Raw genomic sequence first — 111,113 nt, forward strand, 5'->3', positions numbered from 1 at the left:
AGATGGTTTGAAAGGGGAGTAAAAGAAGCGATTTTCATAAAACAACTAAATCCTTCATTAAACCGATATGGTGGGGTGAAGTTCAATTTCGATCATTCATACAATAGCCTGCTTAGGCAACATAGGATAGTAATACTGATGAGGTGATACCGGTGGAAGTGGGTCAATCATGCCAGTCGTTAGTTAGAACAATAGGAACAATCAGTGGAGCTGCAGGGAGTAGTGCTCTGCTCCCCCACACTGAGAGCAGGGACCTATCATAGCAGAGTCCGGCACTGCCATGTCTGGACACACTGTAAAACCCAACAAGTTGAAAGTACTCAAATTTTTTTTATGGCAACTGATTACGTCAAAATTTTTGAGTACAGTTTACTCAAAAGTTTTGAGTAACCTGTACAGGTTACTCAAAACAGGTTACAGGTTACTCAAAACTTTTGAGTAAACTGTACTCAAAAATTTTGACGTAATCAGTTGCCATAAAAAATTTGAGTACTTTCAACTTGTTGGGTTTTACAGTGCAGTAGGGATATATATAGGGCCTAAACTACCAGTAAGACTTTAGTTTGCTGACAAAGTTTCTTGGATAAGAAGCGAAACGTCCGACACCTTCAAAGAAGTACAGATGACGGCTCAAGAAACCTTTTCATCGATGGGAGATATGAAGTGCTCGTGCCAATATGATGTGATAACTCAAGGGTGTCAAAGTCATTTTTTTGATGCGGGCCACATTGTAGTTACAGTTTCCTCTCGGGGGCCGTTATGAATTTGGGAAAGCCATTAGAATGTTTAATAACCACCACATATTACATACAGAGCACATAACATATTAATGAATAACTAGTTTTCAAATTTAAAGTATAAAATATTGACTGGTATTGTGGTTTTCGTGGAACAATTTGAAATTTTGGTTCAGACTTCAGCAAGCATCCTGGAATTTCACGTTTGATTTGCTTTCACAGGCGGAATAAAATGATGTGGCAGGGCCAGATTTGGCCCCCAGGGCCCAGGCGTTGACTTGGATACCTATGTGATAACTTCAACAATACAACACAATCGGGGCCTGTTCCAGCTGTTTAGATCAGTCTTTTATTTTTACACTTTAGCACACAGTACTACATATTTGACGATTCAGCAGTTTTTCTCTTCTTCCCGAGTTTCCTAGTTATGTCCAAGATAGTAACGTACATCATTGTATTGGTGCCAACCAGTGTTCAGTCTGTCAACACAAATGAATGACATTGTAAAAAAAGAACATGAAGACAAACTTGTATTGCCAAAACTGTGATGAAATTATATGTCCTGCAGCATTCAGTTTCATTATTTGCACACAACTTTACTCCTTGAGGGTGGTACAATGGTCGACAGGTTAGCACGTCCACTTTACAGTAGAGAGATCTGGGGTTTGATTCCAGGCTCCTCCCTTCCTGTGTGGAGTTTGGATGTTCTCCACTCTGTGGTATTAAATTTGGTACAACTGTTTACGCCCTCATTCTAAAAACATGAACAAAAATAAAAAATAAAATGGCACGGTCAATTACGTATATGGATTCAATCCATCAATCAAAAAAAAAGTGTCGATGTATGAAAGCCATCAATGTTAGTCCTGCGCCCAGCGATGTCGACAGATCACAGGATAGACATTTTGATTTCACATATCGTTTTAAACTATGCAACACATGTATTTCATTGTTTGGGCGCTAAGCTTGCTGCTCTCCATAGATGCTTAACTATAGACACAATCTTTACTCATCAATATGTTAAAAAAATGTGATCAATGAATGGAACAAAATGAATGTGGACATCTGTACTTTTGTCCACTTCAACCTCTGAAATTATGAGAAACAATATCCAATAATTGGATTTTGTGGATGTTGACCTTTTGTGTGGTGGAGAGATTTTTTTTAACATGAATTGTTGTATACCGTATCCCCTTGATTTTTGCATCGTTGTTGGCTGTTTTGTAATCATGAACATGCCCCAGCTTGGGGTTGGAGCTTTCTGAAATGAGTGTGCAAGAATATGGTGCAGGTTTAACTGTCACGCGAGCAAAGGTAAGCAAGGCAAGCAAGCAGGCAGGCAGAAAGACAAACACACAGGGACAGACAGGGCCCAGTCCTCCTGGTTGTCCGACAGGGTGCCTGCAGAGCTTCACGCGTGCTGTTCAAATCCGGATACCGGAGCGTGAGGGAGGGAATCGGTGGTGAGCGGTGCAAAACAAAGCAAGGCGGCAATTGATTGTTTGCTTCACTCAACCGAAGCTTCCAGAAACACTTGAAAGAGGCTTTTCGCTTTTGGCACGAATAAGTGCCACTCGATTTGTGGTTATTTAATGGGGCGACAAGGTAGGTTACCGCGGCTGTCGCCAGCACTAGAACTTTATCTTCGCGGACTAATGCGGCGCACAGTCAGTCTATGAATTGTCTCTCCGCAAGGAGTGTTGCACGTCTACAGGGACCATGTTGGTTTTTTAACAGTATGTTTACCGTGCATTTTTGTTTCTGTACAAAGCGCGTCAACGCTTAATTTGGATCAGGATTCCTCTCTTCATGTCGAACCACCACATGAGAGGTCGGCGTCGATAAGACTACAAACAAAGCCCCCCATGTTTCCCCCCGTTTATTTATTTATTTTTTCTTATTGGTGTCAATATTACACGGGGGAAATGCCTTCGAATCTGTTCTGGATGTGTTTATGGTGCTTCCTTCGTCCCGGAGTCACCGGTCAAGGACAGCCGACTCCGGCTGTTTGTTCCCGCTCATGCATCTGCGATGAAGATGGAGGTGCCGATTGCTCCGGAAGAGGGCTGACCACCGTCCCAACTGACATCAGCGCCTTCACCTACTACCTGTAAGTTTTCGCTCAAATCAAGACCTACCCCCCCTACCCATTTACCAACACGTAATACAACACGAGCACTGACTCGGCGCAACACTGAAAAATATGACTTCCAAAAAACTACATTGATGGTGTTTGTGGTTGTGTATCGACTTTTGCATATTTTCAGGGTTCACTATGGCATGTTGGTGAATTGGGAAACACATAGGACTTCGTTAGCAGACTCATAATTGGACATTCTTAAGGAATGTTTTCATGGGAAGTGTGTGTTGTGCCACTTACAACACTCAAAAATCCTCCAGTAATATTGCGTACACTTGCATATGCTAATGAAACTCGTTCACATTTATTTACGAACATATCTTCAAATATAATCAAATGTGTTCATTATTGTACTTATATTGGTGTAGTATTCATATCTAACTGCACCGCAACACACGGGGGTACTGTTAATATTGTGGTTAATTTATGACCTGTCAGATAGTTGAAATTGAAGACATACCTCTATCAGATGTAGTCAAGTGGAATGCAACCACACTGTTTGTTCAAATGTTTCAGATTAGTGTATTTTCAGAAAATAACGTGACTTTTTTTCAATTGGAAATGATATTTGGAGTCCCAACGTAAATGTTTTGTTTAATTTTGATGATGTCTAATTAAGCAACTGCAGTATTCATCACTTGCTTGTTTGAAAGTGCTACTTGTGCAAAATAATCGGGCTAAAATTCGAAATATAATTCAATAACCATAATTTGAGTTTTTGTCCATAATACACATACACACCACCAGACATTTTGTTCAAAGTTGCACTTGAATCTTGATAGACATTAGGGGTGTCCGGATATGACATTTCCCATGACAGTGCATGATGAGACTTTGACAAAGTGATGTTATTCAAAGAACAATAGTCAACAACAGTAGGTATGAGGACAATATGACTAATGTATTCCAAACATTTGACTTACGTGAATTCAACCTCAAAGCATGAATTGCACATAAATAATATACACACAAATTAAATTAAAATGCCAGACAATAAAGAAATAAAAAAACACATAAATGAAAACAATTTATACTCTTTGAAGTGCAAACCAGCAATTCAAGTTGACTTCAGTGCATTCAGAATAATTTTAATACATTCAGTATATGTGGGAACAGATTCTCCAATGGATTGCTTGTTTAGCTTGTTTAGGAGTGCTAACATCAAGGATTTGGGAGGAAGACCAATATAACCTGATATCGATGCTTGTCTGTGACTGCTAAGTGTCATTGAGAGCTTTGAAAGGCGCTTAAAATTAAATGTATTTATTATTATTAATATTATTATTATTATTGATTTGTTTGTGTGGCTGATATTGTACCGAAATCGCTATGTGATTGGGACACTCCAATGAGGCAACTCATGTTCATAAGTAGCACAGGTCTCAGGTCTGTTTTACACAACACTAAAGATACTATTAATGATTGCTCCAAGAATTAAGCTTTCCAGTTTGTTTCACAACTTCTTGGTGTTATTCATTAACTTGCTGAACTACTTTGGGACGTGCATTGAGAACACTTTATTTGTATTGCTGCATCAGGAATGTAACTAATAAACTAACCGGCCACAAATTCATCACCACTGATCTGATTCCAAGAAAATAAAATCCAATAAAACAGGGGCTATTATTTTGATGCAATCTTTTCTATTTATGTTCCCTTTAGAATATGGAAAAGAAACAACTTTTGTTACTCATGAGCGGAACCAACACAAGGCTAATTGAAGTCGCCAATTTTAGGAATGTTTTCAAAAAAAGTAAACAGAGGAAGTGCATTTATATACTACTCCATCTAGGCATGATGTTACACTCGGTGTACTCTTGAGAGACGAAGCTCTTGTCTACAGTTTTTGCTTTTTGAAAAGGCTCCTGTGTATTAGTGCTTTGCAATGTTGCCATGAAGCAGAGTTTTGACATGATATCACAGTGTTGGCAAGCACTCAACTGTTTGTTTTGACCTGCTGATGTTGTTTGCAGGCTTATGTGAACTTCTTACATGCATACACATGTTTATTTCACCGTACTTTGGTTGATGCAACAGCAAGCTACTTCAATTTGCAGTCGAAACGTTTTGCTCCGTTAAAGATTGTTTGTTCCACTCGCTGTCTTTGCTCATTTGTTCTCCCGGTGTCTTGAACTGTAGTGGTTCTCTACCACTCCCTCTGCCTTTTGTACGTGGAGTGCTGGGGTTTGAGGATCGTGATGGATTAGTGAGACATATTGCAGCTGCAAAGAGGTCTTTGTCTCGGGGCTAATGCCTCCAACAATCATTTGATCCATATCCATAGTTTAAATTGACTTTTTTATCATCTCTCATTCTGATCACGGTATATATATTTTATTGTCTGTGGACCAATTCACACTTGAAGCTTTTTGCCGTTGTTCAAGGTTTGCTTTTGCACACCGGCATTTAACATATTCAAACAATTCACTTCAAGGAGACAGTCAAAGTGTGAAATGATTATCTCAGCCTCGTGCATGGAGAGTCGCAAAGCTGAGATTGTATCTTATCCTGAGGCTGCACAAATTTTGTGGCTGTGGTTATGTCATATTTCTGAGTTATCCACTTGTCCACCACGAGCCCGCATAACACAAATTGGCAGTTGTTATGTCTTCGTGGTGTAAGTGGTCATGTACTGAAAAGGGGAGATTATGCGTTATGAAAAGTGGCTGTTTTCAGCTCTCACGACATGAATTGCCTCCCAGTCTGAGAGACTGACATTTTATTTAGCTGATTTCATGGTCTGCTGCCACTAGAATTGAACTCTGTAAATGATTAACTTGTAACACAACTTGATGCATGAATAGAAACTGCCAGATGGAGTCAGATCAAAATAGTATCATAGTGTCAATGATTTTCATTGGACAACAATAAAAGCACCACACCAGCACAGTGGCTCAGTAAACAAGATTCTGTTTTTGGTTGTTGTCCAAGAAGTGGCCTGGAAATAATCTCCAAACAATTCTCAGCAAGAAGACCAATTTGAAATCTGCTTTTCATTCCTACTGTTTGCCAGCTACGGTTCAGCTAATTTTTAAATAATTAAAGTATTGACATACTGACCAGCTGTGTTTAGCACACTCACACAATGAATGGAACGTGCGTACTTTGTGCAGGAACAGGTCCTGTGCTTTTTTTAAAAGCACAACTGTGCTGAAATTATTGGCAGTTACTTGCAACAAATATGTACAGTATGATATGATCTTCGCAAAGTACTTTACATTTTGACTGTGGGTGACTCGGTATTTAAATGACATGTTACTCGGTGTCAGCTGTTGTCCAGATACCAAAGTCACCACCTCTGAATTTTATTAAGCAGATTTAGTGGCAACTCAGAATCTGTTCACCCTAAAATGAGAGAAACTCAAGATTTTTCTGTTTCAAAAAGGAGGTAAGCCCTTTTCAGGGAGAGAGTAATATGTTAAGATCGCCGTGATTTACCGTAGTAATTGAGTAATTGAATCTATACTGGTCGGCATCAAGGTTTTCTCAACGAACTTCAACGTTTCTCTGTCTCCGCCCTCTTTCAGAACCACATGCCCAATTTCATTTCTTCATTCATTTAGCCACCAGGCAAGTTTTGCCGTAGCCTAACACTGCCGTCTGTCATCAAAATAATCAGTCGATACGAGGTTCATTAGGCATATTACCTTGGGGACAAACTGTGCAGAGAATTGAATATTCTTCAGGAAATGGTTATCAGATCACGCATAGATGTTTTGACAATATAAGTACAGTGATACCTCAGCATACGAACGCTTTAGCTAACGAACCTTTCGCCTTATGAACGTTAAATTCGTGAGAATATAATGTTGGCATCCAAATTATTTTTCGGGAAACACACGGAGCACCACAATGAACGATGTGTCGTTTGTGAACGAGCCGGTTCTTGGAGCTGGATCTCTGAAGTGAACGAAGAGAGGCGGCTCATAACAAAAGCTGGAAATGGCAGCCGGCTTTTTTTCTCTGTTCCCCGCCCCCAGTCTTCAATTAAAGCCGCACGTGATTGGTCAAGATCCGTGGTAGAGGAGGGAGGGGAAACGAGCAGCAGGACACACAGCAGTGAGCGGGGGGTGGGGTTACAGAAACAGAAACAGACACACACACAAGAAAAGGAGATGACAGAGCTTGAAACAAAAAAGTGAAAAAAACAAAAGTGAAATGGTGAGAAAATGGATAGAAAACAGTGACATTTGGACTTGTTTAAACTTTATTGATAGTTCAAAGGCAGAGTGTAGACTGCAAGGTTAAAATATCCCATCAATCAGGCTCCACAAATAACCAGCACAAGCCATCTGTACAATTTGGAGAGAACATACAAGCAAGGGAACCAGCTATGAATGAAGTTTCTCGTGTGTCTGCCTGCAAATGTTGCTGTTGCAATATCGCAACTTCTAAGATGTACAACCCAGAGCTCCTTGAGACACTTTGTGCAAAAAGCTATCCATTCCATCAAGCCATCAACGACCATCACAAAGGTAAATAAAATGACTTTATTATACCGGACAGTTTATTTCTTTAATTACAATACCATAACACATTTATTATACATCAAATAAGGTATATTGTGTGTAGTTTTAAAGGACAACCAACGTCACTTTATTGTTTCCTAACTGTCATCAGAAAAACGTTTTATAGCACCTAAAATACACAATTTTTTTATTCAAATGCAAAACACCAATAAAAATGACTTAAAGTCTCCAAAATCTGCAACAAACTTGAGCTGCAAATTGGGCATTTTCAGAAAGTCCCGCCCCCAGTTCGTGACATCACGCCAAGACGTCTTGCATTGCTGGAGAAACAAAACAATGACTTCAGATTCGGAGAATATGGTTTCTTGTTACACATCCAGTTATGAATCTGATTCAAATAGTTCTGAAGAGGAAAGCATACATGTTTGCAATTGATTAAATAATTTATTCCGTGCCATTTTGAGGCAACATTGAGGGGAAATGGATCACCAAAAAAGAGGCAGAAAATGGCGTCCAAGCTCCTGTGAGGAAATAATCAGCCCGTTTCCACAGGCTGATAAATACCTTCCATGGAGCTTGGTCGCCCTCTTCTGGCGGATTTTTGGTGCAACACGAGGTTTTCAGACCAAACAAGTACAGCAAATTACATTGACGTGATGGAAGGACTGCTACAATGTGTCTTATTTTTCGGTCAGGGGCGTTCCTTCAGTGACGTCACGTACGGACTCGTCACCAACTCAAAAACAAGACTTCCTGAATATTCAGCGCAAGTCTTAAAACGTAAAATATAGCTATATGCGATGGAATCTTTGTAATATACGCTCAGTAGAAGTCATTTGAAGCCATTTTACAAATTATGGACACAACTTGTCTGGAGACGTCACTTGTCCTTTATGCCTTACTTAGTTGAAAATTATGTTTTATGGGGACCAGGAAATGGATTATTCTCATTTTAATGGTTTCCTATGTGAAATTTATCTTTGGAATACACACCTTTTAACCTTACACACACTTTCTGGGAACCAATTAAGTTCGTAAGCCAAGGTATCACTGTACTGGTTTTTTGTTTATTTACTGGATTGTTAACTCCCGCTATTTGCTGGGACAGGGCCCAGTTTGGTCCACGAATCGACAACATTTCCCAAAAAAATACATAAGGTAGTACTCCATACTGTTAATTAGCAGCATCAGCTGCTTTAATACCTTGTACGTCGAGACAAAAACAACAAAAGCTATCATTCATTTGGATTTACTTTTACCGGGGATTCAACAGCAACAACTTCATTATGCCTGGTATGTGGTGAAAAGCTCTCAGACAGCGCTGTGGTCCCAAGTAAATTTCAACTCCATAGTTGTAGTGCGGGACTCAGTAGCATGCATCTTTTTGGGTCACTCTCCCGAGAGAGGAGAGTGTAAAAGTGCTTGACAACTTTGTCAGACGAGGACAGGTTTGCTAGCAATGAAATGGTGGACATTTGGAACACATCTTGGGAAAGCCATAAATTGACTAAAAATTGACAGAAAACTCAGAAACTTTGGTGAATTGGCTTCCATCATCTGAATAATGTGTGGTTGTAATTTGAAATAAATAGCGTTTTAATCAAAGCCACAATTGAAATGTTCATGGGTACCCATCTTTTTGGGTCACCCTGTAAATTGGTTGTGGTAATGGTGCTGTGGTGTGTGGGGTCGGGGGCATGTCGAAATAGTGAAAAGGCAAGTCAATCCATGCCATGTTGCGTGCCAACTAAGCTTTTATTTTGAAAATGGCATTTACTTTGAATGAAAAATTTACTTTGAATGAAAATGGCCATAACTTTGTCTAAGGTAAGAATTGTGTAAGTGGTGGCGGCCGGGAATCAGTGGTCTTCTATGAAGACCACGCAGCCTGCATTTTGAAATGGAGATAGACTTGTTCTTGGTCAGCAGAGGTGGAAAAAAGTCAGTTAGTTAAAAATGCAGGAATTCAGAAAGGAAAATATTAACGCTATTCACTCCCTCTGTCTCCTGAACACTTTTCACGTATCATCTTTCACTCCCATCTTGGACCGTTTCTCCTTATGCCGGGCAATTTCTGTTTTGTTTTGACTTTGACCACAAAATTGTAGTTTGGAGTTTGCTTGTATTTGTTCAAAAGTGGCTGATAGTGAGAGGTGACGATTGAGGTTCTTGCCGTATTTTAACACCTGGTTACAGGTTGGTCACTGAAACAGCAAGTAATTTATGACACGCCATTGTTGTAGCAGCACATTCAGAAATCATAATCCGAAAACCTTTATTCGTCCCACAATGGGGAAATTTGCAGTCCACAGCAGCAATTTGAAAGGGGATAGGTTGGGGTGAAAGGATAGAAAACAAGATACGTATTCTAAGCATAGCAAAAATAAAAATGTCAACTGTATACTGTAAATCAGAATCAGAATCAGAATCATCTTTATTGCCAAGTATGTAGGACACACAAGGAATTTGTTTCCGGTAGAACACACTGCACTAGTATCGTTGTCAAAAAAACTGCTAAGTGGCACTATACAGTTCCATTTTGGCTACTGTTGAAAGAGTTCAAAGAGTTAATGGCTTGGGGGAAGAAGCTGTTTAAATGTCTGCTGGATTTGGTGCGCATGGATCGGTAGCGCCTGCCTGAGGGGAGTAGCTGGAAAAGGTGGTGGGCAGGGTGCGGAGGGTCCAGTAGGATTTTCCGCGCCCTAGTTTGGATTCTTGCAGTGTGCAAGTCCTTGAGAGTGGGTAGGGCGGTGCCAATGATTTTTTCCGCTGTCCTAACTGTCCGTTGAAGCCGTTGAAGTGCAAAACCATTTTATAAAAAACTACATGCACAAGCCATTGACTTATTGTGCCGGTCCCAAGCCCGGATAATACAGAGGGTTGTGTCAGGAAGGGCATCCGACGTAAAAAATGTTGCCAAAACAAATATGCGAATCAAACCTCTGAATCCCATACCGGATCGGTCGAGGCCCAGGTTAACAACGGCCGCCATTGGTACTGTTGACCTTCAGGGTACCAGTGGAAAATGGACTACTGTTGGTCGAAGAAGGAGAGGAGGGAGGTGTGCCCGGAAAAAAAGAGAGAAATGGAACGCCAAGGGTATAGAACTAAGAGTAGGAACTTCGAATGTAGGAAAAATGACAGGTCAAGAGCTGGTTGACATGATGCAGCGAATGAAGGTAGACATACTGTGTGTCCAGGTGACCAGGTGGAAAGGGAGCAAGGCTAGAAGCTTAGGGTCAGGGTTTAAGTTGTTCTATCATGGTGAAGACAGAAAGAGAAATGGAGTTGGGGTCATCTTAAAAGAGGAGTTTGTTAGGAATGTCTTAGAAGTAAAAAGAGTATCAGATAGAATGATGAGTCTGAAGCTAGAAATTGAAGGCGTGATGTTTAATGATGTTTGTGGGTATCCCCCACAAGTAGGATGTGAGCTGGCGGAGAAGGAGACATTTTGGTTGGACTTTGATGAAGTCATACAGAACATCCCGAGAAGTGAGAGGGTTGTAATTGGTGGAGACCTCAATGGACATGTTGGCGCTGGAAACAAAGACGATGAGGAGGTGATGGGCAGGTTTGGACTCCAGATGAGGAACGCTAAAGGACAGATGGTGGTTGACTTTGCTAAGAGAATGGAAATGGCTATTGTGAATACTTTCTTTCGGAAGAGACAGGAACATAGGGTGACCTATAAGAGTGGAGGCAGAAGTACACAGGTAGACTACATTTTGTGTCTACGACGCCATCTAAAGGAAATCAGTGACTGCAAAGTAGTGGTTGGTGAGAGTGTAGCCAGACAGCATAGGTTGGTGGTGTGTAGGATGACGCTGGCAGTGAGGAAGATGAAGAACCCAAAGGCTGAAGTTAGGACAAAATGGTGGAAGTTGAAAAAGGAAGAGTGTTGCATAACATTTATACTGTAAAACCCAACAAGTTGAAAGTACTCAAAATTTATATGGCAACTGATTACGTCAAATTTTTTGAGTACAGTTAACTCAAAATGTTTGAATAGAGTTAACTCAAAATGTTTGAGTACAGTTAACTCAAAATGTTCAAGTAGTTTACTCAAAATGTTTGAGTAGTGTAAATAAATTTTATGAGTTTGTCTGAACTTAAAAGTTATGAGTTTGATTGAGCTTAAATGTTATGAGTTTGCCTGAACTTAAAAGATGTACTTTCAGTTTACTCTAATGTTTTCTTAATTTTTAAATTAAAATTAGGTTTCATATTTAAGCTTAACCAACTCAAATTTATAATGTTCCATGAAAACATATATTCATGTATACTGTACTTACATTTGCCTTCTATGTCTAAAAACAAAAACACACCTCACGTCTGTTTTAGTTCACATTTTTTTATTAAGGTTTAAAACAACCTTTGATAAAACAAATGATAACAGTACCAAAATGCACAGCATGTCCACGTACCAAAACAACAAATAAACCCCTGAGCAGAAGATGTGAAATAAACACAACAAAACAGAAAAAAAAAACAAATTATACTCTGCTGTTCTGTTAAAAAAATAAATTCTTTGAAAAGCATATACAGTAAAGTCTCGTTATATCGATATCGGATATATCGATAGTCCCGGTTATATCGATACTATTTCTATGCACGCACGGGGAAAATTACATGCAAACAGGGTCGGATATATCGATAGTCCCGGTTATATCGATATTTTTTCGGACTCCCTTGAATATCGATATAACAAGACTTTACTGTACTTGAATAAATACAACCGAATACATTTCAATGTACTCATTATAAGGTGCAAATCAAGGTAAAACTTACTAAAAACAAACACAGTATTCCTGAAACGAAAAAAGACATTCTGGTGGAATCCAAGTTTACATATCAAAATATTAATATAAAATCAGTCACAAACAGGTATACAAAGCAGAGTAAAACTAAAGTTACTTATCGAGTGTTGCTTTGTTCCGTAATATTGGAGGCACTGGTGCCTTCAATATTGCGGAACAAAGCATTTTTCAAACTTAGCAAGCATGGTTTGAGTGGTCTGTTATCATGAAGACACAGCAGTATTTTCTGAATGAAGGTGAATGTGAGGATTAATTTTCTTGGATAATCTAAATGCAATGCATACATTAAACCAAACAAGAGGAGGTATGCATCAGCCAACCTGGGGAGACATCTCACAATAATGCCATCTTCTATCACAACAGAAATGCTGTCGGGGTTAAACAAGATGGAACCAGTGAGGTTGTCAGTTTTTACGGAGAGAAGTGCGACAGGAGTGTTTTCAATGTCTGGATCCTCTTCCCACTGCAAAATACACACAAACTTACACATACAGAATAAAGTAAAAGGTTATAGCATATATTGTGGCCATAGATAGACATTTGTGTTAAGTCAGGTAATACATACATTGCATGTCTTGAAGAACTCGGAGTCATCTTCGCCCGAGTATCCAGGGATGTAGAACACAGTTTGCATCTCCAGTCCATGTTAGGCCTGCAATTACATTAAACATTTTTCAAGAATGAGTACGTGTTTGGATAAGCAAAGTAAAGTTGGTGTGATTCTAGTGGGTCCAAATTAAAGACAGTTACGGATTATTATAGCTCAAATCCAAGCATATCCTTCGTAATAGTTTGGAACCTCCGCACTATCCCTATTGCAATTTAACAACTGCATCACTGTAATGATTAATGAACATCAGTTGTTGGTAAGAGCAGAGGAGAATGTGAGACTTGAGATTGTTTTAAAGAAAGAACAATCAATGAAGTCTCAACTAATGGTGTAAAATACTCCAATATATGTTAAAAAGGTAAAATTCTGTTCAATGTAAAAAATACCTACATGTAGTATGATATTCATCAGGTAATTAAGAATATAGCACAGGGGGCTGAAAGGTTGAAGAGAAAAAAAACATGACAATGAATGTAATCCTTTAATTTAATAAAACACATTTATCCATGTTAACTTTTTAAGTTTAATAAATCTAATGTACCAGATTAAATGATGCAATCAAACCAGTCAGGCGTTTGCAGTTTGATGACTTGGCCTCCAGCAGCTCTCTCGGTATCCTTAAAATGCCAAAAATACATTTAAAAAAAAGTTCATGTTTAATTTACACATGCATAACCATTTAAACTGCATCAATTGTACATATTCCAATCCACTGTACATTTTTTGGCTATCATTATATTTACTTAGTGCATTCTTAAAACTGCAGCACTACCGCTGCACGTGTATAGATATCTTAAGCCTATAGCTTGTGCTGGACACTGACACGCGGTCCTGTCGTTTGCAAACAAAGTTAACTCAAAGCATTAACCTGCTGGGCGTTGCAGCCACGGCGTGGAGGATTTCGTGTGACCCTTTTATATAAACCTTAATTTTACACCCATTTGACGATTACTCTCGGACCTTCGCGGACACAAATATAACCTGCAACAGATATTACTCGGCCACCGCCCAACTAAACCTGCGCGGTACTATTCTCTAAATAACACTTCTGTGTCTTTCAACAGACAAGAGACGTTTAAGAAAAATTCATACATATATCGCCACAGCGCTTAACATAGAAGAAGTCCCGGGCTCAAGACAACGCAGCTGAAAGAGTGGATGAGAAGGCCTCAGTCGCAAGCATGAACACGGACTAGCATCTTTGCTAACTTGTGAAAGACGGCAAGTTCCACAAACTGACTTTCCAATTTTGCCGTCGACACAACAAAATATCCTTTTTCTGTGCACCGACTACAGCATTGATACACTGGGTCCTCGTAATATTAAATAATGTTGTTTGTCTTCTCACCTGAATTCGTGGGTCTCTGCACGCTTCAGCCGTCGAGAAGTAAAAATGGCCCCGGTGAGACCGCGCCCGGTGAGACCACGCCTGCGGTGACGTCATCACGCAGCGTTCTGCCATTTACTCAAAATATATAAGTATACGACAGCCATGAACTCAAAAGTATTGATTTACTGCAAATTAAAAACGCATGACTATTCAGAAAACTCAAAACGTTTAAGTTTTTGAAACAAAAAATCGGCTTTTGAGTTGACTGACCTCAATGACTTTGAGTCAGTAGTACTGTTCAGGTTTACAGTGTAGGAAGAAGGTAAGACAAGCACTGGGTGGGCAAGAGGTCCTTCCAGATGACTGGCAAACTACAGCGAACATAATCAGAGACACAGGTCGGAAAGTAGTTGGTGTATCGAGTGGGAGAAAGTTGGATAAAGAGACGTGGTGGTGGAATGGGGAGGTGCAAGAGTGTATACAGAGAAAGAGGTTAGCAAAGAAGAAGCGGGACACTGAGAGGACGGCCGAGAGTAGACAGCAGTACAAGCGGTAAAAGTAAAGTTGGCAAAGGCCAAACAAGAGGCTTATGATGACTTGTATGATCGGCTGGACAGCAAGGAAGGCAAGACTGATCTTTACAGGCTGGCGAGACAGAGAGACAAAGATGATAAGGACCTGCAGCAGGTTCGGGTGATTAAGGATATAGAGATGGCAATGTATTAACAGGTGCCACTAGTGTGATGGCAAGATGGAAAGAGTACTTTGAAGAATTGATGAATGAGGAAAATGAGAAGGAACAAAGAGTAGAAGATGTGACTGTTGTGGACCAAGACGTAGCAAGCATTAGCAAGGATGAAGTCAGGAGGGCGCTGAAGAGGATGAAGGGAGGAAAGGCACTTAGGCCTGATGATTTACCAATCGAGGTATGGAAGTGTCTTGGAGAGGTAGCGGTGGTGTTCCTGATTGGGTTATTCAACAACATCTTAGATGGTGAACAGATGCCTGAAGAATGGAGACGAAGTGTACTCGTGCCCATTTTTAAGAACAAAGGAGATGTGCAGAGTTGTACTAACTACAGAGGAATAAAGTTGATGAGCCATACAATGAAACTCTGGGAAAGAGTAGTTGAAGCTAGCTAAAGAGTAGTTGAAGTTAGCTAAAAAAAGAGTACGACAGATGCAGTGTTTGCTTTAAGAATGCTGATAGAGAAGTACGGAGAAGGTCAGAAGGAATTGCATTGTGTCTTTGTAGATCTGGAGAAAGCGTATGCCAGGGTGCCCAGAGAAGAGCTGTGGTATTGCATGAGGAAGTCTGGAGTGACGGAAAAGTATGTCAGAGCGGTGCAAGACATGTATCATGACTGTAAGAACAGTTGTGAGGTGTGCTGTCGGTGTGACTGAGGAATTCAAGGTTGAGGTGGGACTCCACCAGGGGTCAGCCCTGAGCCCTTTCTTATTTGCTATGGTGATGGACAGGCTGACAGACAATGTTAGACAAGAATCTCCTTGGACTATGATGTTTGCAGATGACATTGTGATCTGTAGCGAGAACGGGGAGCAGGTGGCGGAGAAACTAGAGATGTGGAGATATGCCCAAGAGTGATGCTGCAGGGGGAAGAGTTAAAGAAGGTGGAGGATTTTAAGTACTTGGGGTCAACTGTTCAGAGCAATGGGGAGTGTGGAAAAGAGGTGAAGAAGCGTTTCCAGGCAGGCTGGAGCGGCTGGAGAAAAATATCAGGTGTGATGTGTGATAGAAGGGTTTCAGGTAGGATGAAAGGAAAAGTGTATAAAACAGTGGTGAGGCCAGCCATGATGTTTGGAGTGGAGACAGTGCCACTGAAGAAAAGAAAGGAAGTAGAGCTGGAGGTAGCAGAGCTGAAGATGTTGAGGTTTTCTTTGGGGGTGACCAGGTTGGATAGGATCAGGAATGAGTACATTAAAGGGACAACTCATATTAGAGGCTGTGGAGAGAAAGTCAGAGAGGCCAGACTGAGATGGTTTGGACATGTCCAGAGGAGAGAGAGCGACTATATCGGGAGAAGGATGCTGAGCCTTGAACTGCCAGGCAGGAGACCGAGAGGAAGACCGAAGAGGAGGTTTATGGATGTGGTCAAAGAGGACATGAAGGTAGCTGGTGTGTGAGAAGAGGATGCACAAAACCGGGATAGATGGAGGACATTGATTCGCTGTGGCGACCCCTGAAGGGAAAAGCCGAAAGGAAAAGAAGAAGAAGAGGAGGCATATTGATATATGTTGCTGCATTGCATCAACCCATATTTACAAGGGTCCCGTTTTTTTTTTTTTTTCACATGTGATCATTGAGAATTGCGAAGCCTGACAGCAGTCGGTAGGAACGAGCGGCGGTACCTCTCCTTCTTGCAGCAAGGGTGTAATAGTCTCTGGCTGAAGGAGCTACCCAGTGCTGTCAGGGTGGGCAGGAGGGGGTGGGAGGGGCTGTCCATCATACCTTTTAGTTTAGCTAGCGTCCATCTGTTGCCCACCTCCTCCAAAGAGTCAGGCGATCAACCCAGGACAGAACTGGCCCTCTTGACAAGGCGCTCCAGTCTTTTTCTGTCCCAGGTGTTGATGCTGCCTGACCAGCAGACAATTCCATAGTGGATGGCTGAAGCCACCACAGAGTCATATAAAGTCTTTAGGAGTGACCCCTGAACCCCAAAAGACCTCAGTTTCCTGAGTAGGAAGAGGCGACTCTGTCCCTTTTTGATTAGGGCATCTGTGTTTGTAGTCCAGTCCAGTTTATTGTTGAGAGTAACACCCAGGTACTTGAAGGAGGTCACCCCCTCACTGTCCGAACCCTGGATGTTCAACGGTGCAGGTGAGGATTGTTTCCTGCAGAAATCCACTACCAGCTCCTAGGTTTTCCCTGTGTTGATCTGGAGGTGATTCTGCTGGCACCAGTCCACAAAGTCGTTTGTCAGTACCCTGTACTCCCGATCGTCTCCCTCTATAATGAGGCCGACAATAGCTGAGTCGTCAGAGAACTTCTGAAGGTGGTTGGGGTGTTGTAGTTGAAGTCCGAGGTGTAGAGGGTGAACAGGAATGGAGACAGGACTGACTGTACTGCAGAGAAGCCTGTCCGACTCACAGTTCTTTGCCCTCACGTACTGTGGCCTGTTTGTGAGGTAATCTGTAATCCAGAATGTGAGGTGGTGGTCGACTCCGGCAGGCTGGTTGGAATGTTCACATTTATGTACAGCAATTTGGATTTGCATGAGGGATATGTGGTGGTTTCTCATCTGCCACAATAATATCAACGCGTGCAAGTGTTTTTCGATTTAAAGGGTGGCAGTGATGATAACATTTATTTCTGCATGTCGTGTTTCATTAGTTTCACTCTCCTTTCTTTACCGTACTTGGCCTTTGTGTATTTCCCCAATCTGCGTGGAGACAAAATACATGCAAATGAATGTGTTCAACAAATTTATAATTTTAGTCCGTCTGGCTCATTTTGTGTTTGAGAATTGTGTTTTTTACTGTTTTGATTTTCTCAAAACAAGTCTTCTAATTGTTTGAGCTTTTCGGCATTCTATCTTCATGAGGAAAAAAACAGCACATGGGATTGATATTTCGCAATCCCAGGTTGTAAAACCATTTAAACAATTTGTCATTTATCACAGCTGCATTTTGAGTATCCTCTTCAATTTATCTTAGCAGGGACAGGACAGTCCAGGGACCTTGATGAGTAAAGCAGCCAGAAAGTGAGGGACCGAGGGAGCTGGTTCCTCCTGAGCCCTCCATTTCTCTGTGTGATTAAAAAATCGGTAGATTAACTCATGGCTCACACTGTTTGCTTTGGAATGTGTTTAAATGAGTATAAGCTGTGGCAGACCTACAGTAACGAGTGCATTACTTGAGTAGGGACAAGAAACAACAAGCAGGCTGTTGTCTATCCAGTAACTTGAAAACTCGATAAATGTCGATGGGACATGGGTTGGTTGAGCGTTTTGGCATGGAGCCCCCATGTAATGCAGACGTGTGTATGTGCATGTGTGTGTTTCTGTGTATGTGAATTGGGCAGTGTAGTTGTAAATGCATAGGAAGGGTAATATGATCCGTGTTGCATTTCGAAGGCCCACTGAGGTCTGAGAGAGATCTGGAAATGAAATTCAAGATGACTAATTTAAGAGTGAAAATGAAGGAGGGGTGGAGGATGCCACTTTCTGTCAAAATTTGGGATTTTTTTTTCCTGGTGGATGTTTTGTTTGGTGACATTTGTATGGGAACCACCTGTATGGATCCCTTGTCAAATTGATCATTTTTGCCATCACAGTAGTCTCTACGTTTGGAGTTAAAAATCTGACACCCTGTTTATTTATTTATTTATTATTTATTTATTTATTTATTTATTTATTTATTTATTTATTTGTTTGTTTGTTGATTTATAATCTCTTGCCTGAATCTGCTTTCCTTAAACATATGTCCTGATATTAGCTTTTGTGTGGAAGCAAACCAAGTCATGAATGCATAGTTGTCATGCTGCTACATGTTTATCTCAAAGAAGTATTGAAGGATGAGCACGAGAGGAGCTGAAGTAAAATCAATGAGCAAAAATGTATCTTGTTATTTCCTTCTTTAAAAACAAATACACCAACAAAAAAATAGCTTTGGGAAAGCACTTGACCATGTTTTTAGTTCGAAATTATGACTGTAATTATCATATTTTTGTGTCATTTTCCTAAATGGTTAATGTGATTTACAGTGTATAATTTAAAAGAGCATATGACTGAACAGGACCCTTGAAAGTATCATTGTGATATACAAATTCCCATGATGCAATGCGTATCAAAACGTTTTCTGGTGAGCCATGTCAATGTATTTTCTGTCTTCAGTCGAAAAATATTGTAAACTAATATTGTTTTAATTTCTTTTCCGCAGAGATCTCAGCATGAACAACATCACTGAGCTTCCAGCAAATGTCTTCAACAACTTCCCTTACTTAGAAGAGCTGTGAGTGCATGCATTCTTGTTTCATGGTGGTTCTATTGACACAGTACAATTTTTGGCATGATACTATCAAGCATGAGCTTGATAGGATGGACCTGGTTATTTGAGTGAACACTGTAAAGTAGTACAGCCAGCATACCGTGTTTTACTTGCCTGGTTAGGAAAGAAAAAAAACAAGGTCAAATTATGCACTTCACTGATCCAACATAAGGAGGTAAAACATAATTTCAAAAGAAAAAATGAGAACTTGAATTTAAAATAAAATCACGTGACATTTTATGTCTACTCTTGGAGATGTTTAAGTGGGAAACATCCAACCTCTGCGAATGTTTGTCAAATGCTTCTCGTTCTGGCCCAGTGCTGGAATACCTGATATCTAGTGTCATGCGGCCCAGATAATGCGAAATGACGAGTACCTAAATGAACTCCTCTGATTGTTACTGTACTTGGCTTTCGCGGGTATGTTTTTTTTAGCTCTCTCAATGAAAAGGTTTCTTCAGCTGTCATCTGTACTTCTTTGAAGGTGTCGGACGTTTCACTTCTTATCCAAGAAACTTCGTCAGCAAACTAAAGTCTTACTGGTAGTTTAGGCCATATAATAGGTCTCTGCGCTCAGGTTGGGGGGAGCAGAGGACTACTCCATGCAGCTCAACTGATTGTTCCTATAGTTCTGACTAACGACTGGCCTGATTGCCCCACTTCCACCGGTATCACCTCATCAATATTACTAATCCTATGTGCCTAAGCAGGCTATTGTATGAACGATCCAAATTGAACCTCACCCCACCATATCGGTTTAATGAAAGATGTAGTTGTTTTATGAAAATTGCTTCTTTTACTCCCCTTTCACACCATCTATGTTCTTTCGCTAAGATTTTAACCTCATTGTCGTCAAATGAGTGGTTGCTAGCTTTTAGGTGCATATGTACTGCCGATTGAGGTCCACTAATATTATCGCTGCAATGTTGATAGTCTTTTTTGAAAATGTGTTTAGTCTCTCCAATGTACTGCTCTTTACAATTTTCATTATTACAATGTATTGAATAAACTACATTACTTTGTTTTTCATTTGGCAGCCTATCTTTTGGATGCACTAATTTTTGCCTTAAAGTGTTTATCGGTTTGAAATAAGTAGGAATTTTGTGTTGTCAAAGGACTCTGTAGTTTTTCAGAAACTCCTGCAATGTAAGGTACTGCTACTCCTCTCCTTTTTGTATCTTCAGCAGTTTTGGTTTCATTCCCTATTCTTTCTTTCTGACATTTGTTAAATGACCACTGAGGGTACCTGAAGAAACCTTTTCATCGATGGACCACTCCTGTACGACTGAGAGCTTCCACAGACGTTTAGCTCTCTTGGATCTTTCAGCACACACCTTTTTTTCGGGAGATGAAATGAGATAACCTTTATTTGTCTCACATTGGAGAAATTCCTAATTCACAGCAGCAAAGTTATGAAAGGAAGAGCAAAGGAAAAAGAATAAGTACAAAAACTAAATATAGGAGCTGCTGTCATGGCAGCAACTCTTGCAGTGACATCTTGAAGTTAAAACAACAAAAACCAAAATAACAAATAACATGACACAACCCAAAAAACACAGACAGTCATTCAATATTAATAATTTGTATGTGCCCTCTTTGTTGTCTGAAGCAGTTATAGAGGGAAGCAGAGAGGATCAAAATGTCATTGTCACCAGTAGATCAGTGACATCATGCTGAAAATGTGCACACATCTGCTACAAGCTAAATGTTGAAAGCACGACGCTGTAGCATCCATTGACAAAACGAGATTGTCTCATTTCCTGTCCCATGTAATTTGCTTCAATTCCATGCCGCGACTCACAGTTCCAAATATGCATCGGAGCTCTGTGCTGACACTCCGTTCTTTTCATCATCGGCTCCTCAAGCCATGTAACCATCCAGCTGCAGACCCACAGCACCAACCTCTCCGCCGAAAAAATTGGGACTGTGCTGCTCATTACGGGCGCAATAAAACACAAGCTCCCCGGAGTTGTCCAGCAATGACAGTCAAAAACAGTGCTGGTGTACTCGTTCTGCCGAAAAGGTGCAACGTCCTTGATGAATGTCGTGACCAAAAATGCTGATGATTAATCCACATCCGCTCCATAAGATGCAATAACAACACAAAGTGACAAAACAAAACACAAAAAAAAGGCTCGTGAGAGCCTTTGCTGACAGCTGCCTACGTGGACGCCGTCTTGGACTTCATCCACCTCAATCTGCTTCAAATAATAAATAGTCATTTATTGTCAAAAGTAATTTATTTATGTTATTTTCTCTTCCGTATTTGGTTGTTCTTTCACCAATTAAAAACAAAGAAAAAAAGTCTTTTTTTTTTATATTCCAACACGTGATTATTTCCAGAAGGATATTCAAATCCCCAAATGTGTGATAGCTGCTGCCCTTATTGGGAACAATTAATTGAAATAAAACATCAATAATTCCCATAACCAAGGACCTACTCCATCGTGGCAATGCTTGTTTCTTAAACTGATCAAAATATTTGTCGTGGTGTCTACATTTTGAGAAAATTATGAATGACATGGTGTCCGTTTGTGTGCATGTTTGTTCAACGTTTTTCTTGGAACATGTCTGGAGATTTGTTTCACTGAACATTGGTGGAGGGCCTCTTTGCCTAAGGGCTGTTGCAGTGTCAGTAAACCAGAGCGGCAACCTCATGGGGTGAGAGAGTTGACAGAAAAGGAGATCTTGGAGCGGGTGGAGGGCAAGTCATACCTGTGCAAGACAGGAACTGACACCAAGGATGATATTTCCTTCTTCGTAGTCACACAACTTCGCTCTGTTCTATTCTTTCCTGCCAAATGCACAAAGAAAGATAAAAATATGTGATGACAGATATGCCCTGTGTACTTACCAGTGTGATTATATTTTCAAAAGTAACCAAGATAGTAATGGTGCACAGTAAAGCAATATGTAGGTTTTCATTTTTGCTTGCCACCTGTACAATTTGTACCTGTATGTTTTATATACAGTACACATCTTAATAGAATAGGTAGCTACATTTCTGCCACTAAATGAAGAGGTCACCTAATATTCATTTCTGTTATTTGGGTTTGGAGATTTTTGGTCAATTTCACCTAAACTCTACAATGCCTGGTTTTGGCTCTACCTATTGCTAAAAACGAAACAGGTTCAGAGGGGATCGAACCTTTTTCGTTGCTGGTCCCACTTTCTAGAATGACCTGCTGCTGCCATCTTTAAAACCTGTCTCAAAACTCACATGTACTCTTTTGCATTCGACTCAGCATGATTCCGACTTGATCTTGGTTTTCCTCCTGTTGCTTTCTACTATCTTTGCCAAACGGTGTTTGTTGTCACTTTGTTACAGCTTCAGCTATTGTTAAATTGTTAAATACTGAAGTCAAAGAAAGGCCTTTAACAGAAGATGTTTTAGTGTCCTCTTAATTTCAAAGAGAGTAATTTAGAGATATCTCAATTCCAAAGCTGTTTACTGTCATGAGTTTCTTATCTCACATGATGGTGTAGGTCAGAAATGCATACATTGGGCCACTGTATGTATATTTTGTTAAATATCTTTCAGGAATACACTGTGACAGCCTGGAAGATAAATAATTTGAATGAATTGAATACACTGTTTGTATTTAGCTCTTGTTTTGACGGTTCCTCTCCTCTGGGACATGAGAGGCATGTGGTCCTCTTAACACAGAGGGCCTTGATTCTCGGACTCACAGTCAACAGCTCTTGTTTCAGGTGGTTGAGTCTGGTCAGACTCATATTGCACGGTGATAAATCTGTTACTAATCTCTTGGGCTTGATGGTATACTTGGACTGTGTATCACAGTCAACCTTTTCACTTCACACTTTCTGAGCAACTTTTCTTAGGTGCAGGAAAGGGAGGAGGTGTACCAACTCACTTTTATGGCCACCATGCGGAGAAGTTTAAAAAAAAACCTCATGTATATACGTACACTAAATAATCTATTACTTTTCAGAAAAAAATGAATGACTGTTTTCACAAACTGGGTCTCTATAATTTCGAGATATAGACATGTTTCATTCTCTCAAACAAATAAAACACTGTGGGAGTACCCAAAAAATAATTTGGAAGGGGTATTTCTAGGAGTTCTAATTCTCTTTGGGTGACAATGTGATAACAGGCCATGACAGACATGTCTTTGACACTTTTGGCCCCATGTTCAGCGTGATAGCTTAAACTCCATTTGAGGTGCGGACACAAAGACCTTTTCAGTTTCAGGCCTCACTTTGTTATCCTCAGACACGAACTGCATCTGTCTCCATGAAAATGGTATTCCATATTATTGTAAATTTATACTTGCGTTGCCTTTCTAGGAGACTTGCCGGGAATGACTTATCCTTCATCCACCCTGAAGCCCTGTCTGGACTGCATCAGCTCAAAGTCCTGTAAGCACCTTGCCGCCACCACTGTCAACACTCTCATGTAGATACAAACACACACTGTGACAGTGTGAAGTTTTCCACCCATGAGGAGGGGCGAAAGTAAATATTTCACTATGTGGTGGTCCAACTTTGTGGCTCTGTTAGTTAGTGATATCCCAAAACATATAAATTCGTTCTTACTTGCAATGGACAAAATGACATTTCTGTTCCTGTCCCAACAGCTGTTTTTGTTTACACATCCTGTGGCAAGATTAGTTCTGCGCGCTTCACATTTGTCTGAACTGTGTAGTACACGCGCATACAAAGTCTTGTTGATATGCAAGTGAGCTCTTTCCTCAAGATGCTAAAAAGAGTGTACCTGTAGTGCTGAAAATATTTATTTAGTTTATAATATTTGAGCAATTTATGTGACTGTCCTCCCTTTTCATGGTTATCCTGTGATAATCCTGTTTGTTAACCAAAACATTCTTCCTGCTGAGTGCAAGTTTGAGATTTGAGATGTCCCACAAGACGTCTCAAGACATCACTTGAGAAGTCCCACACTGCCTTTACTGTTGTCAGGCTGTCTGTCAGCTGGCTCTGTACTTCTTGCAGCACAGCTGTGTGTGTTGCCCAAACACACTGGCAAACTGGGGTATGCAAATGTGTATTACTTCAGTTTTATGTAAAACAACCATAAGAATCATCTTTGGTGGCTGGAGAAAGCCAAGGATCAGGCATATGCGGAAAATAGCCAAGAATATTGGACATGGGTTTTGAGTGCAGTTTGCCTCGATCTGAAAAAGATGGAGGTTCAAGCTGATTTTCATGCTTGAAACTTTTAGCAAAATATCAGAATCAGAATCATCTTTATTGCCAAGTATGAAGAGTATGAAAAACAAGGAATTTGTTTCTGGTAGAACACGCTGCACTAGTACCATCATCAAAAAATTGCAGAGGCACTATACAGTTATATTTGGGTTACTGTTTAAAGAGTTAATGGCTTGGGGGAAGAAGCTGTTTAGATGTCTGCTGGATTTGGTGCGCATGCATCGGTAGCGCCTGCCTGAGGCTAGTAGCTGGAAAAGGTGGTGGGCAGGGTCCGGAGGGTCCAGTAGGATTTTCCATGCCCTTGTTTGGATTATTGCAGTGTGCAAGTCCTCGAGAGTGGGTAGGGCGGTGCCAATGATTTTTTCCGCCGTCCTAACTGTCCGTTGAAGTCCGATTTTGTCCATTTTTGTGGCGGCACTGAACCAAACGGTGATGTAAGAACACAGGATGGATTCGATGACAGCCATGTAGAAATGTAGCACCTCTGGTGGCAGGCCATGCTTCTTGAGCAGCATCAGGAAGTACATCCTCTGTTGGGCCTTTCTCAGGATGGAGTTGGTGTTGACCTCCGACTTCATGTCCTGGGAGACTGTGATTCCCAGGAACTTGAAGGTCTCGACGGTTGACACGAGGCAGTTGGATAGTGTGAGGGGCAGCTGTGGTGATGGATGTCTCCAGAAGTCCACGATAATCTCTACTGTCTTGAGAGTGTTCAGCTCTAGGTTGTGACGGCTGCACCAGAGCTCCAGCTGCTCCACTTGATGTCGGTACGCATACTCTTCGCCGTCTTTGATGAGACCGATGACCGTGGTGTCGTCTGCGAATTCTATGAATTTGCCAGCTGGGTGTGTTGAGGTGGAGTCGTTTGTGTAGAGAGAGGACGCATCCCTGCGGGGCTCCAGTGTTCGTGGTTCGTGTTGAGGGTAATATTTTTCCCAGTCTGACCTGTTGTGTCCGTTCTGTCAGGAAGCTGAGGGTCCACTGGCAGATCGTGGGGGACACACCAAGCTGGAGAAGTTTGGAGATGAGGAGTACTGGGATGATGGTATTGAACGCAGAGCTGTAGTCCACAAACAGGATCCTTGCGTAGGTTCCTGTGTTGCGAGGTGCTTGAGGATGTGGTGCAGTCCGATGTTTACTGCATCCTCCACAGACCTGTTTTCCCGGTAGGCAAACTGAAGAGGATCCAGGAGAGCGCCGGTGATGTTCTTTAGGTGGTTCAGCACAAGGTGTTCAAATGACTTCATGACCACAGACGGTAGAGCAACAGGTCTATAGTCCTTCAATTCCGATGGTGCGGGTTTCTTTGGAACTGGTACGATGGGAGACTATGGTTGCAACATTTGTGACTACATTTTGCATGCAATCAGAATATGTTTTTACTAAAAGGCAACAAATTGAAGAGATCCTGCAGAGTTTATCAATTCAGTTGGTCGATTTGTACTGTATCTGTTAAACCGATTGGTGTGATTGAAAATATGGACATGTTTTTTTTTTCTTCATCTTTAGTATGCTCCAGAATAATCAACTTAACACAGTACCTGGCGCAGCACTGAAGAATCTTCATTTTCTCCAGTCTCTGTGAGTTCCGAAAACCTCTTGACCTGCATGCACGCACGCACACACGCACACAAACACACACACGCACGCACTGGCAAACACACACACACACGCACGCAAACACACACACACGCACACACACACACACACACACACACACACACAGGATCTAAACAAAAGTTCCTGACAGCAGAGATCGGATTGATTGGAATTGCCTTTATTAGTCTCTAGCAGCGGAGAAGTTTACATTTCACAGCAGCAAAGTTATGAAAGGAATGAAAGTAGAAAAACAAAATACAGGAGGTGCTGGAAAGGCGGCTGCCTTGAAGTCAAAAGAACAAAAACATTAAAAAACGAAATAACAAATAACATGACAACACAAAGACACAGGGAGTCATTCATTGTTAAGCATATTCTGTACCCTCTTTATTACACAAGAGAAAAAGAGATAGGGTTAATGTATTATTATTATTATTATTATTATTATTATTATTATTATTATTATTATTATTGTAGATCGGTGGCCCAGTAGTCAAGTGGTTAGCACCAATGGTGAATATGTTGAATACAAAAAAATACACCTGATTAAAAAAACAACATAAAATAGAAGTCATACCTAAGCTAAAAGCACACGATTAAAAAACTGAAAAATAATAAAGCTACTCAGAAAAATAATTAGTTTGCTAAAAATAAATATAATTTTAAAACAAAACCCCAAAATATTGTACCCCAACCATTGGAAAAAAGTAGTTGAGTTTTACACAGACTTTTAAAATAACTGAAAATATTTACTTCTCTTAAAAATACATTATCAAATGTCTCTGAATAGCCCAAACTTACTTGTGGGCCCTTGGTTTGTGCAAAAACTGCAATGAAGGACAACAATGCATGTACATACATGTATTACACTCAAGGGGAACTCAGGTTCTCTTGTTGTCGTAATATGTTCATGTGGAGCTATCGCCCTCTTTGGATGAAGCCCCATAGAGCTAGATGTCAATCAAGACTGTTTTTCCTTCCAGCACAGACACTTGAGGAATTTTGAGGGAGGGTGAGACACAGCAAGAGCAAGGATAACGGCAGAAACCAGTTCGGTGAAAGTCTTCAACCACTTATATTTATCCAATTCAAAGTCATTTGTTTTGTCACTCTCCTTTTCCAAATATGAGCCGACTCACTCAAAACTTTTTTCTCTGAGAAATTAAAAATTATATCAGCACAATTCCACCCCAAAATCAATCTCCAGAATGTAAATGTATGTGTAATTTGACAACTGAATCAAGAAGTTTCATTTTTAAGGCAAAATGTGGAGTAATCCTTATATCTGATGGTCTAATAAACATGTTCAGTATTATCAAAACAATGCAACACATTGCTTTGACCGGGTGGGAATACTATTGTGGAAATATTTTGTCATTCTTGGTTCAACACTGGATGTTTCATGAAGTCAACTGGAGCAATATGACCACTTCTGCCATATTTAAAACCTTACTGGACAAAATAAGAAGCACAAATATATTATTTTTTTTCAAATCTCTGTCTTAATACCCCCCTCCCTAATCCCCACATCTGTCTCCTTTAGTCGACTCGACGCAAACCATATTAGTACAGTTCCAGACGACAGTTTTGAGGATCTGCAGCAACTTCGGCATCTATGGTTGGATGACAACAACCTCACAGAAGTCCCGGTCGGTCCTCTTCAGCATCAGACAAACCTACAGGCGCTGACTTTGGCACTGAACCGCATCATGTACATACCAGACAACGCCTTTGCAAACCTCACCAGTCTAGTTGTACTGTAAGTTCTATCACGTTATTGTTGTAATTGTCACGTTCAATTGAGGCACAAACTAAACAACTTCAAGGTTTGCCCGTTGACATTTGATCTTTCTTGAGTTCATGTGTCTCCATGTTTCATTCACGTATGCTTCTTTGCATTGATTGAAGCGATAAAGCTTGGGAAGAATCAAATGTGTTTGTAGATGCCAATGAAGGAAATCAATGTTAAATTCATTTAAATTTATGTTTATAGCATATTGTAGAATACATCAATGTAAGTGGTGTACAACATTTTTGGGGTGGGGGGCTTTTATAATAATATGTTACAGAGAACACTTAGCACCTGATTTAAATAATGGTTTTATTTTTTTTAATTGGCCCCGAGTCATGGAACTTTCCAGTCCGGATATGATAACAGAGTTAAAACAGGATCAACCTGCTTATGCGCTTTGTTAAACATTAATTAAGGAGACAGACTGACAAAGAACATTCTATGCGTTACTGAAATAACCTGAGGCTCTATAGATGCATTTCTGTGAGTTATGATCATGACAACAACAGAAAGTCTGTATCCAGTCTGTATTTTCAGTACTTTAAGGAGCTCAAAAATGTCAAAAAAGAAGAAAAATACATTTCAAATGTGGTGATGCTTTTTGTATCCGAATGGTTGATTTTGCAAATGTGTGCCTACTTAATACAAAATCCAAGTCATACTGAATGGTGAACAAGAAACGGCATTGGGTCAGATTATGCAAAACCACACGAATCAATCCAGCACCCCTGGCTGGGAAAGCATGTTTGCAGTACGCATTACAAGTGAAGTTGCTTTTTTGATTATTATAATATTTTTTTGTAATTGTTGTTCAGACATCTTCACAACAACAGAATTACGGGGATTGCCAACAATTGCTTCACTGGTCTTATGAACCTGGAAACACTGTAAGTCATGATTTAATAGGAGTCAGAGTGCATGTGCGTGCGTGCATGTGTTAATCGCTCGCCCGTCCCCCACCCCGACCTTTGCTCTGGTCCTCCAGACATCATTGTCTCCACTTCCTCCTGTAATTGCTGAGGATAAATAGAGCAAAGTACATGATTCTTATCATATCTGCCCTCCAACTGTTTGCTTCTTCCTGCCAAATAGCCGTGAAAATCCTTTATTGACCACCACAGACAAAGTGTATGGTAGACTTCTTTATTGGTTAACAGAGAAGTCAAAATTGTCATCTATTGAGGCAAACTGCATTTTCATACAAGGTAACACATCACATAATTCTATCTTGGCCTTAAAACAGCTTATACTGAATTAAATGCATTTGGAATTTGTACTTACCAGGTAGTTTTTTTAATCATCTTTTTTGGTCAAGAATGTGGCGACACAGTCACATCTCTTTCACACTATTAAATACATCAACAAGTTATGATTCTAGACATTTTTTAGAGGTAAAGAACTGTTTCGCTTACCGGCTTGTCTTTTACCATTGAAGGGATCTGAACTTCAACAATCTGGCTGTTTTTCCCAAAGCGATAGACGCCCTGCCCAAACTGAAAGAACTGTAAGTATATATCAGTCAGAATCAGAATCATTTTTATTGCCAAGTATGTAGAACACACAAGGAATTTGTTTCCGGTAGAACACGCTGCACAAGTATCATCAGTATCATCATACAGTTCCATTTGGGCTAATGTTCAGAGAGTTAATGGCTTGGGGGAAGAAGCTCTTTAAATGTTTGCTGGATTTGGTGCGCATCGATCGGTAGCGCCTGCCTGAGGGGAGTAGCTGGAAAAGGTCGTGGGCAGGGTGCTAGTTTGGATTCGTTGAAGTCGGATTTTGTCCATTTTTGTGGCGGCCGCGAGCCAAACGGTGATGGACTGTATGTCCCTTTCTGTATTACTGCTCAGATTTTTCTGTCATCTGATGACTTGACTGCAGAAGTATTGCTGAATTTTCCTCCAAAATCCACCAAGAACGATGTTTCTTTGACAATATAGATACTATTTTATTACCAACATTTCGACATAAGAACACACCGAGGCATTAGTTTAAAGTTGGTGAAATGTGGCACCTTCACTCAGCTGTCTGGCACAACAAATGTGAGGTTCCAGACAGTCACTTTTTCTGGGGAGCAATGTGAAGTAAATGGGTGCATGTTCTTGTTCGGAGATGGCAGAAGAAAAGAAAAATAACTTTAAAGTCGTAGTAGGATACGTCTGTGTAAGCTCTCAGTTGTACAGGAGTGGTCCATCGATGAAAAGGTTTCTTCAGCCGTCATCTGTACTTCTTTGAAGGTGTCGGACGTTTTGCTTCTTATCCAAGAAACTTCGTCAGTAAACTAAAGTCTTACTGGTAGTTTAGGCCCTATATATATATACCTACTGTCCAGACATGGCGGTGCCGGACTCTGCTATGATAGGCACATGCTCTCAGGTTGGGGGGAGCAGAGGACTACTCCCTGCAGCTGCTCCACTGATAGTTCCTATCGTTCTGACTAACGACTGGCCTGATTGCCCCACTTCGACCGGTATCACCTCATCAGTATTACTAATCCTATGTGTGACAGGTTGTAAAGTATCTTATTTTGTATTTTGGTTACATTCGCATAGTTGTATTGGTTTACAAATGATATACATATCGAAAATGTTTATTTAAACAAGGAACGCCTGCTTCGGTTAGTGTTTCGTGTCGGACCGATTTAGATCGTTGGACAGGAAGTTGTTGTGCGCATACGTTTGCATTACATCTGGGGATTCGAAGTAAACCACTGTTGAGTCAAGACGTATCACATTGCTTGTCTTGTGTTTTTTTTCTGGATCCCACAACTCCGTATCTCCCTTACTATAGTGGAGAGCGCAACATTTTGGAGGCACCGCTGGGATATTTGCGTTCGAGTGTTGTCTACTCGCCGTGGGTAGTAGCTCGCGCCGAATATCCCCAATCAACCCAGTCGGAGTGGCGTCGCCGTTTACTGGTTTGTTTCTACATGTGCTCTGGTTGCATCTCTGTGCGTACAGCCACCACTAGAGGGCACTGGAAGACTTTGAAGTGAATCCGGCCAGTTGAACTGCGTCTACCCTCTCGAAAATGGCGTTAGAGGAATTACAGTTGGACATCAAAGGCAAGTTATTTGGACTGAATTTTCAACAATTGTCAGAGTTATGTGCTGAAATCCAAATATCTGGACTGGAAAGAGAGCAACTTACAGGAAAGACTCGAGGCCAACTAATTAATATTGTGTCAACCTACATTGAAAGAGCTGAATTAGAGCTAGAAGATGGAGGAATGTCAGATTTGCTACGTGTAAAGGACTTGATTTAAAGTATAAAAGATTTTGAACTAGGAATAGCCAAACCAAGTGAAAAAGGTCAGGATGCAGTGCGAAAGAGAAGCACAGTGCCCCCAGACACTGCCCCCTGGCGCAAAGATTTCAAAATATCTGGACAAATAGGTGAACTCGGACAAAAAGATAAACTCACATTTCCTAATTTGGTCAGACAGATAGAAAGTGGGCTCAGTAAAGGCTACCAGGGGGATGAAATCATCGATGCAGTGGTTCGTGCCATAACACCAGGTCTGCAGTTGAGAAGCTACCTCGAAGGGAAAGAAAATCTCACCCTACCTTCTTTACGAAGGATTCTCCGATCTCACTATCAAGAGAGAGGAGCCACTGAATTGTACAAGCAGCTCTCATCGGAAGTGCAGACTAATAAAGAGTCCCCACAGAAATTTCTACTGCGTGCAATGGATCTTCGTCAAAGGATTCTTTTTGCATCTCAAGAGGCCGAATCAGGGGTGAAGTATGATCCCACGGTGGTCCAGAGTTTATTCCTGCACACAGTTCTGACGGGGTTACAGAGTGACAATGTAAAGAGTGACATGCAACCTTTCCTCCTGCTAACCACCACATCAGATGAAGTACTGTTAGAAAAATTAAACATGGCATGTGCAAATGAAAAAGAGCGACAGGTAAAAAAGAAAAATGCTGCTGCACGGGTGACAACGCTGAACACTGTCCAGTTAGATGACACACCAGTCCCGATTGGGAAGAAGACAGTCTTAATGCAGAATACTGTTACTGTGCCGAATGAACTCCTTTCAGAGATCAAAGAGATGAGGTCAGAGATGATGCTGTTAAAAGAGCTGCGTGCAGAAGTGTCCCAGATCAAAGAGACTATTCAGAAACCAACAGCCACTTCTCAGCCCACCAGCAGAGGACCTGAACGCCTGCCTGACCACTACCCTGAACAGGTGGCCTTCACTCCACCTTCACAATATCAGGTAGATCGACCAGCCAGGCACTACTACACCCAGCACTCCCCATCAGCTCTTCAGCAGTACCACCCAGCACCAGGCCCCAGGCCGATGAGGGGGGCAGCACAGTTCCAGCAGCGGTTCGCCCCTCAGCAGTACTACATGCCCCGTCGCCCTAAGCCCAGGTGTTATTCTTGTATTCAGACAGGTGAATATTGTCAGCCCTGTTTTAAATGTGGAAGTAGTGAACATTTCAGAGCAGGCTGCAAAGCACAGAACTCAGCTAGGAACCATGCTTTAAACTAGAAAGGGTTACCCCAGTGGGACATGGTGTGACCACAGAGACAGATAGGTCCCAGTGTTACAGTGGTGCTATGAAAATGGAATGTAAGCCCCACGCATGTGGCCCCGTTCAGAAGAGACATAAGCAGTCATTTGTCGAGCGTACAGATAAGAAACAGTGTGGTAAATTACCTTCGGTCAGGGAGTTAGTGGGAAAGAAATGTCTTATTCGGTGCTTTTTGGGTAACAAAAGGGTTGAAGCACTCTGGGACTAGGGGTCCCAGATGTGTGCTGTAGATGAGTTATGGAAACAAACAAACTTACCTGACGTGTCATTGAAAAATGTGAATGAGCTTATTGACCCTGATAACACTCTCAATATTGTGGCAGCTAACGGAACAGATATGCCTTATGTAGGATGGCTTGAGATACCATTTAAACTTGGTGCTAATGATCCAGGGCTACTTGTACCAGATTTAGTACTAAAAGGTGACCAGCAACAGTGTCCTATCATAGGGTTTAATGTCATTGAGCGTCTTGTGTTAGATAGCCTCTCTAATGAGTCACAAACAGGGGATACAGAAAAGCTCTTGAAATCGGTTAGACTAGCTTTTCCCCACCTTAAGCGCAATAAAGCTGCCACTTTCATAAAAGCAGTTAGTCTGGGACAAGCACATGAGTACCGTGTAAAAACAACAAATGAGAGATTCACTATAGCCAGGCATAGCTCACTTATTATTCCATGCAAAGTACAGGCTAAGCCCTTTCAGGAAGATGTTAAGATTGGTTTTTGAGCCAAGTGAAAACCCACAGTGGCCAGATGGCCTCGAGCTTTGTGACTCGTTGGTCTCAGTAAAGGCAGGTTCCATCCCTAGGATAGTTGTTAGTGTCCAGAACCCTACTAATCATGATATTAGGTTTCCAGTAAAGGCTATTATTGGTACAGTGCAGTCAGTAGGGTCTGTCTACCCAGCTAACATATTTCAAAGGGACCTTCCTTCAGCGGTTGTCAATGAGGTCCATGTCCAGAATACCACCATCGCTCTCAATGAACAGTGGGACCCCCCAATTGACCTTTCTCATTTGGACGAAGATAAAAAAAGACCATTCAGCAGATGTTGAGAGAGGAATCGGCATCATTTTCAAAATCGGACGACGACATAGGGTGTGTGGAAAACCTACAAATGGACATTTTGTTGAAAGACACTGAGCCCGTTTCAAAGACATATATGTCTGTCCCAAAGCCAATGTACAGAGAGGTGAAAGACTATTTACAGGACTTGATAGCGCAGGGGTGGGTGGAAAAGTCCACTTCCTCCTACTCATCCCCTGTCGTCTGTGTCAGGAAAAAAGATGGTACACTGCGCTTATGTATTGATTACATAGAGCTGAACCGGAAAACACACCCTGACCGGCACCCCATCCCACGGGTACAGGACGTGGTGGATAGCCTGTCACTTTTTCTGGGGAGCAATGTGAAGTAAATGGGTGCATGTTCTTGTTCGGAGATGGCAGAAGAAAAGAAAAATAACTTTAAAGTCGTAGTAGGATACGTCTGTGTAAGCTCTCAGTTGTACAGGAGTGGTCCATCGATGAAAAGGTTTCTTCAGCCGTCATCTGTACTTCTTTGAAGGTGTCGGACGTTTTGCTTCTTATCCAAGAAACTTCGTCAGTAAACTAAAGTCTTACTGGTAGTTTAGGCCCTATATATATACCTACTGTCCAGACATGGCGGTGCCGGACTCTGCTATGATAGGCCCATGCTCTCAGGTTGGGGGGAGCAGAGGACTACTCCCTGCAGCTGCTCCACTGATAGTTCCTATCGTTCTGACTAACGACTGGCCTGATTGCCCCACTTCGACCGGTATCACCTCATCAGTATTACTAATCCTATGTGTGACAGGTTGTAAAGTATCTTATTTTGTATTTTGGTTACATTCGCATAGTTGTATTGGTTTACAAATGATATACATATCGAAAATGTTTATTTAAACAAGGAACGCCTGCTTCGGTTAGTGTTTCGTGTCGGACCGATTTAGATCGTTGGACAGGAAGTTGTTGTGCGCATACGTTTGCATTACATCTGGGGATTCGAAGTAAACCACTATTGAGTCAAGACGTATCACATTGCTTGTCTTGTGTTTTTTTTCTGGATCCCACAACACCGTATCTCCCTTACTATAGTGGAGAGCGCAACATTTTGGAGGCACCGCTGGGATATTTGCGTTCGAGTGTTGTCTACTCGCCGTGGGTAGTAGCTCGCGCCGAATATCCCCAATCAACCCAGTCGGAGTGGCGTCGCCGTTTACTGGTTTGTTTCTACATGTGCTCTGGTTGCATCTCTGTGCGTACAGCCACCACTAGAGGGCACTGGAAGACTTTGAAGTGAATCCGGCCAGTTGAACTGCGTCTACCCTCTCGAAAATGGCGTTAGAGGAATTACAGTTGGACATCAAAGGCAAGTTATTTGGACTGAATTTTCAACAATTGTCAGAGTTATGTGCTAAAATCCAAATATCTGGACTGGAAAGAGAGCAACTTACAGGAAAGACTCGAGGCCAACTAATTAATATTGTGTCAACCTACATTGAAAGAGCTGAATTAGAGCTAGAAGATGGAGGAATGTCAGATTTGCTACGTGTAAAGGACTTGATTTAAAGTATAAAAGATTTTGAACTAGGAATAGCCAAACCAAGTGAAAAAGGTCAGGATGCAGTGCGAAAGAGAAGCACAGTGCCCCCAGACACTGCCCCCTGGCGCAAAGATTTCAAAATATCTGGACAAATAGGTGAACTCGGACAAAAAGATAAACTCACATTTCCTAATTTGGTCAGACAGATAGAAAGTGGGCTCAGTAAAGGCTACCAGGGGGATGAAATCATTGATGCAGTGGTTCGTGCCATAACACCAGGTCTGCAGTTGAGAAGCTACCTCGAAGGGAAAGAAAATCTCACCCTACCTTCTTTACGAAGGATTCTCCGATCTCACTATCAAGAGAGAGGAGCCACTGAATTGTACAAGCAGCTCTCGTCGGAAGTGCAGACTAATAAAGAGTCCCCACAGAAATTTCTACTGCGTGCAATGGATCTTCGTCAAAGGATTCTTTTTGCATCTCAAGAGGCCGAATCAGGGGTGAAGTATGATCCCACGGTGGTCCAGAGTTTATTCCTGCACACAGTTCTGACGGGGTTACAGAGTGACAATGTAAAGAGTGACATGCAACCTTTCCTCCTGCTAACCACCACATCAGATGAAGTACTGTTAGAAAAATTAAACATGGCATGTGCAAATGAAAACGAGCGACAGGTAAAAAAGAAAAATGCTGCTGCACGGGTGACAACGCTGAACACTGTCCAGTTAGATGACACACCAGTCCCGATTGGGAAGAAGACAGTCTTAATGCAGAATACTGTTACTGTGCCGAATGAACTCCTTTCAGAGATCAAAGAGATGAGGTCAGAGATGATGCTGTTAAAAGAGCTGCGTGCAGAAGTGTCCCAGATCAAAGAGACTATTCAGAAACCAACAGCCACTTCTCAGCCCACCAGCGGAGGACCTGAACGCCTGCCTGACCACTACCCTGAACAGGTCGCCTTCACTCCACCTTCACAATATCAGGTAGATCCACCAGCCAGGCACTACTACACCCAGCACTCCCCATCAGCTCTTCAGCAGTACCACCCAGCACCAGGCCCCAGGCCGATGAGGGGGGCAGCACAGTTCCAGCAGCGGTTCGCCCCTCAGCAGTACTACATGCCCCGTCGCCCTAAGCCCAGGTGTTATTCTTGTATTCAGACAGGTGAATATTGTCAGCACTGTTTTAAATGTGGAAGTAGTGAACATTTCAGAGCAGGCTGCAAAGCACAGAACTCAGCTAGGAACCATGCTTTAAACTAGAAAGGGTTACCCCAGTGGGACATGGTGTGACCACAGAGACAGATAGGTCCCAGTGTTACAGTGGTGCTATGAAAATGGAATGTAAGCCCCACGCATGTGGCCCCGTTCAGAAGAGACATAAGCAGTCATTTGTCGAGCGTACAGATAAGAAACAGTGTGGTAAATTACCTTCGGTCAGGGAGTTAGTGGGAAAGAAATGTCTTATTCGGTGCTTTTTGGGTAACAAAAGGGTTGAAGCACTCTGGGACTCGGGGTCCCAGATGTGTGCTGTAGATGAGTTATGGAAACAAACAAACTTACCTGACGTGTCATTGAAAAATGTGAATGAGCTTATTGACCCTGATAACACTCTCAATATTGTGGCAGCTAACGGAACAGATATGCCTTATGTAGGATGGCTTGAGATACCATTTAAACTTGGTGCTAATGATCCAGGGCTACTTGTACCAGTATTAGTACTAAAAGGTGACCAGCAACAGTGTCCTATCATAGGGTTTAATGTCATTGAGCGTCTTGTGTTAGATAGCCTCTCTAATGAGTCACAAACAGGGGATACAGAAAAGCTCTTGAAATCGGTTAGACTAGCTTTTCCCCACCTTAAGCGCAATAAAGCTGCCACTTTCATAAAAGCAGTTAGTCTGGGACAAGCACATGAGTACCGTGTAAAAACAACAAATGAGAGATTCACTATAGCCAGGCATAGCTCACTTATTATTCCATGCAAAGTACAGGCTAAGCCCTTTCAGGAAGATGTTAAGATTGGTTTTTGAGCCAAGTGAAAACCCACAGTGGCCAGATGGCCTCGAGCTTTGTGACTCGTTGGTCTCAGTAAAGGCAGGTTCCATCCCTAGGATAGTTGTTAGTGTCCAGAACCCTACTAATCATGATATTAGGTTTCCAGTAAAGGCTATTATTGGTACAGTGCAGTCAGTAGGGTCTGTCTACCCAGCTAACATATTTCAAAGGGACCTTCCTTCAGCGGTTGTCAATGAGGTCCATGTCCAGAATACCACCATCGCTCTCAATGAACAGTGGGACCCCCCAATTGACCTTTCTCATTTGGACGAAGATAAAAAAAGACCATTCAGCAGATGTTGAGAGAGGAATCGGCATCATTTTCAAAATCGGACGACGACATAGGGTGTGTGGAAAACCTACAAATGGACATTTTGTTGAAAGACACTGAGCCCGTTTCAAAGACATATATGTCTGTCCCAAAGCCAATGTACAGAGAGGTGAAAGACTATTTACAGGACTTGATAGCGCAGGGGTGGGTGGAAAAGTCCACTTCCTCCTACTCATCCCCTGTCGTCTGTGTCAGGAAAAAAGATGGTACACTGCGCTTATGTATTGATTACATAGAGCTGAACCGGAAAACACACCCTGACCGGCACCCCATCCCACGGGTACAGGACGTGGTGGATAGCCTTGGGGGTAACACCATCTTCTCGCTGCTGGACCAAGGCAAAGCATACCACCAGGGGTTCATGTCCAAAAGGAGCCGACACCTGACCGCCTTCGTGACCCCTTGGGGCCTTTATGAATGGATTCGAATCCCGTTTGGACTCATGAATGCACCAGCAGCGTTCCAGCGGTGTATGGAACAATGTCTGGAGGGGTTACGGGACAAAATATGTGTCCCCTATCTTGATGACATTCTTGTTTTCAGCGGGACGTTTTACAACCACGTTGAGGACGTCAGACGAGTGTTGCGACGTCTCAGGAAAAATGGAATAAAACTCAAAGCCCGAAAGTGTGACCTCTTCAAGCCGGAAGTGAGGTACCTCGGCAGGATTGTCTCTGCTGAGGGGAGCCGAATGGACCCGGCAGATACAGCAGTAGTGCGTGCCCTGAAAAACAAGCAGCCAGGCACTGTCGGTGAGCTTCGAGCCATTTTGGGACTATTAAGCTATTATAGGCAATACATCAAAGATTTCTCTTGTATCGCTGGTCCCTTGTATGCTTTGCTTAAAGCCCCTCTGAATGTTGAGACTCAGCAGCATCAAAGAAAAAAATGGAAAGTGAGACATAACAGTGTGTCTTCCAACACACGTATTGAGAGGAGTGATGAGCATCAGTCAGTGTTAGAGCAGCTAATAGACTGTTTAGTTCAACCACCAGTTTTAGGTTTTCCTGACTTCGCGCATCCTTTCATTTTGCATACAGATGCCTCTAACCGGGGTTTAGGTGCTGTGTTGTACCAAAGACAAAATGGCAAACTTCGCAAAATAGCCTATGGCTCTCGGACAGTAACTGCAGCTGAGAAGAATTATAACTTACACTCGGGCAAGTTGGAATTTTTGGCGCTTAAGTGGGCGATCACAGACAAGTTTCGTGATTATTTGTACTATGCACCATTCTTCACTGTGTATAGTGACAATAATCCACTCACTTATGTACTGTCGACTGCTAAGTTAAATGCAACTGGGTGCAGGTGGGTCGCAGAACTTTCTGATTTTAATTTTACTGTTAAATATCGTCCCGGTAAGGAAAATGTTGATGCAGACAGTTTATCTAGGATGCCCCTTGATATGGTAACATATATGGAAGGATGTACAAAAGAAATGTCATATGATGCTGTGAGTGCTGCCGTACAAGCGATTGACCAACAGAACGAGTCTAGTGCAGCTTGGTCTATGGGAATCTCAGCTACGTGTGCCGAGGTGTCACTAAACACACCGATAGCCCCATTGACTGTTAGACAGATCAAGCTAGATCAAGAGACTGACCCCATTATAGGACATATTATTAGATACAAACTGGTGGAGACGAAACCGCTAGGTACTGAACTAAGAAAGCATTGTCCTCAAGTTGTTTGTCTTGTGAGGGAATGGGACAAGCTACACTTTAATGACAGAGGTGTTTTGTACAGAAAAACGGCAAACACAACCCAACTACTGCTTCCTGAAAAACACAAGGTGACAGTGTTAAAAGAGCTGCATGATGAAATGGGCCACCATGGTGTAGAAAGGACTCTTTCCCTTGTAAGGGATCATTTTTACTGGCCCTTTATGCAAAAAGAAATAGAGGACTATGTACTGAGAGAGTGTGTGTGCCTAAAACACAAAAAGCCCAACCGTGAGACCAGAGCCCCTCTCACTAATATTGTGACTACTCAGCCTTTTGAACTTGTCTCCGTTGACTTTTTGCATCTTGACAAATGTAAGGGTGGTTATGAATACGTGCTTGTGCTAGTAGACCATTTTACACGTTTCGCTCAAGTTTATGCTACAACGTCCAAATCTGGCAAAACAGCGGCAAACAAAATCTTTAATGATTATGCATTAAAGTTTGGGTTCCCCCTTCGAATTCACCATGATCAGGGTGGTGAATTTGAAAATCAACTTTTTGCTCAACTGAAGGAATATTGTGGGGTTGCGGGTTCAAGGACAACCCCCTACCATCCACAGGGAAATGGACAGGTTGAACGATTTAATCGAACACTGATCCAGATGTTAAAGACACTGACAGAGAAACAAAAGAGTAACTGGAAAGACTCACTAAACAAACTCGTTTATGCTTACAACTGTACCAAAAGTGAGGTGACAGGGTTTTCACCTTTTTAATTACTTTATGGACGTTCACCACGTTTGCCAGTTGATATGTTGTTTAGTTTGAATCCAGACTCTAACCAGGGTGACACCAACCAGAAGGACTATGTGAAGAAGTGGAAACAGGGCATGGAGGAAGCGTATGTCATCACGCAAGAAAATAACAACAAAGCTGCTGCCAGGAGTAAGAGACTATATGACAGTAAACTAAAGTATTCTACCCTGTTGCCCGGTGATCGTGTTCTGGTTCGAAACTTAACCCCACGCGGAGGTTCAGGCAAACTGAGAAACCACTGGGAGAATGTTGTTCATACAGTGGTTCGTCAAGTCAGCCAAGACATTCCAGTTTATGAGCTGAAACCTGAGAGGGGGATGGGCAGATCTAGGATACTCCACCGCAATCTCTTGTTACCATGTGATCATTTGCCATTAGAGACTTCACTACAGTCCCAGTCCAGGGAAAAGTCCACTCGGCAACAACCGAACAAGATGCCGGAAATGGATCCGGAAGAGGATGATGAGGAGGATGAGTATTATCCAGTGTTGCATCGCCAGAGCACCCGACCAGACTCACCAGAACCGCGGGACGTGAGCTTTGTGGAGACAACCCACCATGATGACAATCAACTGGGGAATGAACTGCCGGGGACAGAGCCGGGAGCTGCAGAAGTTGACCAATCTCAGGAGGGCAACATTGGTCCGGAAAATGATCCACCTGTGACAGTGTGTCCCCTTTTCCCCAGCCACCCCCCAGTAATCCTGATATTGGGGGAAATCAATGGCCACGACGAGAACACAGGAGACCCAAGGTATTCACGTATGATCGCCTTGGTTCGCCATCTTGTTACAATGTAGGGACAGTACCATGTTATGGTGAACAGACAATGCCTTGGATGTATGGCGCACACCCCTATTATGCCACGAAATACTACAGAAATGGTTAATCGACACTTCTGTTTAATAGAACAGTGAGATGGAAACAAGAAGACCCCGATGAGCCCTGTATAAGTAAAACGGAATGTATGAAAAGAGTTCCAGTCTGTGAATTGTTGATTGTTATAATGTAAACAGAATGTATGAAAAGAGTTCCAGTCTGTAAACTGTTCATTATTATAGTTCATATTTGGATGCAGTTTATAATACCGTGCGTAATTGTTTTGGGCATGTCGTCCAGCGCATTTATGTATTTACTAGTACATATGTTGGGGACAACATCTATTTTGAGGGGGAGTATGTGACAGGTTGTAAAGTATCTTATTTCGTATTTTGGTTACATTCGCATAGTTGTATTGGTTTACAAATGATATACATATCGAAAATGTTTATTTAAACAAGGAACGCCTGCTTCGGTTAGTGTTTCGTGTCGGACCGATTTAGATCGTTGGACAGGAAGTTGTTGTGCGCATACGTTTGCATTACATCTGGGGATTCGAAGTAAACCACTGTTGAGTCAAGACGTATCACATTGCTTGTCTTGTGGTTTTTTTCTGGATCCCACAACACCGTATCTCCCTTACTATAGTGGAGAGCGCAACATATGTTGCCTAAGCAGGCTATTGTATGAACGATCCAAATTGAACCTCACCCCACCAAACCGGTTTAATGAAGGATTTAGTTGTTTTATGAAAATCACTTCTTTTACTCCCCTTTCAAACCATCTATGTTCTTTCGCTAAGATTTTAACCTCATTGTCATCAAATGAGTGGTTGCCAGCTTTGAGGTGCATATGTACTGCCGATTGAGGCCCACTAGTATTATCCCTGCGATTTTGTTAGTCTTTTTTTGAGAATTTGTTTAGTCTCCCCAATGTACTGCTCTTTACAATTTTCATTCTTACAATGTATTGAATAAACTACATTACTTGGTTTTTCATTTGACAGCCTATCTTTTGGATGCGTCTGTATAAAAGAGGACAGAGCGCTAAAAACAGAAGTCTTCAGGAAGGCTACGCACACTGACCAATACTTACTTTTTGACTCTAACCACCCTTTACAACATAAACTAGGAGTTATCAGAACCCTCCAGCATAGGGCTAAACTAATACCAACTAGCACTGAAGGTAGAGAAAAGGAGTCAAAACATATCAGGAGAGCACTCACTAACTGTGGCTACCCTCAGTGGTCATTCAACAAATGTCAGAAAGAAAGAATAGCGAACGAAACCAATAATTCTCAAGATTCAAAAAGGAGAGGAGTAGCAGTACCGTACATTGCAGGAGTTTCTGAAAAATTACAAAGAGTCCTTTGGCAACATAAAATTCCTACTTATTTCAAACCGATAAACACGTTAAGGCAAAAATTAGTGCATCCAAAAGATAGGCTACCAAATGAAAAACAAAGTAATGTAGTTTATTCCATACATTGTAAGAATGAAAATTGTAAAGAGCAGTACATTGGGGAGACTCAACAAATTCTCAAAAAAAGACTTTATCAACATCGCAGGGATAATACTAGTGGGCCTCAATCGGCAGTACATTTGCACCTAAAAGCTAGCAACCACTCATTTGACGACAATGAGGTTAAAATCTTAGCGAAAGAACATAGATGGTTTGAAAGGGGCGTAAAAGAAGCGATTCTTATAAAACAACTAAATCCTTCATTAAACCGGACTGGTGGGGTGAGGTTCAATTTGGATCGTTCATACAATAGCCTGCTTAGGCAAAACAGGTTAGGAAACTTTCGCAATGCTGATGAGGGTCGTTATGCTGATGAGGTGATACCGGGGGCAGTGGGGGTAATAGGCCAGTCGTTAGTCAGGAATGTAGGAACAATCAGTGGGGCCACAGGGAGGGGTCCCCCGTCCCCCCAACCTGAGAGTAGGGACCTATCATAGCTGTGCCCGGCGCCACCATGTCTGGACATTAGGGATATATAAATGGGGCCGATACGACCAGTCAGACTTTAGTTCGCTGACGAAGCCTCTTGGATAGGAGGCGAAACGTCCGAAACCTTCACTTTTGTACAGATGACGGCTGAAGAAACCTTCTCATCGATATCTTTTGGATGCACTAATTTTTGCCTTACAGTGTTTATCGGTTTGAAATAAGGAGGAATTTTGTGTTGCCAAAGGACTCTGTAGTTTTTCAGAAACTCCTGCAATGTAAGGTACTGCTACTCCTCTCCTTTTTCTATCTTCAGAATCATTGGTTTCAATCCCTATTCTTTCTTTCTGACATTTGTTAAATGACCGCTGAGGGTACCCACAGTTTGTGAGTGCTCTCCTGATATGTTTTGACTCCTTTTCTCTACCTTCAACGCTTGTTGGTATTAGTTTAGCCCTATGCTGGAGGGTTCTGATAACTCCTAGTTTGTGTTGTAAAGGGTGGTTAGAATCGAAAAGTAAGTATTGGTCAGTGTGCATAGCCTTCCTAAAGACTTCAGTTTTTAGCGCTCTGTCCACTTTTATAATTACTTTATAAAAGAGGACAGAGCGCTAAAAACAGCAGACTGCAGGCCAGTCGTTAGTCAGAACAATAGGAACTATCAGTGGAGCAGCTGCAGGGAGTAGCCCTCTGCTTCCCCCCAACACGAAAGCAGGGACCTATCATAGCAGTGTCCGGCACCGCCATGTCTGGACTGTAGGTATATATATATAGGGCCTAAACTACCAGTAAGACTTTAGTTTGCTGACAAAGTTTCTTGGATAAGAAGTGAAACGTCCGACACCTTCGTAGTAGGATAGCATTTGTGTATACACTGCACCATACCAATAAAATCTCGATGAAACTCTTGTCTTAATGTCCTTTCAGTAACATGGATTCCTTTCATTTCCAGCATGTATCACATGCATGTATACATGCATCATGTTTTACTCCCCTGTGATGTTCATTATTTCATCAGAAAATATAAAACTCTCCTTTTGTGTTTTACTTGCCTTACATATCTACAGTACAGATGTTCATTTTACGTATGCCAAGTTATTGAACCTGTCCAATATATTTGATGTTTTGCTTGCAGGGGGTTCCATAGCAACGATATTGCTTCCATACCAGATGGGGCTTTTCATAGCAATCCCCTGCTAAGAACCATGTAAGATCAACATCCACACCTTAAAGGACAAATCCCACTGTACAGTGTTTGTTTGCATTATTGTCTAAAAGATGGGCCTGTTACTGTTTAAATGAATGTCTGTCCCATATTGCAGACATTTCTATGACAACCCACTGTCCTTTGTGGGTGCCACGGCTTTCCAGAATTTGTCTGACCTCCACTCCCTGTAAGTCACAAATTTTCCTGACCAAATGTTTACTCTCCATTCTCATCCTCCTCGACCTGACCGCAGCTTTTGACACCATTTCTCATCCCATCCTGTTCAACAGACTTTCCACTTATGGGCATCACTCATCCCCCCCCCCCCCCCCCCCCCCTAATAGTTTGACTCCTATCTCACTGGCCGCTCTCAGTTCATCCATCCAAATCAACTCCTTCACTTCCCAGTCCTCTCCCTGTCTCCTCTGGTGTGCCCCAGCGCTCTGTCCTAGGACCCTTTCTCTTTATTATCTACCTTGTTCCCCTTGGCAATATTTTCCGGAATTTTAGCATAAATTTACACTGCTTCGTGGATGACACCCAATACTACCTCTCCAGCAAACTCGACACCACTCTTCTGGCAACTCACTTCTTTTTGGTGTCCATCAAAAATGTCGCGATAAACTCCAACAAGTCCAGAATTCCTCTACCTGGATCGTCCAAAAAAACCTCCTTCCACCACATTACCCTCATCTTCCAGCAGCTCCACTGGCTCCCGGTCAAACTCAGAATCAAATTCAAAATACTTCTCTTTTAAAGCCATCCACAACCTTGACCCCCCCCTATCTGTCTGACCTTCTTTATCGGTCCCTCAGATCCCCATCCTTACTCCACCTCTGTGTGCCCTCTACCCGTCTCAACCCGATTGTGTACAGAACTTTCAGCCGTTCTGCTCCCAAACTATGGAACTCACTTCCACCCAACATCCAAGATATTGACTCTCTTCCCACCTCCAAATCCCACCTCAACACCCATTTGTTTAAAATTGCATTCCCTGTTTAGTTTAATCAACACATTTATTATTTATACAGTAATTTTATTTATGGTTTTATTGTTCCATTGTTCTTTTTGATTGTAAAGTGTCTTTGGGTGCTTTGAAAGGCGCTTGTAAATTAAATGTATTCAGAAAACCATTACTGTCCCATAATGGGGACATTTGCAGTCCACAGCAGCAATTTGAAAGGGGATGGGGTGGGGGGTGAAAGGATAGAAAAACAAGATATTCTAAGCATAGTAAAAATAAAAATGTCAGCAGACTGAGATGTCTACTGTAAATGTGCAAAACCGTTTCATAAAAAAAAATGTACATCGTTCAAGTATCAAGAAAGGTATATTGATATATGTAGCTGATTGCATCAACCCATATTTACAGTACAAGAGTCCAGTTTTTTTAATTTTAATTATTATTATTATTATCAGAACCCTGTCTAATCTAGCCAACCAATGTCAATGTGTAAAAGGGTTTTTTGCGTGTTTGGTTGTGTATGTTGTACATACAATGAATTGCTTCAGTAAAATTTCCATTGCTGTCTTCTACGTTGGTGTCATTATTTCTGCATTGTGTAATTTCTCATCACATGTTTCCCAGGATTCTGCGTGGGGCTGGCATGATGCATGACTTTCCAATCCTCACGTGGACAAACAACATTGAGAGCCTGTGAGTGAACCTGAATGAATGATCGCTGCTTATTCGATTGTGTGCGCGTCACAGTGGTGGCTGATGAGGCTTTTGCATTCCCAGGACACTTTCAGGGACCAAGATCTCGTCTGCCCCCGCTGATCTGTGTGACGATCTCAAGCTGCTGAGGACACTGTAAGAAACGTTCTCTTTCCATTCCGTGTGTGTTGACTCTCCTTTGTCGTCACACCTTTATTTCAGATGCTCCCAGCGAGATAATTAGCCGTCTATTATGTTCCCCTCATTAGAGATTTGTCTTACAATGAGATCATGGCGTTACCATCCCTTCAGGGCTGCATTCAACTGCAGGAGATGTGAGTCTTGATAGTCATAAGAATGCCACAGCTTGAATAGTCCTTTAAATTTATTTATAGCTTGTTTGCACAATGAAAGTCCTCTGGCCTCTTGTTTTTAATCAACAGAACGTTTCAGCACAACCAAATTCAACAAATCGGAAGAGAACATTTTCAAGGTCTTACAGCTCTCCGTTTACTGTAAGTCAGTCCAGCATCTCTCTCTCTCTCTCTCTCTCTCTCTCTCTCTCTCTCTCTCTCTCTCTCTCTCTCTCTCTCTCTCTCTCTCTCTCTCTTTCTTTCTCTCACATTCTCTCTCTCTCCTTCTCTCTTTCTTACTCTCTCTCTCAGAATCATCTTTATCAGAATCATCTTTATTGCCAAGTATGTAGAACACACAAAGAATTTGTTTCCGGTCGAACACGCTGCACTAGTATCATCATCCAAAAATTGCAAAGAGCCACTATACAGTTCCATTTGGGCTACTGTTCAAAGGGTTAATGGCTTGGGGGAAGAAGCTGTTTAAATGACTGCTGGATTTGGTGCGCATGGATCGGTAGCGCCTGCCTGAGGGGAGTAGCTGGAAAAGATGGTGGGCAGGGTGCGGAGGGTCCAGTAGGATTCTCCACGCCCTAGTTTGGATTCTTGCAGTGTGCAAGTCCTCGAGAGTGGGTATGGCTGTGCCAATGATTTTTCCCGCCGTCCTAACTGTCCGTTGAAGTCGGATTTTGTCAATTTTTGTGGTGGGCCCGAACCAAACGGTGATGGAAGAACACAGAATGGATTCGATGACAGCCGTGTAGAAATGTTGCAGCACCTCCTGTGGCAGGCCATGCTTCTTAAGCAGCCCAAGGAAGTACATTCTTTGTTGGGCCTTTTTCAGGATAGAGTTGGTGTTGACCTCCCACTTCATGTCCTGGGAGACTGTGATTCCCAGGAACTTGAAGGTCTCAACGGTTGACACGAGTCAGATAGTGTGATGGATGTTTCCTGAAGTCCACGATCATCTCAACTGTCATGAGCGTGTTCAGCTCCAGGTTGTGATGGCTCTCTCCTTCTCTTTCTTTCTCTTTCTTTCTCTCTCCTTCTCTCTCTCTCTCTCTCTCTCTCTCTCTCTCTCTCTCTCTCTCTCTCTCTCTCTCTCTCTCTCTCTCTCTCTCTCTCTCTCTCTCTCTCTCTCTCTCTCTCACAGGCGCGGGCACACACACACACACACACGCATACACACACACCTACACACACACACGCGCGCGCATGCCCCCCACACACACAAAAAAACACGTATTCCCTGAAATTTGCCATGACTGAATCGTTCTGTTTTTCCCCAGAGACCTGAGTAGAAATAAAATCCAATTCATCCACAATGATGCTTTTTTCACCCTTGCTGCTCTCACTAACCTGTAAGTACGAATTGATTACCATATAACCAGGGGTGCACATACAGTAGGTGGAAATTGAAACTGGAAATTGAATATTGCGCACTTGTTCGCATCTGTCCCAACACTTTTGCATTTGGGACGGTAATACGGTATCTACCAGTGTTTAAAAATAGCAATGGTTTCACTTTCAAAACCGTCATTTGAAAAAAAATCTTGTAACACTGTTTCATGTACTGTCACTTTAACGAGAACTTAATATGTATGACGTACTGTGGCTATCTGGGGAGCGTGCCTGCTTCATCTGTGCAAGCATGGGAAAGGGAAGGCCAAGCAGTTTTTTTAATATGCTCGAGCACGTTCGATACACAATGCATTTCACACCAGCGAAGGCACAACACTTGCAAGTATTTAAAGACAAGACAGATATCGTCATTCCGAAGGACAGTGGACAAATCTAATGCAACTTCCAAAAATTACTCGAATGTACTTTGACAACATTTAAACACATAAGTAGACTGAATGTAAGGTCTAAAAATGTCTTTCTAAAATAATTAAAGACATAAACAAAAGAAGCCATGGTAGGGAAAGCAAAGTTTTTAGCCAAGATTTAAAAGCATTTACGCTCTGCCCTGGATTTGCTTCTGTTGGCAGCTTAATCCATTTGTGTGCCACATAATGGCTAAATACAGCTTCACCACCTTTAATTTGAACTCTGAGGTCCATTAATAGACCAAGGTTTGCAGATGCCCAACATAATTTATATTCAACTAGCATATCTTTCAAATCACAAACCATTCAGTGATTTACATAGCATAAGTTTTAATTTGGGAGGCAGTGATATGATCTGATCGCTTTGTAATCGTCAGAACTGATGCTGAGGTGTTCCAAATGAGCTGTAGCTATTTGATGTCCAGTAAGAAGGTTGTTACAATACTCACATCTTCCAGAAATAAACGAACAGAGAAGTTTCTTTTTGGTCTGTTTGAACCATGTAGTATATCCAATCTTTTTTTTTCAGATGGGAAAAGGCTGTTTAAGTGATTGATTTTATGACTGCTAAAAGTCTGTGTTAGTCAGAACCCTAAGATTTCGGACTTGGGCTTTGACTTCAAAACATAGTAACTCCAGGTGTTTTGAAACCACAATCCATTGTTTTCTATGACTGAAAACAATTACCCCGGTTTGTTTTAGTTCATTCAGTTGCTAATTTGCTTTTGACCGGTCATCTCCATCGACAGTCCGATGAGTGATGGAAAACAGGCAGGGAGGCAGCGCTTGAGGACCAACTTTGAGACAATACGTTGACTGAACTGCTGTCATTTGGGGACCGTAATCGATACAACTTTGTGCCATCATAAATAGACTGAACAGAAGGGTCCAAGAACTGACCCATGAAGGACCCCACATGTCAAGGCCACTCTGTCTGATCCAAAACTTCCAATAGTCACAAATTAACTAAATTCCTCTTTGTAAGGAATTACATGAAAACATTTTAGGACTTGTCCATTTAACCTCATCCATGTGTCCAACATGTTCAACGTATGGTAGGATCATTAAAAAGTACTCATGACTTCATGAGTACTTTGTAAAAAAAATATTATTATTTTTTTTTAAATTTTACCCTGGAGTAAATGCTAGTTTGCGGGTCACCACCTATATAAAATGGGACGGTGAAGGCAACAGGGTTAGACTCGCTCTCTACGCTACAGGACTAAACTCGATACGTGTGAGAAGAGTTGTTACATATGGTATTTCGTGCTCTGTGGCACTTCCGCTATCTTTCCGTTCAAGTTCTCAATTTCTGTGAACACCCCTCAATGCTGCAAAGACAGCCAAGATTCGCACAATTGGAACCTTTTTCTGTGCACTCCTTGCTTGTGAACACTAAGGGCGCAACTCTGTTGAAGCTCTAATATTAAATGGATTGGTAATCATCATTCCCTGCAGTGATCTGAGTATGAACGATCTGACAGCGCTTCCAACTACTGGACTGAGTGCCCTCAGTCAGTTGAAACTCTCCGGTAACCCGCAGATGAAAAATGTGCTGACTCTGAGCCAGTTACCCAAACTCAGGTGAGTAAACGCTGAACATTTAATTCATGTCACTCAATGTGTACGCAATTTCTTTACAACCAGCGTAAAGTTGTGTTCAGCACTGTGGCTTAAAACCAAATTATGACAATTTTACCAACACAGTGTAGTTCCTGCAAAATTGGATACGAATGATACAAAGTTCTACTTTTTTTGAAATAAGATTTGCAAGGGCAAATATTTTTTCTCACTAAATGTTGTGTCTGCTCGCAGGTCCATTTCCGTCCCTTATGCTTACCAATGTTGTGCATTTGTCGGATGTGACTCGGTGACAAATTCCTGTGCCAAAAATGACATTAAGCTATCCACAGGTAAGAATACTGCGGTTACATCTTTGCACCTTCAAAAAGTAGTGTGTAACCTAGAAATCTGGGAAGCGCTCTGCTTTAATTCATGACACTGCTATGAACTCTAAATACTTGACTATAGTTTAGCAGGATGGCCTTTGTTATTTACCTTTCAGACTGGGTGGAGGAGGAACGGATTTCAATGATGATGCATTGCTCACCCTCACCAGGCAAGCCCAGTTACTTTTTTGTGCCCCCATTGAACTGCTTCTTAACTTGCCGTTTTGATTGAAACGTTTTCCTCTTTCCGTCTGCCTTTAAGGTGCCTTCAAGCCCTGCCAGCATCTTTTAGGAAACTGGATGATTCGCCTGACAGTCTGGTTCATCTGCCTGGTGTCGTTGGTTTTTAACAGTCTCGTGCTGGTTGCCACCTTCTCTCCCACACACTGCAACTTGGGCCACTCCCACTGGTGGTCTCCATCCCTCCCCTCAGCCAGGCTGTTGATGGGGCTTCTCGCCTTTGCTAACCTGCTCACGGGCATTTATGTGGGTGTGTTGACTGTCCTGGATGCCGCTACTTGGGGATCCTTCGCCGAGTTCGGCGTGTGGTGGGAAATGGGACCTGGCTGCCAGTTTGCGGGCTCGCTTGCAGTCTTCTCGTTCGAGTGGGCCGTTTTGTTGCTCTTACTGGCAGCAGTGGAGCGCAGTGCCGCTGTGCGGGATATTGTGGGCAAAGTGATGAGGACACCCAGGAGGAGCAGCCTCGGCCGCAGAGGATGCTGGAAACGAGATCGGCGCTTCGGCCAGGCAGCGACGCTGTTGGGGCTGATTGCCGCCGCCGCCGCCTGCTTGCCTCTACTGAAGTCCAGCGAACAGTCTGCTTCACCTCTCTGCCTGCCCTTTGCCGGGGCCGAGAGTCCGGCCTTGAGTGTCACAGTTATCCTGGTGCTGCTAAACGCACTGGCTTACCTGTTCACGGCAGCCGTCTACACTCAGTTGTACTGCCACCTCGGGAGGGTAGAGCTGGTTGATCCGGAGCAGACGGGTGCCCTGCGCCATGTCGCTTGGCTCATCTTCACCAACTGCATCTTCTTTTGTCCCATGGCCGCTTTCTCCTTCGCCCCCCTCTTGACCGGGTCCAGCGCCGGAGGCCCCGAGATTGCCAAGTCCGTCACGCTCATTTTCTTCCCCCTACCGGCCTGCCTCAACCCGGTTCTCTATGTTTTCTTCAGTCCGGCCTTCAGGGAGGACTGGCTGAGGTTACGTAGCTGTGGACGACTGACCAGAGAGGCAAAACAAATGCGAGGTCAAAGTCATGGAGACGATGGCGGAGGAGACTCTGAGCTCACGGTTGGCAGCTCCTCCGATCAATTAAACTTTGACTGTGGAGTATACTCTCAACTTTGTGGAGGGATGGTTGTCTGTGAAGAGTGTGATGCAACGCTGCATGCCAAGACCTGCTCTTCCCGCTCGACCTCCACAGTCTGCGGACACATGGTGAAGTCTCACAGCTGTCCAAACCTCTTGACAGGGGGAAAGGCGAGCCAGCGCACTGAGGGATTCTGGCCGGAGACCAGTACGCCGTCTGCTCAATCCGAGTACGCCGATGAGGGGGACTCGTTTGTATCTGACAGCTCAGACCAAATTCAGGCGTGCAGCAGAGCTTGCTTCTGTCAGGGCAGAGGACTCCCTCTCGTGCACTACTCGTACAGCATACCTCGCGTCTAAGACTACGACCGCCTCGGCACACTGTTATATTTGCGCAAAGATGTCCGGTACATCACGGGGACAGAAACAATTCCCTCTGTGAAAGATTACAGCAAACACTTTGGTTTGTTTTCAGTGTGTGAACAGACGCAAGCGGATGTTTAAAGGGAACGTTGACATTTGTGTCTGTGGAAGAGAAGGTTGTGTCAAAAGCTGGCCCATGAACATCCATTGTGCAAGACACTTGGCCACCTGTGCCTGCTTATTGCCTGGGACGAAGTGATTCCAAGTCCGCTTGTGAGCTTTTTCAAAGGCCTGTCAAATGCAAATGCACTTCTGCGGCCAAAGCTCGTTTGATACATTTTTTTACATCAATGTAGACAGTTGTAGTTTCTGAATGTATAAGACCGGTCGGCTTCACCTCAAAGGTGAAAAATGAATGGTCCGTGCAAGCTGCCTGTGATTGTGATGGAACAGTGTGACGAATGGTATGAGAGTTGTCACTCAGACACTTGCTTCTATTAAGTCACCAAGACTAAGAATGTGATCAAGTAGCACATACCACTGTTTTGAGCAACAGCTCCGCCCGCTTGTTTTGAGTGCTGGTCTTCTTTATTTTTTGAGTGGCAGTCTTGTTTGGATGCAAGTCAGTGTCATATCATCCGTAACCTTGTTCAGTCATCAATTACCAGCTTTTGTCAAGCTGTTGCAAATGGTGTATTTTTAAAATACCTTAAGTGGTATGTGTAAATATGTTATGTTAGTTTATCTGATGGTTTCAAATGCAAAAATATGCCTATTTGAGAAACTTTGTAGTCAGGCCGCTGATTATGATCAAATGCCACTTGTAGTGATTTTTTCAAGACAATATCAGGTTGCTTTAATGTTTCGTTGCTTTCCTGACCACTGTGCACTTTTATTTTGAACACAGTCGGCACTTCAAAGATCATTTAAATAAAACTCAATGTAATTGCATTGAGCAAATTGCAGCCGATCCCTGTTCCAATGCTCTTTCACTCTTATCTACAGATAATTACATTACATGACATTAATTGCGCTCCATACTTTGAACATATGATATTGAATCTTTGTTCACTGTTTGGCAATATAAACTCAAATAAGGCACATCATATCTAATCCTCTCTACCAGCATCATTTAAAACTGATATTTTCATTTTTTTTATTCCAATCCGTCGCAACTCTTTTTCGGCCTGTAAGGCATTGCTCCAATGTTATGTGAATTATTATCACTGCCAAGCATTTTCAAATGTGACTATGTGCCAGGACTTGGCCGGGAGTAATTTTACACATTAAGTGGGTCCCACCCTCAGAGCATGTATCTACATGTGCTCTGGAATGTAGTCAATGGAATTTTGTTTTTACCATCAAGACAATCTGGAATCCTGAAGTGATTTATTTTTATTTTTTATTTTTTTTTCTTCTCTTGGGGCACACTTCAGGATTGTCTAGACTGCCTTTGTTGTCTGCCTCACCTGCCAAAATGTCCTTTGATTTAATGATGTATCTCCTAACCGGTGGAAAAACAATTTTGTCGTTAGGTTGATGTTTATTACGAATATAGGTGTTAATGTCTATTTTTTAAATATAGCTGTCTATAAATTATTTGAACAAAACTATCAGGCCTGAGATGCCAATCTTGTAAGCTACCTCCGTGGGTGTAGTTGACAACAATACTTTACAAAAGAACCCCCCCCTGCCCTTCCCTATTTTTATTTAATTTCTTTTTGTTGGCATTCCTTCCTTTATGTTGATTCATGTGTGAACATACTGTTAAGTGCTATTTGTGGGAGGAATCTATGCTGTATACTGTGATTTAATTTTTTTCCAACCAAACGATACATTACGAATTTGTTATCGACATTAATGTGCTGATTACTTGGTGTCATTTCTTACCATTTAAATGAGATCTTCCCAGGCAATATTGTTCCATCTGCTCACGTCGAAAAAAATGAATAAATATGTGCAGACAAAACTGTTTCATGATCATTTTTAGTTCCACTTCAATTTAGAAGAAGCTAAAAATGAGCCTTTAAAGCATTTTTTTATCGCACACCTTAAATAAGTGGAGATGACAAGTGCATAAGACGACTTCACTACTTCAGATTTCTGCCTCATAAATCTATCCAATAATCGCTAATCCCCACTGCACTGAATGGTGTATTGCTTTGTGACAGGTTTTGTTTATGTATTTATGTTTTCATCAACTCGAAGTGGTTGGTGTGGGAGCGAGATGAGTCTGGGTCGGTTCTTCAACTGCGGAAGCAAACGAGCGTTCCTCTAACACCGACTCTTGTAGTTGTTGCAAGTTGCAGTTTATTCTTCTGTGGTTGAATTGGAACCGTGACCCGTGGTCCTAAAATTAATTATTTACCCCACAACGGCCTCCCAACTCCAGCGTACAGTTAGGCGGGCTACTTTGCAGCCATAAAGATTCCTGAGATAATAGAAATCTAAAGTACATGGTTTTATCTAGCATATGGATTTTCATGTTGATGGTGCTTCATTATTCATTATATTGTCTGTCCAAAAGCAAAGGAATTTTCTGGGCATTCTTTGGTAAACAACTTCAGTAATTGGAAAACCAGCATGGAACTTTGCACACATGAAATAATAGCAAATAGACAGATGTAGCAGGAGTAGAGCCAATACTTCCTCAGAAATACACACTTGGTTGTGGTGTTGGTTCCTGAGTGGTGATGTTTTATTTTTTGTAGAATGCTAGGCTACTTTTTTGAAACTGATGAGGGCACAAATGTGCTCCCAAGTGCTTGATAACTTCCAACTTTTAATGGTTTTTGTCAGTGTGTGTGTGAGTGCGTGTGGTTTTGTAATTGTATTTATTTCATAAATTATGTGTGGATTAAAAAATTGCTCGCCACATAGCTTTCATTTTTGTCATATTTTCAAAACCATCCGTTCCATTTAAAGTTAACTACACTTGCAAAACTTCTCAAAATGACATTCAATGTGCATTTAAGAGGCCGACAGTGCCATTCAGTTGTGATTTTTTTGCCAAGACATTTCTATAAAGAGAAGCAGTGTTCCCGTTTGTGATGTTTTGCAGCAGAACATTTTAGAATGGAGGAAATAGTTGAATGAATGTGTCGTAACAATAATTAGGAGCACAAACCCTCCGCTATGAGAAACAAACCACCATGTGTTCACACTTCTCCCGCACACGTGCTCCGTGGTTGAAAAAACATGCTAGCTATTTGGGACACACACGCTGCATATATCCCACTTGTGAACACACGAGACATGCCTCACAACTCTTGGCTTTAGCAAGGCTCAACGACAATAAAAGAACACAGCCAATGGCCACTCAACAATCCCCTCCTACGCATGTTGAAAATTGCAGCACACTTTTTGCATTTGCTACAAATCACGACAAATAAAAGCACAACTCGGTTATGTGCGGGTGTTGGGGTGCGACTATCAGACAATAAAATCAGATGTCTTTTTATTGTGATCGTTTGACATGTACAATACATCTTGTGGGGAACATGATCTGTGACCAGGTGTGGGATAATTGCAGCGGAAACTGCAATACAGCCTCTCATGAAAAGAAAAAGGTGAACAATCAATGAGAAAAGCTCAGCAAACGGACCCCCCCATCTTCTTTTCTTCTTTTGCAATTTGAGCTGCAAGGAAGACAAATAAAATACGCAGCTCTTAGCACTCTAAATCTCATATTACTGAGGCGGTGAAATGCTATTGGTTGCAATTTGAGGATATTGACATGAACACCTGAATACATACTAGAGAAGAAAATAAAAAGATCCTTTTGGAGCAGCTGTTACGTAAATGATCCATTCCAATTCAAATAAAATGCAGGATAGGCTCCTCCTTCTTCATAAGTGATGGTGAGCGTATCAGCAACATTATGATTAACCCTTTCATGCATCTTGCCATCTGATAACATGGTAAACAGTCCACTGTCGTAAACTGTCCCCAAAAGGATAACATTGAATTGGTATCTGTAGGCCTATTTACAATAATGTATCCCTGTATAATCGAGAATGGCAGACGAAGCGTTATGCAGATGAAGCGTTATGCTCTTTGTATTTTCCGGTGAATAAGGTGCACCCGAAAGCCTTTATTTTCTTCCAAAGATGACCCTGTGCCTATATACGCAGGTGTGCCTTATATGTGAAGTAATATTGACCCACAACAGGTCTCTCAACTACTGTCAGCAGCCACTCCATTTCCCCTCCCTGTAGAAAAAGTAGTATGTAACCCCAGCCACTACTGTCGCACATTATCTTGTGTGCCTTGTATTTGGAAAACCTTTTTCATTCATTGAAGGTACGCCTTATACTCTGGTGCGCCTTATATATGGGAAACGTTTGAAAACACACCATTCATTGGAGGTGCGCCTTATACACCGGGACATACGGTAAATTATTCGTGAGGCAAAACTGAGCATGAGATGACAACTGACAAAATTCTACTACTCATACGTAACGCCTCACAAGAGTAATTTCCTGTAATATAGTGGTAAATGTGAACATGGAGTATTTTATACTGTCATTACAAGAATCTGTACATACAAGCCGAACTGGTTGAAGTCAATGTTCACCCAGTATGATTGTAAGATTAAATCAAATGTTATCAGTTCTGAAAGTCTGTCTTCTTCTTGGTGAATTCATGATTGAATTGAGCCAAAATGGATATCTGGCCAACATTCATTCAACACAACATATCAATCCATCCTTCTATCCATATCCATCCATCCACCCCAGATCCATCCATCCATCATCCATTTTTGAATCTACTTCACCCTCTCAAAAAAAGCTGCAATTGTGTATATCCAAGGTTTTCTGTCTGTATACTTACGCCGAACTTCCAGCTTACACTCCACAACATCTTCCCCGCTGTCATTGACTGCTTTGCACATGTACACCCCTCCATCGAATGGGCAGGGCTTTCGGATCTCCAAGGTCAGAACACCGTGCTTACTGAGCATCCTGTATTTGGCTTCATGGGAGAGGTCCATCTTGTTTTTGTACCATGTCACTTTGGGCTAACAACAAAACATATCACACATATTTACGTGATTCTAGACTATTTTACTTGGAGTGGTGAAGGGGTGGCAGGTTCAGTTGGGAGTGCGCACTCAAATGCGCATACATTTCTAATTCAGGATTCATTTTCCACATGGCCTGGCATGTTTTATGATTGTTACCTGAATAACATATCTGAATGATTAGCATTAAGACAGTCTGTGTAGGGTATGCAATAACAATCCACTAGTGCTGTCGGATCTGCTCTTACATGACATTCTCTCTCTCTCTCTCTCTCTCTCTCTCTCTCTCTCTCTCTCTCTCTCTCTCTCTCTCTCTCTCTCTCTCTCTCTCTCTCTCTCTCTCTCTCTCTCTCTTTCCCTCTCCATCTCCCCGCTCTTTTTCTCTCTGCCCTTCAGTCTCGCTCTTTCTCTCTCTCTCTCTCTCTCTCTCTCTCTCTCTCTCTCTCTCTCTCTCTCTCTCTGCCTCTCCCTCTCTTTCTCTCTTTCTTTCCCTCTCTGCCTCTCTCTCTTTCTCTCTCTCTTTCCCTCTCCATCTCCCCGCTCTTTTTCTCTCTCCCCTTCAGTCTCGCTCTTTCTTTCTCACCCTCCCTTCCCATCTTTCTCCTCTCATCTCCCTTTCTCTCTCTCTTTCCCCCCCCCCCTCTCTCGCTCTCTCTCTCTCGCTCTCTATCTCCCTCTGTCCCTCTCCTTTTCTCTCTCTCTCTCTCTCTCTCTCTCTCTCTCTCTCTCTCTCTCTCTCTCTCTCTCTCTCTCTCTCTCTCTCTCTCTCTCTCTCTCTCTCTCTCTCTCTCTCTCTCTCTCTCTCTCTCTCTCTCTCTCTCTCTCTCTCTCTCTCTTCTCTATCTGTCCTTCTTTCTCTGTCTCTCTCTCTCTCTGTCTCTCTCTCCCTCTCTCTCAGACACACACATTAATGGACGTATCCTGGGCTCTACTTGAAGTGAAATAAATGTACCGGGTAGATATGAATTCATGGTTTACTTGCCTTTAGTTTGGTGCAGGTATGTTTACAAGTGCATGAAAAGAGGATCTTGAAGAATGAATCACGTTAAATAGCAATCACAATGTCATTTTTTTTCTCAGAATTATTCAATGCCATTTTGGAGCCAATGAAACACCTGCAAGTATTGAATATTTTGTCGCCTGCATTGCAAACAGTAATACAATAAAATCACCACTTGAACTTTGACGTGTTTGAACAAAATAAAATGTTCACGACTTCTTCTTTTCCTTTCGGATTTTCCCTTCGAAGGGTCGCCACAGCGAATCAGTAACCTCCATCGTCAGAGGTATGATACGCATGTTTGTTTTGGCCCAGCTTTTACGTCGGATGCCCTTCCTGACACAACCCTCTGTATTTATCCGGGCTTGGGACCGGCACAAGAAGACTTATGTCCCTTTGTGGCTACAGAACAAGCAACTCGCTCAGTAAAAGGCTCACAAACACAAAATGGTCATAATATATATATATATATATATATATATATATATATATATATATTGGTGAAACAAACTCACCTTGGGGATTCCGCTGACTGAGCAGCTGAGAGTAGCATTGTAACCTGCTATGACAGAACGGTTCACCAATGGATGCGTGAATTTGGGAGCCTGGGAGAAGTCAAGCTCCTTGTAGGTGGCAGGTTTCCAGTCCATCCCTGTGGATGCATGAAGTTTACGTGTGCAGATGGCGTCAAGGCAACGGGTCAGCGTCCTAATCGCACCCTGAAAGTCCCACCTACCGGTTTTCTGGATGTAGACGCTGTCTTTTGTCATGCAGGCTTCTGGGCTGTGACCCACCAGGTTGATGGCAAAGACTCGAAAGAGATACTCATTCCCCATGATGAGGTCGGACACAACGCAGTTGGTTCTGCGATACTGATCGAAGACTGTGAACCATTCCTTCAAAGGTGTTGCAAAAAGAAGGAACTATTATTTCATTTTACTCAAACATTTTGTTGTTTAAAGTGTGTCTTGAGATGCCCCTGGGCCAATATAATGGCATGCCATCGTTAATGCTAGTTTGATTGTGGTGTCTTGTTTATAGTTTAATCATGCCCTTTGACTCCTAATTTGATTTCAAATACAACCATTGGAGAAACTGCGAGGAAATAAACACAGAAACAATAGGGTTGGAACTACAGAATAGTATGGAAGGATATTGACAAATCAAGGGTGAGGTGGGACCATATGGATTGATTGTTTACATTTTAAACTTTAAAAGTTAGCATTAGCTTGGTGAAAATCGTTTCATGTTGGGGAATGATATGGAATCATATTGGTGACAATGTGGACTTTTTAAGTTATTTGCTGCCATTCCCAAAGTTATTCAGAAATTGAAAAGTGTGACGTGGAGCGCAATTCCCGATTTTTTTGTGTTTTGTTTTTTTCTTATACGGGGTGCCGATAAAGCGCTGGTCAGACCTCTTACATTGTTTTTCCAATCCACAAGGGGGCAGCATTTGCATTTTGTCCATTTCAGCGCGTTGTTATAGCTTCAGCTGTTGTTAAAGTGCTGTTTAAATCAATATGTATGTATTGGATTGTATTTTAGTATTACAGCCGCCCCCATTTCAACCACGCATAACTAGACCCATATAACTTAGGAATTAACTATTTCTTTATGATGACAGAAGAGAGTCTAATGTTTCTTACGCTGCATTGACTGTTTATGTTGTCCAAATACTCAATATTCTGTAGGTCCTGCAATTTGAGTGAAAACGACAAAAACCCTGGCACTGGAGTGGACACATTTTTGCACATTGTGTGGCAGTGAATAAGTTAATATATGGAATTTTTTGAAAATTTGAAGATCATTCCCAAGGTAAATGAATCAGATGAACATTTCTGAGAATGAACAATGTGAATCTATTATGTTGGAGGTGCCATTGGAAATGAATAGGAAAATTTGCATGCAAAATGTGGAAATTTGGGAAACTGAATTTTTAGAATGAGGAAAAACAATACTGCAGACAGTGTGAATCTTTACATTGTGTTAAGGTTGTAATGATGTGATTCGATCAAATTATGTAGAGGAAGATGCAAAAAAAGTGGCCCGATTATAAACCATAAACAATCGGAACAATAGTTTGAAATCTTCAGAATTTATGCAATTAATCATTTCGTACTACTCAAATCAGACATATTGTGTGAGCTATCTTCAAAGCACTAACTTGCTAAAAAGTTAAATTCATCCCTCAGTGAAACAAAATAAACTGTGTAGCCAGACTTCCATTGAGAATAACTATTTGGGAGTTGAGGTCATTCTTTATCTCTGGCAGCAGAAAAAGGGATGAGAGGTCTAGCTAGCAACTCCTTCTGTCAGCAGTGTCATTAAGTGTGGAGTATTCAACGTCCAGCCAGATGACGAACCTCATGTTGCAAGATCAAAGCTGTTGATGAATGCCCTTGACTTGACCTCACGCGATACTAACCATGGTCTTGTTATCGGCTTTCTGAACACGGTAACCAGTTATCTCACAGTTTCCATCGTCTCTGGGGGGCTTCCAGTCAAGTGCGACATTAAAGCCCCAGACATCTAGAACCTTCAGGATCTCAGGAGCTCCTGGGACATCTACAATCAAGTGTCAAACATATTACAATTCAATATTTGTATTACACTGTGAATAGTACTGTTAGATTGCTTCGAGGCTGGTTGTTTTAACCTTTTGGACAAATCGTGTGCGGAGTCATTCAATAAATAATGTATTTTTTTGGAATGAGGCATAGTTGTCAAAGTCGTGTCCCGGGGCCAAATCTGGCCGACACATCATTTTAGTCGGCCCGCGAAAGCAAATCAAACATGTCAAGTGCCATGATCCTTGCAAAAGTCCGAACCAAAATTGTAAATTGTTGTATATAAACCACAATAAAAATCCTTATTTTGTACTTGTTCTTTTCCTTTCGGCTTTTCCCTTCAAGGGGTCGCCACAGTGAATCAGTGTCCTCCTTCTTTAAAGGTTTGATTCACATGTTTTTTTTGGCCAAGCTTTTACGTCGGATGCCCTTCCTGACAAAACCCTCTGTATTTATCCGGGCTTGGGACTGCCACAATAAGACACCGGCTTATGTCCCCCTTGTGGCGACAGAACAAGCAACTCTATGAATTAAATAAAGATGAAGATGCTCAGGAAAAGGCTCCCAAACACAAAATGTTTGGGAGCCATGCATCGGCACAGCAGCATTCAAGCAAAGCAAAACTATACTCACCATTTGATGATATTGCTCTGATCTTACCTCTGATTTGAAAACTACGGTAGTTATTCAGTAACTCATACACCACCACACCCCTCTGTCTTCTACCACAGATTTTAACCACGGCTCTCATAAGCGGCTTTATATACTGGACAAAATGCAGCTTGTGCGTTATCTTGTGCATTTTCTGGGCGCTACATCGGAGTCCAGATCTTCACCGGTTTCCTCGCTTGCAGACGGCTCGAATTGATACGGAAGGACTTCTTTAATCGATTGCATACATTTATGCTTTCCTTTTCAGGACTATTTGAATCATATTCATAACTGGATGAGTAATAAGAAAGCATCTTCTCCAAATCTGAACTCTCTGAAGCCATTGTTTTGATTGTGGAGCAAAGCAGTTTGTGAAGGAGTATCCTGACGTGACGTCACGAACAAGGGGCGGGACTTTATGAATCTCGCCAGGTTCAAGTTTCATTTGTGGCAGTTTTGGGACACTTTAAGTCATTGTTATTGATGTTTTGCATTTGACTAAAAATATCAGCCTGTGTGTTTTGGGTATTTTAGATGCTATAAAACGTTTTTCTGATGTCAGTCAGGAAAAAAAAAAAAGGTGTCCGTTGTCCTTTAAGACTTTCACCTGTTTGGCCCCTGCAAAGCATTCATGGAAGGCCCTGAGTTTGAGTGTGACAGTGCTGAAAGACTACGTTGATTTTTTTTAAATTTAAAGATTTTATCCGTATTAAAAATCCTTATTCCAAAATAAGAAAAAAAATCACCTCATATGTATATCTAATGACTGTCATGCTACCAATACATGCAAATCTAACCGTAATTGAACAGAAACAGTTCGCAGTATGTACACTGTGCATATCGCCTGGGCCAATAACGAACTGAAAATATTTGTGTAAAATTTGAGAAAAGTAACAATGCTCATAATGTTTTATGGCATCTGAACCGCTGTGTCATAAAGTGCATTATAACGATTTGGCCTCCATCCAGTCATACTGCTCACCAACAATCTGCAGCGTAACTTTGGCTTCGTCTTGCACATTCTCAATCTGCACGTGGAGATCATACTGGCCCGAGTGCTTCCTTTCCGACTTGCGGATGAATAGGATGGTGTCGGTGTCGCTATTTCTCACGCTGACCATGGCGGAGTTGAGCGGCTGTCCATCTTTACTCCATGTAACCTTAGGCCTGGGTTTACCCTGCGTAATGACAAAACAAAACAAAAAAAAGTCCCTGATCCATTGGTGAAAAGGAAGCTTTGATCCTGTCCTCTTTCATTTAGAAGTCCAGTTTTAGTCCAGTCAACAAAGAGGGTACAGAAAGTGCTGAAGAATGAATGACTCTCAGTGTCTTTGTATTGTCATATTATGTTATGGTGGGGTGAGGTTCAATTTGGATCGTTTGTACAACAGACTTTATAGTCAACATAGGCTTAGTTATTCTGATGAGGTGATAGCAGAGCAAATGGGGCAATCAGGCCAGCCGTAGACCTCATACTCAGGCAGAACAATAGAAGTAATCAGTGGAGCCACAGGTAGTAGTGCTCTGCTCCCCCCAACTACCAGCAAGACTTTAATTCGCTGAAGAAGCATCTTGGATAAGAAGCGAAACGTCCAACACCTTCAAAGAAGTACAGATGACGGCTGAAGAAACCTTTTCATCGATGGACCACTCCTGTACGACTGAGCTTACACAGATGTCATATTAGTTGTTATTTAGTTTTTTTGTGTTATTTTTACTTCAAGATGGCGCCGCAAGAGTGGCTGCCTTTCCAGCAGCTCCTGTATTTTGTTTTTCTACTTCTTTCCTTTCCTCTTCCTTTCATAACTTTGCTGCTGTGAAATGTAAATTTCTCCACTGCGAGACTAATAAAGGTAAATCTAATCCAATTAAAGAGGAATAACTCTCAATTACTTTTCTTTCTGCAGTGGATTAACGTCTCAGTCGATTAAACTTAGTTGAAAGCAAGGATTTGTTTATTGTTTGAATCAAGCCTACTGCACCTGGAAGGGAATCACAAGGTTGACATTTTCACCAACTTTCTTGATCAGAGTCTGACGAAGATTTCGGGGCAGACAAATTTTGGGCCGTTCTAATGCAAGAAAAAAACAACAACATGAATCACTGTGGCCATAATATCTTCCTTTTCTATTATTTCACTCACGAGCGACGATCCGAGGAAGTGTTCACTCACGCATGATTTCTCTGATAGTAACGGGCTGAGCCAGGCAAGCCGGGGCGCTTGGGCCAGCCATGTTGAACGCCCGCACACGAAACTGCAACTTTTCTCCCATAGTGAGATCTCTGATTGTCAGCGAGGTTCTCTCTGTCAGACCTTGAACGGCTGGTTTCCACTCATCTGCTGTGCTCAGAAAACACAAATTAATTAAAATATGACTGGACCCACTTAAAATAAAAATGAAAGTCAGAAGATTTGGTTCACAAATCCCTCATAGGGAAGAGCTGATAGGATGTTTTAGCATCATACTTTTATGAACCCTTTCATGCTTCAATAATGATAACCTGTAACCAGATAAATTGCCCACCGTAGTGACAGCTGTCCCTGAAAAGGTTAACGAGTAACCCGTGCTGACATTTGCAATTCATCACATTTTCGTATTTCAACTACTGTATTTTCCGCTCGATAAGGCGCACCCAAAAGCCTTGGTTTTCTTCAAAAGATGACCCTATGCCTTAGACGCCAGGGCGCCTTATATGTGAAGGACTATTGAGTAACAACAAGTCTCGCAACGGCTGTCAGCAGCCACGACTCCATTGCCCCCCGCCCACTTTTTAGAGGAGATAGTGCGTAACCCCCGCGCTGATCTACTGTAGCACCTTGTGGTGTACCTTATATTTGGAAAACCTTTTCTATATTTATCTATTATCTATTAGATTTGGGAAACTTTTTTTCATTCATTGAAGCCTTATAGTCCGGTGCGCCTGATACATGGTAAAAGTTTGAAAATACACCATTCATTGGGGGTGCACCTTATACTCCGGTGCACCTTTTACACCGGAAAATACAGTATGTTTTTTAACGCAGCTTGTTACATTTATAAGATGGAGTAAAATTTGAGATGCATCAGCAAATACAAATTATTGTTTGATTCAAAGACTGTCCTCATTGCTTGAATTTCCTTGAATACAACGATTTTCCTGTAAAATACAACTGTGGAAGAAAACAAAACTGGTAGATTTACAGGTATCTTGAATCTTCCAGTCTCAATGTAATTTCGATGCAGCAACAATTAATTTTGAAAAAAATAGTTAAATAGTGGGACGCAGATCTTAACCAGGATTCAAGCCACCCATAATACGTGTGTTTGCCACAGGTAAGGAAAGCTAGAGACAGAGATAATAGATCAAGCTTGAATCCACTGTCAAATTACATGAGCCCAATACAGTTATCTAATAAAAGTACAACTAACACAGTATTTGAATTTGGTTTTGTAAAGTTTCCATCTCACTTACAATTTCTTGAACAAGCATCAAGAAAGTGTTACAATGTGCATATTACAATTGATGATCTTCATATTTGGCTGATTTCAGCCGAAAACAACAATGGAGCCAAAATTTATAGTGATAGTGCTAAGCGACTAGAAACAGAGACAAAAAAAAATATTAAATAAACATCAGAATGGACAAGCCTCTTTCTTTGTCATTGCTGTAATGTACAAAAAAATATTTTTTTTTTCACAATATGGAATAAAAACCTCGTCAAAACATGTTATTATATGGGTTAAATCACTGGTGTCAAAGTCAAGGCCTGGGGGCCAGATTTGGCCCACCACATCATTTTATTTTGCCTGCGAAAGCAAATCAAACATGTCAAGTTCCATGATGCTTTCTAAAGTCCCCACCAAAATTTCAAATTGTCGTATCGATGAAAAGGTTTCTTCAGCCGTCATCTTTTTATCAATGGACCACTCCTGTACGACTGAGAGCTTACACAGACAGACAAATTGTCGTATGTAAACCACAATAAGAGTCATTATTCTTGATTTCAATTTTAAAAACTCCTCATCAATTTGTTGTGCATTCTTTATGTAATGTCTGGAGATGAAATATTCTAATGCCTTCCCCGAATTCTTAACGGCCCTTGAGAGGAAACCATAACTACAATTTGGCCCGCGGCAAAAAACGAGTTTGACACCCTTTGTTTATATCAATTTAATGTCATCGAGATGTCAGAAAATCAATGATCAGTATATCGCTACTTATAACCCAACTGTGCCTTTTCTGTGTTTCTGTGTAGGGGATAAGGGTTCATATATTGGTCCAGGAAAAAAACAGTCCCAATTTGGCTCCAACACTTACTGCCCTCCTTGCAGTACTCAACCCCATAGCCCTCCAGGTCAGCTGAGCCGATCCGTTCAGGAGCTTTCCACTTGAGTGAGATGGAAGTGTCACTGATGTCGTCCACGCATAGTCCGATGGGCTCACTTGTTGGCGCTGAAAGAGGCCCACAGGGCAGCTTGAAGGGCTCGATCACCATTTAAAACATTACAGTGATCATATTAGAGTTAATTAATGAATTAAGGGCACAAGGAGTTGACTGCCAGTGAGACGTGTTTGAAAATGATCCATGACCTCCTAACAGCTCCCATCATTTTCTATGTTGTCTACCATAGAAGCAGAGAGAGGTCCAGCCAACAGTAGCAAGATTTGAATGCATTGGCCAGATGCACTGTTGCTCATTAAATTTCTCATTGCAACATCAAAACAATTATACATTACACACACACACACACACACACACACACACACACACACACACACACACGCACACACACGCACGCACGCACACACACACACACACATATACAGAAATTTATGTATGAGAGAATGATACACCCGTAACCTGAAAACCTGGACTTAACCCCACTCACCCTTTTTTTAATATGCTTATATCTATACCTGATAATGTATGTACTCTTTCTTGTTCTTCTTCTTTTCATAGTTTTACTGCTGTAAATTGGGAAATTCTCCAACGTGAGAGAAATAAGATTTTCTTATACAGTATATGTGGCCCGATAGTCCAGTTATGTCTTCACAGTGCAGAGGTTGTGGGTTTAATTCTGGCCTTATTAGATGCACAAGTTCGTTTTTTTTTCTCAAAAGATACTCTTGCTGAGTGATGACCTCCCCTATAAAACTGCTCATATTTTGCTGCTTGAATTTAAAAAAAAGTCCACATATGTTTATCTGTCTGTCTGTGTGTCTGTATGTAATGTATGTACTGTATGTATGTATGCATGTATGTATGTATGTATGTATGTATGTATGTATGTATGTATGTATGTATGTATGTATGTATGTATGTATGTACTGTATACTGTATGTACTGTATGAACAGTATGTATGTACAGTACGTATGTATGTGTGTATGTGAGTGCGAGTGCGTGCGTGCGTGTGTGCGTGTGTATGTGTATATGTGTGCATGTATGTATGCTTTGTTACAGCTTCAGCTGTTGTTAAAGTGCTATATACAGTAAATCAATATGTATTGTATTGTATGTACGTACGTACGTAGACACTTGTTTCTCTGCCGTCAGCTTTTTTTTTTTTGGTTATTTGTTTGTTTTTGTCATTTTTCCTTCAGCTGGAATGGACAGACATTTCAACGTGTACATTTTATTTATCACACATTGACAGCATTTATAACTGAAATGTGTAAAATCAGAGTCACAGTCTGGCCACCACTAAGGCCAAGGTTTTCTGTGGCAGTAGCTGAGCGGCAAGCTGCGCCAGAAATGCCGGGAATGTCTTTAAGTAGTCAAAGGTTAAAAAGTCACAGGAACAAGAAATGTTCACAGTTTAATCAAGTGAGGGCAAACCACCCTAAGCACGCGCAAAATACTACCTCTGAGCAATAGAATTCATTGTTTGCTCCCTTGGTCATATCAGCAGAAAGCCAGAATGCTGCATGACAATTCTCAACCCTGACCAATATATTTAACCAAATTTTCTCTTCTCATATTGTCTGCTCTGCAATCATTGGATCGCCACAAATATTGTACAAGCAATTTGGTAAAGTCCTCACCTCAACAACTTGTACACAGCCGATGGAATAATTTTGACACCATCAAATTGAAAGGTTTAATTATTTACATAGACACACTCTGCCAGATAAAACGTGCATTTTTACTCACCAACAGGGACAAAGGGTTGTGAGGCGAGACTGTGACGAGACATGCCGATGCCATTGACTGCATAGACCCGCATTTCATATTCCACTCCTTCAATCATCCGCTTTGCCTCGTAAGTTGTTTCAGTATATGGGTCGAAGTTCAATCTCATCCACCTATAACTCTTCCGTTTCTTTCGCTCCAACACATATCCTGAGTATTACAAAACAGTATTTGGTTTTGGTTATCAGAATCAGAATCAGAATACCTTTATTCGTCCCGCAATGGGGAAATTTGCAGTCCACAGCAGCAATTGAAGAGGGATGGGGTTGGGGTGGGAGTGAAAGGATAGAAAACAAGATATTCTAAGCATAACAAAATAAAAATGTCAACTGTATACTGTGCAAATGTAGATGTGCAAAAACCGTTCTATAAACAAGACTGTACATAGTGTTAAACCAGGGCTTGTCGTTTTTAGCAGATAAAAACAACATTTTACATTCTTTATTTACCGGTAATTGGCTGTCCTCCATCAAAGAGAGGGGGATCCCACTGGACAACACAGGAGTCTTCTCCCACGCTAACAATTCTGGGGGCTTGGGGAGGATCTGGAACATCTGATAGGGAAGAAAAACATTATTTCATGTATCTTTAATAAAAATCGATGAGAAGGTTTCTTCAGCCGTCATCTGTACAAAAGTTTAATAAAATGTAACTCGCCCAAGTGCCATCTTCACTTGATTGTCTTTGTACAATAGTTTGTGTGATATTACTCTTCGATGTTTGTTGTCAATTGTGATGTTGAACGGCGCTTGCTCATGTTCTTACCAACAACCTTCACGTTGATGTCAGCAGTATCCTCCCCAGCAGGGTTACGAACCACAACTGAATAGATTCCTTCGTCCTGCCTGTCAGCCCCTTCAATAGTGAAAATACAATGGCCTTTGGTGGTTTCCACCTGGACTCTGCCATCTCCTTCGATGATCATCTGCGTTATGAAAACAAGAGCTGGGTCTATGTTCAAGCTTATCAGCCCTCCTTTGAATGAAAATTCATAAAATTTCCTGTACAATGTGTTTAAAGAATGTTCGCCCATCGTTGTTATGGTTATTCGAAAGCCAGTAAATTCGAAAGCCACCAAACCAGTAAAAAGTCATGAAAAACATGGACATTATCAAAAGGGGCCCATATCCGCCTTTGCATGTGAGTCTTGATTATTTATTATGAAATGAGGCACTGGCCTCATCTTATACAGTACTGAATCGGGAATATGACAGGAATCATTCTGATTCATTTGAAACCGACCAAGAAAAAGCTACATTGAATTGTTGAAGATGGCCCGGCCAAGAAAGTTGTCAATGCCGTTAAGTCTGGCTGCGTGCATGAGCTGTCACGGGGTCTCGACAAAGAGGTTTCCTGAGTTATTATAAGCTTGCTTGAATACAACTACCATGAATGCATTTAGATGCAGTTTTTCTCGAAAAACTCTCAATATGTTTTCCTTTTGACTACTCCAGGTACACTTTAACAACAAATCAATGTTACAGCTTAAGATTCAGAGGCTCTTACTATTGACAGACATTCTGTTTTTAACACAGTCCCTAAACTTTGAACAGTGACTGACTCGCTGTGTACCATCATAGTCTACTTGAAAGAAATGTATGCATTTACCTTTCCCCCTTTGGTCCAAACAACAATGGGTGCAGGGTCTCCAGTGATCGGGACATCCAAGCGTAATTTATTGCCAGCGACCACCACAATGGTTGACTCAGCTGTGTGGCCCTTACAGTCCAGGTGGATCTTGGGAGGATCTTATGAAGCAAAATTAGTCAACACTAACGTCAACAAAGTTAATTAATGGTGTTTTCACTGATGTGCACTTGATCCCACTGAGTGATTTTTTTATCATTTTGTTAGAGAACATTTGATTAGGAGGTCCATTTATATATCTCATGAAGTTTTGAATACTCTATGCATAACCTTTGAGTGGTTGCTATAAATAGACTAATCTATATTATTATATATTATAATATATTATACATTATATATTATACTATATTGTAATAAGCGATAAGAAGAAAGGAGCGTCAGCATAGAGCGCCGATGTGCATGTGGAACTGTTGTGGCTTGGAATTGAAGCGGATTTATGTGGGACAGGAGATGTGAGACAATTTATTTTTGTCAATGGATGCTACAGCTGCATGTTTGCTTTAAACATTTATCTGCTATTTTATTATGTATCATTTTACTCATGGTTTTATTGTTATGTGCTTTGTTTTATTGTTTTTATTGTAAAGTGTCCTTGGGTGTTTTGAAAGGCGCTTGAAATAAAATGTATTATTATTTAGCTTGTAGTCGACGTGCACATTCCACCATGATGTCCCTGATCCACTGGTGGAAAGATGCTTTGATCCCCTCCTTTCATCGAGAACTGCTTCATGTCATCACAAAGAGGGTACAGCAAGTCCTGAAGAATGAATTTCTCTCTGTGTCTTTGTTTTGTCATATTGTCTCTATGCTGTCATATTATTTGTTATTTAGTTGTTTTTTTTGTTCTTTTGACTTCAAGACGGCGCCGCGAGAGTGGCTCCCTTTCCAGCAGCTCATGTATTTCGTTTTTCTACTTTCATTCCTTTCATCACTTTGCTGCTGTGAAATGTACATTTCTCCACTGCGAGACTAATAAAGGCAAATCCGATCCAATCGAAATACCTTGACGTGGTACAAAGTCAATCTTCACCTCTGGAAAAGGACAACAGACATTTTCTGAATTAGTTAGAGACCCGAGACGATATCGAGGGTTGAGCGAGTAGACGTTTCACGTATTTGGAAGTGCTCGGTCATACCCATGAAATTGAGTTTTGCACAGAGGTTGAAAGCATAGCCATCAGGTTCAAACGTGTAGTCTGCCTCGTCGTCAGGTTTTACGTTGTCAATGGTCAGCTTGTGGATCCTGTAGGAATTAAAGTTTGAGCATTTTTGGCAATACATTTGGCAAATGACGCATAACCAAAGTCACCTCACCTGCCAAAATGAGTGATGTTTATTCTGGCATCTGGCTTGACTTCCACTCCATTCTTGTACCAAGTTCCCCTCACGTTCTCATCTGACACCTCACACTTGAACACAGCTTGATCCTTTGCCTTCACCGTGAGGTCAGCAATGCTCTGGTAGACCTCGAGCTCTTTTTCTGCACAATCAAAACAAACCATTCTCTTGACATAAATAATAGAAGGCCTGAGGCCTTCCGATAAGGTGGAGTTGAGAAAGATAACCAAAGTAATAGACGATAAAATTAAATTAATCACTAGATGGACTTCACACATATTTGCAGATGTTTTGGAAGACTGAAACCAAATGTTTGTTGCCCTATAGGCTGCTGAATGAGCATATATCTGTCCCCGAATCTGATGCACAACTTCACACTCATCTTCATTGGATTTGATGAACCGTTTCAATGCATTACAATACGTTTAGTTCTGCCATGGCGGACTGCCATCTTTCCCCATCAACAGAGCCCAATCACCACCCAGCAGTTGGTGATGAGTTGACAGCTCTGCCCCTCTCCTAACCCAGCCGCAATTCCTATGATCCAACCACAAAGTCAATCATCGAGCTGCAGCCAAGGGTGTCTTGGTGCCAAGTCCGACTTTTGCGTTTGAACATGGTGTTCGTAATCAATAATCCGTGATAAGCACAGATGTCCAATCACAAAAGACCACTCGAGTTCGAATCGAGACGGCCGTTATTCCCATTCACGGCCTTCCAGGTCTCACTGTCATTGCCCAGGTGAGCATTGAAGTCCCCCAGCAGAACAAGTAGGTACTCGGCAGGAATCATTTCCAGCACACCATCACTGGACTCCAAAAGGGTTCGGGTACACTGGGCTGTTATTTGGTGTATACGCACAAACAACAGTCATGATTGGACCACCAGGGTCCCCACCTTTGACTGCCGTTCAGCTCACACTGCTCCCGACCCATTTGGCCACTCCCATGATTGGTGAGCCCGTAAGAATAGGGACCAACGTGCCTTCCCGGGCCTCGTGGGTGTAGGCCAACAATTTCATTCTATTTATTTTACCCCATTTCTAAATGTATTTAAGACTCACCCTGCACCATAAGCTCAGCCACAGACACGCCACCGCTGGTTTTGACCTTATAATGGCCGCAGTCTTCTTTTGCCGCCTCATTTATGATTAGAATCTGCTTGCAGCCATCTTTCTTAAAGCGATACTTGAAGGATTCATCTCTTGTGAGTTCCACACCATCCTTCTCCCTGTCAAAAACACCAGCATTGGAAGGTTGGGTTTAAGTGAATAGAGAAAATTGACCTCATCTAACATGTACCCGTTGCCCACTTATTGGGTACACATACATACATGAGGTGCCGATAAAAAATATGCTCAGTTTTGATCGCCACTTGTTTTATCACTGCAAATTCATTTGTTGACACGATGACGTGCCCCCCCCCCCCCCTTATTCAATTATTCTAGTGTATTGAATGCATTAAAATCGAGAGTGAAGGTGAATCACACAAACGTTTGAACAACTTTTCAGCTGAAAAGAAGAAGAAGATCGCACCATTTCACATTTGCCCCCTCCTCGGAGACCTCACACTGGAACTCCACACGTTCCCCCTTCATGACCATTTGATCCTCCAGGTTTTTCACAATCACAACGGGAGGCTCTGGAGCAGACAGATTAGAATGGGCGGAACTCAAAGGAAACCTCCCAACATTGTGAACATGTTTGTGTGACTGCAACGCAAACAGACCTTTAACAAAAAGCTCAGTGGTGCATTTCTCTTCTCCCACTACGCAGCAGTAGGCTGCATCATCGGCCAGTGAGCAGTGGTTAATGGTGAGGTAGCGCATATTTCCCACACTCTCAAAAATGTACCTGAACAAGTAATAACGTATGCAATCATTCTTTTTGTAGTCATGTTCCATTAATTATACTGTACAAAGACTGCACTATGTGACACTTACTTGCTGGTGATGCAGAAGAATGACAGACATGGAGAGAAATAAGCATCACAGAGTGAATCAAACTCAAGGTAAAAAATGATCATTGCATGGACTGAAAGGCGATTGATTCACACCTTCCCGTTGGTTGGATTTCTTGCCCATTCTTCAGCCATTTCATATCAACGTCTTGATTGGCGACCTCAACGGCAAACTTTATTTTATGTCCCTTTGTCACTTGGTAGGCGGGATCGAGCTTCTTGAGGAAGGCTGCATATGGACATGGTCACGTTGAACGATGTTTGAATCGGTTGTCTGACAGAGAAATATTGACTTTGCACCAACCTGTGCTTTTCTTCTCCTCTTTCTTAATCTTCTTCAGTCTTTTGAGCATGCCCCTCAGATCAGTGATGCCATGCTGAAAAGCAATTTTCTCATATTCGGAAGCAGGAGCATGGCAGAGAATATCCCAAACGTCCACATCAGGGTCGGCGCTCATCTGCACAGCTCTTAAATATAGGGAGCAGATTTCAATACACATTGAACGCATACACGTGAAGAAATCTTGCCATGGCAATAATTTGTTTTTAAATCATTATTAACAGGATATAATTCATTTTTGCATTTATCTTCTAACCACTTTCCCCCTCACGAGGGTCGCAGGCGGTGCTGGAGCCTATCCCAGCTGTTTTTGGGCAATAAGCACCCTGAAATAGTTGCCGGCAAATCGCAAGACACACATAGAATAACAACCATTCACCCACAGTCACACCTAGGGACAGTCAATCAGCCTGCCATGAATGTTTTTGGAATGTGGGAGGAAACCAGAGGACCCGGAGAAAACCCACACAGGATCAGAATCATATCAATACTGACCTCTTCTTCAACAATGTGCTGAAGTCCAGTTCTCCTGAGTCTTCTTTTCCTTCGGTGCTACTGCACAAATATCAGTCAGAGAAACACTTTATATTCACATTTATATTGTATATACAAGATATAGAAACTCCAGGATGCAGCACCCTGTGCATATGAAATTGTAGACCCTTCTTGAAAATGCCTATTTAATTATCAACCGGTCTTGTCCTTATTTTCATTTAATTTCATTGTTGAAACTATTGAATAAACACTCAGATGTTTTCACACCGTGGGCCCTATTTTGTAGACAGTCACCTGTGTGCTTGGCATAAAAAGTTGCTTCTTTATTTTGGCACTGGAGCAAGTTGAGTTTACTCTGTTTTAAACCAAGTTGTGCCTTGCTGGGAATTCTTTCAGATGCAGCTGCTGGCACCTGGCGCACAGACAATTTGGGGATAAAAAGTCAACTATTTTAAACTAAGCTTGTAGAAGCTAAGTGGTGGCTTAAGCGATGTAATGCAAATTGGGTGGATGTGATCAAAGCGCAGGAAACATATTCTGCAGACCTCTGTGTGCTGGATGTCATCATATTTTGTGCGTCAAGATGACAATAGTGTGGGACAAACCCTCTGAAACATTGTAAAAATCAATTCATTGAAGAAATTATTGTCGTTATCATCTTCAAACATTGTAATAGAATGGTCCTGACCTTGACGCACAATTATGGGTGGAGGTGTCCGTCACTCTTGGACTTGCAATCGGTGAGGCAAGTCAGTTTACAATTGCTTACGTCACATTCGTGGCCTACTATATTACTAGCAAGGGGAGATCTTGCAGTTTGTGAAATAATGACAAGACAGACCTGTGTATTAAGTTTGGCGCTACGTAAAAGTATGAGGTCACTATTAAATTTTCATTTGAAACACCATTTCTATGGACAAGCATTGCTCACCGGATCTGTGGGCCTTGATAAAAGTTGCTGCTAAATAAATCCACTTCTCTCTTACCCTTTAAAGGACAACCGACAACATTTTTTTGTTTCCTAACTGATATAAAAAAAACATTTTATAGCATCTAAAATAGCCAAAACACGCAGGCTGATATTTTTAGTCAAATGCAAAACACCAATAAAAATGAGTTAAAGTGTCCCAAAACTACTTCAAAATGACCCCGGAAATTGCGAGTTTCAGAAGGTCCCGCCCCCTTGTTCGTGACGTCACGACATGACGTCTTTGCCTTGCTCTGGAATCAAAACAACGACTTCAGATTCGGGGAAGATGCTTTCTTTTTACTCATCCAGTTATGAATATGATTCAAATAGTTCTAAAGAGGAACGCATAAATGTTTGCAATCGATTAATGAAGTACTTGCGTATCAATTCGAGTCGTCAGGACTCCAATGTAGCGTCGCAGAAAATGAATAAGATGGCGCCCAAGCTCCGTTGGAAAAGGGCTGATTTGTCTGCTGGGAATTTGTGTCAACTAGAATCAAATACTAGTCAATACCATCACGTTATTTATGTGTTTTCCTTCTAATTTCGCCATCAACACGAAGTTTTCAGACCAGACAAAGTACCCAAAATGCATTGTGTGTCGCTTTCTCTGTCAGGCATCATCATCAACTCGAAAACAAGACTTCCTGAACATTCAGCACGAGTCTTAAAACGTAAAATGTAGCTATATGCTGTGGAATCTTTGTAATACGTGTAAATACGCCCAGTAGAAGTCATTTGAAGTGATTTTACAAATTATGGACACAACTTGTCCGGAGGCGTCGGTTGTCCTTTAAATGTAGACCATCTAATGGTCTTGATGAACTCTTATCTTTGTGTAAAAGGACATGTGCAATTTCAGCAACCTTGTGTGAGTGCAACATTGTCACACAGTGTGGCAACAGACAATATGGTGCCGATACAGAAGTAGCATATCTAAGTCACAGGTTTTAGATATGTCCACAGAGATATGTCCACATGGATGTCTTGATGTGTTCCAAGCCTAGTCGCGAAAATCATCCCATTTTAAGACATTGTAAGAGTAGGGAGAAATTAAATCAATTTTCTGTCCTCAAATTGTCACGAGATTAGACAAGACTGGCAACATGAGAAAGATGCACTGCGAGCCTTGTGCCTGAACAAAAATCATAATCTGACGTCTCAGATGTGCCGTTTACAAAATACGACCTATGAGTCTTCAATTGAGGACAAAAACATGTGGACACTCCTTTTTTGAGTTGAAATCTATCTGGTCCGTGGTATGCGTTGATCTTCTCATGTTGGAAAGAAAGCCAACATTTCATGATAATGTTTTTTTTTCTGCCATGAGAAGCATCAACAGAAGACAGCACACTTAAATATGGAGCATGAAAGATCAAACAAGCTTAACCAACTTTCAGGAGGTGAGTGCCTATTTTGTGAAGTGAGGTTGCAATACAGTATTCTTTAAGTGTGCTTCCTCCGGAGACTAAACTTGAATACTGAAAAGCCCATGTGTCTTAACACATCCAGCACTTTCAGTCGGACCAAAGCTTCCATCAAAGCTCACCCTGTCAGATCGCTGTTTGTGCAGCTGTCACTGCTAGTTTTGACTGAGACTCAGAAGCGGATCAGAGTGAGCCTGTTTGCTAATGTGCAATAATACTAAGATGGACAGTGAGAGCCAGTGACATTCTCTCTGCTGGCCAAAGCGCAGTCTGCAGCAGGGACCTGTCAATCACGTACAATCAAAATTCCAATTGTTATTCCTACTCATCTGTTGTCTTAATTTCTTTGGACTCAACTGTTGTTTGTGTTTTCATGACTTTGATTTATGTGACAACTGTGAGTTGGCGTGCAATGGTGGCTACAATGTTGTCATCATTTCCATAATTTGAGCCTTGTACTTTTTTAGCGAGCTCCCACATTGTTCTGCCATCTGAGTCCTTTAAACATTAAACAGCTTTGTACGTTGCAGCATTCGAAATATTGCTTCTGTTTCATTTGAAAGCAGAGAAGAAAGTGACCTCTTTGCCAAAAGAGTTGTTCAATCTTGGTCCTCCTTTCTTTCCTCTAGAACACTCCATAAAATGTGACTTTGTGCCTCAGTGGATCCAACATGAAACCATTACTACCTTCTTGATGCTCCACTTCTCTTCATATCAGCATCGCTCCTAATGGGTTAGCATTTCCAGAGTTATTCCACATGTAATAATTGAAAAAAAAAGCTTTATGTGTTGTGTGTTGTGTTTTCTGGCATAGAGTTATGATGCAAAGATGTCAACCTGAATTAAAATGTACACAAACAGGGGTCAAGGAGTAAAATCTTTCAATTTGGGGAAGATAAAATATCAAATAGAGACACGTGAACAAATCAACAGTACCCAAGTGATCATCTTGAAAATGTTGTAAAGACGTGGATGGCAACAAATCGCATTGAATAGCAGACATAGCATACAAACTCAACAATGAAACGGAAAGATTTTAACTTACGTGCGTCGAAAAGCTGCTCTTATATCAAAACCTTCAGGGGTGAAAGCCTCTGGTATGTCGATATGGAAAGTAAAAAAATGCATTTAGGGTGAAATTTGATGTGATGAATTCAAAGAAGTAATTAAAACCAAAAATAATCGAATAAAAACCATTTTTGGACACTTACCATGTACAGCCAGTTGAAAATTACAGCTGTCAAATTTGTCTCTGGACAAAACCTCACACCTGTAAGCACCTGCAAAGTTCGCTTTGGCTTCCAAGATATGCATCTCGAATGTGTAGACCTGTTTGGGAGATGATTCAGAATCAGAATCATCTTCATTGTCCAAGTGTATAGAACACACAAGGAATTTGTCTCCGCATTCACAGGTTTCATTCGCGGTACGTTTCATTCCTGGTCCTTTGTGACAAAAGAGTGAAGGCATAAAAACATTCTTTTCATGACCATGTACTTCTTTTTTATTAATTCTGAAAATCTGAATTAAATGTTACAAGTATATAATATAGATATAATGAATGACGTGATAGAACGATTTTATATACACATCCTTAAACATCCAATGTTACTTAATTTCTACTCATTTGTATTTGTCTAGCCGAGTCTAAGTTGTTACTACATATATATATATATATATATATATATATATATATAATTAAAATAGTCTTTTTCTTCACAGCATTGGTTCCTGCTGATCTTTCATCATTTAACATTCGTGAAACCCAGAACCAGAAAGAGAGATCCATCATTTTATCCCATCAACTTGAACTTATGATTAAAAAGATAAAAAGACAGGGCAGGAGACAGTATAAGTCAGTCTACTTTTGTGTTGCGGTCATAGAACTCCTTTAGCTGCAGGTATTTTCCAGATTTGCTGGCGAGGTCCATCCACTTCCCTTTAAACCATTTAATAGTCGGTTTCTTCAACAGTGATTCAGCATTGACTTTGGCTACAAACGTGATGTTTCCACCTAAACAGGAAAATTGAATAATTTATTTGTGTTTTTCACCCAGCTTCCATTTTGTATTTGACATAACATTTCTTGGCGCATCGAGAATCCATATTGGATCACACAGCCAGGAACAAACCGTAATCCCACATATTGTGTTACTAATTCCAAAGTATTTTCAAGAGTACATTCTACATGCACAGTATTTTCACAGTATTTTAGCTAGGATTTTGGAAGAGATCTTTATCACACGCGCTGTGTATTTCTGCGGTAACCACACGAGTGCTGTATTATTCAACAGAACCGTGAGTGTTTCAACATTGACTTGCAAGATGCTCACCGACAGTGACCTCTCCACTTTGGGGCTTCTCTGTGAAGAGGCCAATGAGGTCCTGTCTGGTGTCTGGAGGCTGTCCATCTAGGGTATATAATTCAGTGTTACACAAATGTAAGACAGGTGTAATGTTATTCAACCTAGTAGAAATAACAACTAATTAAGGTTAGCCGTTGGAGAGTAATAAATAAAGGAATAAAATGTATAGTGGTGTCATAAACGGTAACTTTATTTGGCTAATGGTGTCCTAATGTTGCCCATACCATTTCTAAAATATATTTCATGGGGCACGTATAGCTCGAGTGCCAAGACTACATTTTCAACCAATCACCATAAGAATTGGGATATGCAAGAGCTTAGTTTTCAGCAAAAGCACACATTTTCGAATGTCGTGACTCGCATAAAATGTAGCAATGACACATGACTTCATGGGAGATGTCAGCAGTATGGTAGGAAATCTCTGCACACCAAACGAAGAATGTTCATTGCATTTTCCAATACTTATTCAATTAGACCAACCTCCAGAAACATGCAAATACTGTATTTTCCAGAGCAAAATGCTCCCAACGAATAGTGTATTTTCAAACTTTTTCCATCTATAAGGCGCACTGCACTAAGGTACATCTTTAATGAATGAAAAAAGTTTTCCTAATATAATATTTAAATATATAAACTTTACCAAATATAAGGTACACCACATTATATGGCGCTGCAGTTACGCACTACTTCTACGGCGGGAAATGGAGTCGGCGGTTGCTAACAGTCGTTGCGAGACCTGTCGTGGCTCAAAATTACTTCACAGATAGGGCACACCTGCGTATAAGGCACAGGGTCATCTTTTCAAGAAAATCAAGACTTTTGGGTATGCTTCATACACCAGAAAATATGGTACTGTATATAGTTTGGATGGCAGATTGCCCAGAAAGAGACAGAGGAGAACACGACTCTTGCAGGAATCAGGACATGAAAGATGCAATAAGCAAAGCATCGACTACAAATGTGAGTCGAAAGGGAGCTATTTGTGATACAGAAAAGTCTAGGCATGATCTCCAACTCCATATTAAGATGAACGTTTATGTCACGGTGTGTCGTATAAGACTCATCTTACTGGTACATGACGTTTATTCTGGCAAGTCATGATTAGAAAGTGAAGAAAGCAGCGAGGCAAACAGAAGCCAAATTAACAACTTCAAAAGTCTGTTGGTGTGCCAAAGTCATAGCACGAGCCTCTGTGCAGCGAACCACAATGTAATAGGCCAATTTGCCGCCATTCAATTTGATGCATCCACCCACCAAGTCGCATCGCTGGCAAATGCAGCTCTTAATGCGATTTTGATGACCTTATTAACCCCTCAAAGGCAAAGTTTTCTCTGTACCTTTTTTTTTTCTTCATTTAAATGACAGGCTTGGCTCTGATTGTCGCGACACAATGACCTTTGTTTGCATACAGTTTTGCATGCACCGTAACAACTATACATATGCTTCCTGCGTTTGTGCTAAGTATTTTTTTAAAAGACCAAAATAACAAATGCAATGTTCACTGAAACTTTTTCACAGTGCAATGAGTCTTTGTCAGCTGCTTGTGAGCCTCTGTCTTTACATGCTCCACTCGCTCACATACTGTGCAACACCCCTGGAGCAATGATGACAAATTGTGGTTCCCTTGATCAGCATTAAGGTTGCCCATCCCTTATCTTGAAGAAGTTTAAGTAAATGCAGAAATGACGGGCTCACCCTCTGATGGAGGGACATCATGTGTTGGGGCCGTGGCCTCATTTTCTTTTGGTGCAGTCACAGGTGAAGCATGTTGCTGCTCTTGGGTTACACCTGATTCTTCTGATGCAGTCATGGGAGTTTCTGTGTTACCATAGAGAGACAATGAACATGTTAGGTTTACTGTAGCCTGACTGGCCATGGTGCTTCTTTTTGTGTCTTTCTCACAAAATTATAATTTCAACATTTCAGATTAGATGAACTTTATTCATCTCACAATGGAGAAAATCATTCACAGAAGCAAGGAAGAGGGAAAGGTCAAAGAAGTAGAAGAAAAAAATATAAAAAACGCAATAAAGACAGCCACTTTTGCCGCGCCATCTTGAAGTCACAATTAATAATACTACACAACACAAAAGACAGTTATTCAATCTTAACCACTTTTCTGAACCCTCTTTGTTGTATGAAGCAGTTATGGATGAACGAAGCGTAGATCAGTGTCTTTTTGTATAAGGGATGCCCATGCTGAAAATGTGCACACGTCTCATAATCAGAAAATCAGAATCAGAAAACCTTTATTTGTCTTGCAATGGGGAAATTTTCAGTCCACAGCAGCAATTTGAAAGGGGGTGGGGGTGGGGTGAAAGGATAGAAAAACACGATATTCTAAGCATAGTAAAATAAAAATGTCAACTGTATCCTGTAAATGTGCAAAACCGTTTCATAAAAAAACTGTAAATAGTACAAGTATTAAGAAAGGCATATTGATATATGTAGCTGTATTGCTTCAACCCATATTTACAGGACAAGTGTCCATTTTTTTTCTTCACATGTGATTATTGAGACTTGCGAAGCCTGACAGCATTCGGTAGGATCGGGCGGCGGTACCTCTCCTTCTTGCAGCGTGGGTGTAAGAGTGGGAAGGCGGGGGTGGGAGGGCTGTCCATCATAACTTTTAGTTTAGCAAGCGTCCGTCTGTTGCCCACCTCCATCAGAGATTCCAGCGAGCAGCCCAGGACAGAACTGGCCATCTTGACACGGCGCTCCAGTCTTTTCCTGTCCCGAGTGGTGATGCAGCCTGACCAGCAGACAATTCCATAGTGGATGGCTGAAGCCACCACAGAGTCATAGAAAGTCTTTATGAGTGACCCGTGAACCCCAAAATACCTCAGTTTCCTGGGTATGAAGAGGCGACTCTGTCCCTTTTTGATTAGGGCTTCCGTGTTTGTAGTGCAGTCCAATTTATTGTTGAGAGTAACACCCAGGTACTTGTAGGAGGTCACCCTGTCAATGTCCAAACCCTGGATGTTCAACGGTGCAGGTGAGGATTGTTTCCTGCAGAAATCCACTACCAGCTCCTTGGTTTTCCCAGTGTTGTTCTGGAGGTGATTCTGCTGGCACCATTCCACAAAGTCCTTTGTCAGTCCCCTGTACTCCTGATCGTCTCCCTCTGTCTGTAAGAGGCCGACAATAGCTGAGTCAGAGAACTTCTGAAGGTGGAACGTTGGGGTGTTGTAATTGAAGTCCGAGATGTAGAGGGTGAACAGGAATGGAGACAGGACTGTCTCCTGTAGCGCTCCGGTGCTGCAGAGAAGCCTGTCTGACTTACAGTCCTTAACCCTCGCGTACTGTGGCCTGTTTGTCTGCTACAATCTTAGATTTGAAAGCACTGTACTGTAAAACAAAAAGCATTTATATACTTATGCCGATCTGTCAGGCTATTTGTCTATCGATCGGTCGATCTGTCAATGTGTTTGTCACTATAAGAACATGGTAAGGTCTATGACTATTTGGACATTGATGCAATTTTCAGAATTGCAGCTTTGGACAACCAACAATGGATTGCATCAAAAATGAGACAATAAATATGTTCTTCTAAAGTGTAATTGGACAAACTAATTCAAACCATGAATCAGATGGTCACTTGTCAAGACTTTGTTGCAAATGCTTTGCAATTAAGGAGGGCCTGAAGTCTCGAACGGATCACCATCAACCGATGCTGACTCTCGTTTCTGGTGAAACACTGCCACGTCTCTGCTGCAACTCCCTTCAGTTCCTGCTTGTTTTTGGGGTCATTTTCCTCTCAGTTTGACTTACGGCAAGTGAAATGCCGCGCCCCGTGGTCGACTGGTTAACACGTACACTTCACTGTGCAGAGGGGCAGGGTGCGATTGAGACTCCCGCCTCCCTGCGTGGAGTTTGCACGGTCTAACCGGGCCTACTGTATGTGTTTTTTTCCGTATCCTCCGATTTCTATTCCAAAAGGGAATTTAACTCACTGTGAAGTCTGCGTGCTAACACCTTGACGAGTGGTCTTCCCATCCCTGCTCCTTCCTTGCTCTTCCCAGCACTGCGCTTTTCTGGACCGAGATATCTGATATTGTTCCCAGGATCTGTTGCAACCATTAAGTGAGTTTGGGACTCACTGCCCGAGTGCTCCGACCACCACAGGCACTACTGTCACCTTTACCTTCCATGCTCCCTCCAGGTCGTCTCTGAGCCCTTGCTATGTCTCTAGTTTCTCGTGTTGCTTCTTTCTGATATTTCCATCACTCGGGATGGCTGCATACACTACAATGGCTTTCCTCTGCCTTTTATCTACGATCACGGTATCAGGGTTGTTCGCCATTACCATCTTGTCAGTCTGTATCTGGTCTGGTGGTGTATCAAAGTCGCATGGGATCTTTGCACCGTCATTCTCTACCACCTTGGGAGGTGTTTCCCATTTTTACCTTGGGGTTCCCAGTCCATACTCTGCACAGATGTTTCTGTAGACTATGCCAGCCACCTGGTTAGAGCGCTCCATGTATGCTTTCCTTGCCAGCATCTTACACCTTGCAGTTATTTGTCGGATCATCTTAGGTGCCTCTTGCACAACCTATACCTTTGGTCTTGTCACGTGTGGTATATCTGTGCCTCTATGGCTCTGATAGCAAAAGTTGAATGAGTGTTATTATCAGGACTTGGGTGACAGTGGGGTTTTGATTCTTGAAAAAATGAATTTCATGATGTCATTCTTATTTCGAGTTTCCAAAACGTAGTGGCAACAAAAACATTTAAAATAAACTCCAACCCTTAACACACATCTCAGTGAGGTATTTTTCACTTAAAGCCTCAACTGTTATCATCCTTGGTTGACTGGCTATTTTTCCATGTGCTATCTCCTGCCTCTCAAGCCTATCCTGAGAGTCAGTGGAGTGCTGCTTACTCATGATGAAATCATGTGCCAGCAAAAGGTCAAGGTGACTAAACTGACACAGGCAGGAGGGTTGCGACATGTGCAACATACAACTCTGAATATCTTTAAACATTTTTTCCATCTCATCTGATGCAATCAACAGTCAAGCATAGCTCATACATTTATTTCAAAGACTGCAGTACGGCTAATGAATAGATAGTCCTGGAACTCATGCCCACTTATATTTATATTTAATATTTTTATTACTATATATTTAAATAGTCTCGACTTCTTTGTCCCTGTCACATTTTGCTACCCTAAATTAGTCATTTCTCCATTGTGAGACAAACACAGGTTTTATTGTCTTTTCTTGTGTGATCTTAAAATAAATCCACGTTGGAATCAGTTGGTCAGAATCTGCTAAAGCTCCTTTGCTGGCTTCTGGAAAACGTCCAGTTGAAAGAAAGACCTTATTTAGAGGTGCAATTCAAGACAAGAGACAATTGTTTCAGTTCAAAGAGGGACAGTAAGAATACAGGGTTAAAGTTCAAATAAATAGTAAAATGTTATTCAGTAAATAATAGATCCTGTGTTTTCTTTTTCTACTTCTTCCTTTGCTTTCTTCTTACTTTCACCACTTTGCAGATGTGAAATGTAAATCTCACCAATGCAAGACTAATAAATCCTAATCCAATAAATTATTTTGTTGGCAAATATAACATTTAGTTCGACTTTTCAGGGTGATTGTTGCTGCTTCATTTGGAGGCCGTGAATATTAAGCTTGATATTGATATGTCCCGATATAAATATTGTGCATGCAGTGTAAGGTCCGTACAGCCTGGTGAGTGCTCAGTCAACAGGCAGAGAGACCACAGCCAAAGTTTCCCACCTTTCTTTGACAAGACTTTCAGCTCAAACTTGACCTTTGAACTCCCCGCAATCACAGCATAGGTGTTGGCGTCATCCGGGGTAAGGTCTTTGATGGTAAGGGAATGCTTGCTTCCATTGGTTGTTATCTCGTATTTGCTGCTGCCGACAATATCTTTTGTGTTGCACTGCCATTTAACTTTAGCGTCAGACTTTTCGGTTTCTACTTCAAAGATCACCGAGGATCCCTCCTCTGCTTCCTGTGTCTTTGGCTTCTTGGTAAAGGCTGAAACTGAAACGACAAACTGGCATTAGGATCTTTTAATTGTAGACATCGACCTCTTTTATGAAATTGATTTTCTCAAATGAGCAACTTATAATTTTTTTTACTATGTAAAAACCAATAACTAAAAATAATTGTTCATGCTCTGGAGCCAGTGGAATGTTTTTGTTTTGGTTGGTGGGGGTGGTTGATGGGTCGCACTGTTGTTATATTTGTTGTTAGCCAACACATGATCATTTTAGGTTTTGTGACGAAGGTGAATGGGTTCTGTTCTTTTCCATAATCCGATTTCACACGGTCACTTGTGGCCAGACCCAATGAGTGTAAATATAGACTACATATGTTGTGGACTAATGAATGAATGTGGCTGGTTGACGTTTCACCACGCCCACAGGAATCACTGCAGTGGGATTATCTTGAATCTATTTTTGCACCTTTAGAGTCATTGAAATACTTGTGGACCCGTTTGTTTCTGAAGCTGGGAAGTATTTTTTCCAATCTGGGAGGACTCTTTGATAACCCCAATTATTTTATTTAAAATTCCTATGCAAGAACAGTCTAACCGCGTCTTCAACATCATCACTTTTTGACAGCTAATGTGGAAATGCAATATATATTCCATGAAGAGTCGATGATTAAAAATAACGAAAGACAAATATACAGTGTTGAACTGAGAAATGACTGGCTCGGTTTTTGATTGACTTCTCGCTGTCGTTTTTTTTCTTTGACTTGTGAGCGCAGACTTGACATACAAATACTGAATGGTGACAGTGACACTCAATAATTCTTCAAAAATGAGGCCCCATCTTATTTATTGTCACTCCCAATTTTAGTTTGCTGTCAAACTAAACAACAGACAAAAACAATTCCACTTTATATATTTGAAACCTTCTTTAAGGCCACTAGTTTAATCCTAATGCTTAATAACATTACGGTACAGTCCTATGAGTCCTTTTGGCATCAGAACACAAATGGTACAGCAACACATGTAGACACAATCCAACAGAGCCATATATTCTTCATCTTCTGAAAGTGCTGATGAGCTGAGAGGAGTGGAGACATTGCAATGAACAGTATCTCTACATGTTTGTCTTTTACTTTCCCCCGGAGTGATAGATGACCACATCAGAAAGGGCAACATATTGGTACTGTGCGATTAAAGAGAGAAAAAAGCAATTCAAGCATGTAATTATCGTACGGTATATTAGAATCAAATACAGCATAATCAATTGCTCATTAGAGTACCCAGATATTTTTTATATTCCTTTATGGAGGTGGGTAGGAGGTGGGAGGGGGGCAGAGGATTTGTGTTATATGATGAAGGGTGTTTCCACTCGCAGCAATTGAAAAGGATGATTTTAGCCGGTTCAAGTGAATTCAATTCATATTTAAAGGCACTACAGTATATTGAGCTTCTCCTTTTATTTTAAAATATATTAAATAAACATATGAAAAGCCTTTTAATGTAGGCCTACTCGGTTTCTGTGTTTAGGGGTTAATATTTCTCTTTTTTTCTTCCAGACAAGTAGAAAAAAACAATCCCTTTAAAGTATCAAATAAAAAGCAAATGTTACAACATTTTGTGGTAAACATTTATCCATTAAGACATGTTCTAGCAGTTTGACTGTGATTGAAGAGGCAGCACTCAGTCAGACTCTTTGTTCTTGGGTTTGCGTTTAGTCAGAGAGGAAATGTTCAAGTTCAGCAGTAACAGTTGTATGGTCTTAAGTGGGCTCCACCCAATTTAAAAAAGAAAACAAGAGGATATCAGCCACACACTCACTCGTTTTTTTGACTGGCTCAGGCATCTTCCTAAAGGATGTCCTCTCCTCCACGGGATGTCAGACTCTGCTGTCTGTCTTTTCCTTTTGCCTTTAATAGAACTGCCCCCACCGTGCAGCACCACCCCTCTCTCCAGACACCTTAATATGATGGCCAAAGAACAACAGCTGCCCCCACACGTCCCATCAAAGCTCACCACGTATGCAACGCACACATGCACATTCGCACGCACACATAGGCTATATTTCAACCATCATTTCCTCCAACACCTTGCCTGAATGACAGGCCTTACGATTGGGAGGGGTCGGGAGAGGGGGTCATGGATGTTCGGCACCAGTTAAATTTAGATTTAAAAAAAAGGGAAAGAAAGACAAAAGGATGGACACTGTCTCTGTGCTGTAGCTACAGAGAAATCTGAATAATCAGAAAACAAACATACTGTATTTTCAGGTATATAAGGCGCACCAGCAATGAATGGTGTATTCACTTCTTTTTACATTTAAAATGATCTTTGTAGGTCCTCAGCTATTTAGGGTCTTAATACCCATAATTTATTTCTATTTACCACTGCAATGCAAATCTATATGTTTACAATAAATTGTACAAAAAAGCCTCAGAGCCGAACAGGGAAATAATTGTTCTTTTTTATGTGGAAAATAAACACCACATTGTAAGATCTGATCAAACAGAAGTTCACCCCGCAAGGAACACAGTCTCTGATCCACAACACTAATAATAACAATCATCATAATAAAAATGCATTTAGTTTATAAGCAACTTTCAAAACTCTCAAGGACACTTTACAGTCACAGAATAGGTTTTTCTGAGCGTGAGCATCTGCAGCCAGACCCGCCAGCGTACACTCAATAGTACACCCGAAGTCCATGTTTTGCTGAAATTCTGACAACCCACTCTGCTGGCCTTTACACCAGTAACTTGGCCAGATTTTGGTTAATTAATGTATTTATTCAAATTACTGTCACACTGGGCAGCCTGGTAGTCGAGTGGTTAGCACGCTGGCTTCACAGTGCAGAGGTCGCCAGTTTACGTCCCCTTCCGGCCTCCCTGTGTGGAGTTTGTAGGTCAGCGTTGTCATGATCTGGTTGGCGACCAACGGGGGGGGCGCTTTCGGCCCCGCCTGCACCTGCACAGGTGCTGGTCGTCCCGATCAGATTGGCGACCAGTTGGTAGCGACGTCAGCCTTGCCTGCAGCCTCGCAGGTGCTGGTCATTTAATCACTGACACTTAAAAGGATACCCGGCACGACCATCCGGTGTCGGTTCATTGTTTGCTGCTTGTTTGCTGCATGCATTGTGTATGTGTTTGTTTAACCTTGGCGGACTTTTACTTTTGGTCTTCTTTTGCTACTTTGTATTTTTTTCCATTCAGATGATTTTGATGTTTTGCATTTTGTTCCTGCTGACCTTTATTTTAATACAATTTGTCAAACAACCTCCTGCTCCCTCCTGCCTGCTTTTTGGGATCCGCACCCGCCATCACCACCTCGCAAACCGTGACACGCGTGGGTTTTCTCCGGGTCCTCCGGTTTCCTCCCACATACCATAAACATGCATGGTAGGCAGACTGAACACTCCAAATTGTCACTAGGTGTGAGTATGAGAGCGAATGGTTTTGTTTGTCTCTGTGTGCCCTGCGATTGGCTGACAACCAGTTCAGGGTGTCCCCCTCGTAGTGCCCGAAGTTGGCTGGGATAGGCTCCAGCACCCTCCGCGACCCTAATGAGGAATAAGCGGCACAGAAAATGGATGGATGGACGGATACTGTCGTGCTAAAATCAGTTTTGCGAATGGTCCACTTCTATCTCAGAAATTAAATCCTGGCTTTCCCATAACTTTCTCAAGCTTAACAGTGAAGAAACTGAACTTCTCCTTGTCGGTACCAAATCCACCCTCCACAAAACTAACAGTTTCTCTCTCACCATTGACAGTTCAACCGTGTCCCCCTCCCCTCAGGTCAAGAGCCTGGGTGTCATCCTCAATAGCTCACTATCTTTTCACTCCCATATAAATAACATAACTCAGACTGCTTATTTCCACCTCCGTAATATTAACCGTCTCCGTCCCTCGCTCACCCCTCACTCTGCCGCTATCCTTATCCACAGTCTCGTCACCTCCCGCATCGATTATTGTAACTCACTTCTCTTCTGTGTCAATCAGAAATTTCTCCATAAAGTCCAACTCGTCCATTCTGGAATTCACTTCCACCCAACATCCGTAATATTGACTCCCACGGTATTTTCAAATCCCACCTCAAAACCCATCTGTTTAACATTGCTTTCAATGTCTAGTTCAATCTGCTATTTTATTATTTATCATTTTACTTATGGTTTTATTGTTATGTGCTTTGTTTTATTGTTTTTATTGTAAAGTGTCCTTCGGTGTTTTGAAACACCATAAAGGGGAGCTGTTTGCCCTTTGGGAAGGGTTATACAGCAGTACAGAATATTTGACATGATTTGGCAATTTTTTTCCCCCACAGTTTGTTTGGGGGACTCATGTTACACATGAACGATGCATAATCCAAGAAAATATGGTTAAAGCCCCATTTACATGGAGGACATTGTTCACCCACCTACAGCGTCATACGATGGCTACATTTGGTTGAGTACAATTGTTTGTGGAGGATGCCAAACAGACGCTGTGGATGGCATTTATTTATTTTTTATTAATGTAGTACTTTTTAATGAAATTGAGAGCAACAAACACCATGCAACACAACGAGCCACATGGTGATCGCCTCTGCGTCTGGCTTTTATGGCTTTGAATCTTGCCTCAAGCCTGATCGTGTGGCATTTGCATATTTTTGCCCCGCCTGAGTATTCAGACTTCATTCCACATTCCAAAACCATGCACATTAGGTTCAGTGGTTTCATAAATTAGAGGTGTTAATTCAAGTGGTTGGATCTTTGTTTGTGCCGTGCGGTTAACTGTCACCAGTTCAGGGTGTCACCCAGAGTCAGCTGCTTTTGGCTTCAGCTCATATATGAATGAGAAGAAGGAAAATAAATGCATGAATGGACAACAAACGCCAAAAAGTTTCACTTTTGTCTCATAGAATTATGTCTGCAATTTTCAAATTTTCAGTTTTTTTTGGGTCTCGACATGGTTGACTGGCAGCATGCGCTTTACTCCTGACACCATGAGACAGCAAGGAGTTTACAGTTGTTTCATGAAGATTTTTTCTTACATCCATCCATCTCCTACCACTTATCCGAAGTTGGGTCAGAGGGGAAGCAACTTTAGTAGGGAGACCTAGTCGTTCCTCTCCCCAGCCCTTTGTCAAATTGATATTATGTAATGCAACAATATGGGACTGATGGACGACAGGTGTCAAAGTCACGGCCCGAGGGCTAAATCTGGCTCGCCACATCTTTTTATTTGGCCCAAGCATGTCAAGCGACCACGAAATTTATGTTCTCTGTGCTGTCTTATTAAGAGTAATTTAAGCCAAACTGCCTAATGTGAAATGTGAGGTTCAAAGTTGTCCATATGTTTCTTCTCCATATTTTTTTGTGTTGACTGTGAGTGATCGTAGCTGTGGCTACATGTGTGGAGGCCATTCTATTCAAATTCATGATGTATTCCACTTGCTTGGTTGGTTGTCAGCCAAATGCAAAGATAGTGAATCTTTAGCGACACAAAACTATACAGTATATCGTTAGCCTTTAGCCTAATTGTAAAAAAAATATTTTCCTGTCATGATAGTGAGAAGAATCCACAAATAGGGAATAAATGCAACTGGACTTTTTTTGTTTGTTGATGTTTTTTTTAATTTTTTTTTAGGTTTAATAGGTCAGTTTTAATTGAAGAAAAGTAGGGCTGAATTCATGCAGTGTTCTTCAAAACAATTTTGTTCATCTGTTCTTTGTGTGTACCTTACAATAATCCTTATAAAATAATGTGACAGTCACACAGCGTTGTTTCATGATTGAAAAAAAATGTTTATTGCATTTTTGGTGTATTATACAAAGAAAAACCCACTTTGAACAAATATGTTGTTTTGGTGAATCAGGCCTGCAATGTCAAGTCTTTAAATAATAGGTTACATTGATCATATTGAAAGAACAGCCTTGTTTTCACATGGATACTTTCCTGGACACACACTTTGTGCTCCCGCTTTCCCATTTCCCTGACATGGGCGGCAGACACTGGCAAGACGTATCTTTATTGTATTTCTATGCTGTGGCAAATAAATGAGCTGTATAACATGTGTCAAAGTCAAGGCCCGGGGTCCAATTCTGGCCACCACATCATATTATTCGACCCGTGAAAGCAAATCAAACTTGTGAAATTCCATGATGCTTGCTAAAGTTGAAACCAAAATTTCAAATTGTCCCATGTAAACCACAATAACAGTCATTAATTTTCACTTCAAATTTGAAAACTATTCATTCATTAATTTCTTGTGTGCTCTGTATGTGATATGTGGAGGGAATGAAACATTCTAATGTTTTCCACAAATTCATAACGGCCCTCGAGAGGAAACTAACGACAATGTGGCCCGCGGCAAAAAATGAGTTTGACAACCGTGCTGTATAATCACAGCGTCAGCCAGTTTCCTCTGGATAGCTGTCATGCTTCTATGCAATTTACAAGAAGTGGTAACATTGAGTGTTACACCAGAAATCAAATACATGTATATCACTTGCGTTGTATCATTCAATCTTCGGTCTACATGTATGGCTTCCTCTCCAAATGCGTCTTCCCAAGGACCTCGTCACTAAACTGATAGGTCAGTTTCTTCTTGATCTTTTTGACCTCTCCAGTTTTACCATAGTTGCGCAAAGCCCGAGCCATCTTTTGATAGGTCATTTTTTTGCGGTTGCCCTTTTGGATTCCCCAGCGGTGCGCAAGAGCTTCTTTGTGTTTGGATGAAAACTGGAACATTCCTTTGTCTCTGTCCACCCACCAGATACTGTCCTTCATGTCGCCGTTCCGTAAAAGGTCCAGCAGGAATTGATACAAACGAATCTTCTTTTTGTTGCCTTTGGGAAACAACGAAAAAGTTGCACAATTACTAACTGCCACATGATGCAAGACTTTTTGAGTATGATCTCACTCAATCATTCCGAGACCGCGTTCATGACATTTGTATGCAGGAACAACATAGTAGCTGAAGAGAGTGTGACGAGGCAGGTGCGGTTGAGTAACACAATGTCAATTTAAAACCATTTTGGAATGTAGTGTGAAGTACATGCGTCACAATTTCAATGTCAATTGGCAGTTTTGCCGTAGTTAGTTTGCAATGCATCATGATTTGTTGTGTGACTTCTGAAATACACAACGAGTGTAAATACCAAAGCAACTCGTCAGCATTGAATAGAAATCCACCAAAATGTTCCAATATTGTGTCTCCACAAAAATTCACATACGGTGTAACTGAAATGTTTCCAATCGTTTGATGTGTGTTGGCTTAATGAGATCTCATTTGGTAGGCTTGTCACCCAACCAACAAGTCTTAAAACATGCCAAGTTATTTTCAGTTGTAAAAGCATCAAGTCAGTTAATTGCAGTGACATTTTCGCCAAAATGTTTTGAATAAGCCATGGGTGTTTTGACCTTTACTTTAAATTTTTGGGTTGAGCCGGCAGTTTGTCTCTTGTTTGTCCAGAAGAACTTTGAGTACTTGTACTACATGTACATGTGAGCAGCATCTGGTGTATTAATTGCAACACGTGATGACACAATTTTATTGCACCTTCTGCCCTCCAATGGACGAGCATTTGGTTGTTCTGTTTTCACTAGCACACAAATACTAATAAAGATATTTTTAATTATTACCTCTACTTCTGCGATACAAGATAAAAATGTGGTTTATATATATATATATATATATATATATATATATATATATATATATATATATATATATATATATATATATATATATATCCTCGTCTCACCCCCCATGGGTGGTGTCTGTCTCCCATTTTAGCTCGGGCCCTCTACCAGAAGCCAGGAAGCTTGAGGGTTCTGCGCAGTATCCGTGCTGTTCCCAGCACTGCGCTTTTCTGGACCGAGATATCCGATGTTGTTCCTGGGATCTGTTGCAACCACTCGTCGAGTTTGGGGGTCACTGCCCCGAGTGCTCCGACCACCACAGGCACGACTGTCACCTTTACCTTCCAGGCTCTCTCCAGCTCCTCTTTGAGCCCTTGGTATTTCTCGATTTTCTCATGTTCCTTCTTTCTGATGTTTCCATCACTCGGGACCGCTACATCCATGACAACGACTTTCCTTTGCCCTTTATCTATGACCACAATATCTGGTTGGTTGGCCATTACCATCTTGTCAGTCTGTATCTGGAAGTCCCACAGGATCTTTGCTCTGTCATTCTCTACTACCTTGGGAGGTGTTTCCCATTTTGACCTTGGGGTTTCCAGTCCATACTCCGCACAGATGTTTTTGTAGACTATGCCAGCCACCTGGTTATGGCGCTCCATGTAGGCTTTCCCTGCCAGCATCTTACACCCTGCAGTTATGTGATGGATTGTCTCAGGTGCCTCTTTGCACAACCTACACCTTGGGTCTTGTCTGGTGTGGTATATCCCTGCCTCTATGGCTCTGGTGTTCGTCTGATATATATATATATATATATATATATATATATATATATATATATATATATATATATATATATATATATATATATATATATATATATATCAGACGGATGGATGGATAGATTGGAATTAACTAAAATGGAGAAAATGTAAAGTGGTTAAAGGTTTACGCTAACCCCCTCCCAACAAACACGCTAACCCCCTCCCAACACACACAAAGTAACTGCTCAGTCTCCTGATTAGTCATTACAACAAGAAAAGAAGCAAAAAAAATCTGTTCTGAGACTAGTTTAGAAGTTTGGATGTAAGCAAAGAATTTGGGCAATTGTGAAATGTCGAGTGAGGTCAGCTCCTGTCACTTTACGAAACAAGAAACATGCGTGCTGTAGTCGGCAAATTACAATTCACCACAGAGAGCACCAAAAACACAGTCCCGATACAGTTACATTTCTCCCATTAGTCATGTCGTGGTAAACACATTTCAATTAGAACTCTCATAAATTAATTGGCCCCGAACTGACAATTAAAATGCCAAATGTTGATGAATCAAATGAGCTGAAAGACTAATCAACTCTGTGATATCTGCGGATGACGCATCAAGAATATTCTCAGGCTCATAATCCTCCTGTACTTATAGGGCAAGCTAACCCCCAAATTTTGTTGATGAGAATATGCCCTATGGGGCCATCCCAGTCTAAACTTTAAACTTTAACCAGATCAATATAAGGTTTATTGAACATGAATTAAGTAGCAAAATCTGTCCTCGGCGACAATCGGAATCAAAATGCCATGTTTGTGCTGTATGGAAGGTTCCTGTCAAGGAATTTCAGTAAATGACTCCCTGCGATGTTGAATGAGCTTTCTTACCCATATCTCCAGGTATGACATACGGCCCTTGATCTCGAAGACATTCCTCATCAGACACTTCCAGGGGGGGACTTTGACGTCCGTGCTCATCATCATCAGTGCTGTGCTGGGACACGTGTGTAGGATACACCGTCCGGGGGAAGAATGTTACCTTCAAAACAGGAGACCACGTCCCATCAGATCCCCCCGAAAAAAACAATGTGCCTTATTAAATGATATGCTGCCACAAAAGGATATGTTATAAATGTTTCCCAGAGGAATAGTCCAAAAAGAAAGCAATAAAAATATTTGCTTCACGTAATTTTTTTCAACCCTACACCCCCACCCCATTTTTCAGCACAGATCATTTTGCTTACACTTATATGCATTCCTAAGCATTTTAAGCTCTAGTGTCTTTAAGTGCGATGAAAAGTGTTTTCAAATTAAATGTATTATTATTATTATTATTATTATTATTATTATTATTATTATTATTATTATTATCATCATCCATTCCATCCATTTTTCTGTAACGCTTATTCCTCATTAGGGTCGCAGGGCATGCTGGAGCCTATCTCAGCTGTCTTCGGGCTCGAGGCGGGGGACACCCTGAATTGGTTGCCAGCCAATCGCAGGGCACACAAAGACGTACAACAGTCACTCTCACACTCACACCTTGGGACAATTTGGAGTGGTCAATCTGCCTGCCATGCATGTTTTTGGAGTGTGGGAGGAAACCGGAGGACCCGGAGAAAACCCACGCGGGTCCGGGGAGAAGATGCAAACTCCACACAGGGAGGCCGGACGGCCGGACCGGGACGCGAACCGGTGACCTCTGCACTGTGAAGCCGGTGTGCTAACCACTCGACTACCGGGCTGCTATTATTATTATTATTATTATTATTATTATTATTATTATTATTATTATTATTATTATTATTATTATTATTATTATTATTATTATTATTGTTGTTGTAGATGGGTGGCCCAGTAGTCAATTGGTTAGCACCACTGGTGATCTGTTTTTTTTTATGTGTTGTATACAAAAAATACACCTGATTAAAAAAAAACATAAAAGAGAAGTCATAACTAAGGCAGCCACTTAGCCTTTTATTGCTAAGCAACTGCCAGAAAATATTGGAGTTTCAATTTAATTGGCCTCATTTGTGTTTTAAATCTATATGTTCTCCCGGTATTTATTTCTGACCAAAAATCTATTGATTTTTAAAGTACTAGAAAATCCAATATTTGTTGTGTTGCTCTAAAATTAAAATGATACCCCACAACACCATGATTGAGCGACTTGAGGAAAGATTAAGAAAAGTAATGCCATTTGAGAGAAAACTTTCACGCATGTTTTAGTTTATATATTTGGAGGTGTATTCTTATAAGCACAATATTTTATTACATAAACATTCTTCGACATTTACAGAAATAATGACAATGATGAGGTTTCTTGTTCTTTAAAACAATACTTGTTTCATCAAATTACAAATAATTATACAAGAAAATATGAACTCAAGCATTTGTGTCGTCTTGCACTGACCACTATTGCAAGTAGTATTAACTGTATGTTAGTTGCGATGTAGAAAAACTAATTGCGATAACATTAAACGTTTCAAGCTTTTAGAAAACACAACGCTGATACTCCTAATTTTGTCACGGGATACTTTCTTTTAAATCATTTCCACAATGTCCTCTCAGAAGGAAACAAAGCAAGACAAAGAAAAAGAAAGTTTTGGTTTGTTTTTGGGATGTCAAAACGTTTTGTTTTAGAAAAACTTGGTCTTCTCGAAATGTTCTACGAAGTAGAACTTGTTTGTACTCAGAAACACTGAAACATTGGACGTTTGCATTCATTCTCTTCCAAGTTTTTTCTCTCATAGCATTTGTCCACAATAGAATTTCCCAGCGGATCTTTGTAACCAATATGAACGAGCACAAATCAGCAATGTTCATGAAGTATGACAGAAATACACAAAGAGGAGATCAATTTCCACCCTTATTGTTTATTTATTTATTTGTGTGTTTGTTTGTCTTTGTGTTTGTTTATTTATTTTTTGTTAATAATAATAATAATAATAATAATAATAATAATACATTTCATTTATAAACACCTTTTAAAACTTTCACTTTACAGTCACAGTTGAATTTTTTTATGCGGGTAAGCAGCGGCAGCCAGATGCGGGAGCTAGACGCGCAAGCACTCAATCCAGAAGTAACATATGAAACATGCATAAAATCTATCAATTATCCTGTTTCCAAAATATGTTCCATTGCCATCTCATGTACTCTTTGGTGCACCACACCGTGATAACACTGTTAATTCATCAGGTTTCTTGCTGGGAATATTTATCACCATTTTGAAAAGGCCTCAACTAAAACCATTAAGTGAAATTGAAATGTCGCTTGTAAAAACCCATGAAGTAAAACAAATTATTTAATTTAATTTCTCAATATAAATCGAAATCATAGGGTGTATAATGTTTCTCAACCAGAGACACCATTCCTATTTATTTATTAAGCCCTTTCACTCGAGTGTGTTCATGGGTCCCTTGTATTCCTTATATGATGACAATGTACCTTTTTGGATTTGGTGACAGAAGGACTTACTGGTTGCTGTAACATATGAGAATGTGCACCAAGATTCGGATCCATTAGAATTTCTGGTTCGTAGCGCATGGCCTCGTGTCGGATGAGACCGGGTGGGTGCAGAGACTGTACACTTTGCAGCTCTGTGAAACTTGTCTCTTGAAGGTTTTCAAACTCTGTCGGGTGTACATGACTGTGAGCGTGGTAGTCCCAGTGATCTAATTAGAGAACACAGTGAGACATGGGATGGCTGAGTAATAATAATAATAATAATAATAATAATAATAATAATAATAATAATAATAATAATAATAATAATAATAATAATAATAATAATACATTTTATTTATAAGCACCTTTCAAAACTCTCAAGGACACTTTACAGTAAAAATTGGAACGCTTTAAACACCAAGCTTTATTCCAACCAACAGTGCGATTTTCAAGGGAAAAGATAAAGTGAGAGACAAGAATGTTATATATCTCAATCTCGGAAATTAATCTTTTGAATCCTGGCGGAGTCAGGATTAGGTATCCTTTTTAAATACAGTATTTGATTCATAAAATGTGCAAGGCATATAAAATAATAACAATACCTCAGCATGTTCATTGTATGACACAAATATATACACAAATGATAATGGAGACTTATTTGCTGTTCACGTCATTAAGTATGTTTAGGTGAAATATTCAAAACTATTTCAACCAACAGAAAGTCAACAAAACCCCAAGGGGCAATCTTTTTTTGTGTCCGTATGTGCAGCAACGCGAAAAATAGCATCTGTTTCCTGTGTTCTTAAGATGCACGCATCATATTGCCCTCATGTACAACAGAAAAAAAAAATCTTCAAAAATGTACATTTTTCCCCATGATTAATATTCAAGCACATATATACAAACATTTCGGTTAAAATTCCAGAACAAATACAATCTTACTTTGTAAAAATGTCTAAATAAAAGTCATAAAATCCAGGAGTAAAACTGACCTGGCTCTGTATCCAGAACATATGGATTATAATAATCCAGAATTTGATGTCTGTAGATCTCCGGATCATACATTTCTTCTGAGGACTAGAAGGGGACATTTAAATAGAACACAGTCAGGTGTGAAAGCCATCGGTTATACACATCCGAAACTACAACCTTTATTTGTAGAAAGCATATTAAAATCTTCATCTCGCATATTTATCACACCTTTACAAACTTTTATTTCATCAGAAAAATAATATCTATATACAACATACAGTATATATTTAATTTGATAAAGTATAAATCCGGATTTCTACTTTGTTTATTTGCCACCGTTATTCTGAAAATCTCAAGAACTTTGGAGGTCCATTTTCATGTTGCGTGTAGTGAATGGAGCTGTTTGAGTTAACATCCTCTACATAAAAGAAGTAAAACTTGTGGTAATTCTTCAAATATGAGATGACTACTCTTACATTTGTAGTTAAAAATATCGATGTTCAAAAAATAGTTTGTAGCTATTCTCTACTAACAATATGTATGTTCGTTTTGGAAGACAATTAAAAGAAAACATATGTTATACTTACAGGTGTAATGAGATAACTCTCCATTCTGTAGGGATGCAACATGGGGGCTCCTTCGCCACCAAGTGGGCTCAGACACCTTGCAGACCTAACGCGCTCGCAACCTTTCAAAACTTTTGCAGCACCATTGCACAATGTTTCAAAATTTCCTCTCATTTAACGATAACCAAAACATGTCCCTCTGTCGCCCTTCTTTTTGTCATCTACAATTGTGAGCCCAGCCACTCCAAGAGGCCTTCAATTGGATCAAATACAAATAGAAAATAAGCGAAGGCTCACACTTCGTCCTTGAAGTTCTGTAAATTGGTCTGGGTGGGAGCGAGAGAGTGTGTCTACTTCTTTACGGGAGCACGCAGAACTTCACATTTATCAGCGGCTGTATATTGCCACGCACCTCCCTTGGTGGCCAATCATCAGTGTCCATTCACGGGACACTTAACCCACCGCGAAAATGATCAATGTCAGATGTAACAGCGTAGAGATTTGGTTCCTTTGTGAATTAAACCTTTTCTCTTTCGATACATTGAATGTACGATTACTGTTAAAGTGTACTCATATGTCCCGTATGATTTCCACACTTGAATTGCTCAGTTATCAAATGGCATCTTCTTTGAAAAACGGACTACAGTGTGTGAGTGATTTGATCATGTCGCTTCTACACAGGCTATAATATTTTTTCCCAGTTGAAACATAATCAAAAATGAACAATAAAACAAGAAACCAGCAATTAAGCTGCACCCAATCAGTATACATTAAACCCATATCTCATTCTTCAGCCTTCATCCCTACAAACTACATTTTCACCCATATAATCTCACACATACCCGCACATGACTGGAAGATAAGATGAAGCGACAGTATCAGTTTTGGAGGTTCTGATTATCACAAAGGAGATACGGCAGTTTCAGAAAATGCAAAAGGGGGATATAACCCCTGCTCGCTACCTCCTTTTAACAAAGAAACATACATATGCACCTTGGTTTGTGAGGATGTTTTCCCGAAGGACTGATAACCACTTTTGTTTACTCATGGGCAACTAATAAATGGAGGTTTGCTGTGCAGTCCACAATTCTGCTGTTTTAATTAGTGTACTATTTGTTTTGTATTGGCTTTTTGTATTTTTGTATTGTTTTGTATTGGCAACCTCTCTGAAATGACGTCTGCACAGTTTAGTTCCTTCTGGCTACCTTCAAATTGATATGCTTCAAGCTTTTGCAGTAAAGCTTTTGGTTTGGTTTACTGTTGATGATTTTCCATGAATATATATATATATATATATATATATATATATATATATATATATATATATATATATATATATATATATATATATATATATATATATATATATATATATATATATATATATATATATTTTCTTCTTATACCTCATCTGGGAACTGATAATAGCGACATTATTGCTCATAGTTATAACTCTGGTCTGTCCATGACTAACTAAAATTCATAACCATTAAAAAAAGGAACATTGATTTTAACCCTTTCATGCACTCTGTACCATGGTTATGTGATAAACTGTCCCTTAAAGGGTTAAAATACCAAGATGGTGATTCTTAGTGATTTGTAGTTTGTTCAAATGGCTGAAATACTTTCATTACTTTGTATATCAATTCATTCGTGGGATCATTGCGTCGCATAAAGTGCTTCTATTAAACACTCTACTTCTTTCTTCAGGTTGCTGCAAAGATGAAAATCTATTCAGAAATAACTACACTATATGCCACATATAAGCGTCAAAGGACGGGCTCAATATAACAGCAATCACATGGAATATTTCTGTTGGCGCTCCAGATGTGACTCATCATGGCTTCGGATATACCCTGCAACACTTTTGTACCGAGGAAACAACTGAACAATGGAAATGAAGTGAGAACTTTGACAAGCTGTTTATAGATTTGGTAAAATCTTATAAAGAATACAGGTTGAATTTTTAGTGTGATATCAAGAGTAGTGTAAAAAATCATTCTTGACATTTTTTCATTCATAGAGCTTGATTTACAAGGTCTGTTTATACACCTATATTAGTATACAGCATGTTTTGAACATGTATTCTGATGAGAATGATGTAACTGAAAAGCAGAAAACACCAAATGGTGCAATGTTGGAACACGCATACAAACACACTCATTTCATTGTAATTTAATAAGATTTAATCCATAACAGCATCTTAAACACAGCTTTAATGTGAACTGTACAGGAAACAATGCACAACAACGGAAGCAAAAAAAAGCAAAATGAGGAACTGGAAACTTTTCTTTCGCATTTGATTCTGAGTGTCTTAAACATAATCCATGTAAATATCACAGTTTTTGGGTGGTTCTGAGTTTAATACTCTAAGAGTCGGATGTCTTTGGTCTTTTTCTCGACTGCAAAAAGGAAGAAGGAAAAACAATTAGATTAGACAATAAGCGGCACGGAAAATGGATTGATGGACATCTATCAAAGGTTTGGCAAAGTTCTCTTTTTAGCAACAACAACACGCAAATGAGATTCCCTCCTCAAAAACATTTTTTTGCCCCCAAGTCTTAAACTAATTTACATTCGGGAAAACAACACGACAATTGAATATGAAATACAAACATACAAAACGAAAATAAGATGAACAAAAGTGAAAACAAAGTCATTCTTTTTTGTTGTTCGTACACACAAACAATTGTGGCTAATGTTTTCTTGTTTTGCTGTTTAAAGAAAACATAATCCACAAGATGACCATTTTCCAGTAATGTAATTGTGAACAAGGTCTTGATCCACGTCTATATCAGGGGTCTACAGAGTGGATCCTTTATTTTAATGAGATGATGAAATTGGATTGGATTTGCCTTTATTCGTCTTGCAGTGGAGGAATTTACATTTCACAGCAAAATGATGAAAGGAAGAGGAAAGGAAAGAAAAAAGTAGAAAAACAAAATACAGGAGCTGCTGGAAAGGCAGCCACTCTCACGGCGCCATCTTGAAGTTAAAAGAACAAAAAAAAAAACAAGACAATAGGACAACGCAAAGACAAAGTCATTAAATCGTCAGCACTTTCTGCATCTTCTTTGTTGTATGAAGCAGTTGTAGATGAAAGAAGATCAAAGCATCCTTTTCACCAGTGGATCAGGGATGTCGTGGTGAAATGTGCAAGTCTGCTACAAGCTAAATGTTGAAAGCAAACATGAAGCTGTAACACCCATTAATGAAAAGAATTGTCTCACATCTCCTGTCCCACGCAAATCCGCTTCAATTCCTAGCCGCGACAGTTCCACATTCGCATCGGTGCTCTGCGCTGACGCTCCTTTCTTCTCATTGCGGGCTCCTCAAGCCATGCCTCCATCCAGCTGCAGACTGTCCAACAGTCATATAGTGGGCTGTAAAAATGCTGCCCAAGACCGGCGCAAAAAAAGCACAATCGCCCCAGAGCTGTCCAGCGATGACAGTCAAATGGCATCGACATTCCTCCCAATCTAAAAACGGTGTTGGCATATTCATGCTGCCGAAAAGGTGAAACCGCTCAGCGGCGTCTCCTCCTTGATGAATGCCGTGGCCAAAAATACTGAAAAACAATCTGTATCCGTTCCACACAACGCAAACAACTCAACGTGACAAAAGAACACACAAAACCAAGACAAAAACAATAACAAAAACAAGGCTTGTGAGAGCACTTGCTGACAGCGGCCTACTCGGGCACCATGTTGGACTTCTTTTTGATGATGATGATGATGATGATGATGATGATGATGATGACATAACCTTTATATGTCCCAAATTTGAGAAACTTCCCAATTCACAGCAGCAAAGTTTTGAAAGAAAAAGAAAAGGAAAAAGAAGAAACAGAAAAAAAGAGCTCCTGTAAAGATGTTCACCACAAGGCTGCGATACGCTCAATACAGTACCTTGTGTTTATCATCCATGGTTGTTGACATTTCGACTTCTTACTTGACCTTAACTCCAACATGAAATAGAGCTATGACATTGTTCCATTATGGATGACAATTTTTTTTCGAATATAATTAATGTTACACTGAAAGAATTGTAACTCGGTAGCAGTGGCTGTGACCAAGCATGATTTTCTTGTTTGTTCTCTAAAAGATGTACTTCTCCGTTTTCGAGCCACCGTGACAAGATAAAGTAGATTGTTGCAACATTCAAGCAGTTACATTGCCTTGTGCTACCCTTGTGGGTTTCGGGGGTGGGGGGCAGTTTTGGGGGTCTTAATGTTATCACAGCTTCGTATGTCCTATGCAGACTCTAGTCATTACATTTGATCAGTCACAAAATGACATTTATAGCAACAACGTCCATCTATCAATCCATGGACTGTACATGGTCTTTGTCTTTGTGTGTATGTTTTTGTATGTTCGGAATGTGTTAATCTGTTATTTTTATTCGTGAATTATTGCCTGTCTGTGTAAGCTCTCAGTCATACAGGAGTGGTCCATCGATGAAAAGGTTTCTTCAGCTGTCATCTGTACTTTTTTTTGAAGGTGTCGGATGTTTCGCTTCTTATCCAAGATGCTTCTTCAGCGAACTAAAGTCTTACTGGTAGTATCAGCCCTATATATATATCCCTAATGTCCAGACATAGCGGCGCCGGACACTGCTATGATAGGTCCCTACTCTCAGTTTGAGGGGAGCAGAGGACCACTCCCTGCGGCCCCACTGATTGTTCCTACATTCCTGACTAACGACTGGCCTGATTACCCCACCCCCTCCCTCATCAGCATTACTAATGTTGCCTAACCTGTTTTGCCTAAGCAGGCTATTGTACGAACGATCCAAATTGAACCTCACCCCACCAAACTGGTTTAATGAAGGATTTAGCTTTTTTATGAAAATTGCTTCTTTTACTCCCCTTTCAAACAATCTATGTTCTTTCGCTAAGATTTTAACCTCATTGTCATCAAATGAGTGGTTGCTAGCGTTTAGGTGCATATGTACTGCCGATTGAGGCCCACTAGTATTATCAGAATCAGAATCAGAATCATAATCATCTTTATTGCCAAGTATGTAGAACACACAAGAAATTTGTTTCCGGTAGAACACGCTGCACTAGTATCGTCAAAAAAACTGCTATTATCCCTGCGATGTTGATAAAGTCTTTTTTTGAGAATTTGTTGAGTCTCCCCAATGTTTTCACTCTTACAATGTATTGAATAAACTACATTACTTTGTTTTTCATTTGGCAGCCTATCTTTTGGATGCACTATTTTTTGCCTTAAAGTGTTTATCGGTTTGAAATAAGTAGGAATTTTGTGTTGCCAAAGTACTCTTTGTAATTTTTTTACATTGCAGAAATACTTTGGCAACACAAAATTCCTGCACATACAGTAAAGTCTCGTTATATCGATATTCAAGGGAGTCCGAAAAAATATCGATATAACCGGGACTATCGATATATCCGACCCTGTCTGCATGTAATTTTCTCCATGCGTGCATAGAAATAGTATCGATATAACCGGGACTATCGATATATCCGATATCGATATAACGAGACTTTACTGTATATAGGGCTGATACTACCAGTAAGACTTTAGTTCGCTGAAGAAGCATCTTGGATAAGAAGCGAAACGTCCGACACCTTCAAAAAAAGTACAGATGACGGCTGAAGAAACCTTTTCATCAATTATTGCCTGTAGCAACTTGTGGGATTATTTTCTACATGAATGTGACATGGCATATTACTACTGTATAGATTGCGTTGGATTAGTTTTGATCATGGTTTTTCAACCCAAGCAAGGCGCTATTGTTGCCACAGAGTTTTTGTGGTGTTTTTACATTTGGTCTCCACTATGCACCAAGACTGATAGACCAGGTCAAGAAGAAGTCAGTGATGCAACAGCAGGCTGCAGTATGTTACATTGAGAAAAAAGGGCAACCTATCACTGTTGGTCAATATATTAAGGCGGCTCTGCTTGTGAATAAAAAGCATTGCACTTACAGAGTAAATTGAATGCAAAATAATTTATTTTCAGCTTGAGAATACTTTTCGCCATTTAAACGGGATGTGTGTGTTAAAGTGATAACTTTCATGTATAGAATTGGGCGTTCACATTAAAAATAAGTGAAAAACTGTGGTTGAATGGTGCAGTGTTGAAATGTGAATTGTGATTGCAATGACCATGAATTTGAAAAATATAAACACAACAATCATCTGCATGTTCATATTAAATTGCAACTATCAGTAATTTCCACTTTCGGATTGAAAGGGAAATTCATGAAAAATGGTACCCTTTAGTGGTCCATTCATCTATCCATTTTCTAATCCGCCTCATTCACACAAGGGTTGTGTCTTAATCCTATCCCAGTCATCTTCATGCGGTAGGTGAGGTGAGGCTCGCCAGTCAAACGCAGGACACACAGAGACAAACAGTCATCAGAGCTCACACTCACACGTGGGGACAATTCAAAGGGTTCAATCAGACTCCATGCATGTTTTTGGAATGTGGGAGGAAATCCACACAGTTACAGGGTCAATATACAAACTCCATACAGGAAGGCCAGAACTGGACTTGACCCCGATACTTCTGAACTGTGAGATTGACCCGCAAACCATTCGCGCTCTGGGCCACCCTAAACAAAGCAATGCGCTACCATATTTGTATGGCCAGTCGGTGCAAGCCATGGCTCTCTTATGCTTTGTATCATTATTCTGTTATATAGGATTTGATGTTTCACGGTATATGAACTTGCATTACTCTGTGACTCTGTACGTTGTCTGTACGTTGAGCTTTTTGCCAGTGCCAGCTTTCTTTCATGTCTTCTACATCCAGCCCTGCTGCTCTTTAGTTAATTTTGATTTTCATCGGTGATTACTTTTACTTTTCAACCTCCGTGTCATGTCTGCTCCTGGGTCCTTATTCTACTGCATGTGATCGTTCGACCATGTTGCATCAAATTAGGTAGTTAATGTTTGCTTGGAGCGGCCCAGTAGTCGAGTGGTTAGCACACCGGCTTCACAGTGCAGAGGTCGTCGGTTCGCGTCCCGGTCCGGCCTCCCTGTGTGGAGTTTGCATGTTCTCCCCGGACCTGCGTGGGTTTTCTCCGGGTCCTCTGGTTTCCTCCTACACTCCAAAAACATGCATGGCAGGCAGATTGACCACTCCAAATTGTCCCTAGGTGTGAGTGTGAGAGTGAGTGTTGTATGTCTTTGTGTGCCCTGCAATTGGCTGGCAACCAATTCAGGGTGTCCCCCGCCTCGTGCCCGAAGACAGCTGGGATAGGCTCCAGCCACCCCCGCGACCCTAATGAGGAATAAGCGGTACGGAAAATGAGATGAGATGTTTGCTTGTTACAAACAAAAACATTTTTTTCAGCTTGGACATTAAGAATCAGAACAATAGAGAAATTCCCAATTTACAGTAGCAAAGTTATGAAAGGAAGAAACTCAACTGCAGCTATAGAGCACTTTAACACTACCAACCAAGATAGCAGAAGAACAAAAGATATTGGGGCTGCTGTAAAGGCAGCCACTCTCACGGCGCCATCATGAAGTCTTTATAACCCAACAGAATAATAAAACACAACACATCATCAAATATCCTGCCTTTGTTGTGTCTTACACAATTAAATATTGTTTGAATATAATTTACAAATCATTACATTCTGTTATATTCATGATTAATGTCCAACCTATATTAGAATTGCATTTTGATATTGTATTGTAGCGAAGCCGTCGGCTACAGCAAATCACAAATCTGTTCTAAGTTAGTGATGAGTAGTTGACACAGCATTTAAACTGCTTGTCAAAAAAAAAAACGTTTCACAAGCACAAATATTTGTAATACAAACATTTCAATTCTGTTACTTAACTGTCTTTATTTTCTTTGCAACCAGTTAGGCGGTACTGGCTCTGAAAATTGTCACTTTGCAATGGTCAACTGATTGCAAAACCTGCAGCTGACATTGACAGTTTTTAATCACGGACATTTCAGATTCTCCCCGTGTTGAAGTTTCAGAGGCCTCGCAGCACAGGATCACGAGATTGTGCCCAAACAGGTTTGCATAGCGGAATGACACGACACGCGTGACCACTGACTGTGGAAAACAGGATACAGGCAGCAATGCAACAGGAAGTCTTGCGCTCCTCCTCAGCAGAACATCAGTTTAGCCAGACTGAGAGCTGGTTGATGTCCAAACTCTTGAAAATCCTGTGGTGGTGCACATATTTCGTAATCACCCTCGCTCAACATTTATTCTTAAGAAAAGCTGTTTTTAAATAAATAAATAAATAAATAAATAAATATTGAATGCAAGTAATAACCCAAGTTACCTTTACATTATCATTAGATTTTTCAAGAACATTTTAAAAGTTTTTACAGTGCTTGTACTTGTCTACCTCTTTTATTTTTTTATAATTTGATGTATGGTTTTACTGCCCTTGTTTGTTTGCGTCCTTGAGAGTTTTAAAAGTTGCTTATAAATACGTACAATTATTATTATTATTATTATTATTATTATTATTATTATTATTATTATTATTATTATTATTATTATTATTATTTACCAACATCAAACATGTGGTTAGACTCACTTGAAAATAGGTCATTGTGACACTATCTTAATGCAGTGACATTTTGGAATCAAACTGTGGTGGCTGGAGGATCAAGTAAGATTTAGATTGATTTAGAATGACTTAACACTTCTGAGGCAACCTTGTGTACTAATTGCTTGGCTTTTTAAAATTTTATCTACCTAACGTTGCCACTCACATTATCTGAAATTAGATGTTAATAGTCATTTCAAGTAAGGTATTATGGAAATGAAACAAGAACAACAAAAACTATCTCGGGGGGAAAATGCGAAACTGTTTTCATGAAATTTAGTTGCAGATTAAACACCACAAAAGAGACATGTAAACATACTACGGTATTTGGGGCTGGAATAGACAAAGTAATACTAAAAGATCAGAGTGCCCCTCCAAGGTAACGCCCACAGTCTCTCAAAGTGCAAAAGTTATTTGGTCTTACCAGTTTGCTGTGTAAATCATCTAGTGGACAGCAGATATATTCCCACAAATGTCACTTCTCTAACGACTGGAAACAAATTGCCAAAGGTGGTTGAAAAATGCAGCTTTCTATATATCTCTGAATTAGCAGGGGAACTAAAAACTTCCTTAATTCTGCCAATTTAGGTTGAGTACCATAAGTCTTCTTCTCCTATTTCTTCTTCCTTATTAAAACAAGAAGGTGACAAACTTCCTACAGAACATGTTGTTTCAATGGCAATCAGTCCACAGAGAACATGAGACGGTACGACTGATTAACTTGCAAGATATTGATATATGTATTATATTTTATAACAATGGTACAAAAATAGAGAAAAAAAAAAATTAAAATAACTTTATTCAACATTCATGTTTTTGGGTCACATGACTAAAAGTACTTTGAGGAGTTCTTTTTTTCTAAAATTGATAGTTTAAGGATATGCGACTGTACATTTTGTCCAGGTCAAAATTAACAATAAATGATCCATCGGAGGGCGGCCCGGTAGTCGAGTGGTTAGCACACCGGCTGCACAGTGCAGAGGTCGCCGGTTCGCGTCCCGGTCCGGCCTCCCTGTGTGGAGTTTGCATGTTCGCCCCGGACCCTGTGAGAGTGACTGTTGTATGTCTTTGTGTGCCCTGCGATTGGCTGGCAACCAATTCAGGGTGTCCCCCGCCTCGTGCCCGAAGACAGCTGAGATAGGCTCCAGCAACCCCCGCGACCCTAATGAGGAATAAGCGGTACGGAAAATGAGATGAGATGAGATGAGATGATCCATCGGACAGAAAGTACCGGTAATTGTAATTTCAAGTTCAATGAGTTGTAACATGACTATACAAGACAAGACAATACATATTGATTTATATAACCCTTTAATGGCAGCTGAACCTGTAACAAAGCACTTAACATGGACAACTATCATGTACAGCAGTGCTCCCCAACCTTTTTTGCGCCACGGACCGATTCAATGTAAGACAATATTTTCACGGACCGGTGGATAAATAGAACAAAATAAAATGATACGACAGACATGGAAACTGTTTGTTCTTTCTTTTAAATATAATAAATGTGAATCCATTGTGTATTTTTATACAACTTTATTAGCAGAGTCCTGGTAACATCGCGGCAACAACAAAATATGTAACAATAGACCTCTTCAAAATTCACCTTTTTCTTCAAACATATGGAAACTGATATTATTCCCATTCTCCAAGGTCTAAATTAGCTAAATACACCAGTTATTGTGATCTTGGACCTTGGCTATCCCTGCCTCAAGAGCCATGTAATTTTATTGTTGACGTTATTCCAAAACGCTGCAAAATTTGGGATATTATGTCGTTATTTCCATTGTAGCTTTCCAGAGTTTGATGCTATAGCATTGAAAGTGGTACCAAATGAAGGCTAATAAAAATTTCTTGAATATGGTGGTAAGCACAATAAAACACATGAACACCTGTGTAAATTTTAGCTAATTTTAATGCACAAACAGCTGGGACACTACAAAAAAAATCAGTTTGGTAGTATGATAGCACTGCACTGACACATATACGTATTGCATAAGAAACTGTCAGATAGGATGTTTCTAATACATGTATTATCACTTATTTAATGTGGCTTTTTTGAAACTGTCAATTTTTTTCCTGTGGTACTCCATAATTTAAGGAGCTACTTTGCTCTGGGTCAGTTGTTATCTTAGTTGCAAAGTCACTCATCACTTGCTGTGGTATCAAAATTAATTGATTGAAGTGATGAAAGGAATGAAAGTAGAACAACAAAATACATGAGCTGCTGGAATGGCAGCTACTCTTGTGGTGCCGCCTTGAAGTCAAAAGAACAAAACATAAACAAAAATTAACATGTGTTTACTACCATATGCAAGACAGTTTTATTAGCTTTCATTTGGTACCACTTTAAATGCTATAGCATCAACCTCTAGAAAGCTACAATGAAAATAAGGACATAATATCCCAAATTCTGCAGCATTTTTGAAAAACGTCAACAATGAAATTACATGGCTCTTGAGGCAGGCATAGCCAAGGTCCAAGATCACAATAACTGGTAGATTTAGCGAATTTAGACCTTGGAGAATGGGAATAATATCAGTTTCAATATGTTTAAAGAAAAAGTTCAGTTTTGAAGAGGAATGTAACATCTTTTAGTGGTATGTATCACATAGCTCGAGACAAGCGTTTTGACAAGCGTCAAGAGTCAGTCATAGACGGATGTAATCTGGTAATTTTTCATTTTTCAAAATAAAAACATAGTTCGGACTCAGATCATAATTAAAACAGAAATTATGTAAATTATTTATTCTTTCTGCGCGGTCCAGTACCAAATGACCCAAGGACCGCTACCGGTCCGAGGCCCGGGGGTTGGGGACCTCTGATGTACAGGAAATAAAGTAGTTACGAAGATAGTAGAAAGCACCAGGGAGTAAAACTAAGATCAAGTCTGAATCATGCCAAGTGAAATGCCGAATATGATTTACAGTAAAATCTCGTTATATCGATATTTTCGGGAGTCGGAAAAAATATTGATATAACCGGACTATCGATATATCCGATCCTGCGGCATGTAAATTTTCTCCTTGCGTTCATAGAAATAGTATCGTAATAAGCAGTACTATCGATATAACCGATATCGATATAACGAGACTTTACTGTATTTATTTTTGAAGAAGTTAAAATATTTTGGAGTCTATTTTGTATTTAATTTCTGTGGGGTCCACCCACAGAAAGCCCATAAAAATACCGTCAGCAGAGGTTTCATTCTCCATTATTTGTGTCACAATGACATGGAGCGGTTGCCTGACATGCGTGCTAAGGGACATCCAGCTCTCTCACTTCTTATTCCTGATTCCTCATTTTTTTTCTGGGCTCCTCAACACCCACCCTCAGCTAAGGCCGGTCGATATTATTATACAAGTGTGAATGATATATGGACAACACATAAAAAAGGATTAACCAAGAAATAAATAAATAAATAACAGGTGAGGCAAAGTGAGCAAAGACTGTTGTTCCAATAATGTATTTCTATTTATTTGAATACAATACAATACAATACAATACAATACATATTGATTTATATCGCGCTTTAACAACAGCTAAATCTGTAACAAAGCGCTTAACATGGACAGAATATGATGTTCCCCGTTTACTGGATTTTCACGTCGCAACCACTTTAAAATACACATTTAGAAATGTATACCATATAAGGTGTTCAACCCCTATCTCTCTCAACAACCCTAGTTCCTCTTTTTTTCTTTCTTTTCTTCTTTTTTTGTTGCTTAAGCCAGACAAGGATGATTCAGTGCGGATATTAATCATGTGTTTTGTTGTTCTTTTTCTGCTGGGTTTTTTTCCATCTTAATGTCTCACTAGACCAAGTCTGGAACAATTATCTATTTTTAAAATAAGACAAAAATTGTTAAAAACACGACAAGTATACATCAACAACTACTGTATGTCATTAAACTAACTCTGGCAGAAAACAGGGATATATTACTGTATTTTCAGTTTTGCATCATATATATTGTAGTTTTAAAAAGCGTATGATGGCAAACAACTTTGGCAATATATGGAATAGATGCTCAAATGGCTTGCCATAAAGCATCCTGTAACGTGCAGTTTCCCGTACATTTTTGTTTTTTAATGAATCATTTTAATGGACCGTATGTGACGTTTTCTTGTTGGTCTGGCGTAGGAAATTGCTTTTGCATGCACCACCTGGTGGCCACATACATAGAGACACACAATAACCAGGGAAGCAAGAGGCAACTACAGTGAGACCTCAATTTATGAACTTAATTGGTTCCCAGAAAGAGTGTGTAAGGCGAAAAGTGTGGATCTGTTTTTTTTTTTGTATTTTTAATGCTTATTTAGTTGAGAAGTATATTTCATGGAAACCCGGGAACGGATTATTCCCATTTTAATGGTTTCCTATGGGAATTTTTTTTGAGATACACACTTTTCGCCTTACACACTCTGTCTGGGAACCAATTAAGTTCGTAAGTTGAGGTCTCACTGTAGTTAGTTCCGTTTAGTACGATTCGTGGTTTTTACGATAATCTGGTTACTACGGTGCTCTTTTTTATCTCCCGCCGGTCATTTTGCTATGTTTATAGCGATACAAAAGATATTTAAGGTGAATCGATATTTGCTTAGGGGTTTCTACACAGAACCACCATTATCGAAATCTGTATCGGTCGCCGTATCGGTCGCTGTATCGGTCGCGCCATTGGTCGACCTGGTCACGTGACTTGGTCACGTGACTTTGTTACGTGACCAGACGGCATATTCATTTTCAGACGCCAGCTCGTGTGTAGCAGACGACATTTTCTACCGTCTTCAACATAGGCGACAACAATACATGTTTGCAATCGATTAAAGAATTATATGTGCCATTTTGAGGCAACATTGGAGGAACATCTCTCACCCAAAAAAAAGAGGCACACAGGCCACCTCCGTTTCTTATATGGCGCTTGGATGCCCTCTAATGGCGGCTTTTGGGCGCAACCCGGTTCTCAGACCAAACATACTTCATCAACGTAAGTAATGTAAACGTTGCAGTTTTGGTTTTTCATGCATGTACTGTATTTAATTGTGTAGCATTCAGATATCTTTATCGCTTGCAACGATCACTGCTTTTTCCGTGGTTTCGTGTGAATGGAACGTGAGGATTTTGCATTGGTGGCATTTTTGAAAGGAAATAGTAATTAAAAAGACGTTTTTATTTTATGCACAAATTTATTTTTCACTTCACTACTGTACAAAAAGCATGTTAGATACACAATCCATGAACCCAATGATAAATGACATGCCATATCAAAGCTCCCCCGGTTACGTACCCCTCCCCCCCTTTAATGCAGTTCGGCGCAGGACGGATATATCAACAGTACGGTTATATCTACATTTTTTCTAACTCCCGAGAATATCGATATAACGAGACTTTACTGTAGTTCTGAAGAGGAAAGCATACATGTTTGCAATCGATTAAAGAATTTATTTCATGCCATTTTGAGGCAACATTGGGGAGAAACAATCACCAGAAAAGAGGCACAAAATGGCGACCTGTGGCCACCTCCGTTTCCACAGGCTGATAGATTCCTTATATGGAGTTTGGACACCCTCTTCTGGCGGCTTTTAGGTGCAACACAAGGTTTTCAGACCAAACAATACAGCAAAATACATTGACGAGGTCGCCGGTTCGCGTCCCGGTCCGGCCTCCCTGTGTAGAGTTTGCATGTTCTCCCCAGGCCCGCGTTGGTTTTCTTCGGGTCCTCAGGTTTCCTCCCACACTCCAAAAACATGCATGGCAGGCAGATTGACCATTCCAAATTGTCCCTAGGTATGAGTGTGAGAGTGACTGTTGTACGTCTTTGTGTGCCCTGCGATTGGCTGGCAACCAATTCAGGGTGTCCCCCGCCTCGTGCCCGAAGACAGCGGACATAGGCTCCAGCACCCTCCGCGATCCTAATGAGGAATAAGCGGTATGGAAAATGGATGGGTGTATAAGCAGCCGTTGCGGGACAGAGAGGGCAGAATCACAAGGACTCTGACTCAGACACACGCACGCAGACGGAGTTCACAGCACGACTTGCTCGACTCCATGCCTCGATCAAGCTCTGGGATACTTCTGCGTGTCACTTGTCTGGGAGATCTGACAACGACCAAGTTACAAATAAAGAGAAACATCAAACTCTTGAAACTAACCCCGGCCTC

At 40.9% G+C, this 111,113-nt stretch overlaps 3 protein-coding genes and 2 long non-coding RNA genes across 7 annotated transcripts; 1 reads left to right on the plus strand and 4 right to left on the minus strand.

Annotated features, from left to right (window-relative positions):
- The first annotated feature begins 2,022 nt into the window (after positions 1 to 2,022).
- On the plus strand, positions 2,023 to 53,063 carry lgr4 (leucine-rich repeat containing G protein-coupled receptor 4). 3 transcript variants are annotated; one of them, XM_088991970.1, is made up of 19 exons: positions 2,024 to 2,342; positions 2,509 to 2,847; positions 19,002 to 19,073; positions 23,421 to 23,492; positions 25,809 to 25,880; positions 27,442 to 27,657; positions 28,506 to 28,577; positions 29,126 to 29,194; positions 43,574 to 43,645; positions 43,761 to 43,832; positions 45,234 to 45,302; positions 45,387 to 45,458; positions 45,572 to 45,637; positions 45,746 to 45,817; positions 46,945 to 47,016; positions 48,943 to 49,068; positions 49,300 to 49,397; positions 49,550 to 49,603; positions 49,696 to 53,062. In XM_088991970.1, the coding sequence occupies exons 2-19, from the start codon at positions 2,603 to 2,605 to the stop codon at positions 51,099 to 51,101; spliced, it is 2,997 nt and encodes a 998-aa protein (XP_088848096.1). In that variant the 5' UTR covers positions 2,024 to 2,342; positions 2,509 to 2,602; the 3' UTR covers positions 51,102 to 53,062. The 3 variants fall into 3 exon arrangements, with proteins under 3 accessions (XP_088848097.1, XP_088848096.1, XP_088848095.1); XM_088991969.1 differs by having other exon boundaries at positions 2,024 to 2,847; XM_088991971.1 differs by lacking the exon at positions 28,506 to 28,577 and having other exon boundaries at positions 2,023 to 2,847; positions 49,696 to 53,063.
- Positions 12,097 to 14,302, minus strand: LOC148900345 (uncharacterized). The gene is made up of 5 exons (XR_016114591.1): positions 14,122 to 14,302; positions 13,315 to 13,390; positions 13,164 to 13,209; positions 12,729 to 12,815; positions 12,097 to 12,626 (listed from the first exon to the last, which is right to left on the minus strand). It is a non-coding gene; the product is annotated as an uncharacterized LOC148900345 (long non-coding RNA).
- On the minus strand, positions 33,624 to 43,561 carry LOC148900346 (uncharacterized). Its single transcript, XR_016114442.1, has 3 exons — positions 42,626 to 43,561; positions 41,153 to 41,515; positions 33,624 to 34,059 (listed from the first exon to the last, which is right to left on the minus strand). It is a non-coding gene; the product is annotated as an uncharacterized LOC148900346 (long non-coding RNA).
- A 1,481-nt stretch (positions 53,064 to 54,544) lies between the features above and the next one.
- mybpc3 (myosin binding protein C3) lies at positions 54,545 to 84,998 on the minus strand. Its single transcript, XM_088991972.1, has 31 exons — positions 84,849 to 84,998; positions 82,805 to 83,074; positions 78,759 to 78,881; positions 77,031 to 77,108; positions 76,563 to 76,711; positions 75,909 to 76,026; positions 75,743 to 75,791; positions 75,385 to 75,423; positions 72,301 to 72,360; positions 71,770 to 71,933; positions 71,562 to 71,694; positions 71,449 to 71,451; positions 71,235 to 71,359; positions 71,042 to 71,147; positions 70,570 to 70,736; positions 69,483 to 69,648; positions 69,305 to 69,411; positions 69,171 to 69,200; positions 68,130 to 68,269; positions 67,287 to 67,446; positions 66,971 to 67,075; positions 66,483 to 66,671; positions 64,648 to 64,782; positions 62,522 to 62,689; positions 62,331 to 62,419; positions 61,331 to 61,526; positions 59,556 to 59,695; positions 57,864 to 58,023; positions 57,643 to 57,779; positions 55,938 to 56,124; positions 54,545 to 54,742 (listed from the first exon to the last, which is right to left on the minus strand). The coding sequence occupies exons 1-31, from the start codon at positions 84,871 to 84,873 to the stop codon at positions 54,696 to 54,698; spliced, it is 3,765 nt and encodes a 1,254-aa protein (XP_088848098.1). The 5' UTR covers positions 84,874 to 84,998; the 3' UTR covers positions 54,545 to 54,695.
- Positions 84,999 to 88,784: 3,786 nt separating this feature from the next.
- Positions 88,785 to 97,540, minus strand: spi1b (Spi-1 proto-oncogene b). The gene is made up of 5 exons (XM_088991973.1): positions 96,419 to 97,540; positions 95,852 to 95,936; positions 94,890 to 95,086; positions 92,298 to 92,448; positions 88,785 to 89,852 (listed from the first exon to the last, which is right to left on the minus strand). Exons 1-5 carry the CDS (start codon positions 96,569 to 96,571, stop codon positions 89,539 to 89,541), a joined length of 900 nt encoding a protein of 299 aa, XP_088848099.1. The 5' UTR covers positions 96,572 to 97,540; the 3' UTR covers positions 88,785 to 89,538.
- Positions 97,541 to 111,113: the final 13,573 nt, after the last annotated feature.

This window comes from Hippocampus bargibanti, linkage group LG03 (assembly GCF_051943395.1).
Source record: "Hippocampus bargibanti isolate YZ-2025 linkage group LG03, ASM5194339v1, whole genome shotgun sequence".
NCBI classification, from domain to species: Eukaryota; Metazoa; Chordata; class Actinopteri; order Syngnathiformes; family Syngnathidae; genus Hippocampus; species Hippocampus bargibanti.

Coding starts and splice junctions, on each gene's coding strand:
- mybpc3 (XM_088991972.1), bottom strand. CDS start 84,873: ATGCCTGAGCCAGTCAAAAAAACGA. Junction 75,424..75,742: donor AGAGCAGCTTTTCGACGCAC/GTAAGTTAAAAT, acceptor CTAACCCATTAG/GAGCGATGCTGATATGAAGA. Junction 59,696..61,330: donor AGTTACGCTGCAGATTGTTG/GTGAGCAGTATG, acceptor ACTTGATTGTAG/ATGTCCCAGGAGCTCCTGAG.
- lgr4 (XM_088991969.1), top strand. CDS start 2,603: ATGTTTCCCCCCGTTTATTTATTTATTTTTTCTTATTGGTGTCAATAT. Junction 25,881..27,441: donor CTTCATTTTCTCCAGTCTCT/GTGAGTTCCGAA, acceptor TGTCTCCTTTAG/TCGACTCGACGCAAACCATA. Junction 43,646..43,760: donor AATCCCCTGCTAAGAACCAT/GTAAGATCAACA, acceptor CCCATATTGCAG/ACATTTCTATGACAACCCAC.
- spi1b (XM_088991973.1), bottom strand. CDS start 96,571: ATGAGAGGAAATTTTGAAACATTGTGCAATGGTGCTGCAAAAGTTTTG. Junction 95,937..96,418: donor AGAGTTATCTCATTACACCT/GTAAGTATAACA, acceptor GTCCCCTTCTAG/TCCTCAGAAGAAATGTATGA. Junction 95,087..95,851: donor TGTTCTGGATACAGAGCCAG/GTCAGTTTTACT, acceptor TTCTCTAATTAG/ATCACTGGGACTACCACGCT.